Consider the following 128,846-nt stretch of genomic DNA (forward strand, 5'->3'; position numbering starts at 1 on the left):
GAGACTGAAGTAACACCTCCCCACCAGTATCTCATACATAAACACTTGCTACATTTTGAATCAGGCTGTCAAGTCTTTTGATAATGACTACAGAGTGGGATAGTGTTTGGACAAGTATGGCTGGGAATATAACCTAATTGTGAATGAACCTACTGATTCATTGCAGGGTGGCCACATCTGGGCTTGCAGATTCGATTCAGAGTTATTTTTCATGCACAGTTTTAAACAGAGAAGCTTGGGTATGTTTTGTAATACCATAACACTGTATTTTCTTTTCATTTTTTCCATCTAGTTTTATCTCAGGACCTTGAGAATAAATACACATGGCACAGATCGTAACATTTTTCAGATGCTGTTAGTTCTGCTACTTCATGATTACATCTCAGCTGAAGTTGGGGAAACAAGAGCAAGTAGGTCTTAATTTTTGCATTTCAGATAACTGCCACTTCAAAGAATACCTTGAATTTTTTAGTATCCCATTTTTGATGTTGATGGTGATTTTCTTCCAGTATAATTTTCCTAGTGAAATCCTATAATATGTGAGAAACAGCTTAAATATGTCTCCTTTAGGAGGGGAATATCTATATTTCTCTTTGTGTCTTGGAAGTGCTCAAGAGGGCAGATGGAAACTGTAAAGCTCCAATCTTGATTTAAAGTTATGTCTGAGTATTGTGTTTCATTTCTTCAGAAGCCATTTCTTAATGTTATGTGAGAAACTGAATAAGGAAAAATAAAGATTCCATGAATGGAAGCTGAGATAACCTCAGTTCTGGGACAGGACCTCCTGCTATTGTCCAAAATTAGAATCTCAACCCCATCAAACCATGTTTTGTACTCTAAATCTGGTTTATAGAAAAGAAAACATTAAAGCAAGGTAGTTTTTGAAAGATAAAGTGACTGAATAAAGGAATGTGGAAGATTTCCTCTGGCTATGATACTTTCAGGGTGAGTTCTTTTTCCTCTAGTTTTGCTCTCAATGCAGCAATTTTCACTACTCCATATTAGCAATTTTCAAACTCCATAAAATTCCTTTTCGTCTCTAGACTTTCAGATACCAGGTTAGATCTGTGTGGCTTACACAAACAATAAACTCCTCTGATTTTTTTTTTTAATGGAATGTATTTGTCAATATAGATCCTAATACAAGCAGCACTTAATAGTGAAAACATTACTCTGGAAAGAGAAAGTGAAAGTGTTCATTAAAATATTATTTGATTTTTATTATTTTTTAGGTTGCAGAACTGCTCCAGCGGATTTAGTTTTATCTTAGATGGCTCTTACAGTGTTGGCCCAGAAAACTTTGAAATAATCAAAAGTTGGCTTGTCAATATTACAAGAAATTTTGACATAGGGCCAAAGTTTATTCAAGTTGGAGTTGTCCAGTACAGCGATACCCTGTACTTGAAATTCCCCTTGGAACTCATGAATCCACTGAGAACCTCATCAGGGAAATGGAGTCCATACACTATCTGGGAGGAAATACAAGAACAGGAAGAGCTATTCAGTTTGCTTATGACCATCTTTTTGCAAAATCTTCAAGATTTTTAACAAAATAGCGGTTGTTCTCACTGATGGAAAGTCCCAAGATGAAGTCAAAGACGTAGCAGCAGAAGCAAGGAAAATAAAATCACTTTGTTTGCTATTGGTGTTGGCTCAGAAATTGAAGAGGATGAACTTAAAGCTATTGCCAACAAACCTTCATCAACTTACGTATTTTATGTTGAAGATTATATTGCAATATCAAGAATTAAAGAAGTTATAAAACAGAAACTCTGTGAAGGTAAGTGCTTCTAAAATATCTTAAGCGTGCAAAATGTTGTTCTGTCCACATATTTCTTAATTTCACAAGCAGAATATATGATTAATGAAACAAGGGACTTGATAATCTTTACTCTGATCTTCTTTCATTTTGGCCTCAAAATCACTCCCCGAAGTTTTGGAGTGGTTTTCCCTGTCACGCAAAGAGGTATATTTGGGAAAGATATGATGTTTTAACCCAGTATGTATTTAATTTCAATATGTCTCCTTTTGCGCTAAGCCTAATTTTTTTTTGCATTGCTGAAGTTTAGAAACACTAAAACAGTTGAGCAGTTCTTATACTGCTGAGAATATAGGGTTTACTTTGTTGTTTTTCCAGTTGCAACTGATACTCATGCACAGTCTAGCATTTCTTCTTGACGGGTGAGAGAATAGCCTGCCATTACAAACAGGAGTTCTTCTGAATACATACTTCTTCTAGTATGTATTGAAAAACCCACAAGAAAGACTCTTGGCAAAAATCATAGAATCACAGAATGGTTTGGGTTGGAAGCAGTCTTAAAGATCATCTAGTTCCAACCCCCCTGCCATGGACAGGGACATCTTCCACTAGACCAGGTAGCTCCAAGCCCCATCCAACCCGGCCTTGAATCCTTTCAGGGATGGGGCATCCATAGCTTCTCTGGGTAGCCTGTTCTAGTGTGTCACCACTATGACAGTAAAGACTTTTTTCCTAATATCTGATCTAATCCTACTACTTCGCATTTTAAAACCATTTCTCTTTGTCCTGTGAAAAGTCCCTCTGCAGCTTTTTTGTAAGCCCTCTTAGCTGCTGGAAGGCTGCTCTAAGATCTCCCTTCTCTTCAGCCTTCTGTTTCCAGGCTGAACAACCTCACCTCTCTCAGCCTGTCTTTATAGAAGAGGTGTTCCAACCCTCTAATTATCTTCACGGCCTCCTCTGGACTTGCTCCAGCAGGTCCACATCCTTCTTGTGTGGGGGGCCCCAGACCTGCACACAGCATTCCAGGCGAAGCAGATGCATGGAGTTGTACCAAGCTGTTACGATCTTTCTTAGAAGGGATTTTATAGGCAAGATGAACATGGTAAAGTGCGTTTTTAGCCTTAGAATACTAACAGCATTACTGCATTGAGTTTTCTGTTAATTTTGTAAAACAATGGCTTTCCCATATATATATAAAAAAGATAGCAAATTGCTTCTAAAATGTATCACTCAGACTCTATTATATTGTGTTATTTTGACATTTTATTATCAAGAATTGATGCAAGTTCTATTTCAGTTCTACCATATTTCCACACTTAGTAAGAAACAAAATATTTTTGTTTGCTCTCACTTTGAGTATGGACTTCATTGAAAAAATATGGTGATACTTTTGTTGAGGATATTAGTGTTATTTCTTGATACATCAAATGAAATCATAATAATTCCTTGTGGCTGATGTAATAAGGTGATCAGTCCAAAAATTAGCTAAGTGCTGCTAAATTCTTTAATAGAGCTTTCATGCAGAGAGAAATTCCCCTAAATAACACAATACTTTCTTTGAATAAGTTTAGAAGTGACATATATTTCATCAAATTCAGAATTAACTAGTATCCTTTAAAATTCAGCTGCAATATTTCACAGTAATCTGTGATGTTGGCTACTTGTACAAACGTGTACTTACTGTTTCACTTGAAGTGACCCTTTGCTTCTTCCCCCTGACGTCGTGCACTCCTTCACGTTAGCACTGAGATGCCTCCTCTCACACTTGGCAGCTTCATTCTAACCACAGTGTCTTTAGCAAGTGAACTGCAAGACTAGTAAACTGTAAATTTTATACTCAATTGTGAATGATTTTATTCATTTATTTACTTACTGATTATCAAGTTGTTACGATTCACTTTGACTGTGGGAGAGGAAGTTCCATGAGGGCCAAGCAGCAATGATTTGTCTGCAATCAACCACGTGAAGCTACCTGAAATTTGCAATACTCTCTCATGGTCTTTGTTTAAATGTCTAAAAAAAAGCTAGCTTTTACTGTATGGCATTTTAAATTCATCATAATATGAACGTAGATGTAAGACTACAGGGACAATATCTCCTTTCTGGACAAAGGAGGCTGAGGTTTGCTGGTTCTTGTAGCAAGTATTGCTATTAGGAATTGGCTTGTGGATTTTGCTGGGAGTGTACCTTTTACCTCTAGTGTTTGTTTTAGGGTACCTGTAGGGTGAAAAGACTTGCTAAACATGCCCAAATATTTAAGAATATTTAATATTTATTCTGAAAGTTGAATGTTCCTGTAGTATCAATATTCTATAGCAAAAAAATAAAAAAGATTGTGTGTCGGGAGTGCATTTAAAAGAAAACAATGCAGACCTCAGAAAGTATGTCTGGAGGATGCAGAGAAAAGTTCCTTTGTGGTAGATACTGCGAGTTAACATCAAAAAGTTATTTCATGCTTTAGCAAGGAAAATAAAGCATATGAAAATTGTAAAAACAAAATTTCAGAATAGGCTCAAGAGTAATGTGGCTGGTACTATGGACTAGAAATATGACCCCGTTTTCCATGGAAGACAGTTCTTAATTTTGCCGTTGATTTCTGCATCCTGTATAATGGCTCAGTTAGTTATCAAAATAGCCCTGCCAGAAAATGGTCCAGAAGACCCAAAAATGTCTACCTGACTGGGAATTTTTTATGTAATTCTTCAATATGCCATCAGAAAGAAAGAATAATTTTACCTTTGTCCATTTTCAAACTGATTTTATAGTTGGGGGGAATGCTGAATCCAAATTATTAGTGCACTGTGGAAATCAACATCTATAATTTTATAGAATTTTGAAACCATATAATTTCAGAAATTAAATTCAATATTTTTATTAGCCAGATATTGTAATACCAATGAACTACCTTTAGTGACAATTCAAAATAGTATGTGAATGTAATTGCAGTAAAATACATCTTAGTATTCTTGCTTCAGGTCCCTGAGAATTCTGTGTATGTCTTCTCTCATGTTGTACTTAACTGACAGTTCTCAGTTCTCTGTTTATTTCTTGAAAGGCAGATACAAAAAATTAGTTAGGTTGAAGCTTACTTTTTGAAAGTTTTAAATCAAATTTTGAACTATCCTTGCATTTATTACTTTGCAGAATCTGTTTGTCCAACAAGAATTCCAGTAGCAGCTCGAGATGAAAAAGGATTTGACATTCTTGTAGGATTAGGTGTGAAGAAAAAGGTTAAAAAGAGAGAATTCAATACCAACAACTAATGCAAAAGCTTATGAAGTAACACCACGTGTTGACCTCTCAGAATTGACAAGGTATGAAATTTTTAAATACACTTCTATACTTAGTAATTTTTTTTTTTTTGCTTTAAGTGAGAGAGAGTTATTTTAAGATTTATATGAATATTAAAGTACTGTTTTGTTTTTTCCCCTCTTCTCCCTTACTTAGGAACGTGTTTCCAGAAGGTCTCCCTCCATCTTATGTGTTTGTTTCCACTCAAAGATTTAAAGTAAAAAAGACATGGGATTTGTGGAGAATTCTGAGTCTGGATAAGAGACCACAGATATCAGTCACTATTAACGGAGAAGAGAAAACACTATCATTCACTACAACAAGTTTAATAAATGGTACCCAAGTTCTTACTTTGCTGCACCTCATGTAAAGGTAAGGAGTATGTTATCTTCATGCTGGAATACTTATTTAATACACATTATTCCATATTCCCCATTTGTCCAAACCAGTTGTATTGTTTTCTAGTGTAATCTGAAGGTTCTCTTTCAGTCTTTCTTCAATAATTTCCAGTGAAATATTCAAATCTTGTAAGAAAGATTGTCTTGGTTGCAGATGAGACAGAGGGATAGAGACTGAATGTCTCTACTCATGCATTTATAGCAGTATAGGAATATATGCAGCCCAGAGATCACCATTCCTGCCACGGGGAGTGTTATTTAAGTGAACAGAGATTCAGCAGACAAAGAGTGGGAAGGATTTACCACTGGAGTGCTTCATGACCAAATGGGTTCAACTTTCCTGGGAAGCGGGGGGCCTACATTTGAATCCCTACTCTAAGTCAGACTGAAGGAATTTCACATTAAATCCTTTGTGAAGGAAGGACTCCTATCCAAGGAATAGGTCTTAATTACTAAACTTTTCCTAGGGAGAGGTATTTCATTCTTCTGTTATTGGATGGAGAATTTTTGCTTTTTTCTTTCCAAATTTCCTCTACTTTATTATAATTATTAGTAAGGGAAATAAATTTTATTATTTTTTAAGAAGCTGTGTTAAACTTGACTTACTGGAAATTGTTAAAAAATTCAGTTTCAAGTCAATCAAAAAATTAATATTTAAATGTTTCTAGGAGCTACAGTGACAAATCAGTCGTGTTCTTTCAGTCCCAGGTATCCATGAACTTCACCATGAAAACACAACTTTTGTGGTTTTTTTCTTTTGTGTTTCTCTGTGCTTGCACTGCTATTATGGAGAACAATAAGTTCATGGCTTTTTTTAGAGCTGTATGTCTCTGAGCACCATATAAATGTCAATATGCTCTTAATTAACCTTTTTATTTAATAAACCTTTATGATAATTTATCTCTTTAACTGGAAAATGGAAAGATTATATATTCTGATCTGTTGTTTGTTTTATCTTGTAATGAGAACCACTGTAAATAAATAAAAACAATCTATGTAAGAAAATAAAATAGAAACAGAGGTACTTTTATAGGGTGTATTACTATTAAGTGAAATAAGCCTAATCTCTCTGTATGTCTAAAAAAGGTAACAAAGATGTATTACTTAATGAAAGATGTGTATTTCAGTTTACTCTTATTAATACCAATTTAGTGTGGGATTAATCTCTGTGCAATTTAGCATCTAGGCTAGGCTAGGTTAAAGAGCTAGATTGTTTTTGAAATTAATAGATAGGCTCAGGAAGAAGATGTTCCTTCCCATATTGAATTTTATTCCTAAGCTCCGTGAGATAAATGCTTTAAAGATATCTCTTGCTTTCTATTACTTGTAGAATTATATAATTTGTTTGATTTTCAAGTTTTAGAAACCTGAGGTTTTGTAGAGTAATGTCTGGTTTATTCATTGCAATATTGTGATCCTTTCTGCCATGTCATCTTTTTTTTCATAAGAGATTAAGTCGAAAAACTTTCAATTGCCAGTTTGTTTTCACCATGGTTTGTGATCTGAAGGGTTTGAGTCATTATACCACTGCTGAAAAAAAAAAACTTCAGGCTGCATATTTTGAACAAATACAGGTTTGGACATGTTCAAGATCATAGACTAAAGAGATCTATGTGAGTTATAAAATAATTTTGAAATAGGGATTTATTATTACTGATTGTCATCTCAATTACGGTATGACTTGGCAATACTTTTTTGCCTATACAGTTTACGACTATTTGTATGTAAAACCTGTAACACTGATCATCTCAACCACCAACAGTACTTTAAGTATTCAAATGCAGTTTTATTGTTATTTAAATTGGAGACATTTTGTTTAAAACAATTCTGTTTTCTTTGTTTTCCTTAGATTTTGTTTGATGAAGGCTGGCATCAAATTCGTCTTTTAGTAACAGAAGACTCTGTAACTTTGTATATAGATGGCCAAGAAATTGAAACTAAGCCATTACATCCCGTTTTAGGTATTTACATCAGTGGCCTAACCCAAATAGGAAAGTATTCTGGAAAGGAGGAAACAGTACAGGTAAGCATATGCTAAAACTACAATAATCCAGTAATTCTACTGTAGATTAATATTACATTGGCATCTTCTGTTTCCTTGAGCTTACTCTTCTAATTTACAGTAGACTGAAATTTATTATACAAAATCCTACTACTTAAAGAGAGAACAAAAATGGCCATGAGGACTCAGCATGTGTGATGGGTGCTTAATGGCCTCACTGATTTCAAGGGGCATTTGCGGACAAAACTGATGCAACATGGTTGCCTGAATTCGAGAAACAGTGTCTGAAAGCAGGGAATTTCCTCTGTGCTTTCCTTCCATCAGTATATGGGTTATGCTTGTAAAAGAGGGAGAAAACGAAATTTTGATGAAGTTTCTTTCTCCTCACTTTGCAATCACGATAGTTTATGCTAGAAAAACTGTCAGAAGTTTCATGGTTTTGGAATTTAGCAGTAAAGCAGAATGGCATGAACTTTTGTTTCTCTGATGCCAGTGTTTTTATTGGTTGCTTTTTAAAGATTTAATTTGTATGCTAAACTCTAAATAAAATTCTTTTAAGCATCAGAGGTGCTTCTAATGCTTCACCAGAATTTACTAATCCTACATCTAGTACAGGCAAGTCAGTGCAGGAGTATCATCCTAGGTTGTTAAGGTAAAAAAAGAAAAAGGTTATTTTTCCCTGCACTTGTAACTTGTTTCTGCAATGATACTGGCAGCCACTGTAGTTTGGATTTATTGCAAAGGATTAAGGGCAGTGATTTCTGTTATTTTAGAAACAAATATCTTGGATTGATTATTTGGCTTTAAATAATTCTGTTACAGTATGTTTAATTGGTTGCGCGTGAGTTGCCTAAAAATGTTTCTATATCTTTAATTGATTTTTTAACTGTAGTAAACACACAGAGCTCTAAAGAGTCTTTATGTTTTGCATTATAGTTTGATATACAAAAACTGCGAATCTACTGTGACCCAGAGCAAAATAATAGAGAAACAGTCTGTGAGATCCCAGGATTTGTGAGTATGATAGATGAAGAGAACTGCTTGGTTGTTTTTACAAATTGCTGTTTAAAGCTGACTTAATGAAGTCTTAAAATAAATTGTATTATGTTTTTTCAGCTGGTGCTAACACATGCTTGTTACCTGTGCAATCTCAAGTGACACAAACCTTGTCTGTTTTCAGCCTTACTTTTCACAAAGCATTTAAAAAGTTTTTTTAGTTTAGATATTTGATGGTGTAATTTGACACCAGTGTAGAAGAATCTCAGGATCTTTTGTTAAAATTTCAGATTTTAAACATTATATATTAATAAAACTTCTATGTCACAATAGTGTAGAATTCATTAAATACGACTTTTTAACTTATCTGATATACTTTTTGCTTCTTGTCAGGTCATTTAGACTCTGAAATTTTGGTACATAACCGAAAAACCTGTATTTCTAAATCACTTCCTCCTGTCAGAAATATCTGTGCTGTGGTCTGTGATAAATATCCTGCTATCTGAAATGTTGTCAAGATTTCCAGAAGTATGTTGTGAATAAGACAAAATAAAATTCTGTTCGGGATTTTATAATTTATATACACAATTAGGAAACTTATGGGGATCCATTGACCCTCTCTTTGTCCTCTTACTTACAGTTAATAATATAATAAAATATTAAACATGCGAACAGCTTTGGAAACTGTTCATGTCTGACAGTTGGAGCCAGATTTAAGCATTCAGTTTCCATCTCAAAATAAAAGCGGGAGATTGATTTATACATTCAGATTCCTTCTGCATGTATAAATACTCTCCTTTGTTTAGTGTCTAAAACAAACTATGCTAAAGATTATCAGCCACCAGTGTTTTACTATGTAGGCCCATATTCTTTGTGTTGTGATTTGATTTAGTATCAGGACCATTTTGCTGGTTTGACAATAGAACTGTGGAATCTTCAGCATCTAGATTTTATTTTTTTTCCAGACTGGCACAGGCTGCCAGCTAGTCTGTTTTTCTTCTTTTCATTTGGGACCAGTGTGTCTATTGCAGTCAACATCCTTATTAAAATTATTTTTGAAAAAGCTCACAACTTTCAATTAAGCAACAAGTAGGTGGCTGGATTATTAGCTGATCTGAAATCTGACTGTGTAGGTCAAGAACTAATGGTTTCAGGAACACTTTTGTAAAATTAGCTTTCAATCTTGAACAAAATACAGTATTTGGCTAGTTAACTGCACCACATCTCTTTTTGTTCTTTACAAATTAAAAGTAGGATATGACAAATGAAAAATATTTTGCATAAAGAAAGCAAGTGAAAAAAAGTAAAAAGTCTGTCAAATCTTACATTCTCTGCTATTTGGCCAGGAGTCCAAGCCAAAAATTTGATTTTTGACATTTTAGTTTCACTTGCTATTGTTTTTAGTTAAATTTGGACTTTACCCATGAAATTCTGGACTTTTTCAGAAAATAAAAATGTTGCATGATCTCCAAGGAGGAATATGCACTTTGTGGTTGTATTCTGTCGGTGTGGTTGTTTCAGAACTGCTGAAATAAGCAGAGACTGTATGTACTAATTACAGCCCAAATTCATCCCCTTTCCTAGAGATACCTGGCTGCATAGTAATTTTAAGCTCCTTTATGATCCGTGGAGAAAGATGACCTTCTCTAGAGGTTCCTTATGCTGAAAATTGAGAACATAAGAAGCTGTCTCTCTCCACAGAGTGTGTAGGGAATCTATGGTGGTTACATGGATTAGAAAATTCCTGTAATGGTGCAGCTACTGGTAGCTACTAAACCATTAAGACAGACAATTTTGTGCTTGCTATGCTGGAATACTTGGGGGTGGATTGTTCCGTGGTGTTTCAGATACTGAAAAAAAAAAAATATCAGTTGATAGCAAAGTCTAATTCAGCCGTGTAGGACAGCAAGAAAAAGTCAGCTTTGCTGCTGTGCTGCTCTGTGTTTTCCCAGATGTGAATTCAGGCGGAGATCAGAGATTGCAGAAATATTTTGGTACATTCTCTGACATAAATGAATAAGCAGAGGAGTTTTTTGATGAGAAGTTACTCTTGGTAAGAGATTTGACCCAAGCGTAGACATTAATTGTGTCAATATTGACATGGTTTATTAATTCTAATTTTGTCATTGCTTTTAAATATTGCTGCTGGTAGCTCCTTTTGAGCTTAACAACAAAATGAGCTAAAATTATTTCATATGTGTTGATAGCAGCTGCACATAAGTCTGAGAAAGTCTAAAAATTTGAATTACAATATCTTGGTAGTTACAGCCTTAAAGTTATGATTGGTTTTGATAGTGTTATTAATCTAAAATTAATGGATTTTGCTTTTTACAACTATTCCTGTGCTCTTAAACTGTGTTTCTTCTTGTTTCAGAATGGAGAGGTAGGCTCGATCCTAAACTACTCAAACTCAGTTTAAGGTAGTATTTGACTTTATATAAGCTTCTTATTATTCTAGGTAATAATTGTTTTCAAAGGGGAGCAGAGATTTGCTAATCTTAAAAGTACTGGATTTCCGTTAATTGAACTCTCATCAATAGATAAATTCAAAATAATTTTTCTGAAGAAATGCATGCTTATTAGAATAAGTGGCCTGATTTTTTTTCTCAGTTCGATTCAGTTGCTCCTATTTGCAGGCTGGATACTGTTACCAAGGGATGGGGATACCCACAGTCAGGTAGCTGTTACCCTCATGGTGCTCATGGGAGCTCCCTGAACAGGAGCTTGTCTGAAGGCTTGATATAGATAGTTTCCTTAACCTTCCTTGTAATTCCAATTGGTGCCATTGCAAGGAAAATGTGGATTTGTTTTTTGATCAATCATTTGACCCCAGGAAAGAATTCTATTCAGAGAACACTGTGTAAAAAAATCTTAGTTATTCTAGAAAATATGAGTAAAATGTTATGGAAAGTGTTTTAGATAATAAAAAACTGCATTTTTGTAGCTTGGATTCTTAAATTTTTGCCTTCCTATAGCTCTAAGAACTTCCTGGGTGAAAAAGAATTCAGTGAGTTTTACTTCCACATATGGATTTAGTACAGATGTACCTGTATTTTGGATTATATTTGATAATTGATCACACTTAAAATTATTAATATAAATTGGTTTAGGAGAAGAGTTTTTCATGTTGCAAGATTTAAAATTATCAAACTATATGACAAAATATTTGTGAAAAAAACCCCCACCAAGTTAGAGGTATCAGCCCAGTCAGTATTGGTACTTCGTTGTTTGTTTTTATTCTGGATAAAATAGTGAAATCATGCATGAAAATTAGTTGGAGGGCAATATTCAGATAAACAGAAGTTCCAGCCAAATGAAGGAGTGAAAACCAGGACCCAAGTTAAAGCCAACCTAAGGAAAATCAGCTTCATATAATGTTATGATATATTTGTTGAATGCTTTTGGCATATGTATTGATGGCTGGTTTAACTCTTGGTAGTGCATGAATGGTCCTAGTGATGTAGGCTCAACACCTGCCCCCTGCATATGCCCACCAGGAAAGCAAGGACCTCCAGGCCCCAAAGTAAGTCTTTATTCTGTCTTATTGAGCACAGTATTTTTTTTTTAATTTTATTTATTTTCAGATCTTTTGTTGGCCAGTCATAATTAGGCAGATTGAAAAAGTAGGGGCAAATTCTCCTAGTTCTGTTTTCTGGTGCATGGATATAGTGATTAGGATCCTCAAGGACAGGTTTTGCTGTCATAACTCCTAATAAAACAAATATATCTTCTGTTTTTTAAGGAAGATGTTCATGGGTGCAAAATTATGTTTCTTTGCTACTCTTCAGCTAATGATGCTGCACTGTTAGTTGTTTGAGAATTAAATGATTTGCTAAAAAAAGTCTTTTTATTGGGAGGGTTTTTTCCTTCTTTGTAAAAGAAGGAAATAGATGCTTACTGGGAGACTTCCACCTCAGCTGTTCTGATGATGTCCCTTCAGTGCTGAAGAGCTAAAATGAGAACCAGACTGGAGTTGCAAATGTCTAACATGGCAAACTTAAATCCCTAGTATTTTGCTGTAGTATCTTTCTCAATAACTGTGCTAAGCAGTGCTTACAGAGTTACTTACAAGTGTAGACAAGAAAACCCCAGACCACTTGTCTTTCATTAAGCAAATGAATAAAAAGCCCTCTACTCTCATTGTATGAGGTTACAGTATGCTGCAGCTAACTCAAATCAAAAGGCTTATTGTTACAGTGGTAAAGGTTTCTGATGAGGGAATTGGAATCCACAATATGGAGATCGTATTTATTATTTCATGTAATAGAATTTTTGTGGATTTTTTACCTTTTTTTTCTTTTTAGTGTATTTAAGAGAGAGAGAATAAACTATTTATCATTTAAAAAAATTGAAAACTACTCCTGTAAAGCATGAAGGAGTATTGAAGTGTCAGAATTAGGGTAACCTGTACAATTTTTTTTAGACTGCTGCTTCATGTACAATCTTTCAGCAGAATTGCAGTATAATATTTTTTTGGGGATAACTGAATAATACAGGTGACGAGATGCTGCCTAACCCAGAAGGCTGCAGAAAGAGTGAAAAGGAAGCCAATTTAAAATTGAAAAGGTTATCTTAGTTATGATATTTCTTAACTTTTGAATACTGAACTCTGGAACCATATAAATTTAAACTTTATTTCTGTGTTTGTGATATTAATGGGCTACAATAAAACCAATGAAATCAAAACAATTTAAAAAAAATAACTGATATTTTAAGCTTTTCAAGTTAAAGCATAAAATTTCCTCGTTTAAATAGTGTATTTGAAAGCAGATTTATTATTGATCAAATGCCAAACCTGGACTCCTTAATTTGGATCACAATAATTCTGGGTAACCTATTATTAATTTAGCAAACAGTAACTGTTAGGCATTTTTAAAGGGACATTATTCTATATCCTTTCCCATTTAGTTCAGCGTTACATTTCTGTGGTTTATGTGTGAAAATAAGTTTTTTCATAGTCACATTGAAAGCTAGTTTCCTGTTTCCCTTTTAATGTCCTCCCTGTTTATAACAATTCTGCAGCTATAACTGACTTGCAACCAGTAGATGGTTCAGGCTGAAGACATCAGTACCTGCTTAACACTCCTGTAGAAGAAAAATGTTTTAGTAGATCAAGTCTTAATGGATTTTGCTGAGCTCACATCAAGGCTGTTAGTAAAATAGACAGAGAAAGTCAATACTCTAGGAGGACAGAATAGGAAGTTCCTGCTTTCTTGCTATAAACATGATTCTGAGGATCCAAATTTTCTTTTACTTTGACATGATCACAGCAAAGGTTATAAAAATAGTTGCAAAGGACTTTTAAGAAGAAATCTAAACAGCCTTATATTTTTTAGACAGCCATAAGTGTGTGGGGAGAAGTTTATATTATTTAGCAGGTTTTAGTCCTGGCACCTACTTTTCCAGTGCTTTTGTTTTAGGAATTAGACTCAGACAAAGCAAACGGGAGTTTTCTTTGAAGTAGAACTACTTGATTAACAAGATTTTAATAAAGATTGTTTCATCCATTTGATGAAAATTGTTTTTATTTCTGTTGATTAAAATGTTAAAAAGCTTGAAAGCATTTGAGATGATGGGTCAAACTTGCGTTGTAACTGTGTGGGCTCACTTCTCCAAGTCCTGGGGGGAATTCTCCCAGAGAAGGGTTACAATATCAGTTCTCTTTCAGTGTAGGAATTACTCCACAGTGGCAGGTATCTGGGCTTGTTTTTTGGAATGTTGTAGGGTTAAGGTTGCTCTGTACTAACTTTGAAGTGCTCTTTCATATATTTTGTGTGTTAACATGTTGCTTCTCCATAGGGTGACCCTGGGCAGCCTGGAAATCATGGTTACCCTGGTCAACCTGGTCCAGATGGTAAGCCTGTGAGTACTAAAAACTTAGTCATATATTGTAAATGTAAAATTAACAGGAGAAAAAACAGGTAGCAGGGATACCAGATTTTCAGATTTAGATGATTTTGTCTTCATTCTTTGAAACTGTGAATGTCACTTAAGTGCTATCTGCATGTAGCGGTTCTATGAATATGTTAATCGTATTATTTTTGTTTCAAGCTAAAGTATTGTAAATATGAGTTAGACACTGCTCTAAATCAGAGAACAGGCTATGAGTGCTCCTGTTGGTCTTTGCATAATTTTGCAGCACTTACCACCTTCAGTCTTTACTCCTTAAGAACTGGTTCATTAGAAAGCACTTCAGGGCAGCTAAAATCCTATCTGTTTTTTTCTTAGGGATTGCTACTCATGTTTAAGCTTGCTATGTTTAGTTTCTTTGTAGACTACGTCAAGTAGTCCATCAAAATATGTAGATATAAATGAAAAATGTTTAAAATATAGCTGTTTTTCAATTCTGAACATTATGTGTTAAAACATACATCATAAAATGTATAAAAACATATAAAAATACTTATATTTCTCCTACCCTAGATTTTACTTTTTAAACTACCATTCCATTAATATGATACTAGGATGGTAAAGAGTGAAAAAAAGTAGATGAATAACAAATGTCCCTAAAATAAAAATGACAGATTTGGCAATGGCTTGTCTGGTCTTCAAGGTTAAAATTTTTTGTTGTAATAAAATTTTAATAGTGTCATGGTTTGAGATAGCCCAAAATCCAATTCTCTACCTCTGTTCCCCCTCCCACATTTCAACCTAATGGGAGATGGGTTTTTCCAGACAAAACACAACCAGACTCAGAATGGGGGAAAGGGAATATATTACAATGACTACAAATAAATACTACAATACATTATATACAACCTTAGCTATCTCTACTATGACATAAGTATTTACAATGGATCAGATCTCTTCTCCCCTCCAAATAAAAGTCCAGGACGGAAAGAAGGACAGATCCCTTTCAGTCTCAAAGGGCAGCAGCTTCTTCAGAATAGCAGTCCATGTCTCTCTCATGCATGCAGCTGTTGCTGGATCTCTGCCAGCACTCACGAGGGAGGTATCCAAGCTCCTCTCGGCCCCGTCGTCAACCAACCGAGGGATCTTCCGTGGGCTTCGTCACCCCAGACAAGGTCGTTTCACCACGTCATATCACGAAGACGCAGGGGGTCTTCGTGACGGTCTGGTATCTCCAGGAGATTCAAGCTCCTTGCAGGGCCTCTGTGCCCTGTCTCAGGCTGAGAGCTTCTTTGTAGCTTGCAGCAAGGGAGGGCCTCAAGGTCAACCTCCACACACTCCGTCCTGGCTGAGCTCTCAGGACGACCGAGCTTCTTAGCCCCTTTACCCATTTAGGACTTCTAATCAGTAAGAGTCCACCCCCCTCCATTTTTGGAGGGATCTCCAAGGAAGTTTAGGGGAGTTTTGCAGTCCTTACCCCCAAGCTTTCTCTCTGTAGAACTTAGTTCTGTTCTCTGCTGCCGGTTCTCTACCTCGGCTTGAGCAACTCTGAGTCTTCCTTGGCTGCATGCTGTTTCTGCTGTGTCTCTGGTTCAGGTCTTATCAGTTGGCTTTTAGCCATAACCTCTGGACGCTGCCACCGCTTCTGCTCTGTCTCTGCTCACTCACGATGGAAAACATCCCCCAGCTCACAGCTACAGACACATAGTCCAGCTTAACACTGTTCCAAGTCTCTGTAGCCCCCAACTGGGGCTGGGGGGGGGGCAGAGGCCCCCCAGAGGGCTCCTGCCCTCTCCTCGTGGCTTTCACAACATGGCTACTTCTTCTAACCTCAAACTACAACTCTTCTCTTCCGTTTGGTTGTGGTATGTTTACATTTTTGCAGGAGCGCTCATTGGACAGAATTTCAAAACTTCCAGGGGTTTCCACCCCTTGGGGTCTACCACTTTTCTTATCCTCTGGGGGAAAACAAAGTCCAAACCACTACAACAATTTGTTGTGACTGTTTCATACTTTTGTGAATAGGTTTCTACTTCAATGCTATATGTTTTCCCATAGGCACTGAAATTTGTAACAGCATGACTTATGAAAGAGAAATAAATTGATACTCTAGACTTTCTGTAACTTTGTAAACTGGCAGTTAATGGCTTCTTTTTTCCTGCGAGTGAGTCATAATTTGCATAGATGGGCATTCTCTGAACATAAAAAAGATTAACAAAAGTATCTCAGAATGAGAATCAAAAAGCCCTACTAAAGGAGAAATGTTACCACTTTGCTGAAGTTCATGTTATTTGAAATGCTTACAGCAAAATCCTATAACTTTATTAACTCAGTAATGTTTTTGAAATACCAGCTGCAGTTTTTGCACTTGTTCTTTATAAGGACATAATTACAAAACTATTAGATCATCTGCAGGTCTGGCCAGTACATTATTGTTCCTTACAGTAGATTATTGAGTGCTTTCCAGGCAAGCTTTTAGCTGTGAATGGTGGGAGATCCTTTAGATACACTGTGCAGGAAAACAGATTCCTCTCACTGTCTTTCTGTTCTACTTATGTATTTGCTAATATGACTTGTATGTTTTCTATGCTGTCAGTGATTTTCATTGTTTAAGGAAACTATGCTCATATGAATCTTTTTAGCTGTATCACCTGGGGAACTCTGAGAAGCAAGCTCTTAATTCAGAAAGCACCATAGGCTTACAGGTAGTTGTGTAGTCAATCTTATTTAATCAAGTGGCTTTTGAGTGAAAAACTTTTCCTGCAAAGTCAGTGGTTTCTGTTCCCAAACGCGTTTTTATTTTCTACTCTGAAGTTATTCCAGTTTGCCTATCTGGTATTCATTTTCTCTGAACAGTATAACTAGTCAACAAAATGTTGACTTCCTCTGAGAAAGGTTTTAGGCATGCATTTATATTACTATATGTGACTGATTTTTTGATTTAAGGTCTTAGTGTGGGCCTTCAGTCGCCGTAGGTTGAAAAGGCTTCCATCAGTACAGTATCAAATGTAGATACCATCCTGATCATCGAGGTCTGCAGTGGCCCTTTGGAGCATCACGCTGAAAAAGATTGTGAGGATGCCGCCCTTGTGGCCCACACAGAAGCAGCTCTGCAGCATTTAACATCCAGCTTTGCAGACGGTGCTGAGCTCTTTGGGCTGGAAGTCAGTTTAAAGAAGACAGAAGTTCTCTATCAACCTGCACCTCAGGAAGTCTTCCATCATCCCCATATCACCATTCACCCCAATCAGAGCTCAAATCAGTCCAGCAGTTTAATTACCTAGGCAGCCTCATCTCCTCATCTCCTCGGACGGTAAGATTGACGGAGAGATAGACACCAGGTTAGCAAAGGCATATAGTGCTTTTGGAAAACTCCATAAAAGAGTATGGTGTAATAAACACTTGAAGAAAAGTACCAAGATCAATGTTTACAAAGCCATTGTGCTGTCTACTCTTTTATATGGTTCTGAATCATGGTTCATCTACCGCCACCACCTGCGTCTCATAGAACGCTTCCATCAGCGCTGCCTCTGTACAATCCTTAACATTCACTGGTCAGATTATGTGACCAATACGTCTGTTCTAGAACAAGCAGCAGTCACAAGTATTGAGGCCATGTTGATGAGAACACAGCTGTGCTGGGCAGAGCACATCTCAAGGATGAAGGACCACCGCCTCCCTAAGATCTTGCTCTATGGTGAACTTGGTGCCGCAAGAGAGGAGCCCCGAAGAGAAGACACAAGGACTCCCTGAAACAACATCTCAGCCTTGGCCATATTGATCATCATAACTGGTCTACCCTGGCCTCAAATCAGGAGGCCTGGAGACACACCATCTATAACGCTGCTGATGCCTTTGGGAACGCACGCAGGATCACTCTCGAGGAGAAAAGGCAGCGCAGAAAGAACCGTGTCTTGCAGATTACACCATCTAAGGAGTCTTTCTGCTGTGCCTTTTGCAATCGGATATGTCTATCTCGTATTGGCCTTTTTAGCCACCAGCGTGCTTGTAACAAATATGGATAGAGCCTTTCCCAAATCTTCGTTCACGAAGCCTAGCTATGTTGATGTGATGTAACTGATTTTTTAGGTAAAAGATCAAAGAAAATTTAGTTTATTGTTTTTGGACTGGCTAGATTGTTCTGATATGTAAAGTTAATTTTAGTCCAGAAAAATTCAAAACAATTCCTGTTAATACCTTCAGTCTTACCAGAACATAATTATTCACCTGGCGTTACCCAGTAAAATTATTTTCTGTAATATTTGGGAAGGTGAACATAAACATAATTAATTTTCAATAATTTCTTAATTGTTCTTTTTATTAGTTTTGTTCATATGTTGTTTTTTCCCTTTAATTGCCACCTCTGTTTATTTTCTGATACATACAAAAAGGATCAGTTGAAGTTACTGTAAAAAAACCTGAAAGGGAGAAGCATAATAATTAATGAAAATACAGTTTTTGCAATCAAAAATGTGATTCAGAACCTGAAATTATTAAAATGTTTAGTCAAGAGAAAAGCACTGGTAAGTAAGTGGAAGGGTAAAAATAGTATTTGAATCTCAACTCAAACTTATTTTAATGGACATTATTCATCCAGAAGAAAAAGTTGGAGTGGTTGCTGGCCCTGAAAGTGCTCAGCAGCCTACCTGCGTGGTCATAAAGCCATTTTTTATTCCAAAGGATACTTTTTATGTACTGGGGAAAAACTCATGGGGAAAAATAAATGATCAGAGTCTGTGCAGCAATAACTTGTGGTTAATAGAGGTGATAGGTTATCAGTCTGTTGAAAGAAATTTAAAAAAACCCCACTTATTTGTCAGTTTTGAGCTGTGAACCATGCAGCTGGAAAATCTGGACAATTTTCCAGTATTCCATCTAGTTTGATTCATGAAAGTTTGGAACAGTTTGCCTTGTCTTTACAGTATCTACAAGCAATAAGCAGTTTAATCTGATGAGACTGACTTTACTGATATATGTAGATAGAAAGTTCATAAGGTATCAAAGCCTCACATAATAAGTAATTTCTGATCATTCCAATATATTTTTTAAAAAATATAGTACATTTTTACAGCTGTACTATCTAGAGTTTCATAGTTGGTGACCAACTGAAGGCCAAATCAACAGTGCTTTTGGAATAAAAATGGATAATATTTTTATGTATACATAGAATTCCCTGTGCTATTGCATGATTTGCCTGGGATTTAAGTTGTTCTAAACTCTGCAGCTACTTTTCTCAGGAAAATTTCATAGGCATAGTTGATAATTCATCCATAAAATGCTGCTTTCACTTCCAGAAAAGTACGTATTCCTCAGTAAAACTGTGACATTGTTGTTATGAGAGGAAATACAATTGCTCCATTCTAATACAGTTGTGTAATGGCTTCCCTGAGACCTACCACTTTGAAATTGGAGCGATGCCTGATGCCGACTTGTGCTGCCTACAGCTGTGTAGTTTAGACAGCAGTAACCAAAGGCAGATGATACGATAAGGATGAACAACTAAGCAGTGAGCAGGAAGTTATACTCCCTCAGTACATCATCTCATCTCCCAACACTCTGAAGCTCAGGAATTTTTAAACTGGATTTATGACATTTATTTAATGATCTTGATGGATCTTTTTTCCTCTCAGGTATTTGAGAACATCATGCTCGTGTAAAATGTACTGGTAGGGGCTCTGAGTTATGAAAGCCTTGGCAGATGATGGAGTAGCTAATGGAAGAAAGTGTAATGAAATGGAGAAATAATAAACAGACCAAACAAGGCAAACCCAAAAAAAGGCAACATACAAGCCAATGAAAACTTTCTTTTTTACTTTTCCCATAATAATGTTTACATGATAATAAATATTTGATCAGGAATCACCCTCAAATTTATGTTGGAAGATAAAAGCTTCATTTAGCTACCTTTCCGATCTAATGCTGGATCTGCCCTTCATTTTTGCTTCAGTGTGGGCTTCACTGCAGAGGCAGTTCTGGTGAGCTGCAGAAGTAAATCATAGAATCATGGAATCAGTTGGGTTGGAAGGGACCTCCGAGATCATCAAGTCCAACCCTTGATCCACTACCACCATGGTTACTAGACCATGGCACTAAGTGCCACATCCAGTCTTATCTTAAAAACCTCCAGGGATGGAGAATCCACCGCTTCCCTGGGCAGCCCATTCCAATGTCTGATTACCCTCTCTGTAAAGAATTTCTTCCTAATATCCAACCTAAACCTCCCTTGGCACAGCTTAAGACCATGCCTTTTTGTATTACTGATAGTTGCCTGGGAGAAGAGACCAACCCCCACCTGGCTACAACCTCCTTTCAGGGAGTTGTAGAGAGTGATGAGGTCTCCCCTGAGCCTCTTCTTCTCCAGGCTGAACAACCCCAGCTCCCTCAGCCTCTCCTCATAGGACTTGTGTTCAAATCCCTTCCCCAGCCTTGTTGCTCTTCTCTGGACCTGCTCCAGCACCTCAATATCCTTCCTGAACTGAGGGGCCCAGAACTGGACACAGTACTCCAGGTGTGGCCTCACCAATGCAGAGTACAGGGGAAGAATCACTTCCCTGGACCTGTTGGCCACAGAAGTCCTACAGCGCTGTGCTGTTTAACAGAGGGAGGAGAGAGAGATGACTGTTGTTCTGAGCTCCTGAGTTACCACTGCTTAAGAAAGTCCCAGAGAAAGGAGTAAGGCACAGACTCCAAGCAGACATGCTGAAGAGGGCCACTTGACTGATCCACATGTCCAAAGGGGCAGGAAAAAGAAAAGCAATAGCCACATGAGTACAGACATATTGAGGTATTAGACATGTTAGTAAAAAAGCTTCTTGAGAAAAGGAAGAGAAAGGACCTGAGGCAAAAACATTAGACGATAGAAAAAATTCTCAGAGAAATGTTAAAACACTTAATTCAAACACATGGAGTACTTTCTATAATTTCTGTTGCCTGGCAGGATTTTAGTTATTGATATTGCCAGTGAGGGCACATACATTTATTCTTTAAATGGGTACAAAGACACAGGGTGTCTAAATTATCGTATTACTCAGCAAGTATAGGATTTTTATGCTGCAAGGTATTTTGTTTTGCCCACACTGCAAGACAGTGGGCAAATATTTTGTGCCACTGTCTTCTACCACTGGGTGGGTGTCCAAAGAATCTCAAATGACAGGTGCTGCCTGTGTTTAGGGAACTGGATTCTAAATTGCGTATCAAATTCATAGTTAACTATAATACTTCTCACAATATTTGTGTGTCTTCTGAGAAGTTCATGAGAGAAGACCAAACCCAGATAAAAAGTATTATTTTTTGTGGCAAATGTAGTGCTTTCACTGTATTTGAAAGTGAACCTTCAGTCCTGAACTCAGCAGTGTCAATTATAAAGGGAATTTTCACTTTTGTCCCTTTTACATAAAGTGGCAACTGTGGCACTGCCGTTCTTGCAGCATATGTATGTGTGTCACATAGGTACTCCTTCTGAGGGCTTTGCAGTTAGGGAAAGAGGATTTGAGTTGACTTTAGTGCAAAAAATTTGTAGGCTTTAGCATATGGATTGATAATCCGTACTGCAAAAGGAGTAGTGATACAAATACATGCTCAGTTTGTATGAAATCCAGTTTTCTTTTTACAGCATGTGGTTTTACCTTGTTCAAACAATTGCTATGTGATTTTTACCAGACACCGATTCTCATTTTTGTGACTTTCTGCAAATTTCCTTTTGAATCTTCTCTGTTCCAGCTTTCCATTAACAGAGCCCACTGACAATGTGTTTGATTTGTGTTGAAATCTCATTACAATATGCAGCTCTGAGCTAAATATGCAGTTTTGTAAGCTGAAAACTCTTCTGCCATCTTCTATTCATGTTGTGAATTTCAAAATTCAGTTCAGCCAGGAAATTGAACTCCTCTACTTCTTTCCCTTCTCAGTTAGAGGGAGAAGGGAAATTGCATTGCAGACATCTAAAATATGAAATAGAGTTTTATTTATATATAATTATATCCTACGGAAAGTCATACAAACCTTTTACCTTTTTTTTTTTGAAGGAAAAAAAGGGATACACTTTTAAAGGCATTTTTTGGTTTGGTGAATTATTTCAGCTACCTGGGAGGCCTATGAGCAATCTGGGAGTGCTATACCATTTAAAGTTAAAGCTGATTTTGTTAGAACTGGCTTGAGCAGTGGAAGTGGAATGCTTGATAGAGGATCCATGTATGACAGAGACCTAGAATTCTGTTTACTTCTGTACTAAACATTACCAGCTGGCTCATCGGTCATCTGCTCAAATGTCTTTTGGGAAGAGAGCACAGCAAAGACTCTCTTCTATCTAACCCAGCAAATAATTTTAGCTTTTTTTATTATTCCCAGGAAGCTCTGATTGATTTAAAGAAGATATCAGACATACATGTTGCCTTTCTTGAATTGCAAAGGTTCTATTAGCCCCTTTTTACTAGCGTGGTAATCCCCCCATTAAATTTTGTGCTAAGTTTTTAAGACTGAAACTCATTTAGAAATAGGGTTATTAGTTCTCTCAGTTCAAATCAAGATCAAATTCTGGGTATTTGAAATTGGATAGTCCATTTAATGGGATTTATCACATTTAGTTTTGTCTGCCTGTTGAAATGTCTGAGCCAAATAGCCTCAGAGTTTTATAGAACAATTTCTCTTCTTATTTTGAATGTTTTATCAATAAAATCCCTCCTGGTAGCTAATTTTCTCCGTTGGAATGACATATTTTTAATGGAGCTATGTAAAATTCTTATTCTTCAGTAACTTGCCTCTCTTAAAGGATTCTTTAAAGCACTTGTTCATTTTGCATAAAATCTGGTTATCTTTGCTGTAGTAATTGAATCAAATCTACCAAAACTTAGACATATATTTTGGATTCTGTAGAGGTTCTCTTGTTCTGCCAATGTTGATTTCTAGTAAAGCATTCCTGAAATTCTCTTTTCAACTTATGAATTATTTAGTATTTCTTTTCATAGTCCCAGTCATTCTAATAATTTTTTGTATTTGCATAGCCTGTAATATGCCTTCAAGTTCATAGCTAAGTGCTTAGTATTTAGAATGAAGTTTTTATTATTTAGAGATATTACAAAACTAGCTGCATAATGAATTAGAACATACCTTATTTGTTAAAGCTGGTTTCTGTAACTAGGAATGAGCCTTTAAAACTCCTGACATTTTTCAGCTATTTTTCTTGAGAGAGAGGGAGAGAAAAAGTGTGTCAACATATGTGGATTAATTTCTTTTTTCTTTTTTCCCCCAGTTGAAAATAAAACAATACGTTTGTTATGCTTTTGTGTAACAATTCTAAAATAACTGATTTTAACTAAAGTCTGGAGGCTGCAAACTTCAGATGCAGATATGAAAGCTTTTGAAGGCTGAAGTGTAAATCCCAAATATATGATTGTAGTAGCAGTTGCTAAAATTTGTGACCTACAATGACAGGGCTGTGACAGTTCTCTAGTAAGCAGGAAGATTGTTTTTTCTTTAAATAGGTGTTTGGAAATTTGTTTATGTGACTTTTGAAAGGTCACAAGTCTTGGTTCTTTTCCTTAGGGATATCAGGGATCAGCAGGAACTCCAGGTATCCCAGGAACTCCAGGGATTCAGGTAAATTGCTGTTTCATTCCTAGATTTTGAGACTAGATCTGAGACAAATCCTGCCTAGTCTCTCTCAATATCCATTGTTTTTCATTGAGAGTTGAGGTTGGGGTTTGAAAAGGGCTCAAGTGATGTCATGAAATCAGGGACCATCCATGGGTGAATGGCTTTGGGATTTGAAGGTAGGCTGACAATTAGACTGGCAAATTTAATCGGTGCTAGGTAAGGCCTGTAGAAGATGGACTCAGCTGCAGCTTAGACATTTTTGTCCTGGTCCAGAAGTCAAAGAGTAGTTCCTTCAATTTTTCTATGAATCACTAACATTGATCTGAAGCCTTGTCATGGAGATGGATTACCCTCAATGCACATGTTTAAAACAAAGTATCAGATAAAGTCCAGTCTGATGGAGGAGAATTAATTTTCTTTCTTTGTTGTATAAATTTAGTAGTCCTTACTGAGACAGTTGTTGGAAACCAGTGCTGTTTTTTACTTATGGCATGTTCCAGTCTGGCTGATAGTAAAGGACTTGGTAGTTTGTTGAATTAAACATCTGAGAGAATGCTGGGTCCGGGAGCGAGCCTGCAACATGGCATATGTGAAGGCTGTCTGATGGACATTTGAAGGGGACATCCCTGGGCTAATACAGCCTGTGTGACATTCTTTTTGTCCTTGATTAGAACAAAAAGTAGTTTCTGTACTCCTGAGACATGGGTTATGATGGCCTACCATATTCATATATGCTGGATGCATTTCAGGCTTGGTTCTGCCTTTGTGTACAATTACAAAAATGTTGTAATCAGCCAGCTCACACATTGGTCTCTGGGTCATGTTGTATCACATTTCTGTGTCTTGATCTATATCAGATTGAATTAGTATTTGAGCTGGTTTTCATTTTTTTCTCACTTTAGGGACCTCGTGGCTTACCAGGTATCAAGGGAGAGCCAGGACAAGATGGGGCGAAGGTAAAAAAAAACCAAACAAACAATAGTAATAGTATCAGTTAATAATATCAGTATTTTCACATGAAGCTTCTGTGGGAATTGTTTATTAGAAGGGTAATAAGAAAGGATTAAGAATCCTAAATTTAAATTCTGAATCTGATCTGCTTTATTTAATAAAGGTCATATAGGCTTTAGTACTGCCAGTAGCAACTTCACTGGACTGAATAACTTATATATTTAGAAAAGCATATCTAAGTATGGGTACCTGGAAGCACAATACAGACTTCTGTCAGAATGGTTTTCTTTTTAACTCTTTTCACCCTTTTTCTCTTTAAGTAAGCATCCAGATGACCTACATAGGAATTTTTGGATGGCACTTTTTATCAGAAAACACTGACTAATTGAAACCAAAGCTTTTTGTGGAAAATTCTAGCTGAGGTGTAGCCAGTAGCTTGGAGCTACAGACAGATGTGGAAGCTTATATGTAACTCCCTTCTGATAATCTGGATAAACTTGACTCTGGATCTTCTGTATGCACAGAGAATAGACTGGCCATTGGCATTGCCAAGTTTCATTGATATGTAAATATCCATGCCTACATTTCTGCCCTATGTTTAGAAAAGTTCTAAGTTGATTGTGATAAAATGATTTTGGTTTTGGTTTATTAAAACTTAAAAGCCTTTTCTGCAAAACAAACGCTTGTTTTCCCAACAAGTCTTAGAATTCCTTTATGAAGTTCCCAATATTAAAAACAAGTCCTTAAATTCATCACTGTTCAGCAGAATTCTCAAATGCACGATTAGGGGTGAAAAATGTGTTTATGTTTTCTGTGCTTTAGTCATCTCAGTCTAATTGATTTTAGATGTTAATCTTATCAATCAGTGGGTATTGGGCCATGTGTAGAAATTAAGATATTGCTGATGAAAAACTCTATTCTCCTGGCAGTGCAGTGTTATGACAGATAGAATATTTCCTATTGCTCAGTCCAGCCTTGTTTAAAATGTGCCAAGAAGTAGGGCTTCCACCACTGTTTCAGGAAACTTTTCCGTTGTAAAATACATCTTGCCATTAGAATTTTTTTCCTGGAAATTCAGCCCAAATTTTCATTTCATAATTTCATCCCATTACTTGTAAAGTTTCTGTAGCAACTAATTTAAAACTGTTTCCATTTCCAAGTGTTTTAGTTTATCCAATAATTGAGTCACCATTTCTGAATAGAAATTGAAACTCCGATCTTTTTCATTAAGAAGCAGTGGATGCACAAAGTGTTTATTTTATAAGCTTTGCTGATTTTTTGAACTCCGTTCCACCTGTTTTCAATATTTATTTGTTAAGAGATATTTTGATAGCATTAACCTATAAGCTGTCATTCCTGTGGTTGTGTTTCTGTCTTCTGCGAATATATGACAGAACTCTCCATATCTGCTTAGACATGAATGGCTTTGATAAACAGCACTGAGATATGTTGTCATGGTTAACCTTTGCCTTAGAACTTGAAATATTACATGAAACAGCTTCCCAAGCATAGTTTACTATTCTTTCTTTATGATTGAAATAGATCAAACAAATTGAAATGTATTGTTAGACATTAACAGAGAGAAAACATTTTGATTGACCAAAAATGATTTTGGGGTTGGCTCTTTGTCCCATGTGAAGTGAATCTGGTCTCCTGAAACAAGCAACAAAGCTTGGTTTTATTGCTTCAAGTCAGGTACTGAGAAGTTATAATTTAGCCTTTTGTTGTAATTGTTCAAAGGAGCTTGCAGACAAATTGTCAGTTAAATATCTTCAGTACCAACAGTACCAGCAAAAGTTTGGAATTCCTGATATCTAACACTTCTGAAAACAATAAAAAGAACTGGTGATTTACCTTGTCTTTTCAGTTGCCAACTGCTTTTACCAAAGTGTATTCTGTCTTCCACAGAAATAAGAACTCATTTGTCAAAGTGCCAAAGTTGTTTTATGTCAGTCTACTTTGGTTTAATTTTGTTTGGTTTCTAGAGAAGGTACTTAATTCCTTATTTTTTTAATACTTCACTCATGCAGAGTAAGCTGGTGAGAAATTTGATAAGGTTGGTAGGTCTTTGATATTTTCAGTAACAGGTCGAAGCAAAGACATTACAGATTTATGGAGTTTCCTTATTTGGGGATTAGGAATGGATGGTAGAATTATCACAGCTCCTACAGAGATTTTCAAAGCTTTTTTACATCTTGTTAAAGCTAAATTGCTACTTTTGAATCCCCATAAAATTTATTCAGAAATTACAGTAAAATTTATTGTAAAATTTAATGATTGTTTTAAGTTTTTTTTCTTTTATGTACTGAATCTTGTTTGAAGATCAACAAACTCTCACCAATCATCAATGTTATGAAGTTGATATGGTGGTACATAACATCTTTCCACTATTTGTTGATCATGGGGATATGAATGTTATTATAGTACATTACAACTATTTCAGATACAAGGATTTAAAATATGTTTGCTCTTTTAGGGTGACAGTGGACTACCTGGTTTTCCTGGATTACATGGGATGCCAGCACCAAAGGTTGAAATGAAATATGTCTTGTTACAGTATTCCTGTGTTTCAAGTTGCTCTATGGTTTAATTTAGGGGAAAAATAAGTCTGTATACAATACTATCAGTGTATTTGATGACCTACATAAAATCAATGGATATGATGCTGAAATTTAGGGAAGATACATGCCATGGGACTTCATTACATAGGTATCAAAGCGTCTTTTTTTATTTTTTTTTCTACTCTATGGGATTTTATATTAATTACTTTGATTTTACTACTACTTAGAACCTTCTTCATCACAAATAATGTGTCAAAAATAAAAATATAATTATACTATTTTCTTTAAGTTGTTAAATTTGGGTGACAGCATTTTAAAGGATAGTTCTGGTCTATCCCAGCAAGTTTAGTTCATGTGTGTGTTCTCTAAATCATCATCAACCATATCTTCTTTTCTTCTATGTTAGTATTTAACTGGATATATTTCTTAGTTTTTTCAAATTTGTGTTTTAAACTTTTTAAATAAGGTCTTCAAAAAAGTGCAGCACTTTTCAAGGAACTGAATTTTCACTTAGGTTCCTACCTATATCGAAGCAACCAGAATCACAAAGTACCTTCTATAAAAAGTAGAAACATAAAGCCTGCAAGCTGTGGATTGCCTCACTATCAGTGTTGGACATTCTGGGCTTCTCCCCCTAGGAGAGCTTGGAAAATTCAGGATTTGCGTTTACTGTCTTGGGCATATTTTTTATATCACACGGAGCTCTGCCTGCTTTGTTTTGAGTCTGTTATACATGTATACTTCATATATGTATCTTTATATAACTACTTCTATTTTAAAAATTAACTTATTCACACACATTTTGTCTAGGGAGAAAGGGGTCCTAAAGGAGATCAAGGAGAACCAGGAATATATGGAAAAAAGGCAAGTGAACTTGTAATTATAAGTTAAAGCAAAATGTTATTGGTATCTGTGATAGGGTGACCTTGGCTGGCTGGCTGATGTCCCTCCAGCCACTCTCTCATTCCCCCTTCTCAGCAGTATGGTGGGAGAAAATAAGATGGAAAAGCTTGTGGGTCCAGATCAGGGAGATCACCTGCCAGTTAGTGTCAATTTGGGGAAAATTAATTTAATTTAATGACAAGTAAAATAGATTTGGATAGTGAGAAACAAAGACAAAAACTAAAACACCTCTCCCAGTTGAGCCTTTTTCCCAGGCTCAACTCCCATCCTTCATTGGATGGGGAATGAGGAACAGGGTGGGGTGGTCAGTCCACAACAGCTCTCTGCTCTCCTTCCTTCTCACGTTCCTTCTCTGCTGCCAGCTCTGGGGCATGGGAACCCTATAGAATATCATTTCTATTTTTATAATATGTATTCACAGATAATTTAATTCTGCAGTCATAACTCAAAAAAAATTTTCACTGTTGTTACTGGATGTACTTATGTTTAGTATTATCAAACTTGCTCTCTGCGTATTTGCATGTTTAGAGAACTGTCTTCATCCTGTTAATGGGTTGGTGTAATTCAGTTTCATGTAACACAAAATGCATATATTTTTTGCAAATGCGTCTATGGGATAACACACCATGTATGGTGTATATGTAATAATTGCAAAGAAGTCTGTACTTTTTAATACATAGAAATGTATGTATAACCAAACAGGAGCAAGGGAGAGGAGTTAGGGGAGTGAGGAGAGGAGCACACGAAAGGAGTGAGGCTTATAGTGGCCACGAAGAGAGATATTTTAATCTGTAATTTATATAAAGCAGTGAGCATATTTTGGCCATCCAGAGTTAACAGTTACATTTTCATGTGTCCTTATATTTTCTTCATGTGTTTATTGCTCTGGAGTTTTAAGCAATTTGAAAGAGGGTCTGTGTTAGCATTTCTGTATTTTCAAACATATTTACGTTTCTGTAACGGGGTAGTTATTAACTGGCAGCTGACTGTACTAAGAAAGAAACAGATCTCCTGTACATTTTCAAAATTAGAAATGCATTAATTATAGGTTAAATATACTGAATTTGCAGCATAAACATTGAGCATAACTTACTTTTTGATTGCTATTTTTCTCAGGGTTCAAAAGGAGAGAAGGGTGATACGGGGTTTCCAGGAATGCCTGGCCGATCAGTAAGTTTTGTGAAGACAATTTGTCTTTAACTTTTGCATGTTAATTCACATACTGATTACTGGTAACTGTTCCTACAGGGAGACCCTGGCAAAAATGGGAAAGATGGATTACCGGGAAGTCCTGGTTTCAAGGTAGGTAGAAATGTATATTCGTATCTTGCCAAAGTCTTCAATAGCATTGCTATTGGTCTAAATATACCCGTTTATTCTGTGGAGAATTACTGGAAATTAAAATAACATGTGGTACTAGGAAATGCAGAAGTTTACTGCAGCAGTGAGCAGATTTCATTGTTTTCAGTTGTTTTGTGAGCCGGGGCAAAGCTTTTATTAAGAGTGTATCCTTAGAGATTCTTTATACGTTGTCTTCCTTATCCTTTTGTGTTTATCTAACTCTCTTAATGAGATTTATAAACAAGCATACACTGTAGAACATAATTAATTGCTTTTGAAGGGAGATGCAGGAAAGTTAGGGGAAACCACTTTCAGTATTGAATGTTTGTGTTCGTATTCTCTTCACTGTGCAATGCCCTTTATATTGAATTTAGAACAGTTTTTCAAGTTCATTGAGTATCTGTCTGCTGTAAAAAAGACTACAGGATCTGATATTTCTATAATATATGTCACAGTGTGTGAGCTCACTGGATGTTTTTCTTGCCAAGCGTTTGTTTGCGCTTTTCTGATTTGTGAAAAGGTGGACTTCAGCTGTATCAGTTTTAAGTTCACAGGAAAAAAAATTAATAATATGCAATGTAAATGTTCAGTTGAATTGACTTAAAGAAGCTTTTAAACAGCAGCGTTGTTCCTATAATACTTTTCTTAGTAATAAGGAAAGTATTTAGGGCTGCTCCAGAGTAATGTTACTTCAGTGTCAAAAAGTACAAGTGTACTTTTAACTGCATTTGTCTAAATTCCTGTTGCTTTAGTTGAAGATCTGAGTCTTCCATTTCGTGACCATGCTTGTCTAGAGCAGCTGGGGGTGCAGTTGGCATATCTGTGACATCTGCTGCAGCAGGGAGATGTGTTGCAAGACCTATGAGAGACCTAAACCCTTCGGGCAGCAGCTACCACAAGGTGGATCCAGCAGCATCCCAGGCTTGTTTTCTCAGGCTGGGGGGGAATTTCAGTCATCTGCTGGACTAGCTTCCTGCTCACAAATGGGACAGCACTGAATCCATACCAGGTTGCTCAGCTGGGTCTTGGTAACCTCAGTGGAGACTGCACAACTGTTCACCTTGTTCCATCCTTGAATGTTTTCAAGGTGAAAAATTTATCACCCTTATTTGGAGCAGGCAATGGCTCTACCACATCTGTGTGGTGACAACTGAGTGAAGCTCTTAGTAAATATAATAAATGGAGCTTCTAAAGTCACTAAGATGCTGACTGTTAACTGCTATAACTTTTGTGACTTTACTGGTAAGTTTTCAGTCCTGTTTCCTCCTCTTTGGGTAACCAAGGTGACCTGTAAGTGCCATTTTAGAAGGGCGTAGATCTCCTTTAGGTGGTACCTGCCAGCCCAGTGTGGAAACTTTGGCTGCCCTAGAGCACCTCAAATAGCACCCATGATTTGTGATTTGGTAGCTAAATTGAGCCTTTGTTCACTGTAATGGGGTCTTAGTGCCCTTACATGTCCCTAGACATCTTCGGATAGAATAGCATATGTAGGTGTCTTAATTTGAAGCTAAAGGGATGAGTTATGACTTACATGCAACACTACAGCACTGTTATCCGGGAAATTACCCAACTTCAATGTATAACTGAGCATCCTGCAATTCAAAGATTTATTAGCAGAAAACATCTAAAATAACAGCCTTGAGAAAGTATGTATAAAATTTAACTTTTATGATAGATAAACTCAGTATTTCCTGTTTTATTTGTTCTCCTTGGAAGGCCTAATGAGACTGTGCTAAAAGTTAATGGAGTAACTTTGTTTTATGTGTACTGCTTTTTTTTTAACTACCCTTACGTTTACCACACTAAAATACGTTAGTAAATGAAGCTGTAAATCTCAATTATGGAAAAAAAATTCTCATTGCTCATTTTTCTTAAGTTAACTTCAGCAACCAAGAGCAGATTATTTCTACAATACTAAAGGACTTTTTCTTTATTTGTTGCTTGGTTTAGTTTTAAATATTCCTACATTAATTTCATTTTCATCTTCAAATCCCATTGATACATACCTACAAATTGTCTTTATTAATATAAACGTATTTCCGACTCTTGCAAATATGTCAAGCAAGGACAATTGAACAGACATTCTTAAAACACTCAGCTAAGTTTGTGTCCATGGACATACTAGCTACCTATGTAGCCATTGAAGTCAACACAGGTCTAAGTGGTAATGCCAGAGGAGTCAAAGAATGCAGACTCATAGGTACCAGTTTAGTTGTGTCCTTAAAAGGCCTGTGGTGCATTTGAAATGTATTAGTGTCCAAAGCATCCTAAGGGAGCTGAAAAATATGACATAAGTCCTATAGAAAGCCAGTGCCTTTCTGGAGTAGGAGTAGGACCCTAGACAAGACACCCTTGGGTATCTCTAATATGACCAAATATCTGTGTGTGGACAGTGGAATTCAGCTTCTGGTGGCTGATCAGCTGAATCAGTCCTCCATTAATTGTCCAGACTAGACTTCTGTTGTCTGTGATAGGAGCTTATTTACCTTCCATGAATTTACGTGAAACGAATCCTCCCTTTTATATATGTATATCTACACATGCACACACGCACACAGAGATATCAGTGCCAAGCTGGTGGAGGAATTCCTTTTCTGGTACTATAGAACATAGAAAAAAATTAGGTATTAATTTTTTCCTTTTACAGTATTTGATAACACAGACAGGTAGAAGTCACAGTCAACACAACGTTAGCATAAAATTTTGACTGTCACTGGTGGCCATTTAGAGTGAAGCATTATGTTGCTAAAGGATGAATTTGGAGAGTACTTTGATCTGTTTTTATGCTTGTAAAAAATATACAGAGATTTCAGTATAATAGTTATGTGAACATGTGTGCATTTAAACCAGAAGACATTTTCTTTAAAAAAAAGTATTGTACAAAAAAATATGACGTACTCATTAGTTTTTATTCATTTTATAATACAGCTAATAGAAGCTGTATTCTTCGTTGAAATATTTTGTCAGCTTGACTTCAACATCTGCTTGCTATAAAACATTGTTCTGGGTCTATAATCAAATTCAGAGCAGTAACAAACATGCTGTCTTTGAAGGAAACTTCTGTTGGAACTTTCCTGTTTTTTTAGTCATTCCAGGAAAGAATGTGGGAAAAGCATGGCTTGAAACCCAGATGCTACCCCTTGTTACTTACAGTCCTGTTTTTATAATTTTAAATTAATTATTGTGAGATTATTTTGTATATATTTTAATTGATCTTTAATTTATCTTTAATTGATAATAATAATTTAATTGATCTTTAATTTGTTTTATGTGCTTTCATTTCTGGAATAATTCTTTAAATTTTCAGAACAGTATTGTACATATTTTGAGTAAGGGCATAAAGATTTGATCATTTCTGGTACTGCTGTATTCTTAAGTGCTTTGAAATATTTTTCCAGACTATTAGTTGTACTAACAGTTAGACAGTAGCAGTTTATTTTTTTATGCATTTCTTCAACCAGAAGTTACTGTTCTGATTGAAAAGACAATTGTCTCTCTTTTTGCAAACTATTTGACAGCTGCCTGTTGGACACAGCATGAGGGGATATTGGATTGACAACACTTCTTAGTGTGTTTTAAACTGTTTTCAAGAGATGTTTATTTGGTGAAACCTTGATTTTGTGTATTTGTTTGACATTTTACTTATATTAAAAATAATAATTCAGTATTTGAAATAGTTATTTTTATAATGCAAAGGAAATTTTTTTTTCTTGTTGTTTTTTTATTTTAAAGGGAGAAGTTGGACAGCCTGGATCTCCAGGCCTAGAAGGACATCGTGGAGAGCCTGTAAGTGATTGAATTTCTGACATATCCTTATGTACTGATTTATTAGGTTTTTTGGGTTTTGAGGGTTTTTTTAGTCAATGGCTGTTATACTTCATGTTTCATTCATATTGATTGGAATTGGTTGATATGCCCATTTTTAAAAAGTGCTTGTTTATTTTCTTTTATTGTTTGTCTTTAGATTTGAATTTATTAAAAAAAATAAACAAGCCCTTAAAGTCAAAGATACCTTAAAAGAAGGGACTCTTAACTATTCTGCTGCTATATATACTTATATGTATATATGTTATAAAATTATCTCATTATTGACTTCTTTCCTGTTGATATAATGATATAGATGGATTTTAATAATTACTTACACAAGAAAAGATTCTGGATGATTTTAACTCTCATTTCTGCAACATGGTCTATCTTCTTTCATATACTTGTTAATAGTACTTTTAAAGTTTATTTTTTTCCACTGTCTACCTCCCCCTTTCCTTTGTCCAGTTTTATTGGTCTTTACTTCCTTGCATCTTGTTACACTGTCCATATTACCTGTATAGGTCTGTTCTTCTTGCTTAGCTGGAGAACATGCTGCTGCATTTTTGTTTTACTTATTTCCAAAGACCATTCCTCTACTGATATTTGGGCAGCTCCTCAGGGCAGCTCATTTTTCCTCATCTTTATATCTGATAGTTTGGCTTGGCTTTGTCCTCCTTGTTTCCTTGTTTCTCTCTTTAAGGCCATCAGGCTGCTTGAAGCAGATGAGCCAAGATGTCTGTAGAAATAACTGAGAGCTTTGAGTGGTGAGAGACAGCCAGCTGTCTTCAAGCCATCAGTAATCCTTCTGTAGGCCAGTAGCAGTAAATGGAGCTCAGTTGGTGGAGCACTGCTACATTTTGAATTTTAGGAGGAGGAGATACAGCTTTATACATTCAATAGAAATTTTGTGGTGTTGAATATAATGAGGCAACATGTGTTACATGGTACTGAAATCTGGTGGAGAGTTTTGATAACTAGGAAATAACACTTGCAGCTGAAAAATTCTCAAACTCTTTAATTTACATTTAATATACATTCACAAAAAACTTTCTGAAACTCCATGAGTAGACTGTGAAGCACTGGGAAATCATTCCCAAGGTATTTTCTTCTACGTGATTGGCTTAAGTGAAAAATGCACATAATTTCTGCCGTGGCTTTATTTTTTCCTCTTTTTTCTGCCCCAAATAATTGTGAGGTGTTTTAACCTTTTACAGTCTGTGGTATCATCATATGTAAAAAACACTGAAATTAAAAATCATAAAATACAACTGAAGGGGTTTTGGTATATTTTTGGTTAGTACACCATAACAAATGTGTTGAGATAAAAATGAATTCTGTCTGTAGCCTTGTTTTGTCTCTTTTAATTAAAAAAAAAAAGTAGTTAGTTGGTCATTGTGATTGTTGTTTTTTAAATTAGTCAAAAAAATGGAAAGGAAAAGGCATTTCTTACCTAGGGAAAACTAAATATTTAGTACTGTAACAGCTCTCTTTCTGATCTGATAAAATTGGTTAAGTATGACCTGTATCTACTAAAGAAATATATTTTGGTTTAAAATTAATATAAATACTTCACAATATAACATTTTAAACAGCAATGTAAGCACATAAGTCCCATATTTTTGCTTTAAAGAGAAATGAAGTGGCAGACCTAAGACATTAAAATTACTAAGAAGTCTTTGAAAATCACCACAAAGTAATATAGAGGGAGACTTCCAATATATAAGCAACTACAAAAGACTTTAACAATCCTAAAAGGCAAGTCAGATTGCATTGTATGCTTCATTTATAGTCAGTGGAGGTTCTGAAGAGCAGAAAGTCTAAATGCTGACCATGAAATTACCTCAAGGTAAACAGTAAGAAATGTAAGACACTGAGTCATCCCTGCTCATCTGCCTCTGTTGTAGCACCAGATGTAGCTACACCAGCCTCTGGTGTAGCACCAGACTGCATGTGTAAACATAGTGCTCCCATCTATTTAGAGCCTGGAGGAGGAGCAAAGGGCATTTCTGTGTGGCAACTTTGTGATAAAAGTGTGTGTTTGGGCTGTGGAAAACAAAAGCTATCTCAGCTTTGGGATATATGGGTGCCCGTACTCAAGAGGGTAATTGGCTTTCATCCATTGGAAAGTGGGATGGATTGTTGAGGGCTATGAGGGATGTCTTGTGCAACTTACTGCTTCCATTGTTCCTGTTGTTGCTCCAGTGTGTACATTGAGGAACATAACATGTACAATTGAATAGATGCGTAACATGTAAGCAACTCCTCTCTGCTTCTCTTCTGTGGAATTCAGTGTAATCTTCTCTACTGGGATACCCTAGGAGTTGTGGTACTGATGTGGAAGAGAGGGATTGAACTCTGCTGTGCCCTCCCTGTGATAGCCAAATAGGGTGCCTAAGCTCAAGACAGGCCTTGGGTTGTACTGTGGAAACTGTATGACTGTATCACTAACCAGCCACATGCACGGTTAGTGGCCCTGGAACAGCTCGGCAGGTTGTGTGGATACCCCACTCATACAAACATACATTTAGATAGTCTGTTTCTTCTATTCAGCCACATTAGTGTTAGACATAGCCTAATTTGTTAAGCTGATCTTTTTAGAAATAGAAATCTTATGAAATAGCCATCTTATGATCCCTTTTGCTCTAGCAGGAAGAACATGGTTGTGAAATGAATGCATCTTGAGGCAGCGTCTAAGGGGCAACTGACTAAGATGGAGCACCCACTGAACTCCTATTCCCTCTAGCCTTTGAGAGGTGTGATTAATTTTTGGGCAGAATACTTTCTGGTATATTATTACTCTTATTAATGCCCGAAGTTGTAAACAGGAAAAAGTAGGTTGTAAAGCTAAGTAAATAATTCCAAGTCATGTATGTGGTTGTTTTCCCTCAGTAGTATTATTTGGAACTTAAGTTAACCAGGCCATCCCAGTTCCACCCACTCTGCGTAAGAGTAACATGACAGTATGGACAGAATAATTTAGATAGCATTTAGTAAAGGTAGTAATCAAGCTCATTTTGCTGATGACAAAAAAGGGCCATGCTGTCACTTGAATAGTTTAGTGGCTAGTCATCTATCTTACTGATGACAAGCTGTTTTGATAAATGCCTTTTCTTTTTTTTTGAGGGGCCAACTGTTTAAACTATAGAATAAATCAAGATTTATGTGAGCTTAATTTCAGCCTGACTGTCCTTTTTAACAAAGGTAGAGTTTTGTCAGAGTTTGATTTCAGTGGAAGCTCCTTGTGTTTACAATTATGCAGATGGGAACTCTGAAGTGAGTGCTTGTGGGTAAAGCTGGCAGGACATTTGTAGTGCTCTCCTAAGCCTAGCATATGCTTTCCTGCCACAAGTAATATGTCTGAGCATTTGCAACTGCTCATGTTTACTCTCCAGAAATCATATTTTTCAGAAATACAGCTGCAAACACTTAAAATGGTAGAGTTTGCCCTCAATATTTAGGTCACATCACAAGACCTCAGATGTGGCCTTATTTGTGCCAGCGATAGCAACGTATCACTGCTTTCAGCTTTTGACCTGACTCCCACTGTTATGCCTGTACTCCTGTTTTGTCTGTTGATCTTTCCTAACTGCATCAGGAATGCCAGATCTAGATCAATGCATTCTCTGGAAAAATCTGTGTTTTATGCCAGGTAATGGTAGTAGAATTCTTTTTGAAGTGTATTCATGGTACACTACAAGATACAACAGAAGTTGCAGTATTTTGTTCATAAAGCAGAAATCCTGAAAATAAACTGGTATAGCCAGGTATCCTGTATGCTTGGAAAGCAAACCTAAAGTTAATGTAATTCTACTGTATCTAGAGCCCTACTGAGATTGATAGAAACAGGAACCAAAGAAAGAAGATTCCTGATGTAGTGATGTAGTGACATGAAGATCAAAGTAATTTTTTTTGTTATTAATTTTCTCTCTGTGTCATGTAATGTTTTGCTTGATGCACTTTATGTTGATGTTATGTTGGTTTGTACCAGTTTTAGTTAATAAGATGACATTTACTCAGCATTTGTATTTTATATTTGCATTTACATACTGAGTTATGAAATGCTTCAGATAAAAACAAACCTAAAAATTCTGTTATGTATCTATACAATAGGCCTAATGAAAAAAATTTCTTTCTGAAAGTGTTACTTTATTTTTTTATGCAACTATTCTAATTATTGTATGTCTATGTTTAATCTTCTGGTAGATTAAAAAGATCCTGTCATATTTCTAGTGCTCAAAAGATCATGTGTTGTGTGAATTTATTATTTATGGAAATGTTCCATAGATACTCATTCTGATTTTATATTGTCCTATAAAGGACCACTCTCTTTGCAAGTAGATATAAAGAAGAAATTATTTCCTGTCAGTTTTTAAGATAAAAGAGATCAGGAGATTCAAGAAACTGGTTGTGTGAGTTTATCAAAATTCTTAGTTTCAGATCTGATGTTCATCCACTAGTCTGAGATGCCTTGATAGTAGAAGCTGAACTCTGCTGGCCTGCTTTTCAAAAGTGTCAGCATTACAGTCATAACAGATGTACGAACTACCATTTTCTCTGCAGATGATGTCTTGTGGGTCTCAGAAAAATACCTTATTTCTTTTTTCTGGCTTTTACCTCTAAATACATTTATTAGTGAAGTGAAATTGTTACTTGGCTGGGGTGGTTTTTTTAATATATAAACAGCTGATTTTGGTAGGTATATGCCAGTCATCGTTATTTCTTTCCAAGTAGGTTTGGTTAATTGAATTAGCTTTTTCATTATTATATCTTTATTCCTTCTTCTAATTTCTGAATTGTTGAAATAGACAGGGAAGAGTCTTGCTGATGACTTTCTGAGTGCTGGAGCTACTATAACAGATGTTTTTAGTCTTGTTCTCACTTGAGAAAGCGGAGATGACAGCTTTGACTGGGTAATAGTTTCAGCGATCATTCATTAATTACATAGTGGTTGCTGTAAGCTCAAACACATTTTTTTAGACTGAATGCAGGTTTTTCTGTCAAGTTAACTTTTAGGTTCACTTTAGGTGGACGTATTTTTAGCCGACTTTATTTGCAACGTGGGTTATCTTCATTCTGACTGATAAGTTATTTTAACTAGATTAATTCCATGCTACGTTTATAGCAGAGTTAATTGCTGTTCAGAAGATAAATATGAAAGTGGTGCTGTAATGGAGCAGGTAATAAAGACTTCTAGAATTTCACACAGGCTAATCTGAGTTACTTTATTATTCCCAGTTGACAAAAATTATATAAAACATGACAGTATAGTTGCTGATCCAAAGTGTGTTGAAGTCAATGGAAAGATTCCCATTGAATTCAGTCTGGACTGGGGCCACAATAAATGCTGTAAGAAGCTTGGACCCACTGACCTAACACTTGGAAAATAATGCCTGCTTTTCTAAGTTGTAAAGCTAACAGTTCTCACCCATCTAATTCTCACTTTCTGACGGTTCTTTGTGATTTCTAATTTCTAAATTTCTTTTCTCACACAGTGTGAAATTACATTAATTATATTAATTTTCCAGAATTGTAGTAACTTTTTTGGTTTTGTTTTGTCTACAGAGACTTGGGAAAATTATTTTTTATTTTTTCAGTTAATGCCATTTTCTATTTGATAACTTTGGAAAATCTGGCAGAGAAGAGGTGGTGTACCTTGCTGACATTTCTTTAAGATTATTTTATAAATGTCAAGTTAACAAAGGGAATTTCTTAAAAGTTGTAAGGAAATATAGAAGGAACTCTAGTTGTAAACCTACTATGGGCATGAATGGCATATGCTATAAATAGTTATAAATAGTACTCAGAGTAGTCTGTTTTCTGCTTGTATTCTGTAGTGACCTTTTTATGGCTACCCTGGCACTTTTCTTGCTAATTCATATACGGATAGAAGTTAGATGCCAGCATTCCTCCCCCATTGCAACTGGTTTGTAAACACAGCAATAGAAATACCTTTAACCAATGTGTTGTACCAATTTAAAATCTCACTACTGACTTGATGAGCTGTATTACGATAAAGAGATGCTTGTCATTTGTTAAAATATATCTCAATAATTTGTTAATCTTTTATATGTTAAAAGGACTGTTAAAACAATGTGATTCTGAAAGAATTGTCCTGCAGTGAGCACTTGAAGGTGCAGCACTGTTAAAGAGTTCAGTAACTACTTCTAAGCACAAAATTAGCGGTAGTGATTATTTATTTATATTCCATGACTGATTCCAATGCATTAGTCCTGTTTATACACAAAACCATAAGTTCTTCTGAAGAGTCTAATTTCTTCTAATTAAATTAGAATTAATTAAAATTATTTGCAGTATTTATTGGAAATTTTTATATGGAGACTTTAAGCTTGTATTATACTTCTTGGTTATCTGTACCAGAAAGTGAGCTTTAATTCCCAGATGAGTGCTTTGACATAAGCTTATACTGTCTGTAGAGTAAGACACATGTTCCACCTGTGGTTTTTTCCCATTGAGGGAATGATAATACTCATTTTGTACTGTAGCTTCAGCCTTCAGCTGTCATGTTTTCAACTTGGCTTAGATGGAGCCTAGGGATCTGGTTTGAAACTAAGAGTGAATTAACTTGGTGGTATGGATGTGTACGTTACCTATCAGATATCATCTCTCATGATAATATTCCTCAAAAATACATATAAATGTTTGCCCATTTACGTGCTTGTGCATTTAGGAAACCAGAGGCCTTCGTATCAGGTGCAGAGACTGAAATATGCACGTGCTTACAAACATCACTACCTTTTTTCTGAGCACCAGAAACTAGGTTTTCCTGTTATTAATATTGGAGTGGGCCTTTCTATAGAGATTTCGGTTTGTATTTGAGCATTATAGCTATACAACTTGATTATGTGGGAAAAAGTCAGGTTACTTATTCAAAAGCATTTCTTATGAGTTTTTTTAAGTTACTTTGAGCAGATGATGTACAGATACATTTCAAGTATATTAGTTAACATACTACTACTTGGACCAAAAAAAAAAAAAGAAGACATTCTTAAAAATTACTTGACTTGTTCAAGTGGAGATTTTTGAGAAATTGAATGGACAAATCCACAGCACTGTAAATTGATTCTGTATTCTTTATCAGAAATTTTTCTCCCAAATATCAGTTAAAAATGTGATTGTTTGCTGAATTGGCTTAAATTAAGGAATTATAACAATATACTCTGTGTGTGTATATGCATGTGCACACATAATCAATCAGTTAATTCACTCTGCTAAGAAGAGAACGAGTACTAAAGATCTTAAAAGATCTAAAGTGCTTAACATTCACTTCCTTTGACATGTAATATTTAAAAAAGGACTCATTTGCATTCTTTTGGATCCACCTGATGTCAATAATAATACTTAGGGCATTCCTGAACTAGTGTACTAATTTCATGCAGCCAAGAAAGACTTTTCTGAAGGAGAGACTTGAAGAGAATGTTTGGCCCTGGTATATGTTATATATTGGGTTGGTGTCTGTATATTTTAGTGCCAGGAAAGTTGGTGTTTATACTTCCAGTAAACAGTGTTTCACATCTGCTGATTAATCTTGAAACAACAATATCTCTCCCTTATTCTTGCCTTACAGTTTTCTTCTCAACTCCCACAGTTTTCAAGGAATATGTCAAGAACTGTCAAATCCTTCTGTAATATAGATAACACATTTGAAATTATGTCTTTAACAAAATAGATTTTGTATATTTCTCAACAGAAAGATTATTACTGGGATCAGAAAAAAAAATGTTTAGTGAAATAGTTATGAATTTGAATGAACTTCTGACAGCCAAAGTACCCAACAATCCCTCTTGGGCAGCGGCATCATCACTTGATTTTGGCCCAAGTTACTTGTATATACACCACCTTTTAACCAAAATACAATATGACAAAGTATTTGAAATAATTGACGTAACATTTATTCAGTTTATTGGAGAGAAAGAGCAAAAAACAGGGGAAAAAAAAAAGTTCTTTTGTAACAGAGAAGGTATTTCACCAGTAACGTCCCATTTGTGGATTTAAAAGGAGTTAAAAGCAAGCGAGATGCAATACATTTTTTTCTCTTTATATAGTTTGCCAGATCCCAGATAAGAATGGCCTTTTTGTATTACTTATGTTTGTAATTCACAGGAATTTTCTTCAAGATTATTGCTCAGCAATAATCACACAGAAAGTGTCATGTCTGTTGGAACATGTTATGCTGCAAAATGCATTGTTGATGTGCATGTCCTAAGTGGCAAATCACTACACACTGTGCTTATTGCTCTTTCAATGGGTGAGGCCTCAGAAGCAAGCTATGGAAAATCAAGATGGATCTGGATTTTTTGGTGTTATTTTAACATATGCTGCAAAATAAAAATGTTTTGAGTCTTTGAATATTTTTAAGACAATAAAATTTTAGCTCTAAGTTAATCATTTATGATGAATAAAAGCAGAGTATGTGTAGGACTTTTTCCCCCCATTTATGGTGTATAAATGCAAAATTCAGACTAAACTTTTTAAACTGGCCATTGGTAATTCCACATAGTCATGGGCAATGCTATAGGGGCTAATGCCTCATAGTGCAATTTCAGATTTCATTTTTAGGCACATGCAGTATCAGTTCTCACTGGTTTGTATCACTGCATTTTGACATAATGGTAGTATAAAGTGTGATTTGTATCTTAGTAGTATGACTCAAAGATGAATTCCTAAATATATTCAAATTCTCATCTGTAGAGATTCTCATCTGCAGATGTGGTGTTTCAGGTTTCTAGGGAAAGTGCCCTCTTCTCTGTAAGAATGGTGTCTCTTTAAATCTTCGTGCTAGGGCATAATCAAAAGAAGAGAGGTCTCAATACCTTTAGCATATCCCCTAAATACTTCTGTCTTCCCTTCATAATACACTATGAACACTAAGAATTAGCATTTTCATTTACAGCTTTGATAAATATGTGCTGGAATTTCCAATGACTCTGAAGACTAAACAGAAACTTCCCTCAGCTGATTACTGTACTTAAAACCCAAACATAAAGAGCAGGCTATGAATAAAGAGGACACTCAGTTAGACTGTAGCAGACAATAAATATTTATTATTTCAGTTGATTTAATTTGCACATTGCTGTTCTATTCTGTGCTTCCCAACATGTTTATGACAAGTTCCTTAACCACAAGTAGAAAGAGGTTTACCAAAAGGATGTTTGACTTTCCTTCCTCTGATCCAACTTTAACAGAGTAGTAACAGTGTAGCCAGTTTTCTAGCCAGTTATCATTCTTCTTCAACATCAAAGAAGCCACCTGTGTCCTCCCAGGAGGTTTGAGTTACAGCCTCATGTGGTCAGGCTGGTGATATGAAGCAGTCTAGCTGTAACTCCTTCAGAGCTTCAAGTGCTGTATCCGGGCATCAAATCTATGGTCTGTATTCTGATAATTATCCAGAACAATTTTCATTTTATCTCATATAGTCGAGTAGACATATTTAGTCTATTTCTTTGATATGGTTGTTCTTTGATATGAAACTATCCCATCATTAAATATTTGTCTCAAATAGGAGGGATCTTTTTCTTCTGAAATTGCCCTTTTGTTTTGACTGGGTTAGTTTAGGTTTGTAGATTAATTAAATTAATTTGAATTGAACCTCTCCAGAAAATGTGCAGGAGAAAAATAAACAAAGAACTTAAAACATGGCTTCTTTTTGTGTTCAAGTGGTAGTTGGGCTGTCAACGTAATTAAGTACTTGTTATATTCCTTCCATGTGTCCTTCATGATCAACAGCATTGCATTATTCTTGTGCAAGGTCATGTCAATTGTTGAAGATAGATTATCACGTACTTTGCAGTGTAGACTTAGGAGAAAATACAGAGAAGTTTAATAAAGGAGATCTGCATTATTTGTGAGCCTTACGAATCCTTTCATCCGAGAAACCACATTAGTATTGCTTCTATTCAATACTTTTGCTATAAAGATGATGATAGTTTTGTAACTGAGATCAGTTGGTTCACCTCACTTTAGGAAGCAGCAAAGACAGTTCCTGTCCACAAAGAGATTTAAATGTGAAACTGAGAAGCTGATGCTCAAGTCCCAGGCACTCAAGTTAATATAGCACTAAAAAATGTAAGAAAATTTGGTACAGTGAGTATTTTCATTTTTTTAATCCTTACCTATTGAAATTACTGTGAATTGAAGCTATGGAAAGTCTTGTCGCAATACAGACTGGCTTCTCATTCATAACAAAACAAAAACTTAATCTTCAATCAGAGTGAATTTAAATCCATTTGTAAGGTTAACTAATGTTTCTGCTAATATTTTAAACCATTTAGGACACAACCTTTGGTTTTTATTGTGCAAATTAGTTTTTGCTTTAGTAATTGGTTTTAGTGATTAAATTTAGTCTTAGTGATTGCTGTGTGAGCCAAGGTGTGATTTTCTTTCTTTGTACTCTGAAAGGCTGTGGTCCCAATCTCTGCTCCAACTTTTCTTAGCGATTTCTTAAACAGGTAATGACTGCAAACAGACTCAGACTAAAGGAATTATCACAGAACTTTTTCTCTGAGAATGGATAGAAGTGTGTAGAAAATGTTTTTTTTTCACCTATTATTTACTACTAGATTCTGTCTGTCAGAGCTTTTGGGACTTCCTTAGCCAAAAATGCATGCTGGCCCATCCTACTTAATAGCCAGCAATGGACCAATTCTCTAGGAATTTTACAGTCCTTTTTGGAACACAGTTTTACTGTTTTCTTTTGCTGCATCTTGTGAGCAATTTCACAGTATGCAGCTTATGGAAAAAAAAAAAAAAGAAAAATACATGATTTGTTGCACTTAGTCATCGTTAGTTTAACTGAATGGTTCCTTACTATGGGAAAGGGATATGGCCAAAAATTGTGTCCTTCTGCATCTGTGTGACCTGTGTGAACAGAACTTGTTGGTTACGTGTTGGGTGCAAGGAGCAGATCAGAAGTCACTGCCCTTTGAGGAGGTTCTGCTGTCGTCAACCTTCCCTTTCTTGTGTGTGAAAGGTGCTCAAATGGTGTAATAAGTTTTTCTCCATATTTTAAGTAGTGGAGAAATTTTAAAGCATTTTGAAGGCATGTAACTGCTTGAGTATCAGTGTGTTTACATGTGAGTGTCAAACATGAGTCAGTTCGTCATCTTTTAGAAGTCTGTAAGCTTTTTAGACAGATTGGATGTTGGGTTTCACAGTCTCTAGGGCTGATGCCAGCATGATAGGCAGCAGGAAGGCGTCGTCATGTCACCTGCAGGGCTGGGAGCTCTGATTTTGTGTGCCCACCTTTGCATCCACAGATTTGATAGGTCTGATACATTATATTGTAGATTGTTTACAAGAAACAGTACCACCAATTTCAGCCTGTGAAAATATATACACAGTTTTCATTTTCTGTTAATATTTCCAGCTTTCAAATTGCAGTTTTCCAAGGTCTGTGTTGTTGGCAATGCAATAGGGGTTGCTGTTCCACATTTAGCATGTGTGTTCTATTTCTAATAACTGATTTGCTGAGGTGTTTGAAAACTCTGGTCTTATAACTGCAGATATCTTGGTAATGCCTTTTCCTTTCCTGAATTTAATTTAAAGCTGCTATGCTAGTCTGGTGGATAGTCATTATGTCTGTAGGAATGCTTCTTTGTATTTAGCCTTTTTTTTTTTTTGTCATTAATTCCAACTACTCAGTAGTAGCAGATGGGGCTTCATTGAATTTGTTTTCCATATATTTTGCTACTTTGCCCAGTAGAAAGTTTTATACATTATCTAAATTTGGTTTGTGTATTTCATTCTGTTAAGATTATCAAGGATTTGCTGTAATCTTTTATGAAGCATTTTGACTATTGTACTTTCATCCAAATTTGTAATGTCCTTTAGTGTCTTCCCAGAAGCAGAGTTGCAGATTTTCCAGAGTGGGAGGAACGATTGGATTGAAACATAATTCAGAGAATGCATATACACTAGAAGAGTCATCTTTTTATCAGAAAAAAATATGATGATCATAAAGATAGTTATACTAATGTTCTCTACATCTGCTTGGGGAATTGACCGCAAAGCAGTTTGCTCTGAAGAGCTTTTGGAAATACTCTATAATTTTGCATCTTCCAGTGATAGAATTTTATGATTGTGGATATATTACCTGTAGCCTAGAAGCTCCTACTTTGCATAATAGGCCGTACTGTCCTACGAGGCACTGAAGAGGTGGGGAATATTAAAGACAGTAGCAGAAAATGAAGAATAGAATAAGCTAATAAATACTAATATTAGGAGTAAAATAGGTTTTGTTTTGTTCTGGAAAAAGTTTTTGCATGTGGTTTTTCTACTGTTTGCAAGCATAAAGGTAAACATGACGGGGATACAAATAATCCATGATACTAACTAGAAAAAGTGGTAAGTATTTTGAGAAACGTAGCTTGTTTCTTAAGTAAAAATGCTTACACCTAGTTGACCTGCATATAAAGCCTCAGGCAATTTCCTTAATGGATTTTTTGTGGGGCTGCATGGAAGATAATCCATCTGTTTGATATAATCCAAAACAAAAATAGACACCTCATGATTAAAGAAAGCTACAAGAAAATTTTTCCATGGATTATGAAACCATGTTGCTCTTACAGTTAAATCCATTCTGTCTGCCAGATAGTATAAAAGAATGGAAGATTTATTTAAATTGCTAAAGCTGGGATAAAATAGAATATTTATACAGAATTTTATAAGTGTTGTAATTGAAGCTCATCATCACAATAGAAACAAATTCATACTTTTGGGTATGAAGTCCTGGTGTTGTGGGAGACTTCAGCTGAGGAATACTGCAGCTGAGAAAGACTGCATCCATGGACTGAGTTTTATACCAAGATGAGCTTCATTCTGCCATGAAGTTGGAGACAGACAAGTAGACATAAAGGTGTATGGGACTTGGTTTCCTAGGAATTGGCACCAAGAGCCCTTGGAGTTGTATGAGGGCAACTGCAGCATCTGACCTGCACGACACAGTTTTTAGAGCAGAGTGGCAACTTTTCAAAGGGTAGATATGCTGTCCCACAGCACCTTCAGTGACACCAGAGATGATTTCAGTTATCTACATGGCATTCAAATGTTACTTTAGGTCCTGGGGGTACCCTGCAAAGCCTCCCCTGGTCTGTAACCAGAGCTTAGAAAGCTGACAGGCTTCTTCCTGGGTACACAGGGGTGAGTCGGGGTGGAAAACAAATGATTAAACAAGCAAAGGAGGCTGAGTAAAGGGTAAGGACAGCAGTGTCTCAATAAATAAAAAATCTTGGTTAGCTGCCAGACTAATACATGATCACATTAGTTTTTAGGCACAAACTCAGCAGTGTGTGATAAAACTGCAGCTGAGAATCTCTAGAATAGATATGATTTTAAACCAAGGAATTAGATCTCTTGCTGGCTTTAAATTTCATGTGATTATAGCACTTGCTGATTAGGGTGAACAAAATGAATAATATTACAGGCTTTTATGGTGTAAGGGAAGACTTCCCATTTAAGGGAAAATTTCCGATAAAGGAGGAAGGCATTTGGATGAATTAAAGGTAACTGACAAAGTTAGATTCATGGTGCTGAAAGAAATAAGGCAGTGCTTATGATTAACTTAATTTTTAAATGTGAAGAAGCATTGAATGTGTTAAATGAAGTTGGATGTAAAAGTAAAAGGGGAGCAAATTTCTTGATTTGGAAGTATAAAGATAATGCAACTCATATAAAGACAGAAATCACTACAGCACAGTAGATGCTTTGATTTTTTAGCTATTTGTCTAGAAATGTAATGCTACATTTTCTTGGTATTATAGCTGCATATATGATAAGTACAAGCCATTTAACATGTGTTTTCTGGAAAGACAAGGAAAAGAAAATTTAGAATTACAACCCCTTTTCTTATTTCATATGAACAAAATGTTGCTTGATAGCTTTGCAAAGGACATCCCCAAAGGCACTTTTTTTTTCTGTAGGCCAGTGAATCATGAATTATTCCATAGCATTGATTCTGTTACTCCCAGTGAGTGGCAGCTTTCCCATTTGTAACAGTTCCAAACATTGTTTTTCCCTTAGTGGCAGAAAAATTGCATGATGAATGTGTTTCATATTAAGTTTTGATTAAACACATGCGTTTGTAATAATTTTAGTTGCAATATACTCTTAAAAAAAAAAAAGACATTTTTATCTTGCAAATGGAGTCAAAGTGGTCGCTTTGCAGTATACTTTAAAATAAACATACATTTTTTTCATAACTAAAGTAAGGTTTCTTTGACAGTTTAGGTAGTGTTCTAACTAGTTAGTTCTGTCACCCTATTAAACATAACAAAAAAAGTGCCTCATTACTCATGGTGGACTGAAAAAATGCACAGATTCTGAGGATTTGTACTGCATATGAAATCTCTGTTTAGGAACAAGATACGTTTCCAAAGCTTGATTTGGCTTTTGACCTGGAAGTTAGGGAAGAAACTCATGATATCTAAACTACTTTTTAACCTTGTCTTCTGAGAAAGTGCAAATAATTCTAATGGGCTTAACCAGAGATTATCCATGTAAAAGAAAGTAATAGATTGAGATAGATCATGAGAAGGAACCAAATTTAATTTTTTAGGCATTCGGGAGCTGATCCTATAGAAATTAGTCTTTATAATTACTGAACCATGGAAGCTACACAGAAAAATAATTCTTTTGGGAAATATCATTTTTTATGACGAAATCAACCACTTCATTCTCCTCTTTTTGTGCCAACTGACATGTGGAGAGTAACTGAAAATCTCCACCGCATGTACTGTGGGAATCACTTACATCAGCATGAGTGATAGATTCATTCTTAGCTGAGTGAATGTCAATGAACCATAAGAGAATTTTAAGGGTCTGGACCAGCTCTCACTGAAATAAGAGCCTAAGTTCTGTATACTTCAGTAGTGCAGACTCAGTCAGAAGGGGAAGAAGAGGGAAAAAGAAAGGAAATATGACTTAGTTTTACAGTTATTGTTCTTGGAGTTTTATCTTTGTCACTAATATAAAGTTAAATGTCTTGTACCAGCAATTTATTTTAACCAAGAAAGATCAACACAGCTTGACAGGACATTGTGTTTCTTCTTCTAGGCATGCTTATGTAGTGGTAAATGATTTGCTGTGTTGAATGAGTATGTGGAACTCTCTTCTCTCAGCTCTCCAAATTGCACAGAGATGTAACCATGGAAAGCTTTGGTACATCCTTTCAGGACGAGAAGGTTGCTGCTTAGTGGGTGGTTTTTTTCAGTGTGTATGAAATTCTGTTTTGTATTACAGGTACAGATGTCATAATTTGGTTTTATATTTTACAGCTGCAGAAATAAATAATTAATTGTTATATTAAATAATTATACTGAGAACTCATGGGCGGGTCTGGAAGTTCCTAAATGTAGTGACAAATAAGCCTTATTTCCTATCTCTCTATTTGTGCAAAAGATCTATAGGAGAGTTTTGGACAAAAGTTAAGCAAGAAAAGTTATGTTACGTAATGCGAGTAGAAGTCTCAGAATGAGGCATTGTTTTCAAGTTCTTTTTATTACATTATTTGATGTATTTTTTAAATGATAGGTACATTGGAATTTTGATGACCTGTAAAATGCTGAAGTTGTCATTGTTAACTCATGTGCCATTGACCAATGAACTGTTTCTGCTTGGTGGGGTCATTATTAACTAAAAGTGGGTGTAAACTGCAAAAGAATGGAACTATCTTTTGCACAGATGTAATCCATAAGGAAGCTATCAGTTGTTACTTTCATGTTATTTTTTTTTTCCCATAAAATGCATGTGTTTTGGTGGGTCCTCTTGTCTTCACTGCAGCATATTCTTTTCAATGTTAGATTAAAATGCAAAGTCTTTAAACCAAATTCTTGCTGCAGATTAATGATGGTACCAGTAAGAACAGTGTTTGTCCAACAAATTTTAATTGTTTTACCTGAGAGAAAAAATAGACTAGCTGAATATGTACTACAGTTTGAAGCATACACAGAGTTTTGTTTTAATGCTGAATTATGTTCAATTAAATGCTCACTGTAAGAAAAATGTGAGGTATACTATAGGGCTGAATAAGCAGTGATGCTGAGGGAATGGCAGAGATCTTCAAATATTTATGGAGGTGGAAGCTGGTGTATCTCAAATACGACTATAGCTATCTCTTTACAGTCACTGTATTTTAGATAACAAAATATGATTTGTCATACGGATGGTTCTGTTGACCAGGACTTTTGCTTTAACTTATGTGGGAAATCTTATGGATAATGTAAAGTGGTTTCTTTCCCTGTGTCAGGCCAGGTTTTTGGGCAAGCAGGAGCATGTGAGCCTGCCCGGTGGCAGACACAGACTCCTGGAACGAAAGCAATGGGGAGCAATGGAATATTAGTGTTTCACTTTTACCCCAGATTATATAGTTTGCATGTTTACAGCTGAAGCTCTTTTCTCTCATGTGTTTTTTTGGTGGTTGTTTTTTTGTTTTGGGGGGTTTTTTTGTATGTATGTTGGTTTTTTAGTGGTTTTAGGGGAGGTTGTTGGGGTTTTTTTTTGTTGTTGTTGTTTTTTGTTTGTTGGTTTGGTTTTTTTTTTAATTTTCTATTTCTGCCCATGTTTGGAACCCAAATTATATGGCAAGTGCTAAATTTATGAGGACATATATTTTCTGCTGAAACTGTTCCATATATTTAAAAGGTTTCTTTTTTTTCTCAGGGAATTCCTGGGATCCCTGGAAATCAAGGCCTCAAAGGACAAAAGGTATTAATTGTTCATAACACAGTTAAAACCTGCACATATATATACATCCATTCCAAAATAAGGGTTCAGTCTGTGCTCAGAGGAGAGTTTTCATAGTGAGGATTTATGACATCAAATACAAAAGAATGGAGATGTGCTCCAAATTCTTTGTGACATGTCCAAAAATCATTAGGTTTTATTTCAGCTATTTCAGAAGGAATGAATATTTTAAAAGTAACAAAACTAATTTTACAATACTTTGAGAAATAATCTTAGCTTACTAAACCTGCATAATTAAAGAATATCTAAAAAATTTGTTAAATGTGCATACGTTAATTACAGAATTCTTCTCTTTCTATAAAAAACAGGGTGAAATTGGACCACCAGGTCAACCAGGAGCAAAAGGGTCACCAGGAGATACTGTAAGTTTGCAAAAATTTGTTATTATGGACAAATAATTCTGGTGTTGTCGTTCTCTACTTGTCATAAATAAACAAGCAATGGAAAATACAGGAGCAACCTTGCATTTTCAGGTTGGAAAATATGATCAGACTAAGTCTAATCTCTGAATTTCTCCACAGGTATTATATACCCATTTTTATTTAAAATGACTGCACATTTGATAAATACAGCAATAGATTAGTCTGAATTTAGCCTCTGAATTAATTAGATTTGAATTGACTTTGAAAGTACTGGAGTAAATTTATTTTGAAAGTTAATTCTGACTTAAATATTGTCACAGTGTGTAATGGATTTCTGAAGATGAATTTCAGGATGCTTTTGTGATAGTGCTCTTTTGACAGACTGTGAAAATAGCTGAGATCACTGAATTCCCAAACTGCTTAAAGAGAAATTTTTGTTTTCAGTGAGGGAAACTGAAAATAGTTCATTTTTTCTTGGACAGTCTGGGTTACCACATTTTTGTTACTGTCTGTGTAGGGTGATTTCTGTGTTCTTTATAGTCCTTTAGAAATCACAGTAGCAAAATAATTGTTCTGAAAGTTGGTGAAAGTATATGTAGACTTTAAAAATGGAACTTTTAAAGGCAAAAGGGACACCTGCTTAAAACTAGTTACAGGTCTTTCCTAAATTAATAGGAATTTCATCATTGGTTGAACCTATGCTGCCTTTAAAAAATAATTATCTCTTCTATTGAGGAAACCATGTTTATTTAGTTCCATTACTAATCATCCTCACTGTTAACATGTCTTTTTGCAGTTTGCCTTTTGTGCTGGAGACATTTTATCTTCTTTCCTGACTAAAATGCTTCTGAGTTTCCTGGGAGATACATAGTTTAACATAATAAATACGCTGTTTGCTACAACTTTTTAGCTAATTAAAGAACCTACGTTTCAGCCTATATTCAACCTCAAGCAGATCAGTATGAACTATTACTGCTATAATAAAGTAAATACCGTAGAGAATTACAACTGATGCTATTATCTGTATGGACAAGGGACCACTACATGACTGAAAGGCTTTAACCTTCTAAAAATTTGGGGTTTTTCTTAGGATATTGAACCATATGGTAGTAAAGGAGATTTTATGCAGTTGTATTCAGTCTACAGAAATAGTATCGCTTGTCAAGGGAAGAAATAGGTAACACTTCTTGGTTTGCAGCTGAATGGCATATATAAGTGTTGTAATATTTGACAATAATTGAACAATCATTTGATTTTTTTACTTACTGCCTTATCTTGAGATTCATTATATGTTGTGCATGTATGGGCTTGTCCGTGCCCAGTCCAAATAGAAGAAACTTCAGTTTCTCAGGAAGCCAGCAAAGCAGTACAGTGAAAATATTTTTATTGTCTATTGATGGAAATTTTTTCTCCATTTTTTCTGAACAAAGTTGAACAAAATGCTAGAGGGAAGGCTATATCATCAGCTGTAATAAAGCCGTGTGGGATTGCAAAGTATACATATTTATTTAACTCACCTACCATATTTTCTTCAAATTTTATTTAGATAAATAACATTTGGTTCTTGATACACTTGAAAATAATTTATTCCTGTTTCCTGTTAAGTCATTTAATGTATTTTTTATCACCTGATAAATTAAATAGGAAATTGATGCATGGAATATTTGAATATGTTACACGGCATTAGGGAATTTCAACCAGAAAAGATAGTGGGATTTTCCTTGTATTAGTCACATTGAATATGTTTGTTCCAGAAAAAACAGATGGAAAGCTTGTGGATGGTCTATTAATACCTTGGGAAAATTATTCAGTAACAAGTTCTTCTTCAGAAATAACTATCCCTATTACATTGCCAACACCAGCAATTTATTAATTTACCGCAATATAAATAGTGTCAGCTCTGGAAAATAGGGGAGCAATGATACATTTTATGTCCTTGAATTGTTCTTCATTTTTATTCAGGACATGCTCTTCTCTTTTAATAGTTTCCAGATTATGTTCTCAAGCTTTTCTCATATTGCATCTGAAAGTTTTCTTCTTGCAACATGCTGATTTCATGTAGTTGTCTTCCTAGCTTTTTTTAATTAAGGAAGTTAAATACGGCCTAGTAATGAAAGAGCAAGAAAGGAAACCAGGACAACTGGGTTTTATTTCTACCTTTCCTGCAGATGTATGCTTGACCTTTGGTTATACTAAATATATTTTCTTATGTACCTTCTCTAGTATATGTTTGCATGTCAGTGTGGATATATACACATAGCTGATTCATTAATAAAAAAAAGCTATTCTTTACATTTAGTATTTCCACTTTATATAAGATAAAATGAGCGGGGGACATTTTTGATGAACATACACTGCTTCTGTAACCCAAGGACTGATGTGAGAGTGAACTAGAAGTGATCTAGTGGTAGACGGTAGATTCTCGGTGTGTTACATGACTGGAAACTCGGGGCTACTCTGAGGTGGCAATGTGAAAGGAGCCAGAAACCCCCAGTCACATTTTTTATCCCTTCCCACAATACCTCCCCAAACTTGTGCTTACTTTTCGCTACTGATTAATGTGTTAGTAATGAGAACAGAACAGAAATCTGAGGAGGAGAAAATTGTAATTTCACAGTGGTTTTTGGAAAAGGAAGGTAGTCCTCAAGGAATGCAGAAAAGATCACACAATGAAGAGCGTTGTATTTCAGAAGTAAGGAGGTCAATAGATAATATGAAATTTGATTTCAAAGAGCCAAACTGAATTAAACCTTACAGTGAAATGAAAATTAATAAAAACTTATTTTTCTATGTAAATAAAAAGAGAAAAACTGAAGAAGCACACCTCCTGTGCAAGTGAATTAAGACAGCATTAATATAATCAAGGTTAGGTTACAAAACCAAATTAATATTTTGTTAGTCTTGTTGTAACAAAGTTGATGCTGAACGCAGTCCATAAGCAAATAGTTTATGGGAATACACAATCTCTTAGGTTATGAGTGTAAGCAGTCCTCAGAAACTTTAATCCATCTGGAGAAGAATTTGTAATTCTATTCCAAATTATGAAAGAAATGGGGTAGGGTGTAGTAAACTTCTGTTTACCAAGTAATAGATTACACTAGATTAGCTATATCATCTTTGATAAGAAGACTGATTTTCTGTGTAAGTAAGAACAAGCATCAGGAAAGTTCAGGAAAGTGTTGGAAATTATTCAATGTATGATATTGTGTTAATTTAGAAAAATTGAAGTTTATTAGATTTCTCATGTGCAATTGACTGAGCGGGGAAAGTCTTAGACTGAGGAACACTGGCAGCAAAGTTACTCAAGTTTTAGTCTTGTGCTTGATACAGTTTATTTGTATTCACAGACCCGTGTCTCTGACCTAAAGAGTAAGTTGCTGTATTTATTGATGGAAAATTTTGGTGACCAGAACTTTCTTACCATACATCAGCAAAGAAACCTGAATTAATTGGTGGTTAACCTGTGTTAATGTGTGGTTAATAGTAAAACAGAGGTGAAATGCCAGAAAACTGATGAAATCCTGAAAACCCTGGCTACAGAGAGTTACTTTTTGTTCCAGATATTCTGAATTTTCTCTCCTATTTGCAGACACCCTTTCAGTTTTAGCAAATAAAGAATTTTTTCTTTTTTTTTTTTTTGCAAAGCTGAGTTGTAATCTCTGTTAACAAATTACATGGTTTTAATTCCATGTAACCTTTGAAAGAGGTCTGAGATAACGTCATGGGAGTGAATTGTTCCTAACATTTAGTACTAAATGGAAGGTGGTTATTTGGATTTCTATGAAAACAAAGATTAAATAACATTAGTAACAATGAGTTTTGAAAATATTATCACTTGGACTAATTGATAAAATTTAATCTCTGACAAGTTAGATTTCCAGGCCTTATTTAATTGTTTGACTTTCTGTATTACTGTGCTTTTATTTTATGCTGTGTCTAAAGTACACTCTTATAGTATATTGTCTTTCAGAGTATTTATGCAAGTACAAATAAAACAATGATGATATATTGTTTTTATTGATGCAATGCATCTTGAGACTAGCTTTAAACAGAAATTAAGAGCACCAGCCCTTTGATGATTTGACATCCCTTAGCTCTTATTTTATGTATGGAACAAAGACAGCTAAACATGCCTCAAATGGATTCCATTTGAGGAGTCCAAGGGAATGTTTTAGTGATGCTCTGACTTTGTACATGTGCTGAAGTGTCATGATATGAAATGGCAGAAGCTATTGGGTTCTTGAACGAACAGTTCAACCCTGAAGATTCTGCAGAAGATGCAAAGATGTGCCCCCCCTGATAAATCTCCACAAAGCTTGCAAAAGGAGTCAAGGCCTGGCAATCTTTGTGGGATACATGGTCAGAAAGAAGAAAGAGAATTATGAAATGCCACACACAGTATTGCTGATTTTGGAAACACTAAATGGAAACCAAGAAGCTTTTGTGCTACTTTCAGTTATAGCTAAGGGACATATTACAGACAATGTTTTGAGTTGCAGAATTTTTTTCTCTCAGGAGTGTTCTATGACAGCACTGTTCTTTTTTTCTATATGGGTTTTTTTTCATTGCACCGTAGCCCTTCATTAGACCATAGAAGGTCTGAATAATTCATTGTACTGTATCAGAACTATAGCCTGTGTAGTAATATGATGAAAGACATTGTATTTCCTGTTTATTTCATTATGGAAATAGAATAATGATACTATAAATACTATACTGAAGCCATTATTCCTCTAGTTTAGTACAGAGATGTTTCTGCCTTTTTCATAAATAAATAGGGTTTGATGGGACCAGAAGGCTCACTTGGTCTACCTGGAGCTCCTGGACCTAAGGTAAGTGTTTGTGTTAATGTGACTTGGATAAATGACTGCTTTATAGATTTTGCAGCTAACTTTTTGGTGTACTGAATATTGGTGAGTAGCTGTATGATTTTCCTGTATTACTTTCTATGGTATTTCAGTCTCAAGAGAGGTTAATATAACTCAGTGAATGGTGCCTGTCATCCCATGATGTTTGGAACTATTGCAGGAATGGTCATGAGGCTGTTTCAGCTCTGCAGACCTGGAAAACGTTCTGCAATGCTGGGAGTCAGATAATTCTCAGTATATATCTGAACTTTCTTCCCATGTTACATTTACTTATATTTTAATTGTGTTAAATAATGTTATGTGCTGTTTTTTCCACCCAAGGAACCAAATTTATTTCAGAAGTAACTTTATTGATTGTACTGCAGCAACAGCAAGGACTAATTTGACCCATGCTCTCAGAAGTTAAAATAAATACTATAAATTCAGATTGCGTAGTGTAACCTTTTAATTTACTCCAAGATGAGTTTTGGTCAATAAACACTGAATTGTGTGTCCTAGAGAATATTTAGGAATACAGAATCTATTTCCCAAACGATGTATTTACATTTAGATCCATTTCCATCCATACGTTATTTTATATCCAAAAGTACATGTGCATTTATTTAAAATTGTATACTGGAGGTAGCATTTTTTTAAGTGGTCAGTGTTTGCTATTGTCTAGAAGATTGAATACCTATGAAATGACTCAAAATTAAGTAGCTTTATTTTTTTTTGGTGAAAAATGCCTTTTTTTTGTGTATTTATCTCATTCACAGTATAAACTGGTTCTTAGAGAATCATTCTTAATAAGCTCATTCTTACTAAAGGGCATTATGAAGTAGTCAATAATTATTAGGTTTTAATGACAACCTCAAGCTGAATATATGCCTAATTCCATAAGCTACAATAAAAGTGAAAACATAAATAAATATTTTGACTTGGACTGATCTTAGGCTTCTCAGGGTTTTATTAAATAAGAGGATGGAAATGTGAGGTCAGTATGCACAAATATGGAGTGATTGGGCAAAGGAAATGAGGCAGGTAGGGACAGGACTGGTGAGCAGAGGCTGGCGAATCATGTTTTATCATCAGTATCTTATCTTTCCTGAAAGAAAGTTACACCTTCAGGCTTCCCATAAGGGAATAGAACTTTAGCCTTTCAGTCACTACCTGTGCCTGTTTTTAAAAGTCAGTTTCTCAACAGTGTCTGTTTATGTTTGCTGGTCATAGCACATGTGACAAAGCATGATGATATCAGCCACACTCTTACATAATTGTTATATAGGGTGATAAAGGCGAACCGGGAATTCAGGGGAAACCAGGATCGTCAGGAGCCAAGGTAAATATGATTCTGGAAGTACTCTAGTTAAAGGAGGGATTTATTTACTATTTTACAAGGCAGTTTGTGTCACGGTAAAACAGTAGTTAACATCAAATTGCATCAGAATCCATTTGATTACTTATTCTTACTAATTTTATGCTAGATTTTAGGCAGTGTAACTCAGGTGCTCATTAAGTTCAAAGCTGCAGACTTTGCCAATACTTCAGATAGTATTTTTTATGTAATATTGAAACATCAACATGAACTGTATTAAAAGACAATTAATAAAAATAGATAGTGGAAAACTGAGGTTAAGAATTAGGAACCTCTTTTGTGGCTTCTCTGTATTCAACATCCCTTCACAAATTTTCCAGACATTTCACTAATCTTCAGTTATAAAATTTTGAAATATCATAACCAAAGTGTATCATGTGGCCTTGAGAAAACATGCAATATATGTTTTTGCACACAGCATATCACTGACACAGAGCTATTGTATTACTCAGGGAGAACTAGGAGTACCAGGTGCTCCAGGTGAACCAGGCTACCCAGGCATTCCTGGTACCCCAGGCATAAAGGTAAGTATTTTTTCCAGTTTTACATTAATTGCATCTTTTATTGGAAGTGCTTTTCTTATAAGTAATCATTATTAAACAAAATCCTTTCTCTAAACACGTCATTATTATTAGAGAATAGGACACATTTAAAGCAACAATATGTGCATCATGAAAATTTTCTTCTGAAGGATGAAGTCTTGATGTAAAGGCATTTGTGGTGGGTTGACCTTGGCTGGATGTCAAGTGCCCACCAAGCTGCTCTGTCACTCCCCTCTTCATCAGTGCAGGGTCTTGAGAAAGTAAGATGGGAAAAAACTCATGGGTAAAGATAAAGGCAGTTTAATAAAGCAAAAGGAAGGCCATGTTTGGAAGCAAAGTAAAACGAAGTATTTATTCTCTACTTCCCATCGGTATGTGATGTCCAGCCAGTTCCAGGGAAGCAGGGCTTCAGTACACATAGAGGTTTCTCTGGAAAACAAATGTCATAATAATTAATGTCTTCCCCTTCCCCTTTCCCTTAGCTTTTGTTGCTGAGCAGACATGGTATGGTATGGAATATCCCTTTGGTCAGTTTGGGTCAGCTGCCCTGGCCATGTCATAAATCATAGAATGGTTGGGTTGAAAGGAACCTCAAAGACAATGTAGTTCCAGCCCTCCTGTAGTGGGCAGGGACACCTTCCATCCACTAGACCAGGTGACTCAAAGCCCCATCCAGCCTGGCCTTGAATACTTGTGGGGAGGGGGCATCCACAGCTTCTCTGGTCAACCTGTTCTAGTGCCTCAACACCCTCACAGTAAAGAGTTTCTTCCTAATATCTAATCTAAACCTGCCTTCTATCAGTTTAAAGCCATTCCCCTTTGTCCTATCACTACAGACCCTTGTGAAAAGCCCCTCCCCAGCTTTCTTGGAGGACCCCTTTAGGTACTGCAAGGCTGCTGTAAGGTCTCCCCAGAGTCTTCTCCAGGCTGAACAACCCCAACTCTCTGTCTTTATGGTAGAGGTTCTTCTTCAGCCCTCTGATCATCTTCATGGCCCTCTGTTGGACTAGATCCAGGAGGTCCACATCCTTCTTATGTTGGGGGCCCTGGAACTGGATGCAGGTGGGGTCTCATGAGAGTGGAGTAAAGGGGGAGAATCACCTCCCTTGACCTGCTGGCCACACTGCTTTTGATGCAGCCTAGGATACAATTGGCTTTCTGTGCTGGAAGTGTGCATTGACAGGTCATGTCAAGCTTCTCGTCCACCAACACCCACAAGTCCTTCTCTACCGGGCTTCTCTCAATCCATTCTCCACCTAGCCTGCATTTGTGTCTCCTCTCAAGATCTTGCCCATCCCAAGATAAGTGGTGAGGAGCGGGATTTGGAGAGACAGCCTTGATGCTGTGGGAGCTCTACTCAGAAGCAGCCAAAACACTGGTGTGTTATCAACGCCTTTCTAGCCACCAGTGCAAAGCACAGCACTGTGAGGGCTGCTATGGGGAAAATGAACTCTGTCTCAGCCAGACCCGGTACAGCATTACAGAAATAGAGTTGAATCAGGCATTTCATTTCCATAGGGAAAGAAAAGTTTAAGGATAAAGAAGCAGTAAGATAGGAGAGTGGTGTTATAATTAAAGTTTTATGAAAATCCCATACAGAAGTATTCCATTAGACTTCAGCTTCTGCTCCAGAAGAGCACAGATTTCCTATATGTCCAGTATTGTATATGCCAGCCATGTATAAATGTCTTAGGTATACTAGAGTACTTTGCATGTCAGTAGACACATATATACAGGTGCCTTGCACTGCATAGAGCATCTTAAATACCTGTGTTTAAATATCTGAAGCAAGTCCCTAGTCAGTGGAAGCTAGAGAGAGATCCAAATTTAGGTGAGGTTATCTCACATAAATGTGATAATGGAACCTGAGTTACGTTTTTCCAAAAGACATAGAAAAGTTAGTCTTCTGACCAGTTTTGAGACAGGGATTTGCAGAGCACAAAAAGACCAGTGGAAGAGTGACTGGAGTCAGTGTCATAACAATAGTTTATTAGTTTCATTATCACTATATATTCATTTTCAGTATCTAAGGATTATGTAAGGTATGTGTACCAAGACAATAATGCTGATTTTATGAAAGGTGATTTTGTTAAAATTATGAAACTTCTCTAAATTTTAACTGATGAAGCTTTTGCAAAAGTCATTCGTTTTATATAAAGATGCAAGTTAACTGGAGTTACATGTCATAAGTATGACAGACTTTTGAATTATTCAGGAAGAAAAGTGCGGTTTGGGCATCTGACAGTACAAGTGAAGCCTTTCAGCTGTAGATTATTTTAAAACTTGAAACCAACAAAATACTTGACATTCAAGTACAACACAATCGAATACAGTTGGCATAAATGTCTTATGTTCTGGGATTTTTGATCAGGAAAATACTTGCCGTGGCGAAGTGTCCTCTTTGCTACTGTTTAGCAATTAACTTAATTTTTTTTTCCCCAGAAAACAACCAAACATTTGGCTCTTACAAGAAAACTGACAAAACAAAGCCAGAAATTTTCATTCTAATTCTTTTCTTTACTAAATGCAGTTTTGCACACCCCCAAAGATCTGTCTTTGTTTCCTGAGCTACTATGTTCTTGGCCCAATGTTTTGATTCATGTCTGTTTGAACAGAGTCACAAGGGTTTAAGAGGTCAGAATTAGAGTAAGAGCCATCTCCCATAACTTTAAGTTTCCTTTTCAATCAATGAAGAGAGAAAGGCACATTTTGAGAGTACGTGTTTTATACCTCTATTGTTAGTTGGAATGAATAATTTTCAAGCACTGACTGTTTCTCTCCAGTATCAATTAGATGGTGTTCGGTCAAGTTGATAAACTTAGATAACTAACTTTTAAGTACAATTTACACCGTCTGATTGTCAGTTCCCCCCCAGTTATTTACTATAAACATTTCAAGTCAAAAGTAGTGGGTGGAAGTAGAACTTAGTCCTTAAATATTTTGATTAAATTTAAATATAGGAGGGTTGCCATTCAAAAAAAAAACTTTGTATTGTCATGTATAACTTCTGCATGCAGTGTGTTTATAGGAAGTGTTACAGAAATTAGTTATACTCTAGTCTATGTGGGTGAAGGCAAGCATACTTGAGGTTAGCATTCAGCTGAAATTTAACCCATGAGAAACACTGCCTCCCTCCCTGCTTGCATCCTCTCCACTCCCATGCACTGAGTGGATAAAACCCTGCTGGATTTTCCACCTCATTATGTCATATTTTTTAATTTTTTACTTGGTATGTGAGTATCCACTTTTCTTTTTGATAGTTCTTTCCATGACAAATTCCTTTTTTAGTATAGCTTTCTGGAGTTTTCTCAGTTTTTGTGTACATGGGGATAAAGTGACTTGTTTTGATTCAGTATAAATAAAAGCTATTAGATGCTTCTCTTGTAATTATGTGTTAAATTTAAACACAGACTACATGTCTTTGAGATGAATCATGTTGAAATGGAGGCTTTTCTTCTAATATTTCACAGGGGGACAAAGGAAACCAAGGTGACAGCGGTATCCAGGTATATCAACTTTGTTCCTAATGAAATCATCTGGCAACGCTATTAATACAAGTTTTAGGTGTTAATTCAGGCACTTTTTTTAAGATTAAGCTCCATAGAAAGTTTGCTTGAATAGCAGCAGTAACTCTCCTTCATGGAAATCAGCCCAGTATACCCAGTATGAATTTCCAACTGCATTTCTAGGGCCTGAGCAGGCCTACCTACTGTACTACCTGCCTACCTACTGTACTGTAATAAGTGGAATTTTCTTTCTTGTTATCTAAAATCATGGTAATACCTACAAGAAAAAGTGTGATGTCACTGCTCGGATCCTGACTTGGTTCCTCTATGTTCAGAGTAGAAATTGTATTCTTTTGCACGGTTTCTGCTTTGATCTCTTGAAGAGTAAGTTTTCAGATTGATTTGTCCTGGTTAGGATGATGTTTTAGGGTTTAACTCTTTGTGTTATTTTTCATAGTTTAATTACATGTACCAGATAAATGTATATTTTAAGAAAATGTGCTTCTTTTCTTAAGGGACTGAAAGGAGAAAAAGGAAGACAAGGAAATCCAGGCTTACAGGTACTGTTAAAATAGGGATCCTAGTTCAAGAGAGCCATAGAGATCCTAGTTTGAGACCACAATTCATATTTGTTTCTTAACACTACTTCCATCAACATGGATAGGTCTTTGCATCACATGAAATATATTTATGTACCCCATGATTACACAGTTATATAAATTACCTCTTAAACAATCTTAATGTCTTTAAAATAACAAATACAACAGATATGGAGAAGATGGAGCCACATTTTTCTCAGCTGTGCATGCTAGAAGGATGAGAGGAAATGCACATGAATTGGAACGCAGAAAATCCCAGCTTGCTTTAGAGGAAAAGCCTTTTGCTTTGAGGGTGGTCAAACACTGGATCAGGCTGCTCACAGACATTGTGGCAAAACCTGTCTGGGCAGCGTGTTGGGTTGATCAAGTTGCATCTGTTCTGCAAAGGAACTTGAACCCAAGGAAATCACTTCCAGCCTGCATGTTTCTGTGCTTCTGGGATATTATATCTTGAGAAACAGACCATAAGTGCATTTTTTTTATTATTGTATTAAATCCTTAATTATATAATAGTTTTATAAAATAGCTATAAATAATATAAAATGCAGATAACAGCACAAAGTGGCTTTTATGTAAAGGTTATAAGAATAATACATGCAATGTTAAGATTTTGCATGTTCCATGCTACATTTTCATACAGTTCATTATCTCCTAGACATTACTGGGAGTTATTGACATCTTCTGGGCTCATAAATTACAGATGTTTCCTGTTTCAGCTGCAAATCAGTGAGATGCAGTTGTTTCTCTTTAACTCTGGGCCAGTGTATTCTGATTGTGTCATAGTTGGCTATCTTGTTGTACCACAGAAAATGACTATTAGTATTTATAAATACTTGTTAACTGCATACTCTGTCGTGTCTAAACAGAGAAGTATTTGTTAGAGGTACATATCTAAAACTAGACTTGGAAGGAAGCCACAGTTGCTTTTTTCAGAATTACGACATCGATACAGCTGCCTGTCTAGCCAGAAGGAGCTGATTCCTGTGGAGTATGGGCAGGAGATCTAGACTGTATGTTAGTTAACTCTCTCAGGCATATGAAGATTAACAGTAGTTCAGTATTAAAGCTGAGCAGATTTTTTTAAAAGAAATAGTTTAAACTAAAAGACCAGTCTTTGATTTTAAACAAATGTAGTGTCCTACTCTAACATTTTACAAATAATTAAACGTTCTGGGTTTTCCTTTTGCAAATGATATACAATTTTTTCATATTTTTTTTTTAATCATGAGGCAAAACAAAGTGATAGTGAAAGGGAACATTATTTTTCCCATAGAATGATGCAACTTGAATTGCTGTTGCTTGCTTTCTTTTTTGGAGAAAGCTGAAAAAATAATGCAGACTGAGTCTAAAATTGTTTCCCATGCTTTTCTGATTTGGTTGGCAACCAAAAAAATCAGTAATTCAAATACTTCTGATAGACAACACTAGGTCTTTCCAAGGTTTCTCAAGACTCCAAGACTTCTTAAAGATACAATACAGATTCCCTTGCACATAAGAGTGTATCAGAAGAGTGAACTGCCAACTTGTCATGGAACTTAATGGTCAGTAACACTATTGAAGCACTTGGCAGAAGTGACTCCGAAATCATTTGCTACCATGGAAAATCTGGCTTACCACTGAGTTTCTATTTAAAAGGCTCTAAAATTAATTTATGCATAGTAAGACAGTATTAAACAGGTAGAATCAGGAGTTTTCTTTTACTAGAACACAAAATTTTATTTCTTTTGTCTTTTCTAAAGTGAATAAGATTTTGTCTCTATGTTGTGTTTATTTGTTTTTAATATGTATGATATATTCACAACTTATCCTCTTCGTACATGATATTAAAGGCATTAATGAATTGTTCATTCACCATGGTATAAATTTTTCATCATTATATGCAAGGGGTTTTTTTGTGCAATAGCAATCACAGAATCTTTAAAAATTGCCATTTGTGATTAATTATTGAAAACAAAGGATGCCAAGTAATTTGGCTCAACCTGCTTTTTAAATTTTTTTTCATGTTATTTCTTAAAGGGAGTAGGAGGACTGAATGGAGAACGAGGAGAGGTAAGTATTTTTGTAATGACAAATATAATATTACAAAATTATTCCAGTTGTTTCTACAAATTATATGATCTGTAAAATGTGTGTTTATAGTCTTGCTTCTGTTCTCAGATGTCTATAAGCAACAGAAGAGAAATTAATTGAGAAATATCGAGAAGAGAAAGAAATATTAGTTAAAAAGAGATGTAGTGAAATATATATTAAATTAAATGAAATATTTTTAAAAATAACTAAAGCCAAGTATATACTTGAAGGGAATTAAAAAGCCAACAAACTAACCAATAAAAACAATGAGAAAAACTGGTTCAGGAAAGGAAATACTTAAAGGGAAAAGAACCCAGAGATTCTATGATCACTGCAAAATAAAAATACATTCATAAAAATACGGAATAGTATTCTAATATTATTCAGCAGTAACCAATAATTGAAAGGCACAATATAGAAATAAGGAACAGGACACACAAAGAAGATCCTTCTTGTACCCCTTCCCTTTTTTGGGGGAGTCTGAAAATTTGGAGCACATAAGTTAGAGATCAAGACCATTGTGTTCAATGACAGTGTTGAGTTTACCTAATTCCTTTTGAGCTCTGCTGATATACTCTACTTTCAGCTTCTATAAAAGTCTGTAGTAAGGATTTCCACAGATGAGCTCTTTGTCTTGTGTGTTTTAACTGTCACCAGTGAGATTTCTTTGTGTGCCTTTATTTCAAAGCCAATGGAAAGGAGTCTAGCAAAGCCTTTACAAGTATTTTTTTTTAGAGGTTTCTGTTTTTTGAGACTGACTCAGAAAATGCAGGGTAGAATTTTTTCTCTCTACGACTAAGTCTATACAAGAATAACTGAGCTCAGCCTGAAACTTGAGGGGCATAAGGGAAAGTGTCCGCAACCAGGCTGCATACAGCTCTGAGCAACCTGGTCTAGTGGAAGGTGTCCCTACCTTTGGCAGGGGGGTTGGAATGAGATGATCTTTAAGGCCCCTTCCAACTCAGTCTGCTCTATGATTCTATGAAGGCTGCTTGGAGTGCTCGTGGTTTGTCTGAAGAGAAGCTGCATTTGTTACTCTCCAAGATATTTTTAGAAGTCCCATATTTTCTTTTTTTTTTTCCTTTGTGTTTGGCTAATGTATATATATTTATGGCCAAACTTTTTAATCTTTGTGTTGCATTTTTTTAAAAAATTGGTATTTAAAACATTGATTTTGTTGGTTATTTTTTATTTATTTCATTGTTTAGTGAAATCAGAGTACAAATTTATTTAGAGATTTCTTTGTTCAACCCTTTTCATTAAAGCATTGTTGCATATCAATAGCTGGATACATTAGGAGGAAGCCCAATTCTGATAATTAAATAACTGTATGCATTTTATCATGTAAACTGTTTCATATGCTACTGTGATTCTATGAAATACTTAAATTACAGTTTGACTTATAATTGTTTTGCTAAATCATTACCAAAACTGTATATTATTGAACTAGCTTCTTTAAATATTTTAAATCATGGCAATAATATATTTCTACGAAAAACTCATTTTAATAATTTTCTTACTATATGTTAAGGTATAATGATGTTGTGTTTACTTATCAAACCTATAGAATTAGTTGATTTTCTATTTTCATAAAGTATATTTTTTGTTAGACTCTGACTCCTCAATAAAAAGTTTCTTCAGCCTGTAATTCTCAGCACTCATTGAGCTCATCTCCTTTTTTAAGTTTTCTTTTCCAGTAGCAAGGGTCAACAAACAAGGCCACACTTGGGATGTGGTTGACCGTTAAAAGACCAAGATATACTGCAGAAAATGTTCCCTCTGCAGTTTCATTTACTCTTTGGCAAGTTCTTCAGGCAGTTTCTGCTGATGCTTCCAACATTTTGTCCTGGTATTTTTATACTGGCTTCATGCCTCTAGTGTTTTTCTACAGTAGATGCCATTTTCCCAATATTTCACTGTTTCTTAATGCTTTCTAACTCATTTAGTTCAAATAGATCAATTTGCAAGTCAGATGTCTTTTATGTAAACTTAGTCCATAGCTGTAAAAGTAATTAAAAACAAAGCAAAACAAAAAAACCCAACCAAACCCAAACAACTCCTACCTATAAGAACAGAACGGTTTTCAGATCTCAGCACATTTATTCTAGTATAGCCACAGGCAGCTACATATGCTCCATGTGTTTATCTCTGAGCCTTGCTGACCATATTAAAGGAGAAAAACCACTTTTGTAATTATGTAATTTGTAATTCTGTAAGAAATGAACAAGCACAAATCTACATGATGTAATAAGAGGATCAATTCTCTGTTACTACAACATTCAAGATGACAATATCAAAAAAATAAAATGCTATTACAGCTTTGGAGAAAGTTCTGAATTAGTGTATAACTTTTGAAGGTATGGACTGCTGTTCAGGTCATCTTTCCAGTAGTACTTTTAGGCACCTGACTGATACCTGTCTCATTTATGTGTTTTTTTTAGAGGATAAACTGCCTATCTGATTTTAGTGCCTAGCTCTCTGCATAAAACTAGGTAATCCAGTACTGAATTTGAAGCTTGCTACCCTGCAGTAATTCATATGGAGAATTCTGGACATTGTTACTAATTTAGACCAAGCCAGGAAGCTTTGAATTTTTCTGATTTATTCTGAAGCATTTTGATAAGTAATAGAGAAAATTAAACAAAATAATATAAATACCATAATTTAAAATTCGGTGTAAGTCTATGAAGACTGTATGCACGACTATTTCATAATTTCTTAAACTTCTGTTATATGTTTCAGTAAGTTTTGTATAGTAGTCCTGTTCCCACAATTCTATCTAAAATAGTTGTAAAGAGTGAAAGAAAAATTTGAGGCAACTGATAATATTATGCAGAAGCTGTGCAGAAATGGAAGGAAAAAATTCATCAGGGAGCAAATGTAGTATACTGACTTTAATCTTGGGCATATACCAAATTACATTGTACTGATGTTTTGTTGGCTCCAGAGTGGGGAAAGGGTTCCCACTCTGCACATGAACTGCAGATGAACTGTTGCAGTAGGTTTCCATACATAGAAGAACCATTGCTTTGATGAAGATATATCAAACTATTTTCCAGTATTATTTTAACCTTTTCCAGTGAAGCAAATGGATTATAGTTATTACCAATCAGATGAAAAAAAAAACCCAACAAAAGAATTGCTAACTCAAATCAAACTATTTTTTCCTTTGTCTTATATACTATAGACATAGGGGTCAAAGGCGTGATAATTACACTAAGTTTCCAAGAACTTCAGTGATGCCAGAATTTCATCTCTAATTTTTCCAGCCTCCTAAGGAACTTAACATACTGTGAAAAAAATTCTAATTCTCATGAAAAAGAGAATAATGCCTTTTCTTCCATATGTTAATGATGATTACTAATTTTCAAATAGTAATTTGTAAGTTAAATGGTTCCTTAAAGTTAAAAAAAGGTAATTTCTTTCTAGTTATATTGGGTAATTGTATCTGAAACAGTTACCAAAGAGTCTCAAAACTTCAATACGTCTCATCAATATCAAGTAATATTTAGTGACAACTTATATTAATTTTATGAAGATCATCAATAAAGATTTTCTCAGAATATGTTTTTGTGATGCTGCCTAGCTTCCAGATGATCGCTGAAGATACGACTGGCTTTTCATGGATTTTTCATTCCAGAAAGGTGAGAAAGGAGATCCAGGCATTCAAGGCATCAGTGGACAAAAAGGAGAATCTGGTGTCCAGGGTTTGGTTGGACCTCCTGGTCTCAGAGGTCAGCCAGGAGATCGAGGACCCCCAGGACCACCTGGATCAGATGGAAAACCTGTATGTATAGGACCTCAAACTTGTAATTTTGAATACCTTAAAAAACACAAAGAAATGCATGATCTCTCTTGTTTTAACTGTTCTCTGTTCAATTCAGGCACGAGAATTTTCAGAAGAATTTATTCGACAGGTGTGTTCAGATGTACTGAGAAGTAAGTTTGAAAGCCTCTTCACTGTTTTTTTCCTTGTTTGAAGTGCTAAAAAAGTTTCCTGATAATTGTAAAGTCTCTTTCTTGAAAGCAAGTTCCATATTGCCGATTTATCACTTGTTTTCTTGCAGGTGTGGATACATTTCCACACCACAGGTTCCATACTTTACCATCTTATACCTAAAGGTATCTTGTTCTCTAAAGAGATGAAACTGATTTTGGATTTGTGGTTAGGGGCACTACTTTTATTGTTTCAACACTCTAAGCAATTTTTTGTTTGAATTCTCTCAGCCCAGTTGCCTGCCATCCTGCAGAGTAGAAGATTACAAAGCTGTAACCATTGTCAGTCTCAAAGTGCTCCCCCAGGACTTCCAGGACCACCAGGTCCAAGAGGCCCTGAAGGACCAAGAGGGTTTCCTGGTTTACCAGGGAATGATGGCATCCCAGGGCTGATGGGCATCCCAGGTCGCCCTGGGGCTCGTGGGACAAGAGGTACTGTGTGCATACATCATGGTGTAAATGGTCTTTGTGACTTGGTTTTCTCCTTCTAGTTTTGAATGGGGTTAATGCAGGGTGGAGTAAGAGAATGGCTGGGCTTCTATGACAGAGTGTAATTGTGAACGTGGTGCAGAGTGGATGTTTCACTGCTTTCAAGGAACGCATGACAGAAGAAGAGAAAATACAAGAGAACTCAACAAGGTAGCTAGTGTTCAGTTCTACTGTAGTCAAACTGTTCTGATCTTTTTAGAGAGTTCTTAGTCTCATGTAAATGTTTCTAGCTGTGTTAGATTATTTTTTTAGATCAGATATGCTTAGACATGGATTTCAATGCATTTCCATGTTTTCTAGTTTCTTTTCTTCCAAACTTGTTTGTTTCTGCTATTTTAAGGAACAGTATTTATTCATTGGCTTCTTACTAACTGCACTGATTTTTGGCATGTGACAACTTTTAGACTCCCCCTGATTTCCTGAGTTTTTGTCCTTTTGTTCTTTTTATCTCAAAAGGATTTTTACTCCTTTCTTTATGCTTTTCTTAAACATTCTGGATTCCTTTTAAGCAAGCTAAGGTTTATACATTCAGGTAACTCAGCTGTCCAAGCATTCCAACTGATTTCTGTGGTGTATTTGCAGACTTTATATTAAGTATGCATATGTAGTCTGGGACTAGAGAAAGAGACTGGGTGAAGTCCATAATTTGGTAACTGGTAGGATCAAAATAATCAGGAAAGCTGTATAAAATACAGCTAACTAGTAGTGTGCCAAGGGTAAGCAGACAAATGGTTGGTAAATATTTACTTTCTTTTTGACATTACCCGTGACCTAGAATATCAAATTCATTTGGAATGTAATAAAGATTTGCCTGTAGTGCTTTTATAATTTCCTCTCCAATAGGAGAATGTGCAGTTTTCCTCTGAAGCAGACACTGACAGGTTTGGCTATTCCATAAGAGTTGGAAAAATGGGTATATGTCTCTATGAAGAAACTGAATTCACTGGGTTGTAAGTGTAAGAGAGCTCATATTTTTACACTCTCAGTATTTCTTTGGTGGAGATGTAATTCTGCTGTATGTTGTAGAAGATTGTCTATATGTTCTGTATTCCACACTGACTATGGTGAATAACTTACACTTCTTTCATACAACTTCTTAAAATCTTTGCCGGTTGGAAAGCAATGACAGCAAATTTTTTTAATTGCCTATCATCTATTCCCTCAGCTCATAGCGACTGTCTGCTTAACAAGTGCTATATCAGCTCTAAATTCAGTAGAAATTAGGATAATTCAGAACCCAGTCACACTGTGTGGGTTACAAGAAAATGCTTGTTTTACATCCTGTTATTTGCTTTTGAAATATTAGGTATTTTATTCAATTAATATTATCAAATGCTGACTTCCTAGTTCATTGGATGAAAGTAGTGTGCAAAGATATACCTGTGTTTGCTAATTCACAGGACTGCCAGGGAAAAACGGTGCAAAAGGCAATCAAGGAATTGGGGTTCCTGGGATCCAAGGCCCCCCAGGACCTCCAGGTGAGGGATGGTTCAGCTGTGCAGATTCAGTGCATGCTAATAATTTATTGATTTCAAAATAAGTGTTTGTGTAATTTGGGAAAAACTTAAGTAGTTTGTACATATCTTAATTGCCATATATGTTTTAGGGCTAATGCCTGTCTCTTGCATGCCCTTATAAATTGTCATATAATATATAATTTAATATAAGATGTCTTTAGAGATTGGTACCTGAGAGACTGCTGTTTCTTGATAGATGGATCCTGAAATCAGCCATTATCTAAAAACTGAGCCCTGATATGATTATGTGACATGTCAGCATTGCTTAATGAGGGAATATATTCTTCCTAACATTAATGTATGTATAAAAAATGCAGAGTTGGGTGTTTGGAACAAATACTAGGGCCTGATCCAAATCCAGAGTAACAAATAGAAATAGGGGGACTGATTCATGTGATGGTGGTTCCAGATTATGTAAAGTATAACAGTATGCTAAAGCAGATTTTTATATTTTCCTTTAAAAGCTATTTTTATTTAAAGTGTTTTCCATGTGCTTTTAAAAAAATCATAGTAAGGTATCATGTTGTGTATATAAACATATAAGCAGTTTGTGACAAGGAGTGTCTTTTTCAGGAAATGTTTTCTTTATCTGCATACTTCACCAAAGAGCAGGGGTGTGTGTGGAGGGGTGGATCTGTTCTTGCTCTTGTTTTTATTTCAGTAGTCATGTATTTGTTTATTTGTTTATTGCATGTGTGTTATTAAGGTCCTGAAGGTCCACCAGGTATGAGTAAGGAAGGACATCCTGGAGAGCGTGGGCAGCCTGGTAAAGATGGAGATCGTGGTACTCCAGGAATGCCTGGACCAGTTGGACCCCCTGGAATTTGTGATCCATCACTATGTTTTAGTGTAATTGTGGGGAGAGATCCATTTAGAAAAGGACCAAATTATTAATTTGTGATATGATAATTTAGAAGAATAGATATGGTGCTTGTCTTTTATGGTCTTTCAAATCTCAGGAAGGTGACCAGCAATAATCCAATAAGCAGGAACAAAAGTACCTCTGACATTATAGATATTATAAACATTATAAATAACAAACCCAAAGGTTATACATTCCTTTAGACAAGAAACTCCAAAACCCCAATGACTTTTTTTATACCTTGCACTGGTTGAATATCATCTGTTTTGAAAGAGTTTTAATAGGAATTAACTGTAATATTTGATATTTAGTATTTAAGTGTCCTATCATTCTCCTTTTACCACTGAAGTCCTTTGCAAAATTGCTGGAAACACCACTGGGAGCAGGATTAGGTCTTAAATGGCATTGGACAGGTATAAATTACTGTGAAATTTTTCACATGCAGCCAACATACACAGTATTTGATTTTGAAAGAATGTGGCTGGCTTTGACTTCATACGTGTGTGAATTTCACTGGCTTGCATACATTTCATATGTCATAGCTCCAGATGTTCTGTGAGCGAAAGCCTATATCAGATTCTTAAAATTAAGATAAATATCTGGATAATCATGGAAGAAATATCATCTATTTTGCCATGCAACTGTGCTTAGAACTAAGGTGAAAGGCAAGGGTAGAACTACTCGTTCAAGGGTCAAGGTTTTATTGAAGATGGTACTGTCAGCCACTAAAGATTTAAAGGTTCCATGTAGGTGATTCAACTTACATGAAAATAGCATTAAAAATAAAAAAAGAACGAAAGACTGATACAGCTGGCTATGATACAGTAGCTATGATTTGACAAAATTAAAGATTAAAAAATGTTTGCACCACCCCAATGTAACAGTTCTGTGTAATGGAGTATTAAGTTATATACCCTTTGCTGCTTCTCCTCAAGGACTGCATTGCCAAATTGAAGAAGCAGGTTTACAAGGAGAAAGGTCTAGCTGGTGGCTGACCAGTTGCAATGTTTGTTATGCTGTTTCCTTTTTCATTTTAAGCAAGCTGTGTGTAATTTTCATTGTAAGCTTTGCTAATGAGTTGTATTGCTTGCTTTTACATAAAGAGCAAAGCCGCAGTTCCTATGACAATTTAAAATCCATTTCTTAAATTAAGGCAGAATCTTGTATTGAATTTAAGTGACGCTTCATAAGTGACTTCTCTAATGGGTTGTTTTTCTGTTGTCCTACTATCAGAGAGTGGTAATATGCTTGACATTCAAGGTAAAATAAAATTTTGTAAAGAACTGGTGGTAGTTTGATGAGCAATTGCAAGAGTCACCTTTCTCCTGTGTTGCAGAGCAGACTGATGTCTGTAAAACATGGAGGGGTGGTTCCACCTGGCAGCTGTGCTTTTGCTCTCCAGCGTCTTTCCATTTTCTCTGAAGAAAGCATTATCTCTTGGAGCAGCACCTTTCTGCTGGGCTCCTGATGCCTGTGGTGCCAGAGCAACCAACTGCACTGTGCCTGGTGGCTGCAGCCTGCCCATAGCTGTGGCCTGTGGAAGGGTGCTTGCAGTGAGTAGCTTAGCCAAGTCACAACCCTGGTTATACTGGAGTGCGATCATTAGCATCTCATAAAATCTAGTCTAAAATCCTCCAAAAGGATTCGTGAAAGCAGCTGACATGGACCTCAGAAATTAGAGTGTGCATGAAATTTTCTCCCCAGACAAGTGATTCTCAGTACACAATATAAGACTGCACCTGTGTGCAACCATTGATTGAATTTGTGGAAAAAATAATCTAGAAACCTCTTAATTTGTTGTGTTCAATCTCACACGGTTTATTTTTTGATAAATGGAAGTGAAACATTGCTAGGTCAGTGTAATGGGTTTCTAACCCTCCCTGGGAGGGAAATGGGACTGGGATAGGTCACCTGATATATATTTTACCAATAAGATACTCCATGCCATGTTATGTCAGCTCAGATATAAAGAGACAAGAAGGAAACAACTCCCTCTCTTCTCCTCTGGGATGGTTGCACGGGATAGATGGCTGTTTTCAGAGGAGGAAAACACCTTTCGTGGGGAAGTAGTCTTTATTGTTAGTTTTCCCTGAGTGTATAGTGCTTATAGGTTTTTTTTCTTCTCTGCATAAATATAAAACTGCCTTTCTTAGCAGCCTCGATTTTGCAAGTTTTTTTTCTTCTCCCCCCCTTCCCTCCTCCTTCTCCCTCTGGGGGGGATTGGGCGGAGTCTTGGTGGACACCGGCTGTTCAGCTGAAGTACCAATAACAGACAGGAAGGAATCAGGATCCCAGCATACTTGTAGAACCTTTCTGAGCTGTCCACACTGCATGCTAATTTAAATCCACGTTTAACACACATTTTTCAGTAAGATGTATGATGGTGGGAATGGTGAGTCTGAGAGGAAGCAAAACCAGAAACAAAAAGAGAAAGTCAGGAGGACCTCTGACTGCAGTGAATACAAAGAGAAAACCAGAATTCCTTACTTGTAGAAAAAACTCTTGATTTTCAGCCAGTTTGATTGGTAGCTTTGGGTATGATTTCATTTGATCAAATTAACATGTATATCAAGCTTCCATATTAAAAGTAGTGCTATTGTCACCCCTTTAGTCCTATTAGAGGGTTGTTTCTGAATGACTGACTGAGCATCTACGTGTGATTTCCAATCTGCATCTATTAATTGTCCCTTTCTTTTTTACATGTCTGGCCAGTTTCTGTGTGAAGTCAGCTTTTGCTTTTCTGTCTGCATTTCCGCATACCCTGGCAGTGACCCAGTAGTTTTCAACAGGTTTTTGTCCACTTTTCCAACTCTGGAATGCTTCTCTTTTGAGCTGACTCAGAAGTTCACAGTTAAGCCAAGGTGGTCTTTTGCTCTGGCTACTCCCCTATCTTTAAAAGGGGATGAAGTGGTTTTGTTCTTCTAGGAAGAGAGTTTAGAAACTAGCTCCCAGCACTCACTAGCTCCCTCATGGAAGCTTCCCATGGAATCCTTCACAGTTTAGCTCTGAGAGAGCTGAAATTTCCTCTTCTAAACTTTAAAATGTTTGTTCTAATACTAACCTTCAGCATGGTCAGCAGGATCCCAAATTCCATAGTATTATGATTGCTGCATCCAAGGCTATCCCTAACTGAGATATTACAAAGCAAACTTTCTTGTTTTGTGAGCAGCAGGGCCAACAGTACCTTGTTCCTGGTTGGCACATCTAACATTTGTACAAGGAAGAAGCAGTCCTCTACACATTCCAGAAATCTGGTGGGTGACATGAGCTGCTGTATTGTTCTTTCAATGAACATGTGGGGTAGTTGAAATCACCCATAAGAACCAGGTTCTGTGACCCAAAGCTTGTTTAAGTGATCCAAATACTTTTCCATTGGTCTTACTGTCTTGATTTGGAGGTCAGTAGCAGATGCCTACTGTAAGATCCCCCTTGGAGATGACCTCTCTGATCTTGACCAAGAAGCATTGTGAGACACTGGATTATTGTATTAATTATTGGCTTGGACCAACTCGGGGGAGGGGGTTGGGGGGGAATGGGACAGGTCAAATTTCATGAAGGTGAGGTGATGCCCTGCCCCATACCCCAGCCCCTGTGAACCTCATTGGGAAACCCTGGAGAAGCTGTCAGTCAAGACCAGCCTGGGGGTGCTGCCCCATTCCACACCTCAGAGACCTTAACCCAGTATGGTATAAACTGGAGTATTGAGTATTATCAGATTAATGATCCACAGGAGAGAGCCTCTTATTTATGATTGATGCAAACTATGTAAGGTTCTTGCAAATGTTGATCTGCAGTCAGAAGCTGTGAATTAAAAAAATCACAGTGAAACATGTCACCGTCTATCTATCAGATATTTTCCGGAAACAGTTACTAGAAACTCTCTTAACTGACATTTCCTTACTCTCTTGATGATAGACTTTAAAACTGGATCTCGGACTAATTTTTAAGCAGAGGGTAGGATGCAAAAAAAATTTCTGGACATTTTTTAATAGTATCTTGCTGTGTGACTTTTAGTTAAGAAATAGACTTCCTGGTGGGTCTAGTGCCTGTTGGTGTCAGTAGAGGAACTATGATCTACTACACTAAATTTTTAATATAACTTCAGCTCATAATATCTCTGTGTGCATAAAGTAGGTTTAACATTTACCACTTTACTATGCTCATCGATTGCTATTGTCTCGCAGATACTGAGGCATACACTTGGACATAAAGATGCAGAATTGCAAAGTATTACTGTGGGAACTGGATTTCATAATGAAAGCTTATTGCTGGAGCTCAGCAATTTTCACCTCTGAGAATCGTGATCTTCTTAAAGAGGTTTGTAGTAAATACATACGGAGTGATGTGTCTCTCTCTCTGTGAGTGTATATATATGATTTAGTAAAAGACCAGATGTCACAGATGGTTTCCACATGTGCAGATTTATTTGGTGAATATATATATGTACATATATTGTGTACATATATGTATCGTTCTCGGAAAGATATCATAATCATCCAAATGGAAATAGAAAGTAAAAGAATAAAATCACAGAATCATAGAATGGCTTGGGTTGGAAGGGACCTTAAAGATCATCTAGTTCCAACCTCCTGCGGGGACATCTCCTTCCACTAGAGCTCAGAGCTCCATGCAACCTGTCCTTGAACACTTCCAGAGATGGAGCATTCACAGTTTCTCTGGTCAGCCTGTGTCAGTGCCTCACCACTTTCACAGTAAACAATTTCATCCTAATATCTAATCTGAGCCTACTCTCTTTCAGTTTGAAACCATTCCCCTTTGTCCTGTTACTAGTCTTTATCTTACAGGGTCCCTTTAGTTATTGGAAGGTTTCAATTAGGTCACCTCCAAAGCCTTCTTTTCCCCAGGCTGAACAATCCCAATTCTCTGAGCTTTTCCTTGTAGGAGAGGTGCTCCATCCCACCAGTCATCTTGGTCACTCTCCTCTAGACTCACTCCAACAGGTCCTTCTTGTGCTGGGGGACCCCAGAGCTGGATGCAGCACTCAAGGTGGGGTCTCCACTCTACTCGAGAGTGGAGGGGACAGAACCACCTCCTTTGACCTGCTGGCCACACTGCTTGTGATGCAGCCCAGTATACAATTGACTTTCTGGGCTGCAAGTGCACATTGCTGGATCATGTCCAGCCTCTCATCCACTAGCACCCCCAAGTCCTTGGCAGGGCTGCTCTCAATTTGTCAATCCCCTGGCCTGTATTGAGGAGGTTGTCCTGACACTGGTGCAGGACCTTGCAGTTGGTCCTTTTAAACTCATAAGCTTCTAAAGCTTGTCCAGGTACCTCTGGATGTCATCCCATCATTCTAGACTGTGTGATCTAGTCTAGAAAATCTAGTCTTTTAAGAACTGAACTATCACAGTCCTTTTACTGCTTCAGAGCCAGGGAGTCACTGTCAGCTTGAGATGTAGCCAGTAAATATCAAGGTTGGTCAGCCTGTTAGAGGAAGAGCTGAGAATTGTTAGCTGTGCATCTTTCAGAACTAGAGCATCTCATTTCTCAGAAAACTCAAGGTGCATTAAAATGGAATTTCTTATTAATGGCATCTGACTATCTTGGCAATGAACACTGTCAGGAACTGTCACACAGTTTGAATCAAACCACTGTGAAAAGATACTACAACTTTTTTTCTGTAGGGGGAACACATAGATGAGAAATCAAAAGGGTTTACTGTCTCTGCTGAATATGGATTAAGAGGTATTTTAACAACTATTGCCTTCTGGGGTGATACTGCAATGTTTAAAACTTGAATTAATATAAAAAAATTTTATGAGTTATTTGTTTTGTTGATAAGCAAGATTTTCTTATAGTGTACATTACCTATGTATCTTAAAGAATCTTAAGTGCATTTTTATAATGGGGAAATCATTACTCTGCAATTCCTGACTTTTTCTTTACAAACATCTTTCCCCTCTCAGTATTTGCTACCTTTCCATAAAGTGCTTTTTGCTATCAAAAAATATTCTGGTGACATTCCAGTGTATTGTATTATTCTACTTTATGCTTTTCTTTCTTGGAAAAAGATGCATTAGAAGATGTTCTTCCAAAAGTGATGTATGGCCACTCAGCCAGCTCTCCCAAAGGTATATTGGCGGGTTGGAAGCTTGGTTGTCTGCCATGGGCTTAAAGAACTACTTAAGTGCTGTGTATTGATTTTCTGACACTTTTTCCTAATTTTCTGCTTTTAAAAGTATATAGTATTCTTCCACTTAAGGAAGAAGTAGGTGAGAATTCATCAGAAAATTTAACCATTTGGCTGTTACAGCCTCGTATGTCCATAATGGCTGCAAAATGTCTTTCTCATGTTGGAAGTTCATAAACTCCAAAGAGTGTTTCGTCTGTTGTTTTGCGATTTTCCTTTTTTAAAGCATGAAAAAATTCATAGTATCTCTGGGGCACACTGAAATCACATATTTAATATAATGCAAAACCCCCAGTAATGCCTAGAAGCTGTGTTTCAAATCAATAATTTTATTGAACTGTTGAAAAACATAATGCTACCTGAGAGATGGAGAAAAAAAAAGCTCTCTTCTAACAGGAGCATGGTTCTTCAAGGTGTGCAAGGCTTTTACTGATGTGGGAGTGAATGTTGCCTCTAATGTAGCCAAGATGGAACCTGAAGAAAACCCTTAAGCAGTACAGTAGGCTGGGTAGCAAATGAAGGAGAAGGAAAAGGTCATTCACTTTATTCCTTCATTCTAATATAATACAAATTGAATGAATTGTGCTTCTCCTTGTCCTTATCGAAAATTATGAGAAAATACAGTCTAGATAAAATGTGACAGACCTCCCAGAAGTGAAAGCTCAAGATGAATGTGCCAGTGATGAGCACCAGGAATCTCCAGAAGCTGAGACCAAAGTTCTGGATGAGAATTCAAGGGATCGTAATAGCTGTCCCATCCTGATATTATCTAACTCCTGCTCTGGAAATTGGCAGGCAAATGCTAGCACTTAATAGTGTTTGTGTTATGAAAGTTTAAAGAGATTTTTTTATATACACAGTAAGTCCTTTCACAATACTTCTTAGAAAAAAAAAGAACAAATGTAGAACTTAGGAAGAAGAACCTGGATTTGTGTGTTCTGGTCACATAAAGCTCATACTGAATATCCAAAGCCGTCTGTGCTGGACAACTAAGTTAGTTTGCCTTCCAGAGGAAGGGGCTGAACAGGCGTTCATAAAATCCCCTATACTTTCTTTTTCCCACCTGCACCAGAGCATCTCTCACATCCAGGAATGCAGCAGCCTACAGCTTTCTCAAGGGCAGTTATTCTTACTCAAGCTAACAGAAACACAGAGTTCAGTACTCATTTACTGTTTAGTATTCATGGTAAACAAATCACTGCTAAATTATGAATCAAACCTTTGGTGCACACTAGTGTCTTTTGGAGGTACCTGCCATATGCCAACAGGCATACATACCACTGTAGTCATACGTAGGTGTCTAATGGTGGTACCCACAAAATACCAACTGGCAGAAGTAAACAGCTATTAAAAGTTACTATCAGTGTTCCTTTAACAGGTAGATGTAGTAGATAATAAGTAGGAAAACTTACTTGTTTAGTGGATAAACTCAGGCAGGGTCTGCCATGAGAAGGCAAATTTTATAAAGCTCAAAATAGAAGGAGATTAATACCATTTTTCCTCACAATGACATAATTGCTGTAAGGATTCCTTTATATTACATGCATACCGGCAAAAGCTCGAGAAACCTTGGAGTAATACTTTGATAGTAACTCATTAGTAAATCATTATAACAAGTTTTACTGGTTGAGAAATTGATAACATAGCTCTGACTACTGTATTTTTTATTAAAAGCTGGATGAAGGGTGAGTAAGCCAGTATTTAATGTATAAATGGTGATCGGCTAACAAGAAGTGTCTTGGAGCTATGCTTGATAAGGGGATGGGTTAATGTCTGTAAACATTCTAGTGACTCCTAGTGGGGAGACTCCAGCTCCTGTCTGTCACAAGCTTGAGCCCTTACTGCACCTGCACATGGTAAGAATGACAAGAGATTAATTGATTAATTCCCAGCAGGCTGAGGGATGTTGCTGCTGAATGTAATGCAGCTGAACTAAGTTCCCAGCTATAACAGAGAAAGGGAGGGGGCAGTAAACTAGAAAACAGTTATCAGAACTCAGAATTTTGGGATGTTGAAAGTTTTTGGTAACAAAGAATGGCTCTGTGACAAGACAACATGTGGAGAATTTTGATGCATCTTTGGTTATGACAGGTTTTCCTTCAACAAGTGTCTTTGTGGAAGAGTTAGTTTTCACCTGAATTGTTAGCAAACTAGTTGACCTTATAGACCAGTTGAAAAAAATGGTAAACAGCTAATAAGTGGTGGCTATCTTTCTGGCTGTGGAATGAATATTTTATTTATATATTTAGCTGGGACAATATAGGCTCTATAACTGTGAGAGTGCTGTGCAGCCATCTAGCCAGGTTCCTGGTATAAAAATATATGTCCTGCTGACTGGAGTCAACTGGATTAAAAATAACAGAAGCCTCCTCATCTCCGCTTCTAGTTACATGTAGCATGGGAGTATGATTAGAGAAGAAGCATTGATGTGATAAAAGAGAGAAGAAGTTAACTCTCAGCTTTTAAGCGGAGTAGAAGGCAGTAAGGACACTCACTTAAAAGTAGAGAGGCAAATTCCACTGAAATTATAAATTTTATACAGTTAATACTGTTACAGTGTGAACTCTAAGAAACAGGAAGTACAGTTTTCATTTCGGGTTGGGATTGTCTTTGCTTTTTGTGTTTTAAAGGCCAGGTAATATCTGTAGGGTGATCTCCTCCAAAGTGTAATCCATAGAAATGTCGTGATTTTAAGTGGCTTTCTTTCTCTTTCTTTCTGTTCTCCTCCTCTAGGTCACATTCATAGCCTATCTACTTTGACATCCATGTATAAGGGATCCATTCACAGGGTCCCTACAGTATATTCGTTCTTTCCTTTCATGTGATACTGTGATACTTTATTTGTTGGGGTTTTTTCCCTTCTATTTGCAAATGACTTTTTTCTTTAATCTCACTTTCATTTTCTTTTTTTTTCATATTACATTTCTGCTTTTTTTTAAGCTGTATCACACTGTCTGTGTGTGTTTTTATCCACATCTTTCTTCTACTTCAGTCTCTCCTAGTTGCAATGCTCCTGTAAAAAGGAGATGCAAAAGCCAAGTATTTTCTTGGTCTTGAGGTATAAAGTGAGTTACTGGCAGATGTGCAGCCTATAGCCTGGCTGTTGAGAGCTGTGTGCATAATCCATTACCACTGTGTGATTGTTCTCTCTGGTTGCTGAGTTGTGTGAGATAGGACTGCTGAGAGGAGGTGGCAGTTGCTGAACAGATGTGCTGAACAGAAGGACTCAAATAACCGGTGTTGTGGAGAATCTTTTTGTCATGGGAAGGGGCTTTGAGATACCGACAGGGGAAATCTTCACTGCTTTTTTTCTATTTTGTGGCTGTTACTAGAGCTGGAAGAATCTGATAGTAGAAATGGTCATTCTCAAATAAACTTTTTGCCTGTTTGAAGCTGGTTTCTAACATTGCCCGTACAGCAAATACAGCTTAAACTCCTTACTGTGTATCCCTTCCTTTGCTGCTTAAAAATTGAGGCTGTGTTTCTTTTATTGAACAAGTTAGAGCTGGCTAGAGATATAACTAGATGCAATATAATCTGCAATATAATTTATGTTGTGCAATATAATGTAGTCTAATATAATTGCAGTAAAAAATGTGCAATATAATGTAAGTGGTGAGACACTGGAACACGTTGCCCAGAAAAGTTCCTCATCCCTGGAAGTGTTCAAGGCCAGGTTTGATGGGGCTTTGAGCCATGGGCAGGGACACCTTCCACTAGACCAGGTTGTTGGTCAATGCATATGATATGAACATTTGTTCCTTGCAAGATTATGCAATGTATGCATTAATGGTGTGTGCCATTAACTTCAAGGAAGTCAAGAAGGAAAATCTTAATGTCAGTTCTAAACTTGTCAAAATTGAGGACCACCTTTTCTCAGTGTTACAGCCATTTCTCACATTTACTCCATCTGTTGTGCCCATATGCCAAGTAGAGAAATACTGTGTTTAGAAGAAGTGACAGTTCAATTTCCAGTGAAATATTTGGATCCTGCAGAACTTTATATATACATAACAAAATGTTCCTCCATCTAAATGTTTAAAACAAATGTTTAAATAATTATCATCTGTTAAAGTGCCCTTAGAGCACTGGGCACTGGGTGGTGACAAATGGAAATTAATTTTATAGCAAATATACTTATGGGAATTATTTTATGGTTATGGGAGTTGTTCTAGCATATCCTTGATGATCAGCAACCATATTTGCTGTGCTAGATCATCAAAAGAAAGACATATGGTTGTACACTTGGGCACATTGTTTTCAGACAACCTCATCTGCTCATTTTCTTTCTACATATAATAGTGGGGGTATTTTCTCCCCTTCCTCTGTCACAGCTTTTCAGTGTCTTTCAGGAGCCACTTGCCTTAAGACTGTCAGAGAAATTCCAGGTTAAGGGATGGATTTCTATACTTTCACATCTGTGTTACAAGTGGAATCAGTTGATCTCTCTTCTGTCTTAATTTCTGTTTTGCAGTTCTTGTTTTTGTGGAGGGCCTCAGCTTGGCATCCAGGAGGTCTTTCACATACATTTAGATTCAGAAAGCCATGTAGTCCACCCACCTGAGGCTCAGTTCACCTGCCTGCATACCTGCCTGTATATATGTATGTGTGTGTATATATATGTATACACATTTATATGGTGTATATATACATAAATATATACCTCTACACATATGTGGTGTATATATATACATATGAAAGAAGTACCATATATATGTATGTGGTATATGGTTGGCTTGCAGATACCTGTATACAGCTTGTGTGAGAGGCTGTCACTAAACTATGACATATATGAAGCCTCAGAAATTACTTCCTTTCCTTACTTTTGTTATTGCTTATCCATTGGATCACTGATTTGGTGAACCATATGTGTACATGCAAGTAGATAAATAAACTCATTGAGGCTATTAGACCTGGAAGTACTTGTGGGCTTCAAACTAGACATGTGTACGTGCTTTATATATATATTTGTGGCTGTCTAATTAGTGGTATAAATGTTGTCAAAAGTGGTACATGTGAAACAGTGTATAATAACAGCTTTGTCAAACCCCCTCAGTGCTGGGGAGGGGAGCAAAACATCCATCCCATTAGCCACATCTGAAGTTAGACATGTGAAGATTTTCTCTTGATACCTACCAATATGATTGTTATTTCCCTTTCCTATAAAGTGGGCTATGTTTGAAAACACTCATTCAAAATACAGGTGAGAGCATTTGATTCCTGCTTGAGACTGAAGGGTTCAATATGCCTGAAAGGAGTAGGAGGGAGAGAACTGTGCAGGCTGGGGGCACCTACCCAGAAGTTGTGTGGGGAGGTGGAAATACTACTGCCCCCAGAGAAGTTTAGACGTCTGAATGCCCATTGCCTACAGAAACAGATTTTGAAGAGACCCAGCTGCACTGCTTGCTGTGCTGTCTTAAAAGTCCCAGAGAGACCCAGCTGCGCTGTCTTAAAAGTCAGACCACTGTGTTGTGCTCCCACACTGGTACAGAGTTTACAGAGCGGCATGAGTTAAACAAGGTGTGAAAGCATTCACGGGTAGTCTTTAACCTGGTGTTTTAGCTGGGAGCCTGAGTGTCTTGAAGTGAAGAGGGCTGAAACTCCTTGATTCCTGGATGTTTCCCCTAGTGCCTGGGCACAATGGGTGCTGCTGCAGACCTTGTAGATGGGTTGCTGTGCTCTGAAGGACATTGCGAGTGGCAGATGTGGCTGTGGCGAGGATCCTTGAACAAGGGTCATGTCAGGATTTCTGCAGGGGACAACCCAGCCCAGGCAACCTGCCTGGCTGAGAAATAAGCCATGTACCGAGTTTCTCCACTTTGCTGGTGTCAGAGAGCTCCTGGCACATTCTCTGCTGCTACTATCCTGCATGCTGGAGCCCACTGAGTCCTTCAGGCCAAAGCTGCTACCTCCATACTCCCTCCCACACAACCCAAATTTGAACTGACAGTACATGCAGTAAAGCAGGGGATCTTCTGCCCCCCTCCTGGGGCAGCGTGGGGAGCTCTGAGAGCATGGTACCCCCAGGGGCACCTGAGATGGTTGGAGGTGTCTGGGCTAGGCACAGACCCTGTCATGAAGCCAGAAAGGCTGTTTTTTGCTAAAACCTTCTTGGCATTCCCTCACATGGATGATGGAGATAGGGCTTGATTTCAGGCACCAGATCAACTTCACATCTGTTTTTAAGAAGCAGTATCACTACTGTCTAAATACTTGGGGGACTTCAAAGGGGAAAGTGCGGCACTGCGGAGTCTGGGCTGCTCTCTGCATCAGCAGTGGCTGGCTAAGGGGGATTTCAGCATTGAGGCTTTTGAGTGAAACATTCGATTAAATGTGTTGTGGGTTTGGCCAGTTCCAGTCCTGATTCTGGGCCCAAATGAGGGCCCTAACTTACTATACACATAAAAGACAGAAAGCTCCACCTGAGGTTAATAATTGCCATCCTAAAAAATTCTTCCTACAATTCCATTCTGAAGGAATATTAAATTATGTTTCCTTTTTTTCACAATCTGGTATGTTTTTTCATTCTTGAAAAGTCAAACAAAGCTTTTTCAGTAAAAAGATACAAAAGAGGTGGGGAAGAGGCCAAGAAGGCAGATAAACCTATTACAATCAAACAAATAAGATGCCTATGTGTACACAAGTGGAATATATTTAAAAAGGCAGTCAGAAGGCCCAAAGCCTTACTCTGTGCTTCACCCCAAACTTTTTTAAAATAACATAGCACAAAAAACTAGCTGAGAAATTCCATACGTAAGTATCTAATTACTTATTATTTAATTATGAGAAAGAATCTATATTAAATGAAAACCACTTGGATTTAGTAGCTGAAGGGAGTTGCTATTTTCTTCATCTTTTTTAGGACAATGGCACATCATTTCTGTGATGAAAAAAGCAAAGACTGTTTTACTTCTGTCCAATTTCTCACTCAGATGTTAAACTAGAAGGAGATCTGGAGGGACGGGAGAGGAATTTTTCCATTCTGACAAGGATACTGAATGTACACTCTGTTTGTTATACTTTTCTGTAGCTGCATTTTGATTTTTGTCCTGCTAAATACTGAAGAAAATCTGTAGCTACTTTTTATGGATTTTTTTTTTTGCCTAGATTTTGGCAGTCATGTAGCCATGTCTTGTTTTGTTTGAAATTTTGTATTTTTTCTATTTCCTCCCCAAACCATACTTTGTTATGTAAAAGCATGAAAATACTAAACAAGATTTTCTCTGTGGTGTATTTTGAGACTTCTGTGTTACGCAGTCCATATATACTATAAAGTATTAATATTATCATCCAAGTCAAATGCATTTTGTCTCAGATAACATCTTTTAACAATAAACCCTTCATATTTTTTCTGTATTTAATTTTGCAGCATAAAATACCTTAAGTTATATATTTAAGGCATGTCAGTTTTATCTCTAAATATAAGGCGTATCCTCTGTGTTCTGAGGATATGTCTGATAATATACTGATGTAGAGAAAAAAGGGAAATATGGTAAGATACAAGAAATATAAAATATTCTACAATGACTGGAAAATTGAAAACATCCCACTGCAAGCAGGAAAAGGCATATTTCTATGATCTAAAAGGAGGGGAAAGTGTGAGGCAAAAGTACACAGGAGTAGGATCTGAAAGAAGAAGATTCAAATAGACTTAAAATTCTCAAGAGACAAAAAAGAAAACATGTTTATAGAAAGTTTGGCTTAAACAAAATATTTTATTAAAATTCTTACTATGAGTAATGTTAATAAGAATATGGGACATGAAAGGAAAAAAGATCAGTTAGTGAATATTTAGATTAATATATTATCCACAAAAAGGGCCAGAAGGAGGACCTGGGAAACTACAGACCCATCAGCCTGACCTCAGTGCCTGGCAAGGTTATGGAGCAGATCATCCTCTGTGCAATCACACGGCACCTACAGGATGGACAAAGGGATCAGACCCAGTCAGCACGGCTTTAGGAGGGGCAGGTCCTGTCTGATGAACCTGATCTCCTTTTATGATCAGGTGACCCACCTGGTGGGTGAGGGGAAGGCTGTGGATGTGGTCTATCTGGACTTCAGCAAAGCCTTTAACACCATCTCCCACAGCATTCTCCAGAAAAAGCTGCAGCCCACAGCTTGGACAGGGGCACTCTGTGCTGGGTCAGGAACTGGCTGGAGGGTCGGGCCCAGAGAGTGGTGGTGAACGGTGCTGCATCCAGTTGGCAGCCGGTCACTAGTGGTGTCCCCCAGGGATCAGTGTTGGGCCCAGTTCTGTTTAATATCTTTACTGATGATCTGGATGGGGGGATTGAGTGTACCATTAGGAAATTTGCAGATGACACTAAGCTGGGGGGTAGTGTCAATCAGCTGGAAGGCAGGAGGGCTCTGGATAGGTTGGAAAGTTGGTCTGATTCCAATGGGATGAGGTTCAACAAGGCCAAGTGCCGGGTCCTGCGCTTTGGCCATAACAAGCCCATGCAGTGCTACAGGCTGGGCAGAGAGTGGCTGGAGAGCAACCAGGCAGAAAGGGACCTGGGAGTTTGGATTGACAGGAGGCTGAACATGAGCCAGCAGTGTGCCCAGGAAGGCCAATGGCATCCTGGCCTGGATCAGGAACAGCGTGGCCAACGGGTCCAGGGAAGTGATTCTCCCCCTGTACTCAGCGCTGGTGAGGCCACACCTGGAGTACTGTGTCCAGTTCTGGGCCCCTCAGTTCAGGAAGGACATTGAGGTGCTGGAGCAGGTCCAGAGAAGGGCAACTAGGCTGGTGAAGGGACTCAAGCACAAGTCTTATGAGGAGAGGCTGAGGGAGCTGAGGCTGTTTAGCCTGGAGAAGAGGAGGCTCAGGGGAGACCTCATCACTCTCTACAACTCCCTGAAAGGAGGTTGTAGCCAGGTGGGGGTTGATCTCTTTTCCCAGGCAACTATCAACAAGACAAGAGGGCATGGTCTCAAGTTGTGCCAGGGGAGGTTTAGGTTAGATATTAGAAAGAATTTCTTTACAGAGAGGATAATCAGACATTGGAATGGGCTGCCCAGGGAAGTAGTAGATTCTCTGTCCCTGGAGGTTTTTAAGAAGACACTAGATGTGGCACTTAGCACTGGATCAAGGGTTGGACTTGATGATCTCGGAGGTCCCTTCCAACCCAACTGATTCTGTGATTCTATGATATGAGACTATAGAGCTTACTTTGGGAACAAGATGAAGCAATTTCTGGTTCATTGTACTCTTCTTGGGGAACTCGTGGAAGGCCAAGCAATCCTAGACAACTGGCAAAAGGCAAAGAAATTGCATTTAACATAGAAGGAAAAGTAGTTTTGAGTGGATCCTATTTGCTGAGAGAATAGTAAATTGATAAAAATGCATTGCTTGTCAATATCTCAAAGAAATTTAATATTCTTCCTTGGGAGCAAGTAGTACAATGGACAAGGGGAAACATCATTTATGATACAGCTTGTTTATATAGGCTTTTGGTCTCCCCCACATGGGACTGTCAAGAACAAAATAGGAAGTATGGTGGATGGTGAGGCAGATACAAAATTCTACAGAGACTTTCAGTCAAATAAATGTTTGTGTTAGCTGGCACTTAAGGTGGCATATCAGCGAAGTCAAATCAGCTCTTCCCTTGGCGTAGTACCTAAATTTTCATGTGTAATGTGTACTTGGCACTGTAGAAAAACAAGATTTTTTCAGAAGAGGGACAACTGGCAGAGGTTAGGGCACTGTAGAAAAACAAGATTTTTTCAGAAGAGGGACAACTGGCAGAGGTTAGAGAGAACATGGTTGCAATTCAAAATGGCTTTGCCAAATTGCAGGAATAGTCTGAAATAAATACGATGAGTGATAACCTGGTAATTTCATGGTCACCCTAACAAGAGTTGCCTTCTAATACTTGACTCACTTCTGCCCGTTTTAGGAAAACAAGATAACAACCATTCTATTTTGTTACCAAGAATTGCTCATTACACTTTGATCATTTCTCCTCTGTGTGAAATTCGCCTGACTATATGTAGAGATGAACATTGCAGGCTTTTGTATCTGAGCTTGTCAGAAGAGAGAAACAGGGTGCGATTTTTTTCTGATTTTAATGTAAATGTCCAAATTAGGCTAGATTAAATCCTTTCTAACAATGCCTGTTTTCATTTCCTAGTACTAAGGATTACTATGTTGGGAGTAACATCTACAATGGAGTTATGTTAAAAACAGGCAAGTTGAACCCTTCTCTCTGTCTACATCTGTACTAGAAAGTGAAATGCTGCCAGTGAATGTTTTTGTCAGTGAATAGCTTGAAAATTCCCTGGCATGATGACTGATGTTTTCCCATATAATTGCCAGGTATAGTTCAGAAGTTAAAACACTCTAAAGACCTTCTCAGTGAGCCTGCACATATAGGCACCAGATTTTAGACAGCAAGACAGTTCATGTGATTAGACATTGCCAGCTTCATCCCAGTTGACCTTGCTGTCTAGGGAAGTCATTAACCCATTTGCCTGGGAAAGTTAATAAATCATTAGCTAACTAGTATGGGAGTGTTAATTTCCCCTTTCTATTTTATAGCTCTCATTAGTACCTGCTCTTCTATTTTGGATGTTTACACTGGTTGCCCCCACAAAAGCTTTTGTCCACTTGTTACTGTTTTAGGTATCTGTGGGCAATCACTGTTGTCCTTATCATGAACCTGGTTGCTATTTCCCTCTTCCTTAAATCCTGCATGCATGCATTTCTGAGTAACACCTAAATCATCTTCCTGCTGTATTTTATTTCTGAACAACTGAAATCTTTGTTAATGCTATATCCAATTATTCTAATCAGGTAATAATTTTGATAATATGAAGGCTTCTAGATTTTGCTAGGGTTCCTTGCTTTTGGATGCAAAGCTTAGTATGTAAGATATTCAGCAACTTGACAAATTACCATTGGGTTTTTTTCTGACTCTTACACCACTTTAATCAGTAATCCTCAGTGACTGAAATTTCTTCAAGAGTTTTGGATGACTGTATCCAAAAAGTTTCTTTCCTTTCTTTTTGAGTGTTGCACCATGTCTACAAAGCAGTCCCTTTGAAGCATAAAGGAGGAAGCCAAAGTACTACCAGAATAGGTATGCACATAAACAGGGTGTATTTTCTCTTTCCTCTGCTAACTGCTTTTATTTTGCCCTTCTATCCCTGAAAGCATGTGTATATATCATATTATCCAAAAGAGGTCAGTCATTGTCTAGCCTTTTCATACTTAGGAAAGAGTTGAGGAGAATATAATGTGAGCCTCTGGTTCTAGTGATTTCTGATCTGCTCACTTTTAGTCCCAGAGGAACCATCAGCCCATATGTGGGTTAGCAATGTGGTGGAGTAGTCTGTGATTCAGATGAGCCCTGGCAGCTTTTCTGTTAGTGGACTCAGGGCCCTTTACAGTGGTACTTTCTGATACTTCACAAGTCAGCAGATCATTCTTCCAGCTTCCTCAGCACTGAGTCCCAGAAGCACTGCCCTTTGAAATGTATAAGCACCAGAACAAAGAAGAAGCAGAGGCCTTAGGGCTTTTTTTTTTTAAATAATTAGGTTAGATTCCTTACAGGTCACCAAGATAGCTATCGGCTGTTGGCCTTGGCTGCTGGGACTAAGCAAGCAGCATTTCCTGCCTGAGGAGCAGACACATTCCTTCTCTCCTGGTGGAGTTGCTTCAGAGTCCCTAGATAAGCAAGAGCCTTCACACTTCCAGATCTTCTTCTGCTTCGGGCAAATACATATTTCTTGCAACAGATCTTTTTCTTTTACTTTCTGACTTTCAGTGCATGTAAGACACAGTCTTTCAAAAGTCTGCATCAGGAGATCCTTGTATTTATTGGAATCCCTGTTTGAACACAGCTTGCACAGAGGCAGTGGAAGATCTACCAAAGAGATGCCTTCAATAAAACATTGAGGACCCATCATTTTTGTCCTTGCATATTATTTTGATCTTCATTTTCCTGTTCTGTAACTTTGACAGGAAACTCCTCTGCACTACCTTTTCACTTTACCTTTTTCCATGGTTTTCTTTAGGTGGTTATGGAGAGAAAAATGCTCATTGGAGCCTAGAGTATGTTTCTACAAGGTAGTGATTATGAAAATGCGTACAAATAAGTGATTATTATAATTATGTAATTTGGGAGGTCTAGTGAATGCTAGTAGCCAGAATTAGCTTGCAGAACAGACAAACATTGAGTAGTTTGGATTAGAAAGGATCTCTGGAAGTAATCTGGTGTTTCTGCTCAAAGAAGAGCCAACTGGAAATTAAAGCCAACTTTGAAGTTAGATCAAGCTGCTGAACCATAAGATCAGAAATTTTTAGGACCCTTTAGTTATGGACCATGCTTCCTATTTCATGTGATGACAGAAATTTTGGATTTTATTAATATTCTGTATTCTGCAATTTTATTTTTATAGATGTTTTATAGATTCCTGTAATTTGATGAAGAGGTTGCAATACTGGATACATTTCAGACATGAATGGACCAGAAAACAAAACAGAAAAGATACTCAGGAGCAACAGACAAGAGTAGGAACAGAAAAACTGAGTTAAATGTTATAAACCCACTCATCACCAATTAAGGCAGAAGTAACAGAGATGATAGGTTGGGAAAGCTTCACTTTATTGACCTTTTGCATCATTGGAGGGCACAGTTCCGTCACACAAATCTAATTTTCTAGCTATGTTATTCTTGAGGGAGAGGAGAGAGAAGAAGAAAATAGGAAGGGCATGGGCAAGTAATAAATATACTAGAAGGTTCCATACACATCACATGTTCCTGTACAAAATGTGCATCAAAACAGCCTTTAGCTTTTTGATCTGCTACAAACATCTGTATTTTGTGGCCTTATACAAACTCAATTAGATCATTCTCATATTTGATGCTAGTTGAACCATTATGCTTTTGGTTGCTTAGAGTTCTGTACAGCTAGTTCCCTTCTGCTTTAGCTTTGTTGAAGTCAGATCAGGATATCAAATGAAAATATAGTTGATACTCAGATCTACTTCTGAAACTAATAGCTACTGTTGTTCAAAGCAATAGCTGGTGCTCTAATAGTAAAACTATTTGCTGGTGACATGGCAGCAAAAAGCTTTAGTTTCCTTTTGATATCTCTAATTATTAACCAAAGTGAATGTTACCTAATTTGCAAGAATTTACATCATAGTTCCACTCTGTCATAGAATATTCCAAATTAACCATGAAGGAACAAGACAATGTCATAAACCTATCAAAATCAAAAAGTGATCTCAGAACACAGTTACAGTAATCCAAGTCCTCAGAACTTATATATAACCTCATTCATCAGAATTGGTTGTTAGTTAATACTGAAGATTATTTATTTGTAATGTATTCTAATGTATTCTAACCCTTGCTATTTTTCCTCTTCTTTTTTTTTTTCCTTTTTTTTTCTTTTTCTTTAATTGTTCAAATACATTGAGGGCAAAACAAACTAGAAAGTTACTTAACATATGTTTTTCTGAGCACTTAAAATTGCCAGGAACCATCTAATTTTTAGCCAAATTATTTGCACAGTTTGTTGAGTTGGAAAAAAGTACATGTAGCTGACACAAAATTAAGCAGCTCCTGTGTGCAGCTGATCTTTGGTGATATTTTTCTTGAAATCTCCAAGCTAATAGAACTACCATATGTGTTGGCTACCAAAATGCATCTTGTAACTTGTTGCTGTGGCTGTTGCCTATGGAAACTTACTTTCCTGCCTGATGTTAAAACATAGTGTTTCTTTCTCTAAACATAGTAAGAAGAACTGGAAATTTCCTTGCTAAGACACATTATTATAGCCTTGGACTGTATTTTAACCTGATGTGGTCTAAGCTCATGTATGTTGTCTTCTTTGAACATGCAGTTATAACTATGCTGCTTTGCAGTTGAAACACTCCCTGCAGTAATGGCAATATGCAGCAATGTCTGTTTCTTCAATTTTTTTTTGTTCTTTTCAGCTTGCATAAATATAATCAGGATCTTTGAAGAAAACTTACTTTTAAAGAAAGTTATTTAGATGATGCAATCTATAAGGATAAGAAAACTTGTCAATTCCTTACTACTAGAGTGAAAAATACATACAATACTTCTGGAAGCTGATTATGTGGAATTAGAGAAATACATAGGTCTTTCAAACTATGCTTCTTTGGAGGAGCATAAAAGGGACATAGTCTTTTCCTCTTGAATTCTTAACCAAGAGGAAAACTGGAACTCTTCTAGTCATGGTGCTCCAGGGAGGATCTGATCATAACTGTGCACCTTGAATTGTCTTTTAATCAATTCGATTTATTTTTAAGATTCTACCAAGTCAAAATGGCAATCACTCCATATTTATTTTTCATTCATATAAATAACAAGCATAAAAGAAGTAATGCCATATTGAATGAGATCATCTGTCTATCATGCTTGTTATTTTGTACTTTGCAGTGACCAGTAGCAGACATTTAATATAAATTTAATAGAAATACAGTATGCTAAACCTGCTCATTTCCCAGGAGTCAGCTCTTCATTTATGATGATCAGTGGTTGTAAGCACTTCCTGAACTGTGGGTCTCATCTGGACTATTGTGCTATGTAGCCTCTGACAGATCTATTCTCCATGAGAATTTTTTAATGCCTTTTGGAACCTTTTGGGCTTTTGACCTCCAAACATCCTGTGAAAACGAGTTCTACAGTTTAATTTTGCATGTGATTTAATTATGTGTGAAAAATTACTTCCTATGTTTGTTTTAAACTTTCTGCCTGGTAAATAAATTGGGTACTCCCTGATTATTATTCTAAGAAAAACAGTGAGTAGTGCTTCTCTATTCAATTTCTCCACATATTTCATGTGTTTATAGATCTTCAGAACATCTCCCTTTTCTTATCTTTGTCCAAACTGAAGGGACTGTGTCAACTCTTCTTGCATTAAAATGACTTCATATCTTTTTTCAAAGATGTGCAAGGATACATAATGATGGAAAGGTGAAGGTGATGTTGCTATTTATGACAATAACTCACACTAAAATGGCTGTGACTCCATTCCTTTTTCAAAGGACAACCAGCCCTTTTGACTACTAGGCTGTTTTAAAGTGAGTCTCTGCTTACATGCATACTTTTCTCCAACTATCCCTAACAGGCAATTTCCATGACTTGTGCCTAACTTTAACTTCAGAGATTCTGGTTACATTTACACTCTAGAATTACTCTGTCACCTTTACTTTCCTCTTTTTAGCCTACTATCAGTGTACTTACCTATGGTTTTTTTTTTTCTAATCTAATAATTAAAAAGTACCATTTAATTGCTAGATATTCTAGACAATATCTGACCCAGTTCATTACTAAAGCTACACTATGTCTTCAGGACCTGTTTAGATATTAATGGGTCAGGAACGCAAGTACTTGAGTAACAGAATTCACACCTACAGAAAATGAGATTTCTATGTGCTGCTGCCTTGTGTTATGCAGCAAAGATATGTCAGTCACCTGATTTGCAGCAGGGCAGCATTGTTGATAATCAGAGCCGTGTGCAGAAGGAGTTGTGGGAACTGGCGGAATTGGAACGTCTGTTAAAAGTGCCATGTACAGAGAAGTACCTCAGATCCCAGATGTGCTGTGTTTCCTTATGTTTCCAAATGTGGCACTTTCATTCGTAACCAAAATAATCATAACTGCAATAAATTCCTTTTTTGTCATATGAATGCTTTTACCCTGTTTTGGTTAAACATTATATTTTATGATAACATTCATCAATCCTTTGCCATTAATGTTTTTCAGATGTACACAAGTTACAATCTGCTAAAGAAGCAAGTACAGTGCTGGGGGGAGGGCAGTCACTGTCTCGGTGACAGTGAAATACACTGACACTTTATCGGCGTGAACCACTCTGGGCTTCTGCTTCTGTTTTATTCTCAAGCTAGGTTCCCTAGGTTTTGCCAATCTTTTGGTGATTCTTGGTCACGTTCCATCAAGCTGGGGCCAACCTTTAAGTATTCTGGAAACTGGATTTGGTTCAAACCTTAGAATAATTTATAGTTTGGGAAAAATATTTATATAAAACCTACTTTGATTCAGTCAGAATTTGGTGTATTTGTACGAGTTTTATTTCTAGTTTTATATCCTGTTCAAATGGATCTGTGTAACTGGAACCTGAAGCTGGTGATACATATGTTCACAGAAGAAAAAAAACCCCAACCTTATTTTAACTAAAAGTGCTAACTGGTTTTGCCCATTTCCATGAAGCAATGAGTAAGATGAGTAATTTTCTTCCATTCTACTTTGTAAAATTAACAAGGTTCAAGGATCCATTGCAATATAATAGTTTCCTGGCAAACTGAGCTGATGTTCTATAGGATCACACTGTGATCTTCAATTGTTATGTGCCCACAGGGGCAAACATATGTACTGTACAACTACCTTCTCAGTATAACTCTTTCCATGGCTCTCCTAAATTATCTAGAGATAATGTAGCACACATGCTTAAAAACATCTGTTTTGGAGTGGAACACGTTCCCTCACGCATTGCATTTGGCATGGCTTTCTTCTTGCAAGTTAAAATGTTTCTCACTCAGAGAGAGGTCATGTAGACCACCAAAAGACAGTTTGACTGAAGGCCTACCTCTGAGGGAGGGCATGCAATCACAGAACTCCACAACATTGTCACCTATATGTATGTTACTGGGTAACCTCACTGGAGGTTTTCACCTCAGCCTGAAAATAGTTCCCGGAATAAAAAAGAGACCCCAGAAATCTAAAATGTAGTCTGTGCAAAAGTCCGTGATGTGCCTAGTGTGAAGTAGAGTGGCTTGTACATAAACAGGCACAAGGACCTGTGGAGCTGGGGCCAGTATACATTAGAGGGTGCTGTTAGTGTAGACAGAAGATGTTAGGGGGTCCAAAGGACACATACAGGATCGTGAAGGTAGTGTGTACATAGGTGAAATTAATTCTTGTCTTCCAGTTTAAGTCAGTTTGCAAGATCGGGTCTCTTTGACTTCACATAGTTTAATTCAGAAACAGACTGAAGACAATGGGAAGAATCCTTTTTAATGCAAACTTTATATCTCAGTTTGCTTTGTAAGGTGCCTGAAAAAAAAAAAAAAAAGGTTTCTCAAATCTAGATGCCATACTTATTTAGTAATTTTGTAAAATTAATGTTGATCAGTGACTTTTGTAAAAATGATTACAGCTTATGATACTAATAGCTGCTTCAGTTTAAGTTGAGAGGATGACAGGTGTGTTTCTTTGAAAATATCTTGCTGTGGAATCATAGAATATGTGGAGTTGGAAGGGAACCATCAGAATCATGGAGTACAACTCCTGATCCTGCATAGGACACCCCAAAAGTCACACCATGTGCCTGAGAGCATTGTCTAAATGCTTGTTGAACTTAGACGGGTTTGGTGCTGTGACCACTTCCCTGGGGAGCCTGTTCCAGCACCCAACCACACTCTGGGTGAAGAACCTTTTCCTGATGTGTAACTTAAACCTCCCCTGACACAGCTTCCTGCCATTTCCTTGCATTCTGTCACTGGTCATGTGGGTGGAGAGATTGGTACTGGCCCCTCCACTGCCTCTTTTGAGGATGTTGAAGACCACACTGAGATCTCTCCTCAGACTCCTCCAGGCTGAACAGACCAAGTGACTTCAGCCACTCCTCATACAGCTTCCCCTCAAGGCCCTTCACCATCCTCGTTGCCCTCCTTTAATAGCTTAATGTCTTATATAATTGGATTTCAAGGCTTTGGGCTGGTAATTAATAAATGCTTCAAACAGTAGTCTATAATATTTATTTAAAGTCAGTCTCTGGGATGCAAAACAAAAAAAAGGAATGCAAGCACAGTTGAAATGAACTATTACAATATTTTAAAATAACCATTTCCTTACAAAAGGGACATAAGCTTTTAGAAGTTTAAAATTCAGTGGCATTTAGTCTTATTTGGAAAAATTTTGAAAGAGGTTTGCAGATGCAGATGGTACATAGAGACTTGAATATTTGTATAGAGGTCCATCAGGCTGAAAAATTTCATAATTTACATTTTTTTCCTTATTAGTGAAGATGAATTCACCTTGTAATTTACATATTCACACCCGACCTGTACATTAGATGACTTTGCCTGAACTGAGCACTCAGTAATTAACTGAAGATTTCTTGGGGGTGCAATTAAAACATATTGTAAGTGTTGAAGGTGTTACCTGATCTGCTGTTTTATGTGACTGCTTGGGTAAAATTTAATATTTGGCCAGGTAAGCCCAGCAATGAGAGAAATCACCTCTACTGACATTCTCTTTCAGGTTTAGCATTAATATGCTGGAAAGTAGAGATGGCAGTACTTCAGTTTTTCTCCAGTATGTGTCTCAGGAATGTCTCTATTAAATTAATGGCATTCATGATGAGATTACCTATTTATGATAGTGTTGATTACTTAAACTATGCTCTGATATTTGTTCTTTGTAATTCAGAATTAGATTATCTTAAATGCATTATTTATTCCAAAAGAAAGAACACTCCTCTGCTTCCAAGACCACAATGAATATCCCAAATGGCACTGGATGCCTTTGTGAGGAAAAGTTAATCGAATTATTTGTTTTATTGAAAAAGAATGAAAATGTTTTCCCTTATTTTAGAAAGATATCTTGAGAAACAGAATCATGTAAATCAGGTTTACATTCTGACTTAGACGTTTTTTCCTATGTCTTCGTCTATACTATTAGTCTAAGCTCCTGGAAAATAATTAGCATCTATCCTTCAAACACTTATAAGGAAGCCTTCAATTCACAGCATACACACAGTAGTCACAGCCTTATTGCCTTATCCAAAGGCAACATAGTATAGCTGTTGCTGTTTCCTAGTCGGAGAACTGTCTGGGGGAAGAGCTGTGGGAACTCACGGCAGGCTCATCTCGAGTCCCAGGCAATCTACCCCAGTGTTACTACCTAGTCAGTTCAACTGATGTATTTTATCTCCAGACATATTAAAGCAGTTGGAAAGATTCCAGTAGACTCCAATGGGCTTACATCAGGCAATTATACAATTGCTGGAGAAGTTAAAATTAATATGCCTTTACTTTAGCTAGACATTCTTTTGAAATCAATGTCAAATGATATGGAAGTATCTTAAGAGATATTTATCTCAGTGACGTGTGGTTTCCCCTAAGTACTGCCATGCTGAACATTAAGGAGTGAATGGACTTGAGGTTTAATCAAATATTTCCTTCTAACCAGCTGGGTGGGGATGGAAGCTTTGCAGTGTAGAAGGGCAAGGGAGCTCGTGCTGGCACGAGACCGTGGCTGTCTGAGCTGCCTGCCTCGTGCACAGGCAGTGATACATTCACTGAGCCCTGTAGGCACTGAAGCAGTTATTTTCCTAAAATTGTTTCATTATTAAATTTCCACTAAAAGAGTTGTTTTCTTTCTATTGGCAAATTGCAGATGTAATTTTCGTTACTTTGTAAAACAAATTTAAATATTTGCTATCTCAAACAAGTCTTAGTGCTCAGTATTCCCTGAATGTCAGGTTATTATCCAGACTCCTTACCTCTCTCAGTCTGAAGGCATGAAGGAGTGACATCCCTGTGGACAACTGGGAATAGCTCACAACATGTAAATGATACGTTAGAAACAATTATCCACTTTTCATTTTCTCCAGGGTGTTCTGAGCCTTCACACTTAAACATACTCAACTACCTTATTAAACTCATTGAGACTACAAGCAAAAGTTTTAGAACTGAGCCATTTGTAATAAGTTTGGTCTTCAGGGTGCTGTTGTTGATTTATTTCTATTTATAAAATAAATTGGGCAGTATATAAAACACTTCTGATGTAATATTAAAGATGAAATTGTGGGTTTGGACCATTATTGGCTAAAAATTTTGAGATTCAGAAATAAATATACTGGAGGCAGAGTCAATCCAAGAAAGCAATCCCACAGGCATGCTTGTTTCCCAGCCAAGCATTGTAGTCTTCCTGTACTGACGCTTTGTGTTCAGGTTTAGGGTTTCCCCAAAAGGGCAATAACTTCTAACAAGACAGATTTTTATTTCTATCTTTTATAGACTCTCTAGCTCTCTCAGGAATGCCAAGATGATGTTTTCCTGGATAAAAGGTTAAGCCATGAACCAGCACTGACTGTTTCAAATGTTTTTGTCTAGAGTGTTCTACCATATATACTGTACAACACACAAAGAGTTAATACAATTCATATTATTTGTGCTGACTATAAGGAATTAGTGTTGACATTCATGCAGGCTTGTTTCTATAAGGAAGTACTTCAGTTATTGCCTTTGTGTCCTATTAATTTCCTTTCCTTCTTGCCAAGAACCATGTTTTTTTTCAAATGAATCATTATTTTTTTTCCAACATGATTGTTTTGTTTAGCTAAATACTGAGTCTCTCCTAATAATGTGGAAGGAAATCTTGACAAGAAATGAAACAGATCATGAATTAGTTGTCTGAAGCCATTTTTACACTCCTTTAAAAAGACCAAGGAAACCTTTCAAAGGAGTTCAAAGAGAGGGAGTAGAACATTTGGTGCAGATGTGACCTTGTGGTATGTGGTTGGAAATGTATGGCAATGCAAAAGGTTAATTTTTTCTATCAAATGTAAACAAATTTGTTTCTTATTGTTTCAAGGGTAGTTTTTCTTAGGGTTTCTCCTCTGTTGAATGTTAAGTATTCATTATACTTCGCTATAGCTTTCATTCAGTTGCAATCATTGTAATAAGTTATGCAGTATTTATAAATTATAGTAGCACATAGTTCTGCAAACAGTTTCAATGCAGTTGAACCTCCTACATATTTGTCTTGGGTAGATATTTAATAAAAGCTGAACTGATGCTGCAACTTTGAGGCATTAAAAAAAAATCTGTCTTCTATTGATCTGCCCATTTCCACCAACTTCATGAGATCTTTGTTAAATTTCTTTAAGTTTTGGTTACCTTGAGATCAGAAGTTTGTGGGTAGGGTGGGATTCAGAGTATACTATATGTCTTATTTTATTTATTTTATTTTTTTTTACTAAGTATTCATACAAGAATAACACACCAGCACTGAGCCTTGTCTTGCTGTTATATGTCCCTTTCTCCTTAGCTTTTGGCAATCAATGGCTTAGGGATTTCCTAAGCTAGAGACAGCATCTGGACCATCATATTTTAATAGCCACTGGTGGACCTTTTCTCTATGAATTTGTCTAATCTTTTCTTTAACTCCATTTATGCTTTTGGCCTTAACAACATCCTGTGGCAATGAGTTCCAAAATATAATTACGTGTTGTGTGAAAAAGTACTTCCTCTTGTTGATTCTTAAATACTTGTTATGGGCAAAGTGTATTCTCTGCTGAGTGATAACGCTGTTTGCTTTACTGTGCTTGGAATCAATCACACCCTGGACAATAGGTGTTCCCAGCAGTAGGCCAATGCAGTTGTATGTGGGCACCAGTGAGAAGAGTGCCAGGAGACAAGAGAAGTGTGTAGAGGCCCCTGGTTTATTTGAATTTGTTCTGTCATTAGACTGTACATAACAACATTTACATACCCTTAAATAGGAGTTGCACTGCTGAATCATTTGTTGATGATGTTTAACAAAGTGGACAAGTGTTTATTGTAGGCTCTTCCTCTTCCCATACTTTGCAAATGAACTGAAATATAAACTCCAATTTACCATACATGGTTAGATGCAAGTTTCCATTGCTATGTGTTTAACAATGTGCAGTTAATATATTATGCACTAAACACTTGTGCATAATACAGATAACATAGTTGTCTAACCCACATGATGTATTTACTGTGTCAGGGTCACTTCTTTCTGGCCAAGAGCTCTGAACTAGCAGCTGCATTGAGGGATGTCATTGTGAAACCATGCCCCTGAGCAGCAGGATCAATACTTTTATTACTAGCAATGTTTTATTTGGTAATAAATATTTTCCCAGATAAGGTGATTTAAATGAAATTGCTGATTGCTTAGAACTTAGGCTTTTTACTTATGCAGCAAAATAAGGATACAGGGAACTCTAACCCAATATTACTAAAGAAACCAGTGCCTGAAAGGTAGGAAAAACTTTGTGCAGCTGGATCCTCTTATTCATGTCAGCAATGTCCCAAATGATTAGGATAAAAATAGGTCTTCAGTGTTTGCTTTTCTGTATCACTGTGAGTTAATTTTGGATTATATCAAGATGTTTAGTGTTTGAACTTGCATTTGCAGAGCAGTCCTTGCACATTTTTTAAGAGGAATACTCAAGAACTAATATTACTGTAGATGATGGTTGCTCTTTTCACATGGGTTTTGAAGACTAGAATTAAATTGTTATAGAGACATACTTGGTCGCACTATAATGTGCTCTTCTCTTTCATTTTTCATTCAATTAAACACCTATTTAAATCTCAATAGAAACAAAATGTGCCTGAGGAAACATTTACTCTATTTGTAAAGGAAAGTGTGATATTGCTTTACACTCCACTGACAAAGACTCTCATAATATCACCACTAATCATTGAAAGTATCTTCAGCTAAAGCCATGAAAGTGCAACATAGTCTGTATTACTAGAATATATTTGGGGAGGAGGCATATTGCTCATTCTGTGTTGTCAAATTGTAGGCATCTCCCTAAGACAGAGAGTAGTCTCTCTGTCTTCCCATATATAGAGAATGCTAAAAGAAAGGAAGGTCTTCAAAATGTTTAAATCCGACTCCTATGCCAAAGTGGGACACTACTGTAAAATGGATAAAAGGTTATCCATTGCTCCTATTCAGAATTGCTCTTTGGAGGTGTCTGTTTCTTTCTCTTAGTGTGATGTTTGGCAAAGTGAATTTCCTCCCTGCAGGTTTCACTTCATGGGTGTTGTGAACTCTTATGCAGGTGCTAAGGGAACTCAGAATAGTATAGAAATTGAAAAGAGGGAATTTACAGCATTCACATGGACTGTGGAATTCAGTTAATGAAGAATTTTGCTTCCTTCTAGATGTTTTTCAAGCCCTTGAACCTACTGCCATGATTCATGCAAACTTAAGAGGTCAGAGTGCAATAACTTCAGGGAGTACCATTTAACTTACATTTCACATGCAAAATAATTTCCAGTGAAAAGTTTTCTGCTTTTACTTCAAAGGAGACTAGCAATTTTCATGTTGGTAAAATATCCAGCAATGAGACAGTTGTTTACAGCCTGGCTTGTGCCAGGGGCTCTAGAACTGTGCTTAGAAATCTTCTTTAAAACACAGTGGTCAGAGGAATCAGGATAGATGAACTACAGCTCACAGTGGGGTACAGTATAGTCCTCAAATATGTATAATTGACGCTTTCAAAATATTTAGCTTTTAAATAAAAATTTAAAAAATCCCTGTATTAGAAAGAACAGAGAGGATTTATTGGAAAACATTTGTGAGTTTTCAGGACAGGCTTAAAACCTGTAGCCATATGGACAACATATGTATACATTAACTGAAAGCAATATGTAGTTTCCACTGTCCAAGCGCATAAAATTTATTTTGTAAATGCATTTTTATGCCAATAATGGTAAGATATATTGCTTCATATCAGTGAAACCCAGTTATTTGTTTATTGTCCAAAGTAAGCAGGAGGAACGAGCACTTGCATTAGCAAAACTGAATGGCATCCCATGCAACTCAGTTTCAGAGCCCAATTTTTTAATAACAGAGAGTGATACTTTGAGAGAAAAACAGTAAGAAAAAAAATACCATGTTGGTTAATATATGCAAAAAAATGGAGGAAAATGAATGTGTTTTTGAAAATGTTTTTCCTTGGGGGCTTGGGAGGATTTGTTTTGATTTTAAATAGTGGATTTCTTTGTGCATAGTTTTTCATTTTAAAAGTATGCATTCTTGGTTTTTTTCCTAAGCTCCTCCTTCTACAAATGTGTCATGACTTGAGAGAGGTACATCATGACATTAACAATAGTTCCTGGTTTCTTACTCCTGGAATGGACTGCTTCTGAAAGGAAGGTGAGTTTAAAGACATAATTAATCCTGATTTAGATTAGTCTCAAAATCATTAAATTTGAAGGGTACCTGATACATTTGGAAAGGTACCTTTTAATTCTTAGCAAAATTGTTTCTACTGTTACTTTATCTGTTGTAGTTTCACACGACCTAGAACTATTTCATGCAAAAAGAACTGCTGAGATCCCACCCATGCAATCTGTTGCGGCATCCCTAGACTGACTTGGATGCTGCTACGAAGCTCCTGAGGAGCAAGGAGGGTCAGTTCGTTGATCAGTACGTGAGTTGTTTTCCATCTTACTCTTTCACCTGTCTGGTTGGGAAAGGGAGTGTTAGAGCAGCTGAGTGGGTACTTGGCATCCAGACAAGGTCAACCCACCACAGTGTTATGGTTTTGATTCAGTGGCTGATGTCTCCCCACATCAGTACACGTAGAGATGTGCACAACACCAATTTTGAGTATCTCCTCATGTTGTTCTGGGGTTTTGTTCTCCAGGCTGCCCACACTGTTTACAAGCTACCTTGCTCCTGATATGCCTTTCTTTTTAGAAGAAATAATGAGAAAGCAATGCATCCCTCAGCAAGCAGAAGCAGAAGTAAAGCCCATACTTATGGTATAAATTAGGAAGCAAATGAGACCTGCAGTTCTTCAGTGAAAGCATGGAATGTGCTATGAATCAGGGTAACACCTGAGACACAAGATGAGCAGTGATTCCCTAAGGAAAAAGCAGGATTTCTGTTTTCTCCTGGAATGGGACTGATATGGGACCAACTACAAATTTGTGGCAAGTGGGGCTATGGTTTTGCTGGGTGGAACTGGTAAAAGGTGAAAGACAGGAACCTGTAATTTCAGGGGAACAGTGAAAATCCTGTGATAAGCAGGATTAAAACTGGCTTCCAGCTGCCTGACTAATATGAGGCCCTTGGAAGAGACCATCAGGGAGTTTCCCAGCAATGACTGTGGAAAACTGAGATTTGATCAAGACTCTGGAAAAAAAGCTTGGATCCACACTCAGTATCTGATGACACATTAAGTCCCTTCTACTGAAAGACAAAGATCACATGAACTGTAAAGGAAATGTTGGTATCTGGAGATGGTGTAATTTTGGTTACTGGAACAAACATTTGTTTGGATTTCTCTTTGTGGGGAATGATGTAGTTCTCATCCCTATGTTTGAAGACTCACTTCATTTTTCTTTGCCACAGGAAGAACAGTGGTAAAGACAATTCAATGCATGGAGATGAAGAAAGGAATTTCTGTAAGAAACAGTTTTAATTGTTATGGTATTCTGTTAAATACTTAATTTGATTTTTAGGGTTAAACCTCTCTTTAAAGGATTGTAAAACATACAGTCACCACACAAAGCTTGTGCCAGTGTGCTTTAGCTAGTAACTGTGTTACTGCTGAGAAGAAAAATCCAAGAAATACATTCAAGATTTTTAAAGTTTTTTTACATAGAAGGAAATTTTTAGGGTTTCACATATGCCTTGAACTCTTCTTCTACTGAATATTGCTAGACACCTTTCTTTGACAACTTTTGAGATGACAAGGTTTAGTACAAGGCTGAATGTTGTCAGGCAAACCCCTGTAGACTTGCTGTCTTGCAGCTGAACACTAATGCTCTTTTACTACAGCTTTTTGTTCTGAGAATCCTTTTTCATTAGACTGCTTGAGAAATTCTCAAATAAAAAAGTGCCTACAATACAACATATAAACCTGAAATCTCAACTTAAGCAATTGGAGTATATAATAGTAAAAATTGGCCTTTAAAATAGGAAGTGGAAATTTCAACCTTTAGAAAGGTCTTTACTGAGAGTATCAGGTGGAAAGTCAAGTGGAATCTGCTCATCAGAGCAGTTGAATCAATGTCTTCTGGATTAGTCTTATTTCCAGTGACAAGTTAAGTACTCAGCAATAAGCAGCAATGATCTAATGATCTCCATGAAACAGTTCATTCAGCCATTTTTAGGAATACATTGCCATCTGGTGTACAAAATTTTGAATATGTCAGTTTTACTATTTAAAATCTAATGTCCTTGGACAGAAAGTCTTCCATCATTTTATACTTACTTCCTGGAATCAACCTATTGAACTCAATGAACTAAAACCTATAGTACTTTTCAATGCAATTTTTTCATAGAGGTTTTCAGAACATTTGTGAGTTCACACAATGGAAATAATACATTTCAATTGCTACAGAGACTACTTACATGTTGGTGCTATCAGTTCCCTGTGTGACTGGAATATCTATCGTGTATTATCTCTAAGATAAGAGATAAAATTGAATATAATCCTACCAAAAAAATTGTGCTTATATTAGTAAGACATTCAATGCACTGAGGTGCTGCATTCTTACTGCATGTACCTTGTGCAAAGGGAAGTTTAAAAATACAAAAAGCAGACCTTCATCCCAGACAGATTTTAAGGGATGTTTCGCTCATTTAAATTAGGTAAAGATTTGTTTCCTAATTTCTAGTTTGATTAAACAGCAGATTTTGAAGAGCGGCTTTCATTTGATCTCATAATAAGCAACTCTGAGTTTGCATTAGTCTTTTAGTATATGTCTTCTGATCTTCCATAAGCACTGATCAAGGTTGATCATGGTATTGTGAAAACTAGTGAAACTGACTCCTCAAATATCACATTTGTCACATGGTAGGCATCATAAAACGATTCTCCTACTACAAATACAAGCAATCTGAAAAAAAAAAAGAAAGGAAAGATGGGCTACTTAAAAACATACATTTTCTGAAGTGTAAATAGAATTCTAGTGTCTTAAAAGCAAGCAAAAACCCCCCACCCCTCCAACTCAGTCTACACCCAACCCCCAGTTATATCAAGTCTGATAAGAAATGGAGCAATCACAGAATCACAGAGTTAGAATATTTTGAGTTAGACGGGACCCACAAGAATAATTTTGGGATTGCTTCTGAATTTCCATGTAAAGAATTTTTTTATTAATTCTAATGAAGTTTTAAAAAGTTGTCTTTTTTTAACAGTTGATTTCTAGTTTGGATAAATTTAAGATGAACTAGTTGAGTGACTTTCTAACAATGGCACTATACTTGCTGTTCTGTGCCTCTACAATATCTAGTACAATGGGGTCCGGGTCTCCTTGGCCATGAAAGACTGCCAGGCTAATAAACATGTTTAATACTAATCTTTCTTATCTTGGGTTTCTGAGGACTTCTTTTTCTCTTCTCATGGAATCTGAGGAACAAACACATGAGGTTACTGGGTCAGGCTCTAGTTCTTCTAACAATGAACTTTGATTTGTTTAATTCATCTGTCAGGATTTGTTTGGCTTTACATAATTACTTCCAGACTTATCTGTGATAACTTAATGGCTTACTTTTGTTGTGACCTTTTTGGTAAGATTGTACAGAAAAAAAATTACACTGATTGCTTAAGAGGATGTAGGCAGTACTATAAAAGACATTTGTTTTATTAAATGGTAATTAAAAAGTGAATGTAATTAAAAATACAGTTATGACCAACTCTTGTTCAGTATGACTCTCGTGGAGCTTAAAAGTCAGTTTATGCTATTGCTTATAGTGGTTATTACTGTTTATTATGTGTAATCTACAGTATGCACTGCACAAAGAAAAAACTACGAAATAGTTATTACAGTCCCTTTAGAAAAAATAATTGTCTAAAGTAAACTTCTAGTGAATTGCATTTTAAAATTCTTCCTATTATTTATCCTGAAACTGCTTTCTGCAGTCAGGTGGGAACTCACAGTATAAAGCTGATCCTTAAAAAGATAGTAATTTTCAACAAAGAGAAACGTTTTGGCACATGCTGCAGAAAGCTAGAGTTGCTCTGATTTTTCTACATTCTCTTTTGGGATAATTAATACTTCAAGGAAAACTAGTCCCTGCTGTGTATGAGAATATAAAGATATGGCTGCACAAGTGTGGAAACACAATGAATGTTTGCACCTCCTGATGTAAAGACTTCCTAGATCCCCATCTCACTAGGACATATTTGTCTTATCCCTATTAAACTATGCTTTGCACCTGAATGCTAGTGAGTCAGGAAAAATAAGAAGGAAAACTTGGTACAAATGAAAACTGTTTAATTATAAATATAAGTAAGAAAAAATTAAGCTGTTTGATTAGGCAAAAAATCAAGAAAAAATGTCAGGTTTAAGATCAAGTATAGACTTTTATTTCTGCTTCATCAGGATGATTTGCAACATTATGTCTAATTCTAGGATCACATTATAATTTTAAATAAGACAGCATTCTGTGTTTTTCCAATACACCCATGGAATCATAATGAGTTAATCAAGGCATAAACTTACACATTTTGTTTTCTCACTTGACTGCCTTTCCGTCTGGGACAGAAGCTAAGAATGGAAGCCTTGAAGCCTTGATTTCTGTTTCCACCCTTTTCTTCTTGGTCAATTTTAATAAATTTTAAAACTCTTATTTTATGAAGCTTTGCAATATATCAGACATGATTGCAACACTTACATTTAACAATGCTCTGAGGGAAATAGAAAATCGAAGTTACAAGTTCATCTAGAAACATATTGCATAAATAGAAAAAACTTCCAGATCATGGAATAAACTAGTTCTACCTATTATTCTCAGTCTCTCTTTTTTTTTTTGTTCTTTTGTTGTTGTTGTTGTTATTATTTTGCTTCTACGTAGTTTTCAGAGGAAAAAATGTTTTTAATCTATTTCCTTCATTATGTTATCTGTGAATAGTAGCTACTCATACTTCTCTGTTAAAGATTTGTAATTAGCTTTGGGTGACAAGGTAGTTCAGTTTATTTGTATTTGGATTTTTAACCAAATAACAGTCTTAATGAATCTGATAATATTAAAAAGAATAGTATTTTTTCTACAGGCTTGGCTAAAACTGGATTCCCTTTTGTGTGTTTTAGCTGTAAACTTATCATGATCTATATCTTTAAATAATATTAATACTAGAGTGCTGTTCCTAATCTGCTGTGCTAGTGCCAGATCTAGATCTCTCCTCATCTATATTTCTTCTTCTGGAGTTAAAATCCTAATTCAGGCCAGCTGCTTAGGTAGCTAACATATAGGGGTTTTTTTCCAGTGAAAAATAGCAAATAGTAATAATCAGCAGTTAAGTCTCTGCTCTAAATCAAGCATGAGCTGTACCATCTGTAGCAGGTATTCACATGCCAGATGAATCTCCCAAATATTTCTGTGATGACCTTTGGCTTTAAGTATGCTCTGAACAAGTCTGTAGGTTTGAGGTACACTAACAAATTGGGTGTTTTCTATAATGTTACATCTGTAAATGACAGTTATGGTAAATTGCTTGAGAAGCTCCTTAGTGGAAAATGTACCTTCTTGTGTGACTTGAGAGGATAGCAGGTTTGAGACATAAGCTAATGCAGCTTTGGCTGTCCCTTCCTTTTTCTCCTGATTGTTTTCTGTTAGAAGAAATATGTGAAGTTCGGATGTGAATACAGAACAGTTTGTTTCAACTCTTTTTTTCCCTTGTCATGCAGAGCAGTTGGGTAATCCTCATCTGAACATTTCAATGCTAATTCAAGTCATCTTCTGGTGTGCACTGTGTCTGCTGAATTTGCTTTCCCCCATCCCTACATGATGACCTGAAACAGAGTTGTTCCTGGAAGAAGCTGCTGGGAAGTATATGGGGACTTAAAAGTTCAGAAAAGGGAGTTTCAGGTGTTTTTCTTGTCCCTGTTTCAGGATTAGAGAGTTGACAAGATGGCCACAGAGCAGAGAGCTGGATACTGCTGTCATACCCAAGGCAGAAATATTTTGTCATCCAGTAGAAATTAGTTCAGCCAATATATTTGATTTGCTGTTGTTTTTGTATTTGTTTGCAAGATTTAGAATAAATTCCTAGACCATTGTGTCCCTTAAAAAAATGTGGGTTTGAGCCAGACAGGGACAATAAACAAATATTTCCCTGATGTTTTTGGTTACCAGGGACCCCCGGGAAGGAAAACAAATAATGCAGCATACACATGCCTGGTTAGCCTTACTCTAGGATTAATTTAATCTTTACTGTAATAAATAACCTTCCCATGTAGGATATATGATTTCCTTTACTGCTGCTTTCAATATTATAGAAGATAACTAAGTAAAACCTAGATTAATATTAGTCAGCTCCTCTAGACCCCAACCTGTACCTACCACAGGGCACGACAGAGCCCACAGCTGAGGTGGGGATACCTTGGGAAAATTTATTTAAAAGGGGTGAAGCCACTGTGTGACACACAGGGAGAGAGAGAGGCAGAGAGAGGAGGAGAAGGGAACCAAGGAAAAGACAACAGAGAGAATGAAGGGTCAGAGGAGTAGCAGTTACACTACAGCAGAAGAGGCACACCCCAGAGGGATTGCAGCCCATGGAGGGAACATGCCAGAGCACAGGAAAAATAAAAGAAAGAGGGAGTAGCAGAGAGGAACCACTTTGCACTAAACCACATCCCCTGTACCACCCATCACCTGCACTAAGGGACTGAATGGACCTGTGGCAAGAACAAGGAAGGAGGAGAAAGGACTGCAGGGAAGGAGTGACGTGGAGAACAGCTGAGGGAAGGAGAGATGCCTGTGAAGGGGAGCTGAGCCTGAGAGAGGATGAAGGATGGTGGTTTTTTTCCTTTTTATTCTTTGATGTTTACATTTTTTCCAGTATCTCGATCAGTTATTAAATGTTTATTTTGTCTGACATTAAATTAAGTTCCCCAGGTTGAATCTCTTTTGCCCAGGATAGAGCCTAGTAGTTGATCTCCCTGTTTTCGTCTCAGCCCACAGGCTTTCTCACTCCTGTTTGTCCTATTTCCTCCCTGGTTCCACTCGACTGGGGGAGTAAGCATATGGGTGTTTATGAGCTTATCAGGGAGCCGGGGCCAACCCAGCACACAAACCCTTTCATAATGGTTGTTGCTGTGATACCAGGGTCTCTTACACCTTCATTTTGCAGGTGAGGCCTTGTGGCCAGATTTAGCCCAGTTCTGGTGTCAGTGAGAGATTTCAGAGAAATAACACCTATCTAGTCAGTAGCACAATGAGGATAAAAAGTCCAGTGTAGATAGGTCTGAACTGTGAGTCTTATTCTGATTGGATGTGAATCAGAACAACCTCTTCTCTGCTGAATTCAGGGCTCCTGAATCCAGCACTGGCCCTTCTCAGTGCACAGTCTTTGTGGACTTAAGCTGTAATTTCCCTTATTGCTTGACTGTGGGAACGTGGAGGAATGTTGTAGGAGCTCTACTGAATTCTTGTCGCTTTTCTCCAACAAAATTTCCCAGCACAGCTTTCCAGGGTACACTTCAAGATCAGAATTGTGACTATGTTTGTAAATACAATAATAATATTGCATCTTAGGACTGACACTTCTGATTTGTTTATCTGAGGTATTAAATCCCTTTGAAGGGATCTACAACTACCTGAAAGGAGGTTGTAGCCAGATGGGTGTTGGCCTTTTCTCCCAGGTGATAGTGACAGGACAAGAGGACATGCATGTCTTAAGCTGTGCCAAGGGAGGTTTAGGTTGGACATTAGGAAGAATTTCTCCACAGACAGGATGATTAGACATTGGAATGGACTGACCAGGGAGGTGATGGAGTCACCATCCCTGGAAATGTTAAAGGGAAAACTGGACTGGTACTTAGTACCACAGTCTAGTTGTCTTGGTGGTGTTTAGTCATAGGTTGGACTCAATGATCTTAGAAGTCTTTGCCAACATAATTGATTCTGTGAAGACCAGCTAAGAAGAAAACTAATGATTAGATATGCTACAGTTATGATGTCATCTGGTTTTGTCTGGACTACATGTAAAATTTTCATCTCTTTATGCTGGAGTAAATATTTTTTTTTAGGTTGGACATACTGGATGTGATAATCTAAAAGAAACTGAGAGGATTTTTCAAAGCACTGGGCCATTATTTGGGAGAGGTTTTAACCAGTATATGGGCACATTGACTTTTAATCCTTAACATTTTTACAGCAAGCCATCTCAGGCTTTTGGTTGAAACTGAAGTCGTTATTCTGAATTCCTCCTTCAGATTGCCTGATATTACGGCACTTTGGTTCTTTGTATGTACCTAGTATGCTTAACTTTAATTATAGCCTGAAGTACTTCAAGAGATAAATTTATGGTAATAAACACATCTAATGTTTAAATTTTTCATTTATAGAATCCAATATTAATGACAATTTTTCTGATTAAATACTTATATTGAAGAAGATTTCAGAAGTGAGCCTGGGTTTTTTTTGCTAAAGCAGTTACACTTGCTTTTCCAGTCACTGCACATATTTATCTGCAGCTTCTGAGCATCGGGGAAGCCATGTGCCTGAAGCCAGCCTCTGAGGTGCTTTCCCCACTAGATGGCAGAAAATACTTTGGACCAGAATATTTAGCAATTTAAACAAAATACAGAATTACTGCACTTAAATACTAGATTTTTCCAATAAGTGCAGAGACTTTATTTATTAAAAGTTTTTCTGGGCATATATTATCCAGATTCCTTTGAGTATACAGTCCCACAGTGTAAGTATACAGTCCCACAAATACATGATAAATTTAAATTGCAAAAGTTTGATTACAAAATTCTCTTGTTACTTATGTGGAATTGAAATCTGAAAGGCTTGTAGAAATTTCTGTATAGAAAAATCTACTTATCCAAAATAAGCTGCAAAAGTACAATGAAATTGATGCAAATACTATCATTACAGTGTTTCCATTATAATGTATATCATGTTTTGAGTCTGTATATATAATATACTATATGTATTTTAAGTGCTTTGTCGATACAAAGCATATTGAGTTGGCAAGCTTTTTACCCTGTAACAGTTTTCACTAACATTTGCATGGATATTCAGTTTAACATGGTTTAGGTACAACACTGTGACAAGGCAGTAATCCTTGTTTTGCCAGCTCTTCCTAGTGCATTTGCAGCTCCAGCAGCTGGAATCTTCACTGAATAATGCAGCAAGTATCACTTCACATATACACAGAAATCTACTTCTCTCTTACATACATGCATGTATGTAAATGTATATCTATGCTTTGACCTATTTTTCCCTAAGTGTTTCTCTCACTGAATCACAGAATATGCTGAATTGGAAGGAACCCACAGGGATCATCGAGTCTGATGCTCAGCATCACAAAAGCTTCACAGTTGTTAATGCAACCACTTACTGTGAATGTTTTTCATACAAGTTTGGCTTCAATATTTTCTGCAGACTGGAAACACTGAAAACCTAGCTACCTCTCAGGCTGAGGCTAATAGAATGTATTCTGAAACAGACAGTGGAAAGCAAAAGGGGGTCAAAGACCTTAAATTAGGCAAAACTTACCTTACTGATTTATATCCACAGAACAGATGAACTGCTGAGTATCAGTAGAAAGTTTCCGAAACACTTGGACCTCAGTTTGCTTTAATTAGCTGACAGTTTGTTAACTTGTCCTTGTGACTTAAAATATATTCCACATATTATGCAAATTATTTATTATTGAGACTAGTTGAATCACCCATGTTTTTAATATTGCCAGTTCTAACCCTCATTTTTCAGTCCCTTATGATTTTCTGAACTGTAACACTTTTTCAGGGTAGTATTTTATATCCTGGCTGTGCCTCAGGCCAAACTTTTTGGAAATTTTTGGCTAAGATGGTTTAGCCATTTCCAAGAAAGTCTAGGGAAAATGAGTTATTTGTTCCATGTTTTTTAGAAATAAAATAAAGTCTGGGATCTTTTCTCTGAATGGCTCTTGCTGCCTTGTGCTCTGGAGTTAGGATTTAAAATTACACTGAGAAGGAACAGGCAGGGAAAGGCATTTTAGAGTCAGAATATGACCTTTGCTACTCATGGGAAAGTGTGTTACAGGCCTTTGCAAAATCTTTCTTGCACATAGGCTGTATAATCTCCTTTGTTTTCCTGGATGAATGTCTCCAGGGAGCATACCTATGCATCACAGGTCTACCAGGGAGGGCATTCCCACAGCATGAATGAGCACACTGCCCTCTGTCCATGGGACTGTGGCCAGAGATGGGAAAGAAGCAGGCTGGATTCATCACTCCCCATTTCAGATGTCTGCATCTATGTCAGCCGCTGCTTGCGTGCTGCTCCCTGAATAGGCTTTCTTAAGCATAATATATGCTCTGTCTTTTAAAATCTGCTGCCAGTGGGTGGGGTAACCCAGCTCATATATATTTCTAATCTGGTTGAATCTGACCTGAAGACTCCAGTGAGAGAATCAGACATGCAGTTCTGCAGAAGGAAAACTGGGCTGGCTGAGCACAAAAGAGTGCATATTCTCAGCATAAATTGGTTTCAGGTACAATGTTTTGCTTGACAAAGGAGACATCCTGACAGTACCTGAAGGCACCTCAGTACTTTTGGCATCAGGCAGAATCTCCAGAGTAGCTCCCGCAGCTTAGTGACAATCCTATGTTCCAGTTCTTGAAAAAGGCAGTTTCCTTGGAGTATGCTGGTCCATCTTGAATAAGAATTCATTGTTCCTTAAAAACTCCTGAACTGCCACATATCTTTAAGAATGAAATAAATCTCTTATTCTGTCAAGGTGAAGTTTTAGAGATTTATTTAGATGAAAGGAAACACCAAAATACAAGACAGCGATATGTTGCTGGAATTTAGCTATGCTGTTTTCTCTCTAGCTTGTTGTGAGCCTTAGAAGGAGGTTGTGTTCTTGTAAGAATTGTTTCATGAAGAGTGCAATCAGAGAAAACTACCCTAGCATTACCCAAAAAACTTCTAAATTCTTGCTTGCATATGGAAGAACAAAGCACAAATTGATTTTCAAAGGAAGCCCTTCCCTCTATTGTGTAGTTTGAGGATGCCCACTGTATTACCTTAAGCTACTGAAATGATACCCTGACACAGACAAATTATTTTGTAACTTACTGGAAATTGCCCTTTATTTTGGATTTTTCTCTCACTTCTTCATCCTTTTATCAGGCAGAAAATACAAACATTGTCAAACTTGTTTTCTTTGTTTTAACTCATGTCTCTTGTAGAAGCAATTTGCTGTCTGTTAACTATATTTCTTAAATGAACTCAACCTTGCCTTCTCAGCTGACATTTTCAGATCTACGATTTCACAAATCATCTGTCTCAGGAAATGATTATTGCATCAATATCTTAACAGCACTGTAGAAGTCAACTGGACCTCAACAGCTCATAGAGACCAATTAGGCTAAATAAACATATTTCATTCCTAAATTGGAAGAACATTCTCTGAATAGTATAATGCCATTACTCTCTACATTACTTTACGGAAGTTTTTCAGTGAGGTCTGTCACACAGAATGGTATTAATGTCTAGAAATAGCCTTTCTTGTGTATGTTTTAATATATATAAGCTGTTTGAATATATATAAATAACTGTTGGAAAAATTGCCTAGGTGATTTTTTTTTTCTAGTTTTCCATTTTTAAACATAATACAGAGTGAAAGTGTTAAACAAAGGGAAACTCCTTCTGTGAAATAACTTCTTTTAATGACATTTCCAACTGATCAGGTATCCGCTATGGTTCTGGGCAGGTTAGCAGATGGTAATGTTGCTTTGGGATTGTGGTTCTATGCAGGTTTTAATGCTCTTGCTGATACCATATAAATATTCCAAGAAGACTTACACTTGAAACCAGTTAAAAAATCAACTGTGTCACTTGGGGGTATAATTGGGCCTATATTCCCTTTGTTGTTGCTGTAAAAGATAACACAGCACTCCTTTAAATATACGTTTCCTGTCTCCCATAAAAATCTTGGCTCCTAGTTTGCTTTCATGTTAGCAGAAGAGATTAGTTCCAAATGACATTAAGAATCAAAGAAGCTCAGCAAATTAAGGTGCCTTGAAGAATATGTCAAATAAATCCAATATAATGGGTTGTTTGGTCTTGATAGCAAAACAAAACAAACAAAAGCAACATCCTGTGTCTGCTAAAATTTCAGTACAGTGCTGGAACGGAGGTCAGAGCTTCCTCGATATGAAAAGGAATCCTGTTACAGGGATAAGTAATCAACCACCTGGGAGAATATAAAACTAAAATGAGAGGTGTCCACGGAGACGCAGCAGTGCTGCCAAGTTAAAGATTTAAATCCAAATAAAATATTACAGTAGTCTCAGGTGATAGCATCCATAGAAGTTTGGACCTCATTAGGGGAATTGAAAAGCTTAGAGCTGTTTCCAGTAATAACACTCAATTTAGTTGGTTAAATTAAAGCCAAACTAATCTCCTTTCCATGAAGTGTTTGGGCAAGTTGTAGAAAACTCCCCCATCAGTTTTCTTGTAGGAGAAAGAAGTTTCATATAAACAGCGTGGCAAGACTGAACCGAAACTCTTTGCACCAACCTGGCAATTCCCATTTACACTTTGATGTGGTCCTATCTCTTCACCTATTAAAAAAATCTAAGACCTTGCTGTTTCATCTTTCATCAGATCTTATAAAACAAAATTTCTGGAGTGTATTTGTGTTCACGAGTGTCAACTTTACTCTCATAAAAAAAGTGGTGAGTTCATGATTTTAATACCAGCTGATTGAATTTGGTTTGAAGGAACTGGAGTTTTCCTTTTCATGTGGCATTTTCGGTGTTTTTTTCATGTAGTCCTCATCAGCTTATAAAGATTCTTAGAAACATTTAACTAACCAGAGTTAAAATGAAGAGAAGACTTTAAAGGAACTGTTGAAGTAAGGAACAAAACGTTTGATATATTAGAAACCAATATTAAACTGAAAAATGAACCAAACTAAGCAAAAGCTATACTCCTTCATAATTCAAGGAATATCAGTCGCAGAAAATGACTCTCTACAGTGTATCTGAATATCCTTCAGCAAAGATTTTTCTATGAACCACACTGACAAGATGACAGCGAATTGCAAATTTAAAATGCTTATTGGTGATTAAACTTAATCAGTCAGTCTTTATCTACCCAACCTTAAACAGTACTATTGCCTCTTACCCTTTGCAGTTTTCCACAACAATTCTGAATCAAATGTCAGTGGTACAGCAAATTTGCTTTTCCCATTTTCCTCAGCATTTTTGAATATATGTAAAGCCAGACTGAATAAGTTGTCTATATTTAGATTTACCAAGAATTTTACTCTGACTAAAATTAGAGCACTACAGCAAATATGAGCTTGGTATCAACATAATAATTAGTTCTGGACACCATGAAGGCAAAATGACTTTGTTTTGTATAAAAGGTTTTGGTAAATATGTAGAAATAAATCTTGAAACATATGACATGTCTGTTGCCCTTTTTTGTTACTTACTGTGTTCTACAACTTATCCTGGATCCAATAAAGTGCTTAAGAAGAATTGGCCTCAGTGAATTTCTGCGTGTGTTTAAAGGTTAGCATATGCTGGAGGGCTTCGTTGAACTGGACATCTTGCTTGTATCTTGTGATTTATCATGCTTTTATTATGCTGTCTAAGTTTCTCATGCTTGTCACCTTTGCTTTCACAGCTTAGATAATTTCTTACTTTAAAAATTCACTTTGCTCTTGATAAGTATTGAAAAATGTCATTTTTTGAAAGTAAAAAGTGTCCCTTGAAAGCTGTGTAGAGCAGGAACAAGAAATAAAAGATGAGAAAATTAATCAGAACTGTTGAGTCAACAGGACTGAAATCAAGAAAATGCTTTCTTATCTTTTGAGATAAGGAGACATTTTACTACAAACTGTCTCGATCCTTCAGTGTGCTGCCACCATCATGTCAAAAACTCTTCAGTGTGGTCCATTCAGAGCTCTTTGGATGGTTTTGAAAATATGCTAAATGTGTTAGAGTAACACAAATCTGAAGAAATGAAGACATTGCACCATTAAGAGATCCAGATCCCCACAGTACTCCTATTGGGCAAGTTATGGTTGCTTTCCATAGGAGAAATAGATGATTACATGAATAGAGCATGGATGCTTGAGACAGACCTGTCCAAGTCCCTGCTGCTCTGCATTTGTCTACAGGATACACAAATTGTGAAGTTCAGCTAAGGTATGTTGTTGATGAGGGCAAAGCTGTTGACTTTAACTTGCAAAACTTCAGCTTGATATATCAATCTTGCAGGTATGTACATGTAGTCACTGAACAGATTACAGTGATTTCTGAAAAAAAACCCCGGTTGCTGACTCAGTCATAGATGGGAAACAGAACTTTGGGAATGTGCTGTATGGGCTGGACTTAGCAACCTGGAGTGTGACAGGAGCAGAAAGGCTCATTCTCAGGCCATGAATGTTCCCTTGCCGGCCAACACAGGCAGACTGTGACCAAGATGCTGCTAGTAATACCCAAAGTGTTGAGTAACCTACACATGTGTCTAAAATCTATGATTAGAAATGCCTTAATTGCTTGAAAAGTTATACAGAAGAAATTAATTAACCGCCTCACTTAAAAAATCAAATAGCAAAGAACAATGCTAGAAAGTTCAAATGCTAGAAAGTTCTGATATTCCATTCAGAAATACCCTGCTTTTTTCAGGGTACAACAGAGTGGTTGAGGCTTTTCAAAGTGCCTTCTGTTAAAGTAATCTGTTACATAACAAAGACTTAAGGGCAAAATAATGTTGACTTGTTGATTCAGTGGGGTGTTGTTTAGTCAGTACTCTCTTCCTTTCCATGCCTTTTTCCATCCCCTTATTAAATTTGCTTTTTCCCCTTTACTAAGTCCACTGATACACAAATTGAAGTATCATGAGGTAATCAAATAAATGTCTTTTTAGGAAGCAATTGATCCAAAGGCTTCTTCAATACTTATTCTAGACAATAAATACTGAAATTAAGCTGTACTTACTTAAAAGCTACCCTACAAACAGCCTGGCCTAGTACTTCTTGTTGAGACAAAATCCAGTGGAACCTGTGCCATTGAAAGGAATGCACACTTGGACCCCAAATAATCACAAAATTATATACTGACTTCATTTTATTCCTGAAATTGCTAGTCAAAAGAATTAGACTATACATATGAATCATGTGCCTATGGAATACAGCACATTGTGAAACTAACTTCTCATTTATGCTTTATTCCTATTGCATATAGAGTCTAGAATATTATGGATTTTAATTTTTTTTAATAACCATGTATAGCCCTCTTAAATGTGAGAGTCTCTTTGGAATATAAGCCTGTTTATTTTATTGTGCTCTGTTTAGTTATTCTAAAAAAGAGTTACAGACACATAATTGTAGCCATCTGTTGTGTTTTAAGTCCAATCTAGCCCAAAAGTCAAAAAAGTCATGGCAACAACTTATAAAAACAATGGCAATAATATGAACTCACTATGGTTACTGGTGAACCTTTATTTCTCCTGTCAAATGAAGTAAGTTTCCTCAGAGAATTATTTTAATGTTTGATTTATTTCTTTATTAAATATGCCCACAGTATGACCAGCTTCTCTATCAAGATTGTCATATAGCTGTCTCCTTGATTGTAAATCTGTGTTTCTCCAAAAACATGAGTTCTATTATTATAAAAAACCAATCTCAAAGTGAAAGCGCAGTGCTCGCCATATATTATTCTAGCATAAACCAGCAAGCAGGATTAAGATTGTTTAAGAAAATTTATTATTAGTGATGAATAATATTTATCATATCATATATTTAACCCATACTCTGACAGATTTAAAATTCATTATTTATAGATTTTAGATATTTGATGTATTAGGTTTAATAATTCACTGAGATATTTAATAAATAGTTTCCTCAATTAATTTAATCAAAATGTCAGTGACTTTTATGAGACATTGTTAATTTTCAGTATTATTCTGTCTTCTAGGCATATTCCATCTGTAAAGGTACCGCAGTTATTTTAGCTAGGAGTGATGCATTGGTATTTGTACAGTGAACAATAAATGGCACATGTTGAAAATGACCTCTAGATGCATTGGATAAAGTCAGATAGATGCTATCTGCTACCACAGATTGTTGACATGGTATATTTCATTAGTTCCCTTTTCTCTATATTTAGAGAAAAGATGATAGAAAAACAGATGATAGAAATCCTTGGACAATTGTTTGTTATGAAATCATTTACACAGCTAGCTCTTGTTAAACAGAAAAGATGGAATGTTTGGGGAGCAATGCTGTCCTTTGAGGAGAATTACAGACTACAGAATTCTAGTGGCTTGTAATTTCTTGAGAAGGGTGTGGTCACCTGAGGCATGAAATGTATCCTGCCTAGACCCATTTCTCTGGTTTGACTGTGGAGAGCTTAGCCTTACGATGATCATAATTTGGAGCCTCATGCAGTGCTTGCCATTAGGCAGGATGGATATGAGCCCCAATGACAAATTGCTGTCTGTCCTACAAAGTTCCCTAACAGTCACCAACAGGGAACTAGCTTGTTTCTGTCAAACCAAATTGGGCACTATAATGGTGAAGTTAAGATGAAAAATAACAGAGATCAGTTTCCAGTTGTCCAAGCCGCCTCCATGGGAAATAAGAGGATATGTAAATAATGGGCAATTTGTAGATTGTTTTATTCAGCTAGTAATAATCTAAATAAAATGGCAGGTAGTTCACATTGCTGTAAATGGGAGGTAAACTAAGAAATATAAATGAGTGTCTGTGCAAACTTCGCTGACAAGTATAAATGTTATGTAAAAGCCAACTTCTGTTTCTTCACTTCTCATTTATTGAGTTAATTATGTGTGGATATCTTTGCTTTTACTCTTGGTTCTTTTGATAAATATGTCTAGTGAGCATGGAAGTGAACCACTTTCATTAGTATCTGCCTCATACTACCATTAAAAGAGGTGGTGGAGACTTGTTAATTTTTTTTCAAGGTTCTACAAAAAGTATTGGTTTGTAACCTAAGGATGACATATTTGCAGTGATAGGAACCACAAAGGTTTGGTCTAAAACATCAACTCTGATTTTTTTTTTCCTGAGAAACTTGCACTGATTAATTATTCACACTTCCCTGTGTTTTCCTGAGCTACAGTGAAAAAATTTCCATACAACATAATTTTCTCATTTAGATGTCCTTGGAATCCTCCCCTTTTTTTCTCTCCTACTTTTGCTTTTAACAGACTTATGATTATCTCCAATTCTAAATAATTTTCCAAGTATTAAGTCTTGTTTGTGTATGCATTTGTGCAAATGTGACTCTCTGTAGCCACTGTCTTTTAACTCTTAATGCCTGAAGTTATCCGGTTTGATGCATTCCTCTTACTACCTCTTATCAAATAACAGAGTGACTAAAAATCAACTTATTTTATATCATCCATACAAAGCACTCATTTCTTTAGTAATTTATCATACAAATATTTCTCAGACTTCAGGTATTATTTCATTACAAGCAGGTCAATGGGTAAAAGTAGGGCAAGCCTGTGGTTCAGAAGGTGAAAGGTATATGGAAAGGCTGTGGAAAAGCTGTGCTAGACTGGAATCTGATAAGTAGCAGTGTTGGTAAGCTCACTTGGTCATCACCCACAGGCAGCTGGGGCTGCCTCATGCAACTGCAAGAGTTTCTGATTTTATGGATATTGTGCCATCCACATCAAGTAAGAGAAATAATTTAAAAAACCACAGAAGACCTTGGAATATTCTAAGTATTTAGCTCAGGAAACTGAAATACTGAAGGCAACTTCAATGCAAGTGGAATGGTTTGGGATGACTTAAAAACAAGATTATTTCTTTAAAAAATTAGTACTGAAGATCAGAGACTTAAATTTCTAATTAGAGATCTCATTTGTTAAGCAGGTGATAGTAAAAAAACCATTTGAAAAGTATTAGTAAGATTAAAATATTGCAGTATGATTAAAATGTTGCAGTGTTTGGAACGTCATTTTGCCCTAAATCTCTCTCTCCCATTTCATCTCTTTCAGACTTTGGTTAATATTTATCCAAGCTAATGGTTAATATTAATCCAAGCTAATGGTGCAAACACTCTCGGTGTGATGCAACAAGCCGTAAAAGCATGTTCATAATTTGGAGTATTTGAGTTATCCTTTCAACTGATTAGCATATGATTGAGTGCTCTGCTGCAATGGGGCTAAAGTACATTTTCTTGGTAGTTAGAATGAGTTTGCCTGTCTGCTGTAACACACACCTTTATATCTGACTCCACCCCTACACAGGATGGAGTTGGTAATTGTGGACAGTGGACAGGATTGTTATTGCATTAAACTGCCAGACAATGCTCAGACCATCCTCCAGTACTGCAAACACACACACCGAAAAGAAAGAAAAAGATGAAGAAGAAGAATAAGAAGAATATAGGAATCATGGAACTGTGTTCTGTGAGTTAATAAAGAAAACAGGCCTACTTCCACACTTCATATGAAGGGAAAATCTCCCACTGACTTAATTAGGTGCACTGCCTGACTAAGGCCTGCATGATTTGGCCAACATTTCCTCTCATTCCAATGTTATGACAGAAGTCACCAGAACAATTCCAGCTAAGAAGAAGTCATGCTCCACAGTGCATTAGGAGAACAAATGGAAGATGACTGCAGAACCTGAACATATATTGACAATAGCTAGTAAGCACATAATCCTGTTACTCAGCTCCTGTTGCACTCTCAGATTTAATGACCCTTCTATTTACACATGACATGAGACAGAAAAGGTTTACTGTCAGGTAAGCAAAATTAAGCTTTTGCTCTAAGCTCTTGTACATTTTGTATAGAAAGCTCTGTTTTGACAAATCCTGTAAAAATAGCATTATATTTCCAATAAAAAACTCTTAGTATTTCATTCTACCTATTACAGATTTTCTGTTATTGATATCTGGTAGCAGAGATTTAGTTTCATTAGTTTCCTATTTATGTATCATTTTTGTAAGGCTAATATCTAATTCTGGTTTTCCAATAATAACTCCTAATAGTATTATCTCTCTTTGCTTCTTGAGTAGCCTAAATATTGATAATAACAGGTTTGCATTGCAGAATGCTTCAAGAGGAAAAACTGTTGGTGATCAAAGACTTCTGTCTCTTGACCATAGAAGACAGAATTATACTTTATTTGCTTTTTATGACACATCTCCTTTTCTATAGGTTTTATTTCTGAAATATATGGGTTTTTTCACATTTTTTTTGCTGCTTTTAAAAGGCCTTATTAACTTCCTTGCTATAGCACAAAGTAACAAAGGTCTGCAGTCAAACACATACTCCTAGAGCAGAGAAACTAGATTAGAGATAGACTCTACTAGTTTCTGCTTTCACCTCTGTAGGCATCCTTTTCTGGGAATTGGAAAAAGGCTTCAAACACCATAAAACATGTGGAATTGATAAACATGATGTCAAGGCAATCAGTCTAGTCAGTTTGGATAAAGGATTCAGATGATGGGGCTGGAGTTTTTTCCTTTTTTATTGTCACACACAAAGTTGGTTGTTGGTTCCTCTCATTTTCTGAGCGATGAAATATTGCTTGAGCTGCATTTGAAGGTGTTTTAATATACAACCAAAGCAGAGAAAAAATTATGGGACTGAACCTACAGCAGCACCTACTGCAATAATTGTTCATTAGCAGTCCTCAAATCTACTGGTTTTTCTAAAGTCTGGTGGTTGCACCCCACCCTGATTCCTTGCTCTCAGCTCCACAACCCTGCTTGGGAGGTGCTGAATGCCTCTACCCCTGGACAACCTGAACAAAGGTTCTCCTTCCCTCCCATAGCAACAGCTGATTGGAACTTGCTTGAAATCTCACCTTGAAAGCTTCCCCTCTTTATCATAATTAAAAGCAGAGTGCAAGTCAGCATCCAGAAAATGATCCACCACCGCATGAAACAGATTTTGCTGTTCCTAGGGACCTCAGAGGACCTTGGCTAGATGTGGGCATCCTAGACTCAGATCCAGCGTTTCCAGTCATCCCACAGATTATTGCTTGTTCGTCAGTTTTTCTGACTGAGCATTATCGCTATAGCATGTTTTCCAGCCTTTTTTCCTCACACAGTTGAAATCAATGCCGCCTAATAAATAGTTGGTGAAGAGTGATATTTGAGATATTTGAAACCTCAAATATAGATATTTGAGAAATATCTGTGGTATAATTTCTGTGTATTTTCTATCAATTTTCTTACTCTTTATTTCTCCCTTTACTTTCTCTTTACTTTGGATTTGTTCTCCAAGGACATAAGATAAAAACAAAAAATATTTTTTTCATTTTCATTCATGTGTTTGGCCAAAATTTTAAGTCTTTGGTAATGTAATACTGATAACTGTTTCAGGACCCAAAAGAAAATCACAATACAAGTCCTCTTTTCTCTAGCTTTTTTTTTATCTCCCCTGCCATGTAGTGGTAGATTACCTCCTATGATCTTTTCCCTCTGCTCCATTTGGAAGATCCAAAGGCAGTGAAGACTTGTTGAAGTTCCCCTTGGAAGGAGGCAAACTTCTGTAGGAGAAAGTAGAGAGATCTGCTGGTAAGGCTCACTCCTTTGTCTCTTTTCTTAGTCTGGAAGTGTGTTGGAGAAAAGAAAGGAAGTGACATAATTAACTTTGATAATCTCTCTGGTTGGTAGATAGTCCTGGAGGAAAATGACTGAATAGTGTTTGTTAGAACAGCATTGTTCTGAGGCCAGATAGAGAGAAAGAAAGAGACTGTGAACAATTCTTTCAGCTGAGTCTTTGCTGTACTCAGTTCCAGTCAGGCATAGAAGAAAAATTAATAATTTAAGAAAAATATTCTGTTTATCCTGAACTGCTTCCATTCATATGTTGTTTTCAGTTAAAAATGCTAAATGCTTCCATACATCTCATTTATACATGTGCCTGTTAAATTACAGCATATTAAGTTACACATATGCTCTTGTGACCTACTTAATTTTGTGCATATCAAGGTCCTTCTCTGAATATCTAATTGTGTCCATGTTTTTTCTGTCAGAATTAGGTACCTAGCACTTTTGGACCATACATGTAAAGAGCTGATGCCATTTGTCACTGTTGGCTGTGGGAGATACACATTTCTGCAACATGAAGAACAACTGAAAGAAACCAAGAAACAAAGGCAAAGCCAGAAAACTGAGGGAGAATATTTGTAGCAGCAAGGGCTGCAGACATAAAGGACAAGGATGAGGCAGGCAGGGCAGTGTGGGTGGCAGCGGCCGCTGAGGGTCTGCGGTGCTGAGAGGTGGCAGCAACCCATGTGGCATCACCCCACTGCCTGGCTGGCTCTCCCTCCACTGCTGACAAACAACTAATGTTTCTCAGGCTTCTGTGTGCCACTTTATTTACACAACATACAAGGAGCTTGTATGCAAGTAGGAAATACAGCTTGGTGCCAGGAATTGAAATTCGGTGTAGCATCTCAGCAGAGATGCCACACGATGACATGATGCCCTTGTCAGAGCAGCATAGAGATGGTCTAAGTCTATCTCTGGGTAACAGAGTCTGTAGTACCTGCCTAGGGCATTAGGAGACCATCACCAAAGAACATGTTTTCTTACGGAAGGTCTGCATGGTACAGATTTAGGCAGATAATACAGATGTTATATAATATTATACTTCTGAGAGACCTAAACTATAAACCTTTTCTGGTCATAGATTAGAGGAACAAAAGTCTCCATTAAAAAATATAGAACAACTGAAGTCATCAAAAGACAGTTAATAATGACCTATAAAATTCATGCAATCTTCCAGTCAAAAATATAAAATGTATTTTAAATATTTAACAAAGAAAGACTACTAGAGGCAAAAGTATCTTTTACAAGAGTGTCCTGGCAAGAGGGGCAGCATAACAGTCAATTATTACAAACAAAATCCAGGTTTCTTAATTAAAATACAAAATACTGGCTCTACTGTGTAGCCTGTAATAAGTTATGTCCTGAGAAGACTGTAATTATGCTGGCGCCTGCTAGTGCTGCCATAGTTAAGTTTGTCACCATTTCCATTATAAACCCCATTTTTAAGCAATTTATAATGTAGCTATAAAACATGATTTTAGATTGTAACTTACTTGGAAAATAAATTCTTAGACTAAAAAGTTTTGTTTCTTTCTTTCTTTTTTTTTTTTCTTAAATACAAATAATCTGTTTGATCATCTTTATGTTTTTTTAGGAGAGCACTAAATAAGCCAGAAGTTTCATGATTTTTGAGATTTCTGGCCATTCTGTAATATAAACATGTTTTTTTTCATCTTCATTAAGAGGATCAGTCACTGCTTAAAAGCAGAGAATTTTAGTTCTTTGAAGGACCATAAATACAAGAAGACAAACTTCACAATTCTTTACAGAAATAGTGAAGACTGATTAACTTTGAATTACGATGAAGAAATGAGAAGTTAGTTTACCTTAGGCCTCAGAATAAATCATTGCAAAATGTTTCTACCATGAGATTGACCTTCCCTTTCCAGTCCCCTTCTCATGCCAGAGGAAGATGTGGTCAGAGCTGGAGTCAACAGCATCTCAAAGGTGGAAGCTTTCCTGGCAACCCGTTGCTTCTGCTTCTTCTAGAAAAGCTCATGGAATTATACAGAAAATATCTGCCCGAAGTCACAGAAAATTCTCATTGATTTGTCCCAGTGTACATTTTATCACCAAAAAGTGATAAAGAGGAGAAAATAAACACAGAAGATATTGGGCATCTGCTCTGAGAAATCACTGTGAGAAGGTACACCTGATTGGATTATGCAGAAGTATATTTATCATGTGTATCATCTAATCTAAACTATTAATGAACAAAATTCAGGATTTTTTTATGATTCAGTATTGTGTTTCTAGAGAGACAGATACATTTTTGGATGAGTAGCACTGAACAACAAATAGCAAAACCTATGAAAATATCATTGTGAATCCACTTCCCAAGGAAAAGACGGTTCTGCAGTCTCAGTCAGCATCTGTAGCTGTCTTATAATTTGCATGGTTTAACTAGAATTCCTTCAGGAAATATAGTTTTTTCCAGTTTAAAGGTCTAAATGCTAAGGAACAAGGACTGAAAGTAGTAAAGCTAAAGAAGCAAAAATGAAGATCATATATCTCTTTCATGTTTAGATTAAAATGTAATTTCAGATGCTAAAGTTGCAATGTAAATCATGCTTCTCTTGCCAAAGCCTGCTTTACAAGAGATGTGGATTAGTCTATTTAAGATCATGCAGATCATGTTTTCAGGCCTCTGGCTACATAAAGGGTTTCTAGACCAGCAGCATAAACTGGCTTTTCACTTCATTCCTTTGCCTTGCCATCTTATCAAATTCTGGCTTGAACAGACTGCTGTAGTAAATACTGGTCATGGAGCAGATCATCTTCACAGAATCACAAGGCACATACAGGACAACCAGGGCCTCAGGCCCAGCCAGGAAGGAGTTCATGAAATATAGGTCCAGCTTGACCAACCTGATCTTTTATGACCAGGTGACCCATCTAGTGGATGAGGGAATGGCTGTGGATATAGTCTTCCTGGATATCAGTAAAGTCTTTGATACTGCCTCCCATGATATTCTTCTGGAAAAGCTGGCAGCCCACATTTTAGACAGGTGCACTCTTTGGTGGATTAAAAACTGGCTGGATGGCCGGGCCCAGAGAGTGGTAGTGAACGGTGCTGCATCCAGTTGGCAGCTAGATATTAGTGGGGTTCCCAAGGCTCAGTACTGGGACCAGTCCTGTTCAAAATCTTCATCAGTGATCTGGACAGGAGGATTAAGGGCACCCTCAGTCAGTTTGCCCCAAGTTGGGCAGGAATGTTGATATGCTGGAGGGTAGGAAGGAGTTTAGACAGGCTGGATTGACGGACCAAGGCCAATTGTATGAGATTCAATAAGACAAAGTACCATGTCCTGCACTTGGGTCACAACAACCTCATGTAGTGCTACAGACTGGGGGATGAGTGGCTGGAAAGCTGCCTGACAGAAAAGGACCTGGGGGTACTAGTTGACAGCCACTGAACATGAGCCAGAAGTGTACACAGGTGGACAAGAAGGCTAAAGGCACCCTGACCTGTATCAGCAATACTGTGGCCAGCAGGACCAGGTCAGTGTTTGTCCCCCTATACTCAGCAGTCGTGAGGCCACACCGAAAACCCCATGTTCAGTTTTGGGCCCTTCACTGCAAGAAAGACATTGAGGTGCCAGAGTGAGTCTAAAGAAGGACAACACAGCTGGTGAAGGATCTGGAGCACAGGTCTTATAAGGAGTGGCTAAGGGAGCTGGAGTTGTTCCGCCTGGAGAAAAGGAGTCTCAGGGGGAATCTTATTACTCTCTGCAACTACCTCAAATGAGGTATGGGAGTTGGTCTCTCTTGCCAAGCAACAAGCAACAGGACAAGAGGAAATACCTTTAAGTTGTGTCGGGGGGAGTTTAGATAAAAAAATTTCTTCACAGAAAGGACTGCCAGTCACTGAAAAAGCTGCTCCAGGGAAGCGGCTGAGACACCATCCCTGGAGGTATTTAACAGATGTGTAGATGTGGCACTTAGGGACAAGGTTTAGTGGTGGACTTGACAGTGCTGGGTTAATGGTGATCTTGATGATCTCAGAGGTCTTTTCCAACCTAAATTATTCTATGATTCTATGTAGAAAGATCAGTTAGCACATACCAAATATTTTAGGGTGTGCATAATCTAGCAGTTGTCCCATGCACATCTTTTTCTTTCACAATCCTTCTCCAACAGCAAGAGATTACTAGTCTCTCAAGGACTGCATAATTCATGGTAGTGCTTACTTTCAATTGAAAGCACTGGAGCAGCAGTTCCTTTTTTACTGCTTGAGAGGCCAGCTGATCTCGTACTAAAGGGGAAACTTTGCTAAACAAAGGAAGTAATTTTAAAAGAAGAAAATAACATCTGTCTACAGATATGTGGGGAGGGAAAGAAGAAACGTGAAAATGGAGATAGTGGGGGGAAAAAGATTTAAAGTTTAGAAAGCTGAAAAGAAAGTCCATGTGGGATCAGAGGCAGCATATCCAAGTGGCAGACTAAATGTAGAGAGACATAATGGGAGTAAGTATGGGGAAGTGAGGAAGAGTGTATATAAAATGAAGCACAGGAAAAAGGTATAAACCCCCAAAACTAATTTAGAGATTAAGACACTGCTGCATCACCCCACTGCCAGTAGAGGTGCTAAAGCCACGGCTATGGAACACAGTAGCAAAATGCTCAAGGGAAGAAGTAATTCCTATATTTAGATTGGTAGAGTATTTCACTATATGAACAATAGTGCAGTGCAGCTATCTAGAAGCCATCCATTTAGGAATTAATTTCTATCTGTATCTGTAGCTGAAAACAAAAAGACCTTCAGCAAGCGGCAGAAGAGGTTCCCTGAAAAAGCGCTGCAGCCAGTCTGGGAACAGCACAAGATACTTCTGGCCATGCAGCCAGAGAACAAGGAGACCAGCAGGTACCAGTTGGCAGCTGGGGCACAATAAAACCGTTCTACAAGCTGAGCCAAGAATAATCTTCTTTAAAAGTGCTTTGCTACTTACAAGTGTTGCTCTAGTCCAAGTGTTTTGTGTTTGCCTCAGCGCAGTTCCAGTCCTTTTTTTTTTTCTTTCTTTCTTTCTTTTTTTTTTTTAGCTAATTAGAGGGTTATTGTAGACCAAAGGGGATTTCTGGGAGCTCTTTGGGTTTGTAAATCATGCAAATGACAACACTGTGATGTTGGATCATATTATTAATTGTATGTTTTGCAGTTCACATACTCTCAAGCATATGTGTGAAACAAGTTTTTCTTTTTTTTTTTTTCCCCAGTTCTTGAGCACAAAAGTTTCCAAAAAAGTTCTCAGGCAGATTGCTAAATTATTTTTCCTCAATTTTCTTAATGTTAAAGAAAAGTATAATTTCAATGCTGCAGAGTATTCTGTGCTGATAGATTTACAACATTGTGCATGTACTATGAATAAAAAAACTTCTCACGTTATTATATTTAAAGCTGGAGCCCTTTCAGTAAAAAAGTTCTTACCTTCTAGGCTGATTTGTGATTTTGCCTGAGGTTCTGTAAACCTGGATGAAAAACTCTTTTTCTACAGGAAACTGGTTGGTAACTGAATAAATAACACTATAATCTAAGTATTGAACACTTCCACACAGTATGTTATTTAGCAAAGCATTCCTCTTCCTGCAGCATAAAATGGAAATACTCTCTCTATAAATAAATAATACTCTATTATATCAATATGCAACATTTACAAACATGACAATTTATGCCTCAACTGCCTATTTTTGCAGCTAATTCTACCAATTTTCACACTGTGTCCATTACAAATGGAATTCCCTTTGCATTAGGAGACACATCTTTCATTGATTCAGAAAAATATATTTGTGTTTCTTTCTTATGTTGGTAGGGTAAGAATACAATTGTCATACAACATCTAGCCCAATAAAACAAAATAGAGAACTAAGAGGAAGCTATCATACAGGTTTTGTTGATTGGACATTTGAAACATCCAGACATATGCATGTCCAAAGGCTAAAATATACACCTCATGCAGTCTATATGACTGTAAATCTGACTTAGATACAGGTAGTATAACAGGTTTGCCAAACTGCAGTGTCAGTGTCACATTTTTGCACCAGGAGGAGTCCAAACTACTTGCTTTCTTTTTGCTGAGGAATCTGCAGTTTTAACCATTAATTATTCTGCTCTCATGAAACCTTTTTATGAAAGTCTTTCTCCATGTACTTTTTGCAACAATAGCCATGCAGAGAAATAACAAGGGCAGACTTAAACATTTTTAATGCTGGATCATCTGTTGATGCATAATATTGATCTGAATGCCAAATTTAGCTGGTCATTAAGAAGGGAAAGAGCCAGCAGAATCATTCAGTGTGCATGCATAGGTTTCTGATTTAGACTGAAAATGTCTTAAAGAACGTCTACATTTTAGTCTATTTTGTCAAATAGTTGCAGAGAATCATTGCTGTGGGGAATTGCCCTCAGCTGATGTGATATTGAGAACCGGAAGGATTCTGCCCTCAGTAGCTATCTGCTGTTTTTTGTATATTTTTGCTTAGTGGGCATTGCCCACGAAAACACTTTCACCTTCAATGATTAGAGTGACCTGCTGGGTAGCTTTTCTTCTTATAATTTTTTTTCACCAATTTTTTTCACCATTACAGTGAATGGTGATCCATTGGAATCTGAGATTGGCAAGATCTGGATTCCCAGATTTCATTACTTCCCTTATGATGTTTGCTGTAACATTGTTTAGGTTAATATAAATACAGTGAGCTCTGAATTCACTCACCATGTGCATTCATGCCACATTGTTTAAGAAATCATGCAGCTGTTTCCTGTCTCGCTCTGCCAGGGGTGCCTGCACGGTGCTCTGCTGCTTTCCTGCCTCTGAAACCCTGTTCTCCAGGTGCTCCTGTGTCAGATATCTACCCCTAATGGGAGCTCACTTCTGGAGGAATTTTAGTCTTCCTGTTCTTTTTAAAGGACTGGTTAAGGGCTGGCAAGGTGATTTCTTATGTTACTACCAGGTTGAGCATCTGGGGTAGAAAGAAGGTCTATCTCTGTGTATCTTGACATGTTGGACTTCTATTTTTTTCTTTAGAAGTATGTTGTTTCATGTTGGAAATACAAAATAGAATATATGAGCAATTGCAGATACCTTTCATTTCTTTAGCAAAGACTTTCAGTTTTAGAGCTTTCTCTCCCCTGTATAAGATAATAATGCTAGCAATGAGTGTATATGAAACAGCGGTTTATAATAAAGGACATTGTACTTATATTAATGAAAATTTCTTATTTTTGTGTTCCAATCAAGGACATTTAGTGTCTCAATGTAGGGTAGGTTAATGTAAAATAAATCCTTTGTTTTTAGGTTACTTGATTTAGTTGTGGCTATGTCAAAAAATAACAGGAGCTGTTTTCATGGAACATATGATTACTAGTTTATATGTGTTCTTATTCAGTTTCTGTCTGGAAAGATGTTTACTACATAAAAGCATCCTCAAACTTGAGGGCATTTTTTGGCTTTTTTAATGCAAAAAGATTAACTAAATGTGGACCTCCAGACACCCTAGTGGGACAATATAGGAAGTTTCTATAGCTGGAAATTCTGATGGGCTGAGGACTTAAATCCTCTGAGCAATCAATCCACTGGCTTTTACAAATGCTTAGGGAAAAAAGGAAACGTATTGCTGGAAAAGAGGAAGAAACCTTGTTGCAGGATATGTGATGGCCAAATTCAAAAAAGACATATGTTTGGTGAAGTCTTATGTACCATTGGAATTGTCTGAGCAGAGCAAGTGAAAGGAAGAAAAAACCCAGGAAATAATACTTTTCTTATAACAAATGGATTTTAATGGAAAACCTCAATGAGGAAAGAAAATGTTTTCTGATTGTGATTGCTCTTCTGCTGAGAAGAACAAGACTTTTGCTAAATAGCTTCCTAACTTTAGTGTTAATTCAGCAGGTCTAGTATGAGAGAAATCCTTCCTTGGGAGAAGCATTGTTTCATTATATGTGTTGATTTATGACAAAATCAGCTGTATTTTAATGATGTCTGGACTAGACTGTAAATATAAGCTAGGACTTACAAATATGAGAAAAACTCATTTG

At 36.7% G+C, this 128,846-nt stretch overlaps 1 protein-coding gene across 1 annotated transcript; it reads left to right on the forward strand.

The window, feature by feature from the left end:
- The first annotated feature begins 323 nt into the window (after positions 1 to 323).
- Positions 324 to 71,653, forward strand: COL21A1 (collagen type XXI alpha 1 chain). The gene is given in 36 exon segments (XM_032684219.1): positions 324 to 345; positions 348 to 410; positions 1,233 to 1,256; positions 1,259 to 1,387; positions 1,390 to 1,551; positions 1,554 to 1,616; positions 1,619 to 1,780; positions 4,904 to 5,001; positions 5,003 to 5,073; positions 5,207 to 5,397; positions 5,400 to 5,422; positions 7,298 to 7,471; positions 8,387 to 8,464; positions 10,821 to 10,829; positions 11,886 to 11,969; positions 14,246 to 14,308; positions 23,837 to 23,890; positions 24,790 to 24,843; positions 27,315 to 27,368; positions 28,210 to 28,263; positions 29,419 to 29,472; positions 29,551 to 29,604; positions 33,376 to 33,429; positions 50,122 to 50,166; positions 50,514 to 50,567; positions 55,346 to 55,399; positions 56,700 to 56,753; positions 57,242 to 57,313; positions 60,802 to 60,837; positions 61,353 to 61,397; positions 63,453 to 63,485; positions 67,147 to 67,293; positions 67,391 to 67,445; positions 67,734 to 67,934; positions 69,392 to 69,469; positions 70,215 to 71,653. Coding segments are annotated over 36 exon segments (2,856 nt in total). The 3' UTR covers positions 70,403 to 71,653.
- The last annotated feature ends 57,193 nt before the right edge of the window (positions 71,654 to 128,846 follow it).

Source organism: Chiroxiphia lanceolata, chromosome 3 (assembly GCF_009829145.1).
Source record: "Chiroxiphia lanceolata isolate bChiLan1 chromosome 3, bChiLan1.pri, whole genome shotgun sequence".
Taxonomy (NCBI): Eukaryota; Metazoa; Chordata; class Aves; order Passeriformes; family Pipridae; genus Chiroxiphia; species Chiroxiphia lanceolata.